Here is a 121,867-nt window from a genome sequence, read left to right on the forward strand (position 1 = left end):
TGATAATGTACGTGTTTACTTTCCAAGTCAATAAAGTATACTTAATTGAATTGAGAGAGAAAAAGACAGAGAGACTGGTGAAACTGGATGTCAATGCATGGGTCATCGCTGATGAGATAAATCCATATGTAGAACACATATGTAGAAATGTTTTTGCCAAGTCTTTTTCCATGGTATACAGTGTGAGAATACTGCAGAGGCAGCAAAGACCATTTCCCAATATTACAAGCAAGGGTAGGCCTATTTAAGTACCACATTGCCACTTTTTCTATTTGCATATATTTATTTTGTAAAAATCCTGTCCATTACCGTTTTGTCATTGAATGACCTCAGGGAAAATCTCATCATCACATTAATTGAGTTGAATAATAGGGATTCTGTTCTTAGTCACTTCCTAAAAATTACTTTTGACACTCACTCATTGGAGAAATGTGAGTCAGGGAACCTTGTCTCACCTTCTTTATGCCTCCTGGTCTCCTGGGCAACACCGACTGAAACATTTCAGCTGACCCCACGCACGACCCCATCCCCGCCTTCAATCGGCGTGTCTAGTTGACGTCATTGTTATTGAGGCAGTGTAGCTCTGCCCATCGCGAGGACAACATTTTCCATCACAGATCTGATTCCTACTACAGAACCAGGACTGTTTAAGGACTGCTGTACCTGTGCGTCTATCAGCTCGCATGGTGCTGCGAGCAAATGCGCTTACGACGAAGTGACTGACTGCCTGCTTAAACCTGCTTCGAGGAAAGCCTGTGGATGGTCCTATCCACTGGGGTTCAACGCGCTAACATGTCAAGGTACCAGAGGACCCCCTTGAAAAACACTGACAATGTGGTCGAGGTCAAGAGCAAAGTAAGTGGCTGGTTTATTAATTTCACATTCATAATGCGGTTACCGTGGACCGCAGTTTATTTGCTGATAGGTTACCTTATCAGGCACGCGCATGGATAACACCTGCGGTGCTCAGGGCTAAACCAAATCAAGCCGTATAAATTGGATCTGTCGGTATTGCGCTATCCGCTCTTGAATTCCCCACGTAACTAATCATAATCAGAGCGGGAAACACTGATGTTGGTGCCTTTGTCGCCACGACGTTCTGAGACGGAGCAGCTTGGAACGTGTCTGCCTCTATTTCAATATGTAGTAGCCTAGGAGGCAATGACAGTTCGCATTGTCGCTCTCGGCTATGAAAGTGCACTATCCGTTGTTGTTGTAATTTCTTTGATGCATGTAGCGCGCTGTTATGCTGCAGAATAGAGCGTAGCTGTTCGCGGTTAATTATAACATTAGGCCTGGCTGATTAATTATGCATGAAACATGGTATTAGTAGCGATAAACCATATGGCTTAGTAAGCTCACTGTCAATGAATTCACCGAATCACCATAACTGAATAGACCACATAGGCCATATCCTACCTGTAAAAAAAACATCAGCCTACACGGGGTGATTATTCGTTTATTATTGTTATCATCATCATCAGTGTAGCACATTAAAATGAACTGTCTGTCAGTTATACTCTGTCAATGTGTTTTTTAAAGAAAAAATAATAGCGATGACAATACTTCGAACACACATTGTCTGTCATGGCAACACATGTTTTTCAGTAAAACCCATGTGTCTCTATGGACTTCTGTCACAAAGAGCAAACATTGTAACTGCGTGTATGGAAAGTGTTTAAATGGAGTTAATGACTCTGATTATTACTTTTTCAATGTTTTACTATTGTTGTTCGCTACAGGTCAGAATCTTTAACAATCTAGTATGCTCAGAATGCTCCATACTAGTGTGTATGTCAAATTCTGACACTATGCTACGGATTGTGGTGATAACTCTAAGTTGGAGATATCTATACATGCATTCTCTGTGCAGTGCAACTGCCTCACTGTCTGTCTCTCCTCAACAGTGATTTTTAACAACTCGTTGACAGTGGATTCTATTCTAATCATGTTTGTATCTCAAGTATGTGCCTCAGCTGCAGCACAGCGTCTTAAAATGTATCAAAGGCAATGTCTCGAAGGCAAACAGGTTCTCTCTTTATTGTCAGTCTCTTCTTATTCTCTCTAATAGCTATGTGTTTGGTGGGAGAGAATATATGAATTAATAATGAAAAGAAAACACTTCAGCCTGTCACATGGTTCTACAGGAGGCTTGCTTCTCCAAACAAGTACAGACACTCATGACTCAGCAAAGTTGTTCTGCCTATTGGAGCCCTGGGATGGTGGGGGATATAGTAGGATCCGCTACAAATAATAATCAAAATTATTTTCCAATAATTTCGTTCTGAACAGAACCATACTTTTTTTTTTGTTCTGTTCCGACCAGCAAAATAAAGTTCTCAACTGGTTAGAACAAAAAAAAGGTAACAGTTTATATCGTTCCTTTGTTCCTTTTAAAACTTGATTTATATTACATTTTTACATTTAGCTCGATATTAAATTACTTCACCAATCAGTGCGGATAGAGCAGCTTGCTATGGAGTGGCTAAGCGATAATTGTTTACACATACATTGGACAGATGTCAGACAAGTGTAGGGTGCGAAATCCGACTGAAATTTTGCATGTGTGAAGAGAGAGGGTGGAGGACGAGACTCAGCTTGAAGTGCTGGGCATCTTGTTATGACATGCATTATCTGAATTAGGCCCACAGAATTATACCTACGGAGGAGCAGCTTCAACGGAGGAACTTTTAATGTCTTTGACCTTCAGAGAGTTGGCTTAACGTTGGACCAAGATAGCTAACAAGCTTGTGTGTGCAGAGTGGCACCAGAATTAAAATAAAACACTTCTTACCTTTTTGTAGTTAATAAATCCAATGTTAAACGTGATACCTATAGTATCCTTAAACTTTTCACAAGTACCAACAAACGGGTGTGATAATTCTACAGTGGTCCCTGTTGCGTATGATCAAACCGGTGTGATAATTCTACAGTGGTCCCTGTTGCGTATAATCAAACCGGTGTGATAATTCTACAGTGGTCCCTGTTGCGTAAGATCAAACGGGTGTGATAATTCTACAGTGGTCCCTGTTGCGTATGATCAAACCGGTGTGATTAGAAGGCTTGATTAGAACGCTTATTTAGAACATCCATTTGTTTAGAACATCCATCCACAACAATCATCATTTGAGCTGGTCATACTTTTTTTTTCACAGAAACATTTTGCACAAACACAGTCCTTACAAAGTTATGTCCAGAATGTGACCAGTTTATTATAGGATGGAATAATCAGACATTCACAGAAGTAGCTACACCATAACACAATCATCCAATTGAAAAAATGTAGGCTACATTTGTTCTAGTGCTAACTGAGGAAAGATTGAGGTAACACAAGCAGTCATATATATCGAAAGTAAACAGACATGGGAAGATGGGTAGCCGCCATGCTTGTTTTTGTCTCATCAACCAAAGATCTCTGTCATTGCCAACAAAGGGTATATAACAAAATTGAGATAAACTTTTTTTTATTGACCAAATACTTATTTTCCACCATAATTTGCAAATAAATTCATTAAAAATCCTACAATGTGATTTTCTCCATTTTTTTTCTTCTCATTTTGTCTGTCATAGTTGAAGTGTACCTATGATGCAAATTACAGGCCTCTCTCATCTTTTTAAGTGGGAGAACTTGCACAATTGGTGGCTGACTAAATACTTTTTTGCCCCACTGTAGCTGGCAAATAGCTTAGCTCATTATAATCAGTACAACCTTCAAAAAATTATTTTACACACATCATAGGTGTCCATTACAATATATGCAATAATCAGAATGCATTATTTGTCACTAGTAATTGAACACGTGAATAAAACTGTAAATACATTATGCTCCATACATACATACATACTGTATGTGCCTACAGTAGAAATGACAATGATATACAGAAAATAAGGAGCTTACTTTGATAGGAACGCACACATGTCCAAAGTTGTTATTTGTAAGGAAAACAACAAGGAAGGCAAAGCGAGCGCCAGCAACAAAATGTTCCAATTCTTGCAAGACTGCGCAAATATATGCATACTTGATCTGCACAAACATGAGTGAAGTGCGGTGGGCTCTCCTGGAAGAGAGAAGTTTATTCGGCTCAGTAAAGCCTCAAACATAAAATGTCCACAACGCTGAAATGGGCTACTTCTATGTGAATTAATGAGGAGGCGGAACACACCTCAATTCAAACTGTTGTTAGAAAATACAACTTGTTAGAAAATAATTAGAAATTGACAAGATGAAACAGCTTATAGATAATTAGCAGGCAGCGCGTGTTAACTGTCCTGTTGCGTAAAAATCTCATTTTGGAACATTAAGTGGATTCTGACATCACGTGCATAAAACAACTCATGCTGGCCCGACCGTTAGAGATACTTAAACTTCTAATACAATTATTTTTTTCTTAATTTCTGAATCGCAGTTGTAACGTCAGTAGGCTATGGTAGCCTATGGGAGGGGCAGGTAACCTGGCCACACACACACACGCACACACACTGGCAAAGATTTTCTGAGTGACAGAGTGAGGGCTTTGCATAGGCGCTTTGTGTGTGTTTGGGGGGACTGGGAAAAATGACTGGAACGTAAAATAATATTATTAACGGTTCCCATGCTTTTAAAAATAAGGGTGCTGTTCTGTAATAGTATGGATCACTTTTGTTCCTGGTTCTGATTCTGTTCCCCAAAAAATGTAGCTCTGAATTATATATTTTTTAAAATAGTTGTATCTTTTTATAGAATATTTAAAGCATACAATATACTTTATTTTTTATTGAACCTTTATTTAACTAGGCAAGTCAGTTACGAACAAATTCTTATTTACAATGACAGCCTACCCCGGCCAAACCCTAACCCGGACGACGCTGGGCCAATTGTGTGCCACCCTATGGGACTACCAATCACTGCTGGAATCGAACCAGGATCTGTAGTGACGCCTGTAGTGACACTGAGATGCGGTGCCTTAGACTACTGCGCCACTCGGGAGCCCATACATGCAGTGAAGCAGCTCAACAACTACATCATATTAGTCATCTAACAGCAAAGACATCAAGGACAACAAAAATCATAACAGCAAGGACAACTGAATATGTTTGAGTGCATGTATGGCACTATTTACATGTCTGTGTATGTGCACATGTGTATTTGAACGAGCGTGTGTGTATATTGCATGTGTACAAACACCTGCACAGCATCAGCCTCAGGCAAACCGGCATTAACTGTAACAACACTGCCACTCATTGTCATTCAAACTTACTTTTTGTTATGTTTTATTTAGATTATTATTTTTTTACTTTTATCTTTGAGAGTTTCAGAGTTCCTCTGTCCAGTGTCTGTGTTATTTTGTCCATCTTAATCTTTTCTTCTTATTGACTAGTCTGAGATATGGCTTTTTCTTAGCAGCTCTGCCTAGAAGGCCAGCATACCGGAGTCGCATGGAATTTCTCGCATGGAATAGCCTTAATTTCTCAGAACAAGAATAGTCTGACGAGTTTCAGAAGAAAGTTATTTCTTTCTGGACATTTTCAGCCTGTAATCAAACCCACAAATGCTTATTCTCCAGATACTCAACTAGTCTAAAAAGGCCAGTTTTATTGCTTCTTCAATCAGAACAACAGTTTTCAGCTGTGCTAACATAATTGCAGAACGGTTATCTAATGATCAATTAGCCTTTTAAAATTATAAACTTGGATGAGCTAACACAACGTTCCTTTGGAACACAGGAGTGATGGTTGCTGATAATGGGCCTCTGTACGCCGATGTAGATATTCCATAAAAAATCTGCCGTTTCCAGCTACAATAGTCATTTACAACATTAACAATGTCTACACTATATTTCTGATCAATTTGATGTCATTTAAATGGACAAAAATGTGATTTTCTTTCAAAAACAAGGAAATGTCTAAGTGACCCCAAACCTTTAAACGGTAGTGTATATCAACTCATACACCCTGTACTATGGAATCGGTACATCAAAAATCTCTTCCCAACTATTTTGCAATCTGTATGGCACAGCTGTCAACATCCTGGTCCTCAAATAAAACTGGTATACTTTCCTATTTATGCCATTTTTATTCCTCTGCCAGTTTGATCCTTTATATTGGGAAGACAGACCAGTTCCCGACCTCCTCCCGCTGCCACCTGCCTCCTCCATTTCTTGGTGTAATGCTGTAATCAATTGGTTGTAATCTTGGATTGAGCAGACCTTCTGATACAATTCTGATAACTCCATGAGATACATAACTCTACCATTCCAATTTACAATATCATTTAAAAAATAAAATACCCTATTCAAACATCTTTCCCATAAATGCAGGTATTTTATCAACCAGCACATTTGAGTTCTGCCATAATATTTGCTCTATCTTTTCAGGGAGATGAAATTGAAATTGTAGCCAGCTCTGCAATACTTGTTTGAAAAAGAAAGACACTTTAAAAAAAAAGTATAATTTACAATTAATCAAAAATGAGACATAGCGATCATCAGGAGTAGGCAGCACCATAAGTAAGTGAGTAAACTGAGATATGACTAAGGAGTTCATCAGGGAAATGTTTCCATAAATAGACAGGTATTTACAGTTGAAGTCGGAAGTTTACATACACTGCCAAATCCATCGTCAGTCTGTACACTACACTCACACAAACTCACACCTTGCTGTAGCTAATAGCTATGAGAGGAAGTTTACATACACTTAAAACTAGTTTTTCAACCACTCCACAAATTTCTTGTTAAACAAACTATAGTTTTGGCAAGTCAGTTAGGACATCTACTTTGTGCATGACACAAGGAATTTTTCCAACAATTGTTTACAGACAGATTATGTCACTAATAATTCGCTGTATCACAATTCCAGTGAGTCAGAAGTTTACATACACTAAGTTGACTCTGCCTTTAAACAGCTTGGAAAATTCCAGGTAAATTATGTCATGGCTTTAGAAGCTTCTGATAGGCTAATTGGCATAATTTGAGTCAATTTGCGGTGTACCTGTGGATGTATTTCAAGGCCTACCTTCAAACTCTGTGCCTCTTTACTTGACATCATGGGAAAATCAAAATAAATCAGTCAGGACCTCAGAAAAAAATTGAAGACCTCCACAAGTCTGCTTCATCCTTGGGAGCAATTTCCAAATGCCTGAAGGTACCACTTTCATCTGTAGAAACAATAGGTTGCAAGTATAAACACCATGGGACCACGCAGCCGTCATACCGCTCAGGAAGTAGACGTGTTCTGTCTCCTAGAGATGAACGTACTTTGGTGCGAAAACTGAAAATCAATCCAAGAACAGCAGCAAGGGACCTTGTGAAGATGCTGGAGGAAACAGGTACAAAAGTATCTATATCCACAGTAAAACAAGTCCTATATCGACATAACCTGAAAAGCCGCTGCTCCAAAACCTCCATTAAAAAAAGCCAGACTACGGTTTGCAACTGCACATGGGGACAAAAATTTTACTTTTTGGAGACATGACCTCTGGTCTGATGAAACAAAAATAGAACTGTTTGGCCATAATGACCATCGTTATGTTTGGAGGAAAAAGTGGGAGGCTTGCAAGCCGAAAAACACCATCTCAACCGTGAAGCACTGAGTTGGCAGCATCATGTTGTGGGGGTGCTTTTCTGCAGGAGGGACTGGTGCACTTCACAAAATAGATGGCATCATGAGGGAGGAAAACTATGTGCATATATTGAAGCAACATCTCAAGACATCAGTCAGGAAGTTAAAGCTTGGTCGCAAATGGGTCTTCCAAATGGACAATGACCCCAAGCATACTTCCAAAGTTGTGGCAAAATGGCTTGAGGACAACAAAGTCAAGGTATTGGAGTGACCATCACAAAGAACTGACCTCAATCCTATGGACATTTGTGGGCAGAGCTGAAAAAGCATGTGCAAGCAAGGGAAGCTTGTGGAAGGCACCTGAAACGTTTCACCCAAGTTAGACTCAGTTACAGAAGCTCTGTCAGGAGGAATGGGACAACATTTATTGTGGGAAGCTTGTGGAACGCTATCTGAAACGTTTGACCCAAGTTAAACTCTTTAAAAGCAATGCTACCGAATACTAATTGAGTGTTTGTTAACTTCTGACCAACTGTGAATGTGATGAAATAAATAAAAGCTGAAATAAATCATTCTCTCTACTATTATTCTGACATTTCTCATTCTGAAAATAAAGTGGTGATCCTAACTGACCTAAGACAGGGATGTATTTGGTTAAGGTGTACGTAAACCTCCAACTTCAACTGTACCTCTCCATAGTTGCAGGATCTTGTCTATTTTTACAAGTTTTCTATTTTAATTTATTGTGGAGATCTCATATCTTTTGTGATATGAATACCAAGTATGTGTACTCCAAGTATGTCTACTCCAATGTCCTTGTTCTGATATCTTCCCCTTGCTTCCTCTCTTTTCTGTTTTTGGGTGGAAATGGCATAATCAGTCACCCCTCATGCTCAGTAAAGCATGCCATGTATTCTTCTTCAATGGAGAGGAAAAGAAGCGCAGAGTAGACCCACTCATTTTCTGTGAGAGTCCACAATCACTGAGTGCATATCCCATTATTTGTTTCAGAATGTAAATATGGTTGGACACACAAACCAGCCAATCATGTTATCATAAAAACAGCCAATGGATTTTAAGCGTGTGGTGCTCCATGCAGTACTCTACTCTATACTGTCTAGCACTGTTTGCTCATCCTGCCTATTTTTCCTTTACTCTGTAATCTGTCTCCTTCGCCTGCCATATATCTGTCATATATTTGTCTCCCTGTCTTTGTGATTGGGGAAGTAAGTGGCACCAAACATTGATGGGATTGCACATCGTGTTAGAGGAGTGACAACCTGCTGTGTGTGTTTCTATGTGATACGCACCCCAGAGAGAAATTCACTGGCTGTGCAGGGCAGCATCTCCACACAGACAAGCACAGCTCACATCTTGTGTTGTCCCCCACAGCGCTCTTTATGTATTTGTGCTACACGGCTACCTCACAATGATCAACAATCCACTGTGTTATCATTGGGCTGTGCCCTGGTCCCTGCTGCATCTAATAGGAAGTCTCAGAACATGACTCCAGTTGTTACATACTGGACAATGTCTACATGTCAAGCTCTGTGATGTAAAAGTAATACCTAGGTTATGTTTTGAAGAATGCAGAATGCATGCAAGACAATGAAAAGCGATGGTGGAATATAGGTGAATTGTGAATGGTTGGGTTAGCAGTGAATGGCAATGTCATGGCCGAGGCTTATGTTGGAGTCTGTTGTTTGTTGATATCATGATGCACCATTCTTCATGAGTTTGCTTTCATGACACAATATTCCCTGACCTTTTGTTTTCCAGTTTGAGGCGGAGTACAGACGTTTCGCTTTGAAGATGAGCGGCACCTGTGGCTTTCAGGAGTTTTACCGGCTGCTGCAGACCGTTCACCACATCCCCGGTGTGGAGGTGCTGCTGGGATATGCTGACATCCAGGGTGACCTGCTGCCAATCAACAATGATGACAACTTCTACAAAGCCCTCTCCTCAGCCAACCCACTGCTCAGGATCATCATCCAGAAGAGAGGTGAGGCTGCATCATGGAGAGAGGGATGGGATGGGAGGGGGCTAAGAGTATATATATTTATAAGAGAAGCCTCATTGGTAACTTACATTGTTGGTTAAAGCTCTCTGCTATTGATGTTGACCTTATTGCAGTTGGAGTCCCTGTATTCTTGCTCCAAAGCCTGTTGGCTGTTGTGTTGAAGTGGGCTTGTCACTCTTGATGCTTGTTCGTTATCGGCACTGTCCTTGGTGTGTTTTTTAAGTTTCAGTTGTAGATCATGAAAAGGAACTTTGAGTTGAGCTAGCAGAAAATTATAGTGTGTTTATGACTAAATGTTATGTATTTTGTTATTGTGCAGTCATTAGCGATAGTGGCTCTATTGTAATGTTGTTGAAAGCTGTGTTTCTTACTGTGACTGATAGTGGAGGTATGAGAGTCAGTCAGTGTGGCAATGGTGATGACGTTGCTTGTATTGTGAGGGGATGAGTGTCTGGGGCTGTGCTCATTGTTGCCATTCTGGCCTGCCTCAGTGGGTAGGACTGTCTGGCGCTGGGCCAGCCCTCAGGAATGCGAAGGCACAGCGCTGAGAAGGGATGGAGCTGGGGTTGGCGCTAAGGCTAAGGGACTGGAGCTGGGGATAGGGGCTGGAACTGGGGGTCGGGGCTGGCTCCTCTCCCTGATCTCACCCCTAGCCTCACACACACACACACACACACACACACACAAACCTCAGATGCTCCCTTCTCTTCCCCACCACATGCTCTCTGTCCCTCTTAATCATCTCTCTCCCCTCTCTCCGTCTGTCTGTCTCTCTCTCTCTATCTCTTTAGCTCGCTCTCAATTCCTCCATCCCTAATGCCCCATCACGGTCAGTGAGTTTGATCAAAACCAATTCTGCAGGGCAGCATTCCGGAAATGTGCCACTAATACTCTTAAAAGTTGCTCCCCCATTATTTATAGTCAAGTCTTTCTATGTTCTGTTGTTTTATTGTTTTGTTTGTTTGCTTAATTCAGTTGGAAATGCTAATCTGGAAAGAGGACAATGGCTGCTATTGTTCCCAGTTTTAGAATGCCATCCTGTTTGTAACAAAAAAAATAGCTTACATGAAATTCCCATTATTATGCTTCTTTATTAGCCATGTTGAGCTGCTTTGTGATTGCTACAGGAAGGTATCGATGACTCAATTAGCACTTTACATAATTATCCGTCAGGCTCACAATGTTATCCAGGTCAGTGGAGATAGATGGGTAGTGTAGTTATCCATCTCTAGTTTGTGACTAAACTTAACAAACATAAGAAGAAATGATATTACCAAACCAAGATAAATTACAAAATACAATGGAAGATAGCTTTTGAGTACCTTAAATTATATCTTGGCCAGAAACCCCAATTCATCAAGATCGTTCATTGAAGTTAATGGTCATTTCTAAAAAAAAAATGTTGATGTTGCCAGTAATTTCAATGACTACTTCACTAGTAAAGTGGAAAAACTCAAAAGTGAAATGACAACATTGAACAGTGAACCACTGTATTTTTGTATAAAAGATCTAATAATGAAAGAGAAGAATTGCTGTTTTGAATTTCTTGACGTTATTGTGGGAGAGGTGGAAAAACTATTGTTATCCATCAATAATGATAAGTCACCAGGTATAGACAACCTTAATGGGAAACTATTGAGAATGGTAGCAGACTGTATTGCCACCTCTATTTGCTAAATCTTTAACCAAAGCCTAAAGGAGTGTGTCCACAGGCGTGGAAGGAATCACCCTTTGTTGCCTCTAACAGCCGCCCAATCAGTTTGCTGCCTGTTCTTAGTAAACTGATGGAGAGAATTGAGTTTGACCAAATACAATGCTATTTTTCAGAGAACAAGTTAATTAGTGACTTTCAGCATATATATTGAAAAGGACACTCAACTTGTACTGCACTGACTCAGATGACTAATGATTGGTTAAAGAAATGGATAATAAGATGATAGTTGGAGGTGTGTTGTTAGATTTCAGGGTAGGCCGTCATTGTAAATAAGAATTTGTTCTTAACTGACTTGCCTAGTTAAATGAAAAATACATAAATTAAATAAAGATTTCAGTGCAGCCTTTGATATTATTGATCATAAATTGTTATTGAAGAAACTTGCTTGCTTTGACTTAACATCACGTGCCATCACATGGTTGGAGAGTTGTATTTATCCAATAGAACCCAGAGAGTGTTCTTCAATGGAAGCTTCGCTAACGTCTGATATGTACAGTGCGGTGTCTCTCAGGGCAGTTTTCTTGGGCCGTTACTCTTCTCTATTTTTACAAATTATTTGCCACTGATCTTACACGAAGCTAGAATGACTATGCATGCAGATAATTGTACACTCTACATGTCAGCACCCAAAGCCAGTGTTCTCACTGAAATTCTAAATAAGGAGTTAGTCAGTATCAGAATGGGTGATTAATAATAAACTGATCTTTAAATATGTTTTTGACACAAAAATGGCATATAGTAGTTGTTCAGGCTCTGGCATTGTCCGATCTTGATTATTGTCCAGTAATATGGTCAAAGGACTCCCGGGTGGCGCTGTGGTTAAGGGCGCTGTACTGCAGCGCCAGCTGTGCCATCAGAGTCCCTGGGTTCGCGCCCAGGCTCTGTCGTAACCGGCCGCGACCGGGAGGTCCGTGGGGCGACGCACAATTGGCCTAGCGTCGTCCGGGTTAGGGAGGGCTTGGTCGGTAGGGATGTCCTTGTCTCATCGCGCACCAGCGACTCCTACGGCGGGCCGGGCGCAGTGCGCGCTAACCAAGGTTGCCGGGTGCACGGTGTAGCCTCCGACACATTGGTGCGGCTGGCTTCCGGGTTGGATGCGCGCTGTGTTAAGAAGCAGTGCGGCTGGTTGGGTTGTGTATCGGAGGACGCATGACATTCAACCTTCGTCTCTCCCGAGCCCGTACGGGAGTTGTAGCGATGAGACAAGATAGTAGCTACTACAACAATTGGATACCACGAAAATTGGGGAGAAAAAGGGGTAAAAATTCAAAAAAAGGTCAAATGCAGCAAAGAAAGACCTAGCAAAGCTGCAACTGACTCAAAACAAGAGCAGGATGCCTTGCACATACATAACTAAGATCAACAACATGCATGCCAGTCTTTGCTGGTTGATGAAAGATTAACTGCTTCTCATCTAGCTTTTATGATAAATATTACTGTGATGAAAATTCAAGATTGTTTGCATAATCAAATAACATTCAGCTCAGACACCCATACATACCCCATAAGGCATGCCAGGTCTTTTCACAGTCCCCAAGTCCCCAAGTCCAAAAGAAATTCACAGCAACGCATGATTGATTGCTTGGAACTCCCTTCCAATTACTCAAGCAAACAGCAAAATTACCTTTAAAATTGAACAACATCTCATGGAACTTGCAGCGCATCAAGCATCACAAATAGAAGCAAGTTCTATTTTAGCGCCTGGCTACTCACACACGCGCGAACAGTTTGGATGAAATGATTGAATAACACGTATGTGTACATATATTTTGCTACGCTCGCGCACGTAACGCGAGCAGTGTGGTCAGCATGTTACATACACATTATTTTTGTGTTGTATTGTTTGTATATTGTTGGATTTTAAATTTGTGTGACTGTTCTTGTGTATCAGTGTTTTGTTACTGGTCATTGTGTTTTTTTGTGGACACCAGGAAGAATAGCTGCTGCTTCTGCAAAAGTTAATGGGGATCCAAATAAACAAATATGTGCTCAGCTGTGTATAGAGAGGAGAGAGGAGATGTGCCCTGTAGTTCAACCCCCCTCTGTGTGGTCGCTGAAGCTCTAACGGTTTAGTGTGCTATGTGTCAGTCAGAATAGAGATAGACAGTGCAGCTTAATGCTTCTCTATCCATGGCTCTCTGTGGGAGTGACTCCTGCTGCATCAGCACCAGGCACTGCTCTGCCTGTCATGGCTGGGGAGCACAGTGCCTTGCTGGGGCCTGAGATGAAGTCAACACAGGTGGCGATGGAACTGGGCGCAATAACACTGGATGGAGAGAGACTAGGGTGGATGTATAGAGTGACAGAGGCTGCAATAGTAGATTTAAGGGAAGAGCAATAGTAATGCCATTTGTGAGGTACAGTGAGTGAGTGAAGCTCAGAGGGTGCCTTCCATTCAGCACAGACCAGGAGAGCAATGAATGCAGCTAATGAGATCTAGTCTCGCCAGTGGTCCTAGAAGAAGGCTTCAAGAGAGAAACTCAGATGTGAAGAGATGGAAAGTGAGAAATTGAAATAGAAAGCGAAGGAGAGAAAGAGACTGCTATAGGAAGTTCATAGTAATGTGTCTTTTTCCATTTCCTCTTCCTGTTTTCTCCCTGTGCTCATCTACTCCATATGCAGTATATGTTTGGAAGAAAGGCCTATTTGACTAACAAAGCCGTAGCTTGCACAGTGAATGTCTTTCTGTATACAGTGCTGTGAAAAAGAATATGCCTCCTTTCTAATTTTCTCTACTTTTGTATATTTCTGATACTGTATGTTATCAGATCGTCAAACAAAACCTAATATTAGATAAAGGGAACCTGAGTGAACAAATAACACAACATTTACATATTTAATTTATTTCAGAAAAAATGCAACACCCAATGCCCATGTGTGAAAAAGTAATTGCCCCCTTACACTCATTAACTGGTTGTGCCACCTTTTAGGTGCAATGACTCCAAACGCTTCCTGTAGTTGTTGATCAGTCTCTCACGTCGCTGTGGAGGAATTTTGGCCCACTCTTCCATGCATAACTGCTTTAACTCAGCGACGTTTGTGGGGTTTCAAGAATGAACTGCTAGTTTCAAGTCCTGCCACATCATCTCAATTGGGATAATGTCTGAACTTTGACTAGGCCGTTCCAAAACTTTAAATGTGTTGCTTTTTAGCGATTTTCATGTAACTTGATTGTGTGTTTTGGATCATTGTCTTGCTGCATGACCTAGTTGCGCTTCAGTTCACATACGGATGGCCTGACGTTCTCCAGTAGAATTATGATACAGACCAGAATTCATGGTTTCTTCTATTAAGGCAAGTTGTCCAGGTCCTGAGGGAGAAAAACATCCCCAAACCATCACACTACCACCACCATGCTTGTCTGTTGGTATGAGGTTCTTACTGTGGAACAGAGTGTTTGGTTTTCGCCAGGCATAATGGGACCCATGTCGTCCAAAAAGTTATACTTTTGACTCCTCTGTCCATAGAACATTCTTCCAGGAGTCTTGAGGATCATCCAGGTGCCTTTTGACAAATATGAGTCAACTTTTTGGATGAGATGTGTCCCATTTATGTCTGTCGAAAACCAACTACAGGAAGCATTTGGTTGGAGTCATTGCAGCTAAAGGTGGAGCAACCAGTTATTGAGGGTAAGGGAGCGAATACCTTTTCACACAGGGGAATTGGGTGTTGCATAATTTCATAAAATAAACTTAAGTATAAATGTAATTACATTTTTATTCAGTTTCCCTTAATCTAATATTAGGTTTTAGTTGAAGATCTAATAACATTCAGTATGAAATATCTGCAAAAATAGAGAAAATCAGAAAGGGGAAAATACTTTTTCACGGCACTGTATAAAGAGGAAGCCAGCATCCGTGTATGCTCCAGGAGATCCAGCACACATGCTAATTACTCATTAGCTGAAAAAGCCTCCTCACTTTACAGACAAAGCTCTGATCAATAATTTTAATGGCTCTGGAGGCAACCGCAATCAGATTTTTTTTGCTCTATTTGTTCACCCAGTGGGATTTGTTTTGTTTTGCTGCAACCGACTGACAACAGAGCTACTTCACCTGTTTTCATGGGGATGCTCTTCAGAGCCCTGGACAGCTGAACACCTATCAGGCTTTAAACGGGCTATGTACAGTATGTGGCTATAGATCAAATTACATTCTATTTGTCACAATCATGTGTTTCGCAGATGTTATTGTGGGTGTAGTGAAATGCTTGTGTTTCTAGCTCAAACAGTGCAGTAATATCTAACAAGTAATATCTAAAAATACACACAATCTAAAGTAAAGGAATTGAATTAGGAATATATAAATATTAGGACGAGCAATGTCAGAGTGGCATAGACTAAGATACACTGTATCTGTAAAAGTTTGTGAGGGTTTTAGGTGCCAAGACAAATTTCTTTAGCCTCCAGTCAGGAAGTCCAGGACCCAGTTGCACATGGCGGGGTTCAGAGCCAGGGCCTCAAGCTTAATGATGAGCTTGGAGGGTACTATGATATTGAATGCTGAGCTACAGTCAATGACCAGCATTTTTACATAGGTATTCCTTTTGTCCAGATGGGATTGTGCAGTGTGATGGTGATGGCATTGTCTGTGGATCTATTGGGGCGGTAAGCAAATTGAAGTGGGTCTAGGGTGACAGGTAGGGGGTGGAGGTGATATGGTCCTTGACTAGTCTTTCTAAGCACTTCATGATGATAGAAGTGTGCTACGGAGCAATAGTCATTTAGTTCAGTTACCTTTGCTTTCTTGGGTACAGAAACAATGGTGGACATCTTGAAGCATGTGGGGACAACAGACTGGGATAGGGAGAGATTGAATATGTCCGTGAACACACCAGCCAGCTGGTCTGCACATGCTCCGAGGACGCGGCTAGGGATACCGTCTGGGTCAGCAGCCTTGCGAGGGTTAATATGTTTAAAGGTTTTACTCACGTCAGCCAGTCCTTGTTAGCAGGCCGCGACGGTGGCACTGTATTATCCTCAAAGCGGGCAAAGAAGGTGTTTAGCTTGTCTGGAAGAGTGACATCGGTGTCCGTGACGTGGCTGGATTTCTTTTTGTAATACGTGATTTCCTGTAGACCCTGCCACATACGTCTTGTGTCTGAGTCGTTGAATTGCAACTCCACCTTGTCCCTGTACTGGCACTTCCCTTGTTTGATTGCCTTACGGAGGGAATAGTTACACGGTTTATATTCAGACATATTCCCAGACCTCTTTCCATGGTTAAATGCGGTGGATCACGCTTTTCATCCATCCACAGTTTCTGGTTAGGGTAGGTTTAATAGTCACAGTGGGTACCACATCTCCAATGCACGTCTTTATAAATGCACTCACCGAGTCAGCAAACTACCTGCCCTCCAGGACACCAACAGCACCCGATGTCAAAGGAAGGCCAAAAGGATCATCAAGGACATCAACCACCCGAGCCACTGCCTGTTCACACCGCTACCACCCAGAAGGCGAGGTCAGTACAGGTGCATCAAAGCTGGGACCGAGAGACTGAAAAACAGCTTCTATCTCAAGGCCATCAGACTGCTAAACACTAACTTAGAGAGGCTGCTGCCTACATTGAGACGCAATCACTGGCCACTTTAATAAATGGATCACTAGTCACTTTATACAATGCACTCTAAATAATGCCACTTTAATAATGTTTACATATCTTACATTACTCATATCACGTATATACTGTATTTTATACCATCTATTGCACCTTGCCTATGCCGCTCAGCCATCGCTCATCCATATACTTACATGTACATATTCTCATTCACCTCTTTAGATTTGTGTGTATTAGGTAGTTGTTGGGGAATTGTTAGATTACTTGTTATCCACCAGATCAGAGGCAGTAGGAATGACCAGGGATGTTCTCTTAATAAGTGTGTGAATTAGACCATTTTCCTGTCCTGCTAAAGCATTCAAAATGTATCAGGTACTTTTGGGTGTCAGGGAAAATGTATGGAGTAAAAAGTACAGAATTTTCTTTAGGAATGTAGTGAAGTAAAAGTACAGATACTCCTACTTAAGTGGTACTTTAATTTATTTTTACTTAAGTACTTTGCACCACTGCCTGGAAGTATTTTCATTTTCTATTTAAAGGAGAATTAGAAAGCAGCTCTCTCTCTCACTCCCTTCACTCTTTCTCTGTCGCTCTCTCTCTTTCTTTCCCTGCTCTCTCTAGCATTGGCCAATATCTGTTAGCTTTGGCTTTCTCAGAGGATATATTTAATAAAACCATGAGGGGAACAGAAATGCAAATTTCCAGAGAGGGCTTATCACTGTCAGTGACAGACGTACCCGTTCAGGGCCTGGCGCTACGAGATTACAGCTTCATCTTCTCCATGGAAGGAATGTTATTTTTCCACAGTGATGCCTTTTCATATTTCTCATTTGTTTTCAAGTGAGAGCAAATCAGTAGAGCAGTGCTCTTCATTCATTTTAACTGGTCTTGACTTCCAGTCAACCACATTTCTCTCAACTCTTACTTTCATCTCTAGAGACCATCTATTTAAGGAGACTATTGATCCTTGCCATACTGTACAGTACACATGGCATATTTTCGTTATAACCTCAGAGGACTATGGACAATCAAACCAGATGGTGATCAACACGGGGGTGAAGTTTCTGTCAGTGCTATCTTAATGTAAAGGTTGTAGTGATGCTAACAGACTGTAAGTAGTGGTGATGCTAGTCTAAGACCACGCCTAAGAAACTGGTCAATTGCTCTGACTAGCACAACTGGCCAGTCTGGCTATTGAAGGCCCAATAAGCTGCTTTCCAGAGATTGACTCTCATCTAACCTCCCCCCAGAGGTGCCCCATGATGGACACATTGTGCTGGTGGAGCCATTTAAAGCCTCTGACCAGATCCTCCCTCCACCACTCTCCCTCTGTGGGACATTAATATCACAGAGTGCTGTTCCACTGAAACACTGATGAGATTGATGGGGCTTTTAGCATGAGCTCATCTCACAGAGTGGCCATTGAGAGGCTGGCTAATGTGATTCTATAGCAGATGAGATTCAGCGCTCGCGTCCATCCTCACCCAGAATCCCAGCACAAAACACCTATGGTGTCTCTCAGCCCAGTGAGTCCACTAGCCCATCGCCATTCTCAACTAGCTAGCTACCATGTCTGTCCTCAATCTCCTGGTACAGTCATAAGAAGCCAGTAGCAAAGGTCTATGGAATTAGCTGGGCAATAGCTGGCAGTCTGAGAAGCATGGATTAGTGAAAATAATATATATTTTGTGGTTGCTAAATCTACTTCCTTGAAGATTTATTTCAGCAGACTGCTTTAAAAGCTGGGGTTTAATCGGCTAATTCACATTGACTGAGAGGAAGCAGGAAAAGGGGGGATAGAGATATAAAGAGGGAAGAAAGCGTTTCAATGTTAGCTAGAGGAGATCTTCCTGGATGTGTCTTCAGGGCCCTCTCTGGAGATAGTGAGCAGGGAGAAGAGAACCCTTTCTTCCCTCATTTCCCCTCTCCCTGCTCACTCTCTCATGAGAGGGCCCTGAAGACACATCCAGGAAGATCTCCTCTAGCTAACATTGAAAGTCAACCTCCCGTCTCCCTTACCTGAACAAACATAACCACACACTACAACTAAGTTCAAAACAATTTGCACATTCAAACCGTGCTCCAATGTAGTCATGCAGGAGTGCTTTAGGTAGTGTATCAGAGGTGTTACTGTGGGCCGGCATGCTGGTGCAAAGCCCATTGGCTGTGCTGCTGTTTTTTAGCAGAGTAGGAGAGATTCCCTTATGTTCATCCAGCACACGCACAACTGAGGCTGCATCAGCTGCTCAGTACCCCGAGGTGTGTGTGCGTGTGCGTGTGCGTGTGTGTGTGTGTGTGCCTGAGAATGCATTTGAGTTATGTATAGGACTGGGAGGAAGACAGAGAGCGAATGTATTTATGATGTGGTTGTAGAAGACATTCCCCCAATCCTGCTGTGTCTTTGCACACTTAATTGCATGATAGCATCTCCACTGTCGTTACAGACGGAGTGAAATCAAATATTCCTAGGTTTGGAGATCGAAAGATAGGTTGTATCAGGAAAGCAGAGCAGAGGAGCGAGAGAGAAGGGAATGAGGAAAGTAGGCAGAGTGTGAGTACTGCTAGGAACATCTGCTGTGCAGGTGTATGTACCTGGGCAGGGTTCTATGTAATGTACCTGGGCGGGGTTCTCTGTAATGTGCCTGGGCGGGGTTCTCTGTAATGTGCCTGGGCAGGGTTCTCTGTAATGTGCCTGGGCAGGGTTCTCTGTAATGTGCCTGGGCAGGGTTGTCTGTAATGTGCCTGGGCAGGGTTCTCTGTAATGTGCCTGGGCAGGGTTCTCTGTAATGTGCCTGGGCGGGGTTCTCTGTAATGTGCCTGGGCGGGGTTCTCTGTAATGTGCCTGGGCGGGGTTCTCTGTAATGTGCCTGGGCAGGGTTCTCTGTAATGTGCCTGGGCAGGGTTCTCTGTAATGTGCCTGGGCAGGGTTGTCTGTAATGTGCCTGGGCAGGGTTCTCTGTAATGTGCCTGGGCAGGGTTCTCTGTAATGTGCCTGGGCGGGGTTCTCTGTAATGTGCCTGGGCGGGGTTCTCTGTAATGTGCCTGGGCGGGGTTCTCTGTAATGTGCCTGGGCAGGGTTCTCTGTAATGTGCCTGGGCAGGGTTCTCTGTAATGTGCCTGGGCAGGGTTGTCTGTAATGTGCCTGGGCAGGGTTGTCTGTAATGTGTCTGGGCAGGGTTCTCTGTAATGTGCCTGGGCGGGGTTGGGCAGGGTTCTCTAATGTGCCTGGGCAGGGTTCTCTGTAATGTGCCTGGGCGGGGTTCTCTGTAATGTGCCTGGGCGGGGTTCTCTGTAATGTGCCTGGGCGGGGTTCTCTGTAATGTGCCTGGGCGGGGTTCTCTGTAATGTGCCTGGGCGGGGTTCTCTGTAATGTGCCTGGGCGGGGTTCTCTGTAATGTGCCTGGGCGGGGTTCTCTGTAATGTGCCTGGGCGGGGTTCTCTGTAATGTGCCTGGGCGGGGTTCTCTGTAATGTGCCTGGGCGGGGTTCTCTGTAATGTGCCTGGGCGGGGTTCTCTGTAATGTGCCTGGGCGGGGTTCTCTGTAATGTGCCTGGGCAGGGTTCTCTGTAATGTGCCTGGGCACGGTTCTCTGTAATGTGCCTGGGCAGGTTCTATGTTATGTACCTGGGCAGGGTTTTGCATGCCATATCCGATCAGAAGATAAAACACCTGCATATATCACCCATTGTTACTTAGGGCAGCCTCTGAATGTCTTCTCTAGCCAAGTCATTCTCCATGTCTTTCAGCCTCTGAGATTCCTGAGAGCTGCTGTGATTTCTTGTTTCTGTGAAACAGCCAGCCTGGTGCGTTGCTTGTTTGTTGCATTCTTGTGTCTTTAGAGGCTGGGGAAGGAGTGGAGGCACTGGCAGGAATGTACTGGCATGCAGCGGGTACACTGGAGGCTTGAAAACAGGATGTTACCAACCACAGGTTGGCGTGGTAGGTGGGTAGATGCCCAATGCCACTGAGGATCAATAGGTTGTCAGCAGTGTGAATACAGGGCAGTATAACCCAGGGCTGTTGACCGGTTTCCTGGCCAATATTGACTAGTTGATATAGAGGTGCAGTTACCAAGTTGATTGTAACATTAACAATGGAGCGACTGTAAACCACTTTGTAGTGTAACAGAGTAATGTAGAGTTTTCAATTTCCAGTTTCCCACTCAGATTTACAAGATGAAATTCCTTCCACATACTGCATGACTGTTTTTGGTCTTATTTCAGTGGTTTGTGATCCGGTCTTCAATCTAAGCGCCAGTGGTTTATTGAGCATCACATATATAGCAGGACAGTCCTTTTCAGATGTGTTTCTTTCCAGAGACTAGCAGTATGGATGTGTAAAAACAGAGCACCCACAAATAGAAACAGAGGCTAGAGGAGGAGAGGGCCTTTGAAGGGACAGTTGTGAGTCTGAGTGTGCTGCCTGCTGAGGTCAGAGAGAAGGTGTGGGCATTGTTTGAGGGTTTTAAGAATGCTTGCTGGTTTTGGCAGCTGTCTACAGTCCATTTTTGGATTCTGAATGGAATGTGTACGTATGTACACTACAGTACGCCTACCACGAGGATGACTCAGCTCATATTGATGGTGACATCATACTGTCTCATGATCCAGCTCAGTGTTTACACTGTCACATATACATGAAATAGCATACTGTAAGGGAATAGGCAGCAGCAGGTGGTACAGAAGACAAGAATAGAATGCTGCCAAAATGACAAAGGAACATGGAACTAATGAGACGTTTCAACAGTAAACACACAGGGGGGAGGATCGTCTATATTAATGATGCTGTGTTTGAGACTGTATTGTGAAAGCTATAGTTCTCCATCGTCCAGTTTCCAGAGGTTTATAGTGTGATCAGGGTTAGTCCCGTGGGGGTGGGGAGGATATAGACCAGGTCCCAGTGTTTGTGGTGTCTGGAGTGGGGCCCCCTTGTGTCTGTGCCTCAGTAATAATCCTGGGATGGGATAAGAGCTGCCCTCAATTTTAAAGGGTAATCCAAGACAAGCCCCATTAGTTACGTCCCACTGATCAAGACACACTTACATACACACACAGGTACGTGGCCTACTGCTGATCCGGCCTCCCGTGCAGCACGTGATTGCTGATCTGATCTGCTGCTCCACTAACAAACTATGTTGTCTTTCAATCAGAATAGAAGTGTGTTTGTGTGTTGATACTGTGTTGCCTGTATTCGTTTAGTTGGGCTATGCTGAGGCTCCTTTCTAGATGGCAGTGGGAAGACCCATTGTTGCTGTTTATATGCGATGGAAACAGTGGGGCGTTGTCATGGTGACCATATGCCCCCCCCCCCCCCCCCGCAGTGGACTCTATATCCACCAACCTGGCTGGGGAGGTCAGTCAGACTATATGTGTAGGGAAAGTTTTTCTTTACCTTGTGACCAGGGCTGTATCCACGTAGCATCACAGAGTAGAAAAATGGTTGTAAGTGCTGAGAATGGAGCCATATTACTCCTACTTCTCTATGAGTCTAAATAAAAGCTATGCATGAAGCCTCATTAGTCATGAGCGGAAACCTCATTAGGAAACCTCATGCGCTTAACCAGTTAAGAGTTACCAGCAGGTGTCTTGCAAAAGGCAGCAAGACAGTGGTTTCTGCGCTATAGACAGGCAATGTTTTAATATTTCTATATGATCGACCCATAAATAATCTACATCTACATGCAACAATATCTCTTTAGCTTTTGACAACGATTTAACGAGGCCTAATTCACATGATAGCTACTTATAACCACTAGGTTAATAAATTATCACTTTTTATTATTTTGATTATTTAATGAACCTACATCCTGTTATTTCAAGTTGTCCATTTGGAGCGCAATATCCCATTATTTAAAAAAGGTGCCTAAATTGGGTAATTGAACACATTTTAGGCCAATGTTAACTTTGATTGTGTTTGGTAAAAATGATAGACCTTTCAAATGTTTTATACAATATTATCAGCAAGTGACTTAATGCCTAGCCCACTGTGCCAAAGCAATTTAGAGTTGTTAAATGGGAGTGACAAGTGTGATATTATCAGAATTCCTCTTAACAACCAATATAATATATGATTCATATGCCTATCACATTATTCAAAATATCAGAATTGGTCCAGAAATATATATATATTAGACACGCCAACAAATTAGACAAGAATTAAGAGTAGTCAAAGTGATTGTGTCAGTCAGAAATTATATCAAATGTTTTATCATTGCAACATTTGATGTACAGTCACATTCACCATGGTTTGTCGAAGTGTGCTATACATTTCACATTTCATTAAAACAATGTCAATGAGCGTCATCACTATCTTTCCTTTGTAGTACCTCAAACTGTCGTGATTACCAGCTGAGATGAAACTTTTCTGAGTTGATTTTACTCCTGGCTCAGAGTTTGTCTGAGCAGGATCTTAAGATCATCCTAGAACCTACTCTGAGCTGGGAGGTTTCTTTTGTCTTGAAGGGGCAATCTGGCGTTGCTACATCCATTTTTAGAATGTACCCATTAATGCTTGAGAAACACAACTTATAAATATCTCGTGAATTACAATATAGCCTCAAAACATGGTTGGAACTATAATGTTGATATCATGGATGGTCAGTCCTTGCATCCATAGCTCTGCCTATGAATTTGAGTGGTTGTGCATCTCCAGCCCCATCCCTCAGCTTTTTACCGAAACTTGGGCAGGGATGACACTATCATTTTTTTCAACTTCTGATTGCCATTTTAAAATAGGTTTGAACAGGATTCCTAGGAACTTTTCTGAGATGCTTTGTGGATACAGGCCCTGACCAGGAAAACACTTTTTCCTAGTTAGATCACAGGATTAATATAACTCCTGGATCATATATGATCTTTATTTGGAGAACATTTTTAAAGATGTTCCTATCTGAACATTGATGAACAACAGAGCTCAGCTGTTGGAATGTTGCGACAGGCATAGTTTATTCTTGGAGCAGCGCTGCAATGCGGCCAGTGGCCAGACATTGTAAGGGGATCCAGGAGATGTGGTGCCAAAGAGATGCCTCCACAGTACTCTGATCTGCTTCCTGCTGGCAGCATCAGGTGTCCATCACTCAAACCCCCAACCCTGGAGGATGGGGGCTCGCTGGTGCTGGTTCTGCCAGGCCATGCTTTCCATTCCACTGCCTGGCCTGCTCACAGCATGACAGCCAGGGTAGGACAATGAGCTCAGAGTGGGACCCGTGTTCATGGTGATGATCGTTTTCATAATCTAGAATGAAGGAGACAAGAACAATGAGGGTGAGGAAGAAACAACCTACCAGCATGGCTGGTATCAGGGCAAGAGGGAGTAGTGGTGCCTGTTTGCCCCGAAGGCAGGACTCTCCCAGTCAGATTTATGTGATGTGACGGAGCAGTTACTAAGTCATTGGACCATTGCTGTCTGTCTGATTAGAGCGTGAAATCAGCTAGCTGTTTCCTCAAAGGAATCGAGACAGCTAAATAGTGCTAAACTCAGCACTACTTATCCCAGCTGTGGTGGGTTCTCACTCAATACAGAGTAGTGCCAACTGGTCCTAAACAATAGAAAAAAGGCTAACGGTGCTGCAGAAAAATGCATGACATTTTTAGTATTTGTATATATGGTCAGAAATAAGCGACTAGATTTCAGCAGCCTTACAACACCTGCAGACAGCCAGTCAGTCAGTGAGATCTGTTATTCTGTAATAACCTGCCATTGTGATGTATAGCTAGTCAATAAGCTGTTACACTCTGCAATAACACAGCATTATGAAGTGCAAACTCACAACCAATAAGCTGTTACACTGCAATAACACAGTACGGAGGTGTAACTCCACTGTCAATAAGCTGTTACACTGCAATAACACAGTATGGAGGTGTAACTCCACTGTCAATAAGCTATCATATTCTGCAATAGCATGTCTGTCTGAACTATAGACAAGAAGGCATTGTATCAAAATGGAGGCAAACTAAACCAGTTCAAATGCCCTTTTCACCCTATTTTATTTGAAAGAGGCAGCATAATCTGCTTATGGCTGAGCAGAGAGACAGATGTTGACTCCATACCCATAGATACTTAATACACACCTCTCTGTGTAGCTTTCCTTGGGAGACCAACCCCCTCCCCCAGGTCCTGAGGACAGGGACACAGTGAATTCTCTGGGGACATCCTCCCAGGTTAGCATGGATGGCAGCACAGAGGGATCTGTCACTATAGGCTAGACAAGGGCAGGAGGCAAATTGATGGGTCTCTCTGTGTCTCTGTCTCTTTCTCTCTCACACTCTCATACTCCCACTCTCTCAACCCCTCTGCTCCTTGTCCTCTGTGTGTGAGAGTCAGAGAGGCTCTTGGGGAAGTGGGGTAAAGCAGCATTTCTATAGGATCCAGTGGGAGAGGGTTGAGATGTCTGAGAGGATCAGCAGTGTCTATGCCTGAAGGCTGCAGACGTCTAGCTGTATTATAGTTATTTCCAATTCTGGTAGAGTCATGAATACTATAAGCCCATCTCTCCACTGCTGGATTCACTTCAATGTCCTCCCCTAAGGCCCAGCGCTACTGAACTCACCCACCTCAGCCCTTCTCAGTGTTTCAATCTAGTGTCTGCCTTGTTGTCTTGACATGCAGCAATCTCACCTTTATAATACCAGCTTTGTTGCAAATAATGATTGTATTAAACTCAACATGCTCAAGGATATGTAAGATGTCAGCAGTTATTCAGAAGTGAATTGACCTCCTGACGCTGGTTATTAACAGGTATTTACTCTCTCCTGTGCTGCAGTAACGTAATGCAGTGTATAACATGAGTCAGGTGATTCATGATGTAGCCTACAGAGATCACATGATCTAGCGAGGTGGGTAGTTGATTCATTTGATATAGTGAGGGAAGCACAGGGGGAATACGTTGCTAGGAGATCAGAGCAGTTTGTTCTGGAATGTGTTGGAGCCTCCCACAACCCCTCACCGCAGGGCAAAGATTTTCCAAGTTGTCTGTGTATATTACAGGCATACAGGTATACCTAGAAATGTGTACATTTTTTTGTGTGTGTTTGTTCTTTCCTTTGTAAGATAAGTGGGAGTATAGATGGTACAGGACCTGGTGAAGGGATGGTTTCAATGGTTCCTCCTTACATCGGCACTAATGCAGGCACACACACACTTAGACATTTACACTAGGGGGACAGTATCCCTGTAGCTAGCCACTCTGCACATTAGCCTCTGATCTCACTCACCATTAAACCACATTATAGCCCAGTTGGTCAATAATACAGCTCAGCCCAGTAAAGAACTCATAGACCACACAGACCCCTGGGCTAGCAATGCTTACACTGTGTACCGATACAACCACACAGACACCAGGGCGAGAAGGAGAGGGCGGGAAAGAGAAGTAGATACTGAAATGTAGAAAAAGGGGAAATAGAGACATTTTACTCCAGATGGGTTATTTCTAGTAGCAGGCATTTCCCCCGTTCGTCTATAGACAGTAGCTGTGGTCTTGCCCTCAATCTCTGTTAACCTGCATGTCTGTGTGAGTTAGCTGTTATGTCAAGACTCATTTACAGACCATTGTAATGAACTCTGGCATTCTCTCTGTGGGGATATTGTGCACAGTGCAGAGGAAGCATCATTCAGAAGGTATTGCAGTGCTCCCTGTACTGCAGGCTCTTTAAAAAATGTTTTATTGACACCTACTATAGATCATTGAGCAGAACCAACCCTCCTGGTCTGTAACCCTGGGCCCCATCCCTCCCTTCCTCCTGACCCAGCCCTGCACGTGCTCTCCGGTTGGGCTCACCCTCCAGCCCGGCTCCTCCAGCCTATGAGTGGGTTTAATAACAGAGGCTGCTCTGCTCTCTGTGGGGGTCCAGACAATACAACTAATGAAGGGGGACAGGGCTGACTACAGCTCTGTGAGGACTGTGGAACACTCACAAACAGAACTACACAAACAGACCTACACAAACAAACACTTGAGTTAAACCCACCCAGGCACACAAACATGTACAGTTGAAGTCGGAAGTTTACATACACTTAGGTTGGAGTCATTAAAACTTGTTTTTCAACCACTCCACAAATGTATTGTTAACAAACTATAGTTTTGGCAAGTCGGTTAGGACATCTACTTTGTGCATGACACAAGTAATTTTTTCCAACAATTGTTTACAGACAGATTATTTCACTTATAAAATTCACTGTATCACAATTCCAGTGGGTCAGAAGTTTACATACACTAAGTTGACTGTGACTTTAAACAGCTTGGAAAATGATGTCATGGCTTTAGAAGCTTCTGATAGGCTAATTGACATAATTTGAATCAATTGGAGGTGTACCTGTGGATGTATTTCAAGGCCTACCTTCAAAATTAGTGCCTCTTTGCTTGACATCATGGGAAAATCCAAAAAAAATCAGTCAGGACCTCAGATAAAAATTGTGGACCTCTACAAGCCTGGTTCATCCTTGGGAGCAATTTCCAAACACCTGAAGGTACCACGTTCATCTGTACAAACAATAGTATGCACGTATAAACACCATGGGACCACGCAGCCATCATACCGCTCAGAAAGGAGACACGTTCTGTCTCCTAGAGATGAACGTTCTTTGGTGCGAAAAGTGCAAATCAATCCCAGAACAACAGCAAAGGACTGTGTGAAGATACTGGAGCAAACAGGTACAAAAATATCTATATCCACAGTAAAACTTGTTCTATATCGACATAATCTGAAAGACCACCCAGCAAGGAAGAAGCCACTGCTCCCAAACCGCCATAAAAAATCCAGACTATGGTTTGCAACTGCACATGGGGACAAAGATTGTACTTTTTGGAGAAATGTCCTCTGGTCTGATGAAAAAAAAATAGAACTGTTTGGCCATAATGACCATCGTTATGTTTAGAGGAAAAAGGGGTAGGCTTGCAAGCCGAAGAACACCATCCCAACCGTGAAGCACAGGGGTGGCAGCATCATGTTGTGGGGGTGATTGCTGCAGGAGGGACTGGTGCACTTCACAAAATAGATGGCATCATGAGGGTGGAAAATTATGTGGATATATTGAAGCAACATCTCAAGACATCAGTCAGGAAGTTAAAGCTTGGTCGCAAATGAGTCTTCCAAATGCACAATGACCCCAAGCATACTTCCAAAGTTGTGGCAAAATGGCTTGACGACAACAAAGTCAAGGTATTGGAGTGGCCATCACAAAGCCCTGACCTCAATCCTATAGAAAATGTGTGGGCAGAACTGAAAAAGCGTGTGCGAGCAAGAAGGCCTACAAACCTGACTCAGTTACAGCAGCTCTGTCAGGACGACTGGGCCAAAATTCCCCCAACGTATTGTGGGAAGCTTGTGGAAGGCTACCTGAAACGTTTGACCCAAGTTAAACAATTGAAAGTCAATGCTACCAAATACTAATTGAGTGTATGTAAACTTCTGACCCACTGGAAATGTGGTGAAATAAATAAAAGCTGAAATAAATCATTCTCTACTATTATTCTGACATTTCACATTCTTAAAATAAAGTGGTGATCCTAACTGACCTAAGACAGGGAATTTTTACTAGGATTAAATGTCAGGAATTGTGAAAAACTGAGTTTAATTGTTAAGGTTAAGGCTAAGGTGTATGTAAACCTCCGACTTAAACTGTATGTTATTAACACAAACATACAGATAAATGTAAACTGTACCACACACACTTTCCATAACTGGCAAATGTTTATAGTATTGGCATATATACAGTGAATATACTGGGTTTTCTGTGTATTCTCCATGTTGGAAGAGCTTTTCTGTTGTGACCAGAAGATTGTTTTCACTTCATAGTGTTGAGGTCAGGGTTCACAGCTAGTCTGGCCAGACTGTCACCCACTTGTTATGTCTCATGCCCTCTAGTTGAGCCTGGATATACATCAAATCTCAATTTTATCTATCCCTTCATACAACAGCCTGTGGCTTTGGTCAAATCTGTTTGTTGTCATCCATAAAACCTATTGGCAATTACTAGCCACTAGCTAAGTGTGCTTTTACCAGTGTTGAATGATAGGATCATATCCACTGCATCCTCCATGATACACATTAGTCATACAGTGATCTCCCAAAGCTCTAACCAAACAGGGAAAAGCTCTCTTTCTTTTGCCATGGCCTCTCTAAGGTGTTGATGACTTCCCATGTTTCACCCTCTCAGCAGGCAGTGCTCCACATAACCACATCCAGACCTCTCCTCTGTGTCTTTCTGAGAAACAGGATCACACAGCACATCCTTCTCTGCAGTTTAAAAATAACTTAAAATATTCTCTCCTCCCCAGCAAGTGTCACTTCACATTTAGAACAGAGCCCTGAGTGGTTCCTCTCTGTGCTGCTACCTGCCAGCTAGCACAAAAAACAACACATTTTGTTTATTTCTGTCACACCAGAGAATGTGTCAGGTGGGTGTGATGATAGAGCTAGGCTGTCTTGACTGTTTAATGTAAACAGTGGGGACTGAAGCTGTGATTCATCTGACTGGTATGCAATCTGATTCCGTTTCACAACCTCTGACCCCTCAGTAGTGGTTGAGAGTTATGGAAATCCTCACTGTGTCCTTACACATACCCCACTACCCCTGCTCCATCTCTGACTGACTGTCTGTCTCTGGGGCAGGTTCTGAAGTACTGTTCTCCTGTTCCCAGCAATCTCTGCTCTCAATCAGCACAAGGTTGCTCTGTTGTCCGGACCTCTTGCAGTCTCTATGGGGGTGCCACAGGGTTCAATTCTCGGGCCGACTCTCTTCTCTGTATACATCAATGATGTCGCTCTTGCTGCTGGTGATTCTTTGATCCACCTATACGCAGACGACACCATTCTGTATACCTCTGGCCCTTCTTTTGACACGGTGTTAACTAACCTCCAGATGAGCTTCAATGCCATACAACTCTCCTTCCGTGGCCTCCAACTGTAAAATTAAGTGCATGCTCTTCAACCGATCGCTGCCTGCACCTGCCCGCCCGTCCAGCATCACTACTCTGAACGGTTTTGACTTAGAATATGTGGACAACTACAAATACCTACAGTCATGGCCAAAAGTTTTAAGAATGACACAAATATACATTTTCACAAAGTCTGCTGCCTCAGTTTGTATGATGGCAATTTGCATATACTCCAGGATGTTATGAAGAGTGATCAGATGAATTGCAATTAATTGCAAATTCCCTCTTTGCCATGCAAATGAAGTGAATCCCCCCCCAAAAAATTCCACTGCATTTCAGCCCTGCCACAAAAGGACCAGCTGACATGTCAGTGATTCTCTCATTAACACAGGTGTGAGTGTTGATGAGGACAAGGCTGGAGATCACTCTGTCATGCTGATTGAGTTTGAATAACAGACTGGAAGCTTCAAAAGGAGGGTGGTGCTTGGAATCATTGTTCTTCCTCTGTCAATCATGATTACCTGCAAGGAAACATGTGCTGTCATCATTGCTTCGCGCAAAAAGGGCTTCACAGGCAAGGATATTGCTGCCAGTAAGATTGCACCTAAATCAACCATTTATCGGAGCATCAAGAACTTCAAAGAAAACGGTTCAATTGTTGTGAAGAATGCTTCAGGGCGCCCAAGAAAGTCCAGCAAGTGCCAGGACCGTCTCCTAAAGTTGATTCAGCTGCGGGATCGGGGCACCACCAGTACAGAGCTTGCTCAGGAATGGCAGCAGGCAGGTGTGAGTGCATCTGCGTGCACAGTGAGGCGAAGACATTTGGAGGATGGCCTGGTGTCAAGAAGGGCAGCAAATAAGCCACTTCTCTCCAGGAAAAACATCAGGGACAGACTGATATTCTGCAAAAGGTACAGGGATTGGACTGCTGAGGACTGGGGTAAAGTCATTTTCTCTGAATCCCCTTTCCGATTGTTTGGGGCATATGGAAAAAAGCTTGTCCGGAGAAGACAAGGTGAGCGCTACCATCAGTCCTACGTCATGCAGTAAAGCATGCTGAGACCATTCATGTGTGGGGTTGCTTCTCATCCAAGGGAGTGGGCTCACTCACAATTTTGCCTAAGAACACAGCCATGAATAAAAAATGGTACCAACACATCCTCCGAGAGCAACTTCTCCCAACCATCCAGGAACAGTTTGGTGACGAACAAGGCCTTTTCCAGCATGATGGAGTACCTTGCCATAAGGCAAAAGTGATAACTAAGTGGCTCGGGAAACAAAACATCAATATTTTGGGTCCATGGCCAGGAAACTCCCCAGACCTTAATCCCATTGAGAACTTGTGATCAATCTTTAAGAGGCATACAAACAAAACCCCACAAATTCTGACAAAATCCAAGCATTGATTATGCAAGAATGGGCTGCCATCAGTCAGGATGTGGCCCAGAAGTTAATGACAGCATGCCAGGGCAGATTGCAGAGGTCTTGAAAAAAAAGGGTCAACACTGCAAATATTGACTCTTTGCATCAACTTCATGTAATTGTCAATAAAAGCCTTTGACACTTATGAAATGCTTGTAATTATACTTCAGTATTCCATAGTAACATCTGACAAAAAATATCTAAAGACACTGAAGCAGCAAACTTTGGAAATTAATATTTGTGTCATTCTCAAAACTTTTGACCATGACTGTAGGTGTCTGGTTAGACTGTAAACTCTCCTTCCAGACTCAAATTAAACATTTCCAATCTAGAATTGGCTTCTTATTTCACAACATAGCATCCTTCACTCATGCTGCCAAACATGCCCTCGTAAAACTGACCATCCTACCGATCAAAATAACCTCCAACACTCTACTCAACAACTTGGATGCAATCTATCACAGTGCCATCCGTTTTGTCACCAAAGCGCCATATACTACCCGCCACTGTGACCTGTACGCTCTCGTTGGCTGGCCCTCGCTTCATACTCGTTGCCAAACCCACTGGCTCCAGGTGATCTTCAAGTCTCTGCTAGGTAAAGCCCCGCATTATTTCAGCTCACTGGTCACCATAGCAGCACCCACTCCTAGCACACACTCCAGCAGGTAAATCTCACTGGTCACCCCCAAAGCCAATTCTTCCTTTGGCCTCCTATCCTTCCAGTTCTCTGCTGCCAATGACTGGAACAAACTGCAAAAATCACTGAAGCTGGAGACTAATATCTCCTTCACTGGCTTTAAGCACCAGTTGTCAGAGCAGCTCACAGATCACTGCACCTGTACATAGCCCGTCTGTAAATAACCCATCCAACTACCTCATCCCCATACTGTATTTATTTATCTTGCTCCTTTGCACCCCAGTATCTCTACTTGCACATTCATCTTCTGCACATTCTACCATTACAGTGTTTAATTGGTATATTGTAATTACTTCGCCACCATGGCCTATTTATTGCCTTACCTCCCTTAACCCACCTCATTTGCACATGCTGTATATATACTTTTTCTACTGTATTATTGATTGTATGTTTGTTTATTCCAAGTGTAACTCTGTGTTGTTGTATGTGTCGAACTGCTTTGCTTTATCTTGGCCAGGTCGCAGTTTCAAATGAGAACTTGTTCTCAACTAGTCTACCTGGTTAAATAAAGGTGGAGAAAAAAAGAAAATAAAGTGTGTGTGAGGGACAGACAGACCGAGAGGAGAAATGGGTTAAGAGCTATTGGGAGTGGTAACTATGAAAACAGTGGAATAGAGACTCACTGTTTTTGAAAATCTCAGGTCAGATTGTTGACATCATAGAAATGAGTATATAACTTCCCAGGGCCTCTATGGTTGACATAATATTTGATCTTAACGAATCCCCAGAGAAAAGCCAAAAGAAACATACAGCAGGATAAAGTGAGACCACTGCATTCTATATCAATAGGTGTATTTGTAAAGTAGGGAAATGAGACTTCCTTCTTGAGAGTTGAAAGGTGAACTTTCTCCACAGCTTAAAGTTAGGTTTTGACAGTTTACACATGGAAAGACAGACGGAGGCATTAGAAAAGATTAGAGGAGATTTAAAACCTGTGCTGTTTCCCTTCCTTTTACTCTCCAACTGACCAGATTTAACCCATGTCTTACCCCCAGGTTAGCTGTTGACATCTTGAACATAATGCCCTTACTGTCTCAGAGCATACTACCATTTATTTGATGGTCCATATTTGGAATGAACTGAGACTCTGGTGCTGCCTTGTCATTTTATGTCTTTGTCTGACATGGCTTTTGTCTGTGCCTCTCTCTGTCCTGTAGATGTGGATGAGCCTGTGGTCTTTGCCACCAACTCCTTGCAGAGGAGGAAAAAAGGCCTGGCAGGGTTGCGCCCGGCTCAGCAGAAGTCCAAACCAGGCCTGATGATTGGCCTTCCCCAGGATTTCCGCCAGATCTCCTCCATCATCGATGTCGACATCCTGCCCGAGACACACCGGCGTGTCCGCCTGCACAAGCACGGTACCCACAAGCCCCTGGGTTTCTATATTCGAGACGGCGTGAGCATGCGGGTCACGCCTCAGGGCGTGGAGAAGGTGCCTGGTGTCTTCATCTCGCGGCTGGTGCGTGGAGGCCTGGCTGAGAGCACAGGCCTGCTGGGGGTCAACGATGAGATCCTGGAGGTCAACGGCATTGATGTGGCCGGCAAGTCTTTGGACCAGGTGACAGACATGATGGTGGCCAACAGCCACAACCTGATCGTGACGGTGAAGCCGGCCAACCAGCGCAACAACGTGTTGCCCCGGGCAAGCAGGGTCTCGGCAGGGGGGAACAGCTCCTCTGGATCCGTAGGCTCCGCATTCTCCCATGACTCAGCCCCCAGCACTGCCTCTCAGAGTGTCAGTCACCATAGCAACAGTAACAGCGTGGCGGAGGGCGACAGCGACGAGGACGGAGACGGAGACCTTATCATTGAGACTGACAGCCTGCCACCTTACCTGCCCCATCGCTGTGTGTCCAATGGTAACGGCAGCCACAGAGAGTCTCCATTGTCCTCGTCACTGGGGCAACGGCCGCTCCCTCAGAGCATGTCCCTGCCCAGCAGCGGCTCTCTGTCAGACAGCAAGGCCTCCCTGAGCTCCATGACCACCCCTACACACAACTGCAGCCCCACCAAGACCAGCAGCAGCCAGGAGAGCATGAGAGAGGATGGGAACATCATCACACTGTAAAACCCAGACATTAATAACAGAAGACAAAACATCACAATTGGAGAAAATCAACACGTGAACGTTATCTGAACATAAAACAACAATTTTAATTGTTACCTCATAACAGAAAACAACTCATAACAATGATAAAGGCAATGATGATGGCTTTAACTTAAAAGTATCTGATGTGTATTCCATGCAACTAAACACTGTGGAACCAGCAGTCGTCATGTAATGAACTCAGTGGTCAGTGTGGTGTGAATCCTGATGCCTACTTACTACAAAACACATGATGATCGCTGTCACCACCACCATAATGGAAGTGCCTTACGGCTTTCCGCACAACTCGCCTTATTTTTATCACTTATATTTTACTTTCAAACAAGACCACCTCTCACTTCGATTCTAAACAGTGCCGTTGGGTGTCAGTGCAAAGGTAAAGATTGGCAGAAGGAGAAGCAGACAGAATGTGAAATGTTATGTCTGTCTGTCTGTGTGGAACATAGCCCTTTTCTCTTGCTCATCCTGCATTCTGCAATACTTCCTCAGCATGTCCAAACAGTGTGTTCTCTTCCGTGTCTGTGACAATCATTGCTGATTGTGCTGCTGGTTGTTCGGCTGCTTAGCTGACAATAGCTTTTATCAGAGAGGAATAGGCGACGCGAGGTTTTACAAAATCTGTCCACGAAAATAAGCCCACAAAGTGAGGAATTTTTGTATGAAGGTGCATGAGAGTGTTGAATTTGGTCATCAAAAAATGCAATTGCTAATTTGCTAGGTGAGGCTTATTTTCTCAAATAGAAATTTCGTAATGGTTAGGTTGTTACGAATGCACTGATATGAGTGGACGCACGTAGCGTTTCGGCAACTTACCCAAAAACAACTTTATATCAGAGAAGTGCCTGTTGTCATAGAGATAGAGGACTCATCATGGATATAACCCGTTTTACCATGGACATTACCATTTACCATTCCACCATTTTAAAGTAGTCAATTGGGTTGGAGGCAATAAGCCAATGACGAAAACTGACTACTTTAAATAGCCTATGGTGGCACAAATACAAATAAGTGTCCTCTATCTATCTCTATGGTCTGTTGTTCACACGCGTCTGCCCGCTTATTGGCTAGAATGGTCCCACCTGATCTTGCCTCCCATCTTTGAGGACATGTATTTCCATTTTTAGTGCTCACTCTTATATCTTGTCAATATAATAGACAGTCTTAGCTTTTATTCCTCTGATTAGAAGTCATTGTGAATTGGATTCACATACAGCACATCTCGAAACATACCGGTCTTCCTCTGCTCATCCCCAGGAGGAATGTCATGGTATTACTGTACACACAACACAACAAAGTCAAGTGAGGCTTTTACAATGTGTGCTTTGATCCCTGAGTCCCTTCTGAACATCCCTACTTCAATTCAATACACAAAGTTATGGCATATCATACTCTTTTCAAGGACAATATGTAATGGGGCTGTTAATCACCACGGTGTTAGTATAGGAAAGAGGAGGGAACTATGGTCCCCTGTGTCCCGATGTAGAGGTAAAATCATATTTATTTCACTTTCAGATAGTGACAAAGTGTACACACTGACATGGGGTTGCATTATAGCAGTATATCCAACCAATTGAATCTGACTCAGAACCATCTTCAAGAGAATACCACTGTCTTTTATTTACTTTACAGCCACCAAACACTTGCCTAATCTAAAACATAGTCAGGTGATCTGGCTTTGTATTCCTCTCTCATAGTATCTGCTTCAGTGAAGTCAGGGGTTGCTTGGAGTTATAGAGGTCCCAGGATGAAACATTAGATCCTGGAGAATTTCCCTGGCAGACTTGCTATCTTGCTTTTAGAGAAACCAATTCCATTTTCCTTCAGGACAAGGTTTCTCTCCCCTGAAAATTTGACAGAGGGGGAACACAACAGAAATAACATGGAGTGCTGTTGCTCCAGAAGGTCACGGCCTCTTATAGACCCAGCTGTCTACAGGCCCACTTGTGACTGCCGTGTTTTTGTGTAAAATAAGGAAATTCCTTTCATGTTTGAAAAGCCTAGAGCTCTGCACATTGGGACCTTGTTCATACAATGAACTTCCTTCTTGATATCTAAACCAGAGGAGCATGGGGAGGGAAGGAGGAGAGAGTTCCTCTTACTTTTGAGGCTTTGGGGATCATCTTGCAGGAAGAGCTGTGAGGCAGACGGTCTAAAATCTACAAGCTTGGCCTCCCGAGTGGTGCAGCAGTCTAAGGCACTGCTTTGCAGTGCTTGAGGCATCACTACAGACCTGGGTTTGATCCCAGTCTGTGTCACAATCTGCCATGACCGGGAGTCCCATAGGGCGGTGCACAATTGGCCCAGCGTCGCCCGGGTTAGGGGAGGCTTTGGCTGGGGGGGCTGTACTTGGTTCACCGCGCTTTAGCGACTCCTTGTGGCAGGCCGACTTCGATCGTCAGTTGAACGGTGTTTCCTGCAGCTGGCTTCCGGGTGTTAAGGAGGTCATGTTTCAGAGGACGCATGACTCGACTTTCGCCTCTCCCGAGTGAGTTCAGCGATGAGTTCAGCGATGAGACAAGATCGGAATTGAAATTGGGAGAAAAGGGCGGTTTAAAAAAAAAACTCCAAGCTTATAGTTGTTGGTTCTGACCCTCACTACTCCTGAACACAAGGGCCCCCTGACCCTCTGTTAGTACTGGAGTGAAGGAAAACTTTGACTGCCCTCACAGCTAGCAATGCCCACGACCTCCAGGCTAGTTGATGGGCTGTGTCTGTTTCTGGCTGTGTCTTAATGTTTGGAGTGAATCACAGAGACAGCAGGAGCATCAGATGACCTACCACACCAGAAGGACAATATTGTGTTTTACATGGACATGATGTAGCTGTAGGTCAGCACTCAATCTGGAACCAACTGGAATAACACAAGTTCATTAACTCCCCATCTTAATGTTGACTTAGATTATTGAATTGACCAATAAGACACAACAAAACCAGCAGAGCATGAAGACCTCCTATGGCCTGGTCGTTATTGTTTTTGCCAGGTAGCATGGTACATTAATTAACCTGAGAATGAAGATGTTCACTTTGATAAGAGGGGAGGGGCAATTATCTATTGAAAGAGGCCATCATAAGATGCATTTTTAAAACTTGTTCTCTTTATAATCCAAGAAACACAAGTACATAGTCCTTGGACATCCTTGTAGAAAATACAAGAAAATCACCTTCACAGATACAGTATGGTCTTTTAATCTACTTACAGAAATCTGCATTTATCTATAACAGAAAAGCTACCACGTACTGTACTGAATAATATTTTCATGTATGTAATTGTATATGTATAGATACAAATGAAAAATTATATAAACAAGGGATTTTTTTTGATTCACTGGGAGATTTTGTTGGAAAAGAACATTTTATAAATGTGTAAAATATGGAGAGTATTTTTCTTATTCTTGTACTTTTATTTGTATATGAGAATCCTGGAGAGGACATTTCTATTTCTTTGAGTACCGGGAACCAAACAGAGGAACAAAGTGTTTATATGAATCTGATGGGTCAGGGTGTACAATACTGTGAATGTCATATAGAGAGAGATATGCTGTTTGTGAAATTACATATTATAATAAAATATTATTTTTAAAAAAATACAATATTCTGATGTTTTTTTGTGGTCGCATAGGCCCCACCTCTCTCTCTCACTAACTCCTATCTCAATATGCTTTAAAGGCCCAGTGCAGTCAAAAATGTGATTTTCCTGTGTTTTATATACACTTTCCATGACATGCACTGACCTGGTGAAAGCTATGATCCCTTATTGATGTCACCTGTTAAATACACTTCAATCAGTAGATGAAGGAGAGGAGACAGGTTAAAGAAGGATTTTTAAGCCTTTATACAATTGACATGGATTGTATATTAGTGCCATTCAGAGGGTGAATGGGCAAGACAAAAGATGCCAGTGCCTTTGAACAGGATATGGTAATAGGTGCCAGGTGCACCGGTTTGAGTGTGTCAAGAACTGCATTGCTGCTGGGGTTTTCACACTCAAAAGTTTCCCATGTGTATCAAGAATGGTCCACCACCCAAAGGACATCCAGCCAACTTGACACATCTGTATTTGTATTTTGTATTAATATTTATTATGGATCTCCATTAGCTGCCAAGGCAGCAGCTACTCTTTCTGGGGTCCAGAAAAATTAAGAGAATTATACAACACATTAACGGCCCATGTACACTAGCACAAGATGGCATGTGGTGAAACATCGCTTCCCATTCATTTCAATGGAAGGAAAGCGGAGAGGGCTGGGGACCTTTGGGCGGCGCGAAGGTGGCGTGGGAGGTGGTGAAAAACTTTTCCCAACTTTATGCAAATCACCAGCGGCGACCGCTGGGCGATGACCAATCATATCGAGTGGTTCCCATGAAGAATTTGATGCTATGCGACCTAAGGCTGGAGACTTTCTTCAGCAAACATGGCTGACAAAAATACTAGGATGGAAGCAAATGTAAGTGATTATAACGTCATAACGAATCTTTGTAACGGTCTTTGCTTCCATCCTAGTATTTTTGTCAGCCTTTCGGAAAAGCCTTTTGCAAAAGCTGACCACGACCACGTTGCTCCCTGCCTATAGACGGAGACTAAAACAGGAAACTCCTGCGCTCAGATCTGTTCAACGCTGGTCCGACCAATCTGATTCCACACTTCAAGATTGCTTCGATCACGTGGATTGGGATATGTTCCGCATTGCGTCAAACAACAACATTGATGAATACGCTGATTCGGTGAGCGAGTTTATTAGCAAGTGCATTGGCAAAGTCGTACCCACAGCAACTATTAAAACATTCCCAAACCAGAAACCGTGGATTGATGGCAGCATTTGCGCGAAACTGAAAGCGTGAACCACTGCTTTTAACCAGGGCAAGGTGACCGGAAACATAACCGAATACAAACAGGTTAGCTATTCCCTCCGCAAGGCAATCAAACAAGCTAAGAGTCAATATAGAGACAAAGTAGAGTTGCAATTCAACGGCTCATACACAAGAGGTATGTGGCAGGGTTTACAGTCAATCACGGACTACAAAAAGAAAATCAGCCCCATCGCGGACCAGGATGTCTTGCTCCCAGATAGACTAAACAACTTCTTTGTTCGCTTTGAGGATAATACAGTGCCACTGACACGGCCCGCTACCAAAACCTGCGGACTCTCCTTCACTGCAGCCGATGTGAGTAAAACATTTAAACGTGTTAACCCTCGCAAGGCTGCAGGCCCAGACGGCATCCCCAGCAGCGTCCTCAGAGCATGCGCAGACCAGCTGGCTGGTGTGTTCACGGACATATTCAATCAATCCTTATCCCAGTCTGCTGTTCCCACATGCTTCAAGAGGGCCACCATTGTTCCTGTTCCCAAGAAAGCTAAGGTAACTGAGCTAAACGACTACCGCCCTGCAGCACTCACTTCCGTCATCATGAAGTGCTTTGAGAGACTAGTCAAGGACCATATCACCTCCACCCTACCTAACACAGACGCAATCGCAGCCACACTGCACACTGCCCTAACCCATCTGGACAAGAGGAATACCTATGTGAGAATGCTGTTCATCGACTACAGCTCAGCATTTAACACCATATTACCCTCCAAACTTGACGCATGTATATACTCTCTCGATACCATCTACTGCATCTTGCCTATGCCGTTCTGCACCATCAGTCATTCATATATCTTTATGTACATATTCTTCATCCCTTTACACTTGTGTGTATAAGGTAGTTATTGTGAAATTGTTAGGTTAGATTACTCGTTGGTTATTACTGCATTGTTGGAATTAGAAGCACAAGCATTTTGCTACACTCGCATTAACCTCTGCTAACCATGTGTATGTGACAAATAAAATTTGATTTGAATCATGAAAAAAATTAGCAGTTGACAGGAATATGTTAATGTCGAGACAAACGATTATACATATTTTTATCATAAAGTTAAGTTACGAAAATCGCGATTTAGCAAGCTAGTTGACGAGCTAACATTAGCCAACTAGCTCGCTATCTTTATGGGTGTTGTGACATGAGTATGAAATTGTAATTCTGGTTGTTTAATGTTTTAGGGACTCCTGAAACAACCAGCAAACCAGGCAGTCGTCTTGTGCAACAGTGGATGTAAAGAATCTAGCTAGCTAAAGCATTTACTGCAAATTGAATGTACAATTTTGTAAGCTTGCCTTGCTGATATTTCCCATGCAATACCGATAGATGAAATAACGTAGCAAACTAACTATTGTTTATTGTGCAGTGGAGAATAAAAATACCTGTATGCCAATGGATGTGTAGTTAGCTATGTAGCCGATCTGTGTATGGACCCTAAAACGTTTGTTATGCATATTAGTTCAGAACTTAGCTAAGAACCTCGGCTATCATAGCCAGTTGTATCAACTTCAAAACAGTCTGAATGACAATGAAGCTTATTGGTTGAGTAGATAATAATATAACTTTGTGCCAAGGATGCAAGTTGTATATACATGTAGTTATTACCATGCATGTGATTGTAGCCTGTACATTTATATTCACTGATCATGTACTCTACCTTGGCAAATAAAGGTGCAGTTCAGGTATGAATGTCTTTGAGAAAAATTTTCAGTCATATCCATACCAGGAGTATCAAATTTCAGTCTTTGAATGATGCTATGTATGTATTACAATTATACACTTCAACAGTGTTTACCAATCTTGGTCCTGGGACATCAATGGTTACACATTGTAACTATGCAATAGACTAGAAACATGACTTAACTAGTGAAAGGCTGATTTGTAATTCATATATTTTTTTTTTTATTTATTTTTTTATTTTACCTTTATTTAACCAGGCAAGTCAGTTAAGAACAAATTCTTATTTTCAATGACGGCCTGGGAACAGTGGGTTAACTGCCTGTTCAGGGGCAGAACGACAGATTTGTACCTTGTCAGCTCGGGGGTTTGAACTCGCAACCTTCCGGTTACTAGTCCAACGCTCTAACCACTAGGCTACCCTGCCGCCCCAGAAATATAATTAAAAAACAGTACACTACACATCCTATGCATCATGTAAATACTCTTAAACCAGTTCATTTCGATATCTAATTTCCTTAATCTGCATTGATCTGATAAACACAGGATAGGTGTAGTATTTCATCAAATGAGAGACTTAATTTCAACCAGTAGAGAATGTGAAATGCTTTATTGGAAGTTCATTATCCAAGTGTTATAAATTCATACTTTACTTCAATGCACATCTGTTGTGCATTATAAAAACAGAGGAAGAAAGAGGTGGCGAGAGAGGTGTAAAAAAAGGGAAAGAGGTATGAACATAGGAGCAGAAAAGGCAGCATATGATTAATCACAGCGCTACCCTAATATTCTCTCAGTTCATCACAATTACATAATAGTGTCTCTAGTGGTGTCTCCTAACCAGCCTTGGGCTCCCAGTCGGCCCGAAGGTTATCTTAAGAGCGGGTGAGGTGGCGATGATGGGACTGGGGGTTGGCGTCCTCTCTCACATCAAAACATACCAACAGACGAGAGACCGATGGAGAGAGAGAGAAATATAATTTTTTAAGCACGAGGCTTAAACATGCTGACACTGTCAGTCATCATAATTATCAGGAGGTGAAATGCAAAACTGACCTTGGATCATTAACTCTGGGACTACTGCTTCTCTCTCTGCATTTCAATGTAAAGCATCTCTTTAATAATACTTCCTGTTGACCTGGTCAAGTGAGCTCTCACCTATGGTCATGCTGTGCCCTCTTGTAGCCAGTTCAGATGTGGGAGGTGTTCACCGACACAGCTGATATAACCGAAATGATTTAGGGAGAAGGGGAGAGAGGGATGAAGTGAAGGAGAGAGACTGTTATTGAGAAAATAGGGTAGTTAAAGAGAGTGTTCAACATTAATCTGTGTGTGTGGCCTCATCTGGTCTCTACAGAGTACTTTATGCCGAAAAACATGAATGGACACACGAGGACAAACAATATAGCATCACAAATGAATACATAAATACCACTTGAAGCTTGATGATGAGTTGACCATTTGAATTAGCTATGCAGTGCTAAGGCAAAAACAAAAATGTGCACCTCTTTGAGTCCCCAGGACCAGGACTGCGAACCACTGCTCTTCATTGAGACCTCTTCATCTGTAGACAGGCTTTCATAGCCTTCTTTATCCGAGGACAGAAAACCTCACAAGAAACAGACTTCATTATACTCAAATTACACTGCACTGAATATTATGTTACTATTATCTATGTTACTAGTTATTATTATTATTATGTTACTAGTACCTACCCTATCCAGAATAGCCTTCTCTCTCACATTGAAAGTTGGGACTACTAATGTTAATGTTATCCTTACACCCTTCTCCATGGCTGTTAGCTAGCTACCTACAAATGCATTTGGAGTTTGTTTTTTACATCAAGATAGCTAGCTAATATTTAGTTAGGTAGCTGGTGATATTTCATTAACTTAGCTATCTATCTATACAGTATGTCAAGTTGGTTAGATAGCTAGATAGTCAACTAGCTAAGTTAGCTCATTTAGCAGCTCATTTGAGTTAGCCTGTACTGTAACGTTAGCTAATTAAACAGTTTTTTTTACATTTTCAAAATGTATTGACTTACTTGAATAGGTTCACCCAGCCTTGTGGACAATTGGAAACAGGGCAGCAAAGTGTGTTTGTGACCAGAGCGTTTTAGAGCACATTACCATTGAACTATTTACCCATTTAATAACCAGACCTTCATACAAACTTGCTCTGCTGAATTATTGACGCACAATTGAACGTGCTACTAAACTCAGCAAAAAAGAAATGTCCTCTCACTGTCAACTGCATTTATTTTCAGCAAAATTAACATTTGAAAATATTTGTATGAACACAACTGAGACATAAACTGAACAGGTTCCACAGACGTGACTAACAAATGGAATAATGTGTCCCTGAATAAAGGGGGGGGGGGGGGGGTAAAAAATCAAAAGTAACAGTCGGTATCTCTTAATGCAGCTGGTCACCAGCTGCATTAAGTACTGCAGTGCATCTCCTCCTCATGGATTGTACCAGATTTGCCAGTTCTTGCTGTGAGATGTTACCCCACTCTTCCACCAAGGCACCTGCAAGTTCCTGGACATTTCTGGGGGGAATGGACCTAGCCCTCACCCTCCGATCCAACAGGTCCCAGACGTGCTCAATGGGATTGAGATCCGGGCTCGTCGCTGGCCATGTGCAGAACACTGACATTCTTGTCTTGCAGGAAATCACACACAGAACGAGCAGTATGTCTGGTGGCATTGTCATGCTGGAGTGTCATGTCAGGATGAGCCTGCAGGAAGGGTACCACATGAGGGAGGAGGATGTCTTCCCTGTAACGCACAGCGTTGAGATTGCCTGCAATGACAACAAACTCAGTCCGATGATGCTGTGACACACCGCCCCAGACCATGACGGACCCTTCACCTCCAAATCGATCTCGCTCCAGAGTACAGACCTCGGTGTAACGCTCATTCCTTCGACAATAAACATGAATCCGACCATTACCCCGGTGAGACAAAACCGCGATTCGTCAGTGAAGAGCACTTCTTGCCAGTCCTGTCTGGTCCAGCGACGATGGGTTTGTGCCCACAGGCGACGTTGCCGGTGATGTCTGGTGAGGACCTGCCTTACAACAGGCCTACAAGCCCTCAGTCCAGCCTCTCTCAGCCTATTGCGGACAGTCTGAGCACTGTTTGTGTGCGTTCCTGGTGTAACTCAGGCAGTTGTTGTTGCCATCCTGTACCTGTCCCGCAGGTGTGATGTTCGGATGTACCGATCCGGTGCAGGTGTTGTTACACGTGGTCTGCTACTGCGAGGATCAGCTGTCCGTCCTGTCTCCCTGTAGGGCTGTCTTAGGCATCTCACAGTACAGACATTGCAATTTATTGCCCTGGCCACATCTGCAGCCCTCATGCCTCCTTGCAGCATGCCTAAGGCACGTTCACACAGATGAACAGGGACCCTGTGCCTCATTCTTTTGGTGTTTTTCAGAGTTTATATATCTCTATATGCACCTTGGCATAGATTGGCATGTCTCCGGAACTCTATTGGAGGGAACCGCCACCATTCTTCCACAAGAAATTTCATAATTTGGTGTTTTGTTGATGTTCGTGGAAAACAGGCGGCACTCCAGAATCTCCCATAAGTGTTCAATTGGGATGAGATCTGGTAAAACACACACACACACACACACACATGTAGAAGCACCTGATTTCAATATACTTTCTTTCCCTAATTTACTCAAGTGTTTCCATTATTTTGTCAGTTACCTGTATGTGCTTATATAACAAATAAAACAAACAAATATCCAATACAGAATGTAATAACGTCCAGAACCTAATTCAACAAATACAAATTGAAAAGGACTGACTGACTTATTCTCTCTCTCTGTTTGATTGTGTCTCATAACATTCCAAAAGCTGCTTCCCACATCGAGCAAATGGGAGTCACACGACCCACACCAATAGCAAAGGCACTAACTACCAATCCAAACCCTCAGCGACCCCTGTGGGTCATTAACTCTAATTGTGGAGGATATAACAGTGTCCCTCCCATAGACGTTTTTAATATCCTGTGACATTATTTAATTCATTTAGGATGATTATTTACTGCTGGTATAGCAGTTAATGCTCACAAGGGCAAGAAGTGATTGCAAAACCAGATACTGTCAATGTCCTTCTTGCCCATCACTCTGGATGTTTATATTAAATCTCAGACACTAAAAATGTCCCAGACTGAACAATGAATGTTTGTATCTTTGTGTTAAAGAGTGTATTCAAGAAATGAGAGTAGGCTACCTGTCTTTTTCTTTAAGTACTCCCCTACAGCTATTCACTTTTAGGCTACTTGAGTCATTTTCTATTCAGTTATCTTTACTTTTACTCAGGTTTGAGAATTGGGTACTTTTCCTACCGGTGGCACAGTATACACTTTATAGGCTACATTGTATAAACCACGACATGATTGGATTTCTTCATGGTTATAATCTCATTCCAACTGTTCAGCAACATTTACCGCACACGCTTCAACATTCTCGCCTTATCTGCCTTTATGATTATGTGGTTACTTTTGTCACTCACTGGCTGCAGTGAAAATCTCTCTCAAAACCAAGTAAATATGGCACCAAGAGAACATTGCAAATATCTCTAGGAACTGAGGATTTTCTAACATATTTCCATGTTTCAAATCACAGTATATCAACAAAATAACCTATTATCTGATTACATTATCACTCCACTGCAGTGGATTAAAGGCTGTGATGATCAACTGCAAGTTATGAAGATTAATTAAAAGAGCATGCAGATCTTTCCATTTTATGGAACTGGGGAATATTTTTGCTCTTTGTGGGTTCCTCTGCACCCATGGCTTTCAGAAGGTAGCCAGCAAGGTTTCGGCCTACAATGGCGTTCATCAGAATAATCACACAAAGTGAATGGCCCTCCATTTCAAAGGGAGGACACTCGCTTTGTGAGTTATCTTGGAATTGAAAAAGTTAGCAAACACAAAAGCATTAGCAATGTTGCCAAACACCAAAGATCGAGAGAGACGTTCTGGATCCATTCCTCAGACCCTTCAGTCCCCAGAAGGACTATAGTGTTAGCCCATTGACAACCCCCCCTCCTCCTTTGTGCTGTTGTGTTAGTCCATTTTGCCTATGCTTTTGATGTTGTTTGGTTATCCCTAGTTTTGCTTAGCCCGGTTGTTCATTTCCTAACATATTCAACATACAGTAATGGTTTTACATCAATTATATCTACTGCAGTTGAAATATGCATGCTCTGTTTTACTGGTTCCATTTCTGCCCTTACGAACAAAAACTTGCAGTCAGAGTGCAGTATAGCTGCAGTATGCTGCATATAAAATAAGTTTGATTTACTGCAGTACATTTTCAGTGTAACTGCAGTTATTCTGCAATTACTGCGTCCAAAATACCACAGTCGACAGCAGTTACTGCACTAGACTGCAGTTTCAAAACCCCAAATCTTTTTGGTGAGTATTATACCACTAGGTGGAGACAGACCACAGTAGCCCTCACCTTGAGGCTCAACCTGTATATTCTACCACACCCTCTCTCATTAGCACCACCAGCTGAAAAGTTTGCATGGGGAAGACATATTTTGTAGACAAGTCTTCATCAATTAATAATTTCTCCACTTGCTCTTTAGTTTTGGGCTCCTGAATGGTGCAGCGGTCTAAGACACTGCATCTCAGTGCAAGAGGCGGCACTGCAGTACCTGTTTCGAATCCAAGCTGCATCACATCCAGCTGTGATTGGGAGTCCCATAGGGCAGCACACAATTGGCCCAGTGTTATCTGGGTTTGGCCGTGGTAGGCCATCATTGTAAGTAATAATTTGTTCTTAACTGACTTGCCAAATTGAATACTGATTTACATAGCTTTAATAGTGCTGGTGTCCAGTAGGGGGCTCTAGTGAGCCATTTACCACACCTGCATATTCTGTTCCTCAACCATACAGGTGCAAGCCCCTTCCAATCACAGTTTGAACCAAAGTTCTCATATATACAGTACCAGTCAAAAGTTGACACACCTACTCATTCAAGGGTTTTTATTTATTTATTTTTTCTACATTATAGAATAATAGTGAAGACATCAAAACTATGAAATAACACATTTGGGATCATGTATAAGTGCTGCATCAGATGACCTGGCCTCCACAATCACCCGACCTCAACCCAATTAAGATGACTTGGGATGAGTCGGACCGCAGAGTGAAGAAAATCAGCCAACAAGTGCTCAGCATATATGGAACCTCCTTTAAGACGGCTAGAAAAGCATTCCAGGTAAAGCTGGTTGAGAGAATGCCAGAAGTGTGCAAAGCTGTCAAGGCAAAGGGTGGCTACTTGAGGAATCAAAAATATATGTTGATTTGTTTAACACTTTAGTTACATGATTCCATGTGTGTTATTTCAGTTATTTCAATGTAGAAAATAGTACACTTTTGACTGGTACTGTAGATAGACATATTTTAACTTTTCAGCCAACCTCAAGTCACCATCATTCAAAAGCAGTACATCCACAAAATAATGACAAGAGACCAAAACTACGCTTATGGATGTGTATTTTAATAAAAATAATTCTGTCAAAATTAAACAGAATACAATATTTCTTTATCATGTTTCTAGTACATTGGTATGTTTTTTAAATTGTTTATTATCATTATAATCTCTCTTTTTTTATATATATTGTTTTAAAGGTTCTAAAAGTGTCATGCCAAGTAGAGGGTAACTCACCTCACAATTGCTAAACTCAAAACTCAATATGAAATTAAAATAATAATAGAAAATAATAGTAAATTGTGCACAGCTTGTTGTTTTTAATTCCTAATTCCATTCCCTTCGCCTCTCCATTTGAAGCATGGATAGCTCCATTTGAAAAACATAACACATAAAAGGAGAACAGGGAGATTGTTTGCTACAGTAGGTGTAGGTGTGTCTATAAAAGTCCCAGGAGAAGCTCGACAGATTACGATCTTTCTACACACACACACACCTAAACATTAGTCATTCTATTTCATAATGAATGATCTTAAAATGGAAATATACATTTTGGGTGGCTATAGGAGTTTAAAAGCCATTTTCAGTTTTTGAAAGCCTTCAAGAGATGCAGGCTTTGCTATAATGTCATAAGATATAATCAAAATCTATCTGCTGGCTGCTTCCAATATTGAAAGTCTATCACTGAAGGTATTGTTCAGAATTACTGGTAAACTCTATAGTGAAAACTCATGCGAATGGATAGCGCCACCTAAAGATTTAACTAATTAAGCAACATGAATTAAAACAACTAAAACCTCATCCAACATGGGTTACAGTGTGTATAGGTGTGCTTGAAAGATGATGTGCCCAACCCAGTATGTCAGTCTTTAACAGGTTCGGGATAAAGGGCTCCCGAGTGGTGCAGCGGTCGATTCCAGGCTGTATCACAACCGGCCGTGATTAGGACTCTCATAGGGCAGCGCACAATTGTCCCAGCGTCGTCCCGGTTAGGGTTTGGCCAGGGTAGGCCGTCATTGTAAATAAGAATTTGTTCTTAACCGACTTGCCTAGTTAAATAAAGATAAAATAAATAAAGTATTTTACTTCCTACTGCAATACAATATTTATTTTTAACCTTTATTTAACTAGGCAAGTCAGTTAAGAACAAATTCTTATTTACAATGACGGCCTACCGGGGAACAGTGGGTTAACTGCCTTGTTCAAGGGCAGAACGACAGATTTTTACCTTGGCAGCTCGGGGATTCAATCCAGCAACCTGGCCCAACGTTCTAACCACTAGGCTACCTGCCGCCCCGGCCGTGATTGGGACTCCTGTAGGGCGGTGCACAATTGGTCCAGCGTCGTCTGGGTTAGGGTTTGGCCAGGGTAGACATTAAGTTAAGGTATTTGTTCTTGTTTTTGTATATATTTTAGCAGGTATAAGCCCATGATGCCGATAGACATTGTCCAAATGTAAAGATTGGGTAAAAAAAATAAATCTAAATGGCCTTTGTGAACATATTAAAGTCTACCAAACACTAACAACACAGAAGCTGATGTTTTCTACTCCCACCACCCCTTTGCTTCACAAACATGCTTTGCAGGATTGTCAAAAGAGTTAATGAAACACATTGCAATATGTCTTACAGGTACAGGGGATGTCAATATCAATCTCATGGTGGCCAGCAGCAAATCTGAAGCACAAACATAATATAATCTGCTAAACTACATTCAACACACAGTGGAGCGCCTCCTGCTGGCTGGGTGAAATACTGCGTTAATACATCAATGATCGACAACTGTCCCATGTGCCAAGAGAATATCTGTTAAAAATAGGAGAATACATACTGTAATGAAAGAAAGAGAGAAAAAAAATAACATTCAACTGACTATAATAAACAAACAAAAACAAAGGAACAAAGTTAAGGTCACATGTTTGTAAAAAGTGACCGAGTCTATGTTGAGTTTATGTATTAACGCGACAGCTTCACATTAGTTGTGAGAAAAATAGAACCGCAAGAAAGCGGAAAAATAAGCATGTTCGCAATGATAAGATAATGGCTGGCTGTCAAAGCACTGGTATGAAAAGATTTAATGACTGACTGTATGAATTAAGTGTGGCCAATGGCAAGTACCATTGGTTATTAGAAAAGGGGAGGTCAAATTAAAAGCCTTGTATTTGGCAATCAGTTTAACTTTTTTATTGAATATATCATTAAATTGTGTGTGTATATATATATATTCAACGTCAGACTTCATATCTTCAATATAATTAGCAAGTCAAAAACCAGAGAGTGATTTCCAAATTCCCCACAGTACTGTATGTCTGTGTATTTTTACTGTAGGTTACAAATCAAACTAGTGCAGACACTTGATTGGAAATATACTACACTTATATTAAAACTCACAAATGAATCAGTGTCATCATTGTTTGATCTGAGGTGAATGCTGCTGTATGGGGCTCTGAGGTGACCAGCAGGTTAGTTAGTGGCTTATAGCCATGTGTACTTTCAGAAGCCAATTCAGACCTTTAACTTTAAATTAAATTAGCTTCTGGAGTTAAGTCATACTAAGTAGTAAGAATTTGAACCCAAAAAAATGCAGGTCCTAAATTGGAGCCACTGAACAGCTGGGTAAACCTACCTCTGTATACAATATCCCAAACTGAGATGACAAATGTGCTGTGAATACCTGAGTTCTGAATGAAAGAAACCAGAGTATCTTGCTTGGTAACGACAAAGCATGCCAACATGAATTTCTTTGATATGATGAACATCTTTAAAATACTGTGTAGGGAAATGAAATCCACTCAAAAACAAAATTAGATTTTTTTCCTTCCAAGATGAGCACAACAAACTGACTAAATAAAACCTAGAACATGACTAGATAAACAGAATAATAATGAATTCTTTAAATAGAGTCACACATTTTGTATTTGATAATACTAAATTAAAAATAAACTTTACTGTCATGTTCTACTCATTCCCCTGTCCATCTGCTTCTGCCAAATGGCAAGCGACACACAAATTCAAACACATGCTTTCCTCAGTCATCTGGCAACCCATTGGAAAGACCTCTTCTTAGTCCTGAACATTGCCTTAGGAATGAAATAAACATTTTTGGAACTGCTGTATTGTAATCTATACAACACTATTACTGTACTCCAAACAGTAACCCTACAATCCAACTTGACGCTAACAGCATGGGCCATGTGTAGTCAAAAACATTCCTAAAAAGTTCCTTATAGGTAAAACAGTGCGTTGATGTGGTGCTATAAGGGGAGGGAAGTAAGTATGTGTGTGTCTGTCCAGACTCACCTGGACTGGGGCTAGTGCAAAAAGTTGTCTACTCTGGCGAAGGAACAGGACCCTGAGCGGACCCTGGCCATGAGCTGGACACACTCTGTGGCCTGACCCAGAGCAAGCATCAGAGGGGGCTGCTTAGGCAAGTTCTGAGACTCTGAGGGGCAAAAGACAACATTGGGGTGTGTACATTAGCTAATAAAGCATGTGTGAGTCAAACATGTACATGGAAAAATGTGCAGTGTGTATTCATTAGAAGAGAGTTAACACACACACTACCAAGCTTATTACTTTTGTGGTGCTGGGAGTTACTGCCCCCCCCAAAATATTGTAGAAAAAGAAAAATAGCTTGTGTGAGTGAAAGTTATTTTTATCGGACTACTCATGACATTATGTACTGTGTGTGAAACTTAGCCTTACCCAAGATGGCGCTGTTAAGAGCAGAGCAGATATTCTCTCTCTGCATTGGGTCTAGCTGTTGCCCCACTGGGCAGTTCCAGGGATCCGAATATGCTAATAAACTGAAGGCATCCTGCGATAAAAGAGAGAGAGAAAGGGATAGGGAGATAGAAAACAGCAGGACCAGTAAAAGCCCATTAAGGACTATGATTTGGAAGCAGTATAATGGTCTGTCTTATACAGGAGGGAACATCAGACACTTTCAGTGGCTCTACCTTAATTGTTAGAGAACAATACTAGGGACAGACTTTCCAATGGTCATATACAAGTAGTAGTGTGTAAACTGCAGTATAACCATAAACCAAACCTTCCCCATTCGGTGGTTGACAATTATACAATTCGTAAGTCACAGGCTGTGTTTACACAGGCAGTCCAATTCTGATATTTTTTTCACTTCATCAGATCAGCTCTGGAAAATATCTGATGTGATTGGTCAAAAGACCAATTAGTGGAAAATAAATACTAGAATTGGACTGCCTGTGTGAACGCAGCCAGTGTCAAACAGTGTGCCAGTCTTCTACTGTGTGAATCCCCCCCCCCCCCCACCGGTACCTGCAGCATCTTCTTGTGTGTGACGTTCTTGCCGTATTCACGGCACAGCTGCTCGTTGAGGCCCTGCAGTTCACGGCCAAACTGGATCATCCTCTCTGTGGCTGCTTGGTTCCCTCCACACAGCTGTCTGGAGGCACAGCTATCCTCTACCAGGACACACACAGCCACAAGAGTCAAAGCGCAGCCACGGACAGAGTGCATTTGACACTTCACATAATAACACACTCACTGTGGTCACTAAAGATCCCATGGCAATTATCGTAAGAGTAGGGGTGTTAACCCCAGTGTCCTGGCTAAATTCCCAATCTGGCCCTCATACCATCACAGCCACCTAATCATCCCCAGTTTACAATTGTCTCATTCATCTGCCCTCCTCTCCCCTGTAACTATTCCCCAGGTCGTTGTTCTAAATGAAAGTGTTCTCAGTCAACTTTCATTTAGCAACCTTGACGACACAAACATCTGCCTGACTGGATTATGTTTGAGCTCAATTTAGAAACACACATCCCCAGATATCCAGCCAGCCAGAAAGGAAAAACTGAGAAAAGCAGACACACAGTGACAGCCAGAGAGAGGGAGAGAAAGAATGACAGAGAGATAGACAAAAGTGACCAAGAAAACATTGTGTTCGTGACATTGACACCTGGGACAAGGTGTGTGCGCCTGACAATCAAAACAGTAAGCGCATGTGTGTGCGCACGTGTCAAGTGTCTGTACCTGCCACTCCGTTACCCAGGCTGATGTCCTGAGCCTGCAGGATTTCCTGGTGCTTGTAGGTGCCATTCATGATCCGAGCAGAGGGGTTCTCTGCCACCCCGTTAGTGTAGTGCTCAGCCTCGATCTCCATCTCACTGTCACTGCAGAGGAGACAAACACAGGGACAGGTTCAGTCATCTGTCATAATATCGCAGATGGTCTGCTTTTCTCCCACACCAGTTAAAAACACAACAACGCTAAAAAACAATAAACACATAGACCCTTGCCTTGCCACACACCTGGTCTCCTCCTGGTTGCTGGTGCCACTGTGAGGCTGGGACTTGGTGGAGTCAGTGGAGTTGGACTCAGAGTAATTGACAGAGGAAGGGGAGGAAGAAGAGGAGGAGGAGGCAGAGCTGACGCCTGGATACTTGTTGTGGCTCTTGTTCTTGTTGGGAGGGGTGACCCCGTTACTGCATGTGGGGCTGTCTGCTCCTGGAGATGACAGAGAGCCAGGGTGAAACAGACACATACAATAGATAGACAATACTCTCGCTTATCTCCTTTGTGTTTTTAACACACTGGGCAGATGGATAGGCAAGTGTGAAGGTGTGTTTCCCTTACCTGCACTGTGCAGATTGGGGTTAGTGGTTCCATGTCGGGGGCTCAGGCTGGGGGAGCCAGGGTAGCTGTCCTGGGACTTGGGGGAGCGGACACTAAAGCATCGTACCTCACTGTCTGTACCGTTCACCATCTCCACAAACTGCCGACACCTGGGCGATACGGGCAACCATGAATCTGTCTGACATCTAGTCTACAATCTGCTACAATGTCTGACATGCTTTGTCCTGGAATACATTGTACCATCTGATATTAAACCTTTCATTCTGCTTAACTGTCAAATATCACTTGCTTGAACAAAAACAGTCTGAATGAAAACTGTCAACTATAATTACTGCAAAACTTCAGTTGCTTTCAGAAGTCGGCAAAGGTGGGGCTGTATAAGATCATGTCTTTGTGCCCAGAAATGTGTAAATGTAACAGGAACAAGTCAGACTGGTTACAGAGTATGAGTATCTGGCTTTATGGATACATGCCACTATGACCGGATGAATGTCAAACAGATCAGCCAGCGCCTGTTCTGTTCTGCTCACTCGTCTTCCATGACAAAATGGAGCAACAGGCATGACCAATCAAATCAGGAGTTCCCTCGGCGGCAACAACTGTGACCTTGTGCTTACCCTGCCCCCTCCCCTCCTCCCTCTCTGTGTAACTGCTACAACAAGCCCCTCTCTTCCTCTATAAGAGAGCCATAAAAAATGGCCACCTAGCAGTGGGTCTGCATCTCCAAATGTCTCTTAGCAGACCACAGTATTTATTAATGTAATCTAATGTCTTTGTGCCATAAACACACAGCTGGGCAGCAGGCCAGAGCTTTACTGACAAAATAAATGCTCCTGTGGTTGTGTTGTATGTGCCTGACTGAGCCTGCAAAGACACTACAAGACTAGCAGCTTATTTAAGCCTTACAATTCCAATACTTCTTAAATGTAACCTTTAGATTAACACTCCCATAAGAGTCCCATAGTTGGTTCAAGGCTGCTCACTTCAACATGAAGAGTAGATTGGGGTTGTGTTCTAGAAGTCCAGGGTACAGCTGCTGTGTGGCTTCGATGGCCTCTCCAACACGCCCTGCCAATACCAGCTTCTGTATTCCTGTGAGTAGAAAGAAGAATATTATCATTCAAAACTGATTGAATGTATGACTGTGAGTAAATGTATGACTCTGATTGGTCCTCAGTGTTTCTGTGGTAATGTGAGTGTGGAGCCTGTGTGTGGTTCTCACTCTGCCGGTTCTTTATGGAGGTCTGGTCCTCCTGGATCAAGGTCTCTGTAGCCCTGGCGAAGGCTGTGGCCGTAGCACAGTACCCATGATGCACCAGGTAGGTGGATACCATACTGGAAGAATCAAAGACATGGTTTAGCCTTACAGTAGTAGAGAAAGACACAGTAGTCTGTTAGGGTGAAAAGTGTCATGTCGATAAGGATCCCTTACTTCTGCAGCACTGCCTGCCACTCCCCCAGTCTCTCGCCGATAGGGAAGCGGGCGATCATGCCATGGATCTTAGCCCTCCATTCACTCATATAGTCCTCAATGTCAAACACAAAGGGCTGCTGGCCAAAGTTAGCATCCACAATCTCTCCAGGAGTCTGCAGGCCCACTGTGGGGTACAGGTTTGGCTGTGGGTAGAGGGTAAGGTGTGAACACAGGTATATACAATGTTAGCTTTGCACACCTTGGCAAGCGCACAATTCCCAATCTGGCCATAATAGGAAGAACTTGCCTTTAATTTTGATAATTTGATCAAATCAAACTATTTGTCACATGCGCCAAATAAAACTGGTGTAGACCTTATTGTGAAATGCTTACTTACAAGCCCTTAACCAACAATGTAGTTCATGAAAAAGTTAAGTATTTACCAAATAAACAGAAGTAAAAAATAAAAAGTAACACAATAAAATAACAATAACAATAACGAGGCACTATACGGGGTACCGAGTCAATGTGCAGGGGTACAGGTTAGTCGAGGTCATTGTACATGTCGGTAGGTGGGGCGGACGGGCTGGGGGGGGGGGGTCAATGTAAATAGTCCGGGTGGCCATTTGATTAATTGCTCTGCAGTCTTATGGCTTTGGGGTAGAAGCTGTTAAGGAACCTTTTGGTCCTAGACTTAGCGCACCAGTACCTCTTGCTGTGCGGTTGCAGAGACAACAGTATATGATTTGGGTGACTGGAGTCTGACATTTTTTTTGGCTTTCCTCAGACACCGCTTAGAATATAGGTCCTGGATGGCAGGAAGCTTAGCCCCAGTGATGTACTGGGCCGTACACACTACACTTTGTAGCGCCTTACGGTCAGATGCCGAGCAGTTGCCACACCAGGCGGTGATGCAACCGGTCAGGATGCTCTCGATGGTGCAGTTGTACAATTTTTGGGAGTATCTGGGGACCCATGCCAAAACTTTTCAGTCTCCTGAGGGGGAAAAGATGTTGTCGTGCAAGCGTTACAACTCTTGGTATGTTTGGACCATGATAGTTCGTTGGTGATGTGGACACCAAGGAACTTATAACTCTTGACCCGCTCCACTAGAGCCCCGTTGATGTTAATGGGGACTTGTAGGGCCCGCCTTTTCCTGTTGTCCACGATTAGCTCTTTGGTCTTGCTCACATTGAGGGAGAGGTTGTTGTCCTGGCACTGTGACCTCCTCCCTATAGGCTGTCTCAATGTTGTCGGTAATCACACTGTTGTGTCGTCAGCAAACTTAATGATAGTGTTGGAGTCGTGTTTGGCCACGCAGTCGTGGGTGAAAAGGGAGTACATGAGGGGACTGAGCATGCACCCCTGCGGGGCCCCAATGTTGAGAATCAGCGTGGCAGACGTGTTGTTGCCTACTCTTACCACCTGGGGGCATCCCGTCAGGAAGTCCAGAATCCAGTTGCAGAGGGAGGTGTTTAGTCCCAGGGTCCTTAGCTTAGTGATGAGCTTTGTGGGCACTATGGTGTTGAATGCTGAGCTGTAGTCAATGAACAGCATTCTCACATAGGTGTTCATTTTGTCCAGGTGAGAAAGGACAGTGTGGAGTGCGATTGAGATTGCGTCATCTGTGGATCTGTTGGGGCTGGAGGTTTACTCACTCGCCTACGAATTCTCAGAAGGCAGCCCGACCTCCACTCCCTTTATCTCCGTCTTTTCTTCACGCAAATGACAGGGATTTGGGCCCGCTCCCTAGAAAGCAGTATATCCTTCGCGTCGGACTCGTTAAAGAAAAAATCCTCATCTAGTTTGAGGTGAGTAATCGCTGTTCTGATGCCCAGAAGTTATTGTCAGTCATAAGAGACGGTAACAGCAACATTATGTACAAAATAAGTACAAAAATAATTTAAACAATGTGAAAAAACGAACAAAATAGCACAGTTGGTTCGGAGCCAGTAAAACAGCAGCCACCCCCTCCGGTGACATTGGCATGGCAACCCTGAATAATATAGGACATTCATATCATCATCATCATCATTAATGGAAGGAGCAAAACTACCGCTACTGAATTACCCTAATTTAAAGATAACAGTCATGCTATTCAAAATAATATTCAAGGCTACTACACATACTATTAAAATGGCACGAGTAAAGAATGTCAGATGAGGAAGTCAAAGAAACAGTATAGAGTACTATACATGGGTTTTCAACTGGGGGTCCCTGCAGGGGTTCCGCAACATTATAAAAATATGTTTTTATGAATATCGCTAGCAACAATCAAATCAAATGTATTTATAAAGCCCTCATTACATCAGCTGATATCTTAAAGTGCTATACAGAAACCCAGCCTACTAAAACCCTAAAAAGCAAGCAATGCAGGTGTAGAAGCACAACAATAGAATAAACATGTTTTGAATTACATATCTACAGTAGAAAATAGGAGAATATCTTATTTCTAATTATATGAACTTTGTTTCTCAATTCCTAATATTGAGCAAATTCCACTCATTTGGAGCTAATTACACTCACTGGAGTATCTGACATAGGCATTGAGAAAGCACCAGTAAACAGACTACCAGTGCAGCAAGTGTTGCTGGCAAGCTTTCTTGACTTGGACATTCAACACATTACTAACCTTTGTTTAACCAGTTAAACAGCTGCTCATAGCAAAAATAAGTTTGGAGTTACCTTTCTAGCTAACAGGCTGAGTTTACACCTCTTACAATTATAATTGGACGTAAAATAAATAGTTTGCTAACGTATGATGGGGTCCCTGGGTTGCCGGTTTGACTGGGAGGGGGTCCCTGGGCAAAATTGGATTAAGACCCCTGCTATACAATATACCACACATGTAAAACAACAGAAGTCCTTGACATTGAATAAAATATGTCCACATTTCAGTATAATACTCACAGGGAGGTCTGTAAATGCTACACCTGAAGAACAAACAGAGAGAAACAAATGTTAATGGAGTGGAAGATATTAAAAATGTTAGAATTTACAATCAAGTAAAGAGAATGGTATATATCGCCTGGGAACATATCAAAATGTGTGAAGGATAGTGCATTTTCATATAACAGTTAACTTGGATGTTTATTTCCCTGCACTGTTGTTGTGCAGTTCTCACCTAGACTGATGCCATTCTTGGTGTAGAAACAGGTGTTGTTAATTAGGTTCACACAGCAACCAATCACATCGCCAGTGGTGAAGGTTGGGCCATATGGTTGGCCAGTCCCTGAAGAGCAGAAGGAGTGTCCATCGTCACCGTGGTAACCATACGAGTGCTTGTCCCAACCTGGGATAGGAGACAAAGGCAGAAGTGATGAAAGGAAATCTAGACCTATGGTACATGAATATTACACATTAACAACATGGTGGAAACAAATCGGGAAACTCAACACTTCCATAAGCTTACAATTACAGGTAACCATTCTCATCTGACATCTAGCTAGATGAATATGCATCAGTTAATGGTTAGGGCAGTGCCACTCATACAGAGAGGAGAAGGAGTGAGATGGGTGAGCCAGCGGTGTGATGGAGCAATAATATCCCCATAAAAGACAGTGACACGGGAGGAGCTGAGCCTGACAAATGGTCTCTTTCATTTGGATATCCCCACTTGTGTCCTGTGTAGCATGTGCAATACTCTGGGTGGCCAGCGAGAGGCATCAGTCTCTGAATAGGAGCACTGACCGATGAGTCATACTCAAAACAGAGCCTTACGTGTGTGCATGGTATCAATAGGGACAGGGAAGGAGAGTAGACTGCATGGGCAGAGGGAGCTCTGTATGGAGAGATCTTCAGTGCATGTGTTTGTGTGGGGGGGTGTACTGTGTCGGCTCGTGTGTGTCTGCAGAATGTATATTGTCGGCTCAATCAGGGTCTGTCACCAACCAAAAAGAGAAAGTGGCGCAGAGAAAGTAGGTTGTGTGTGAACTGTGAGGTATTAGATTAATCTGCGGAGCAGCGCCGACAGGGATATTACTCCTAAAGCTGGGCTCAGTGTTCCCTACATGCTAATGAAATGGGCAGGGCTCCACTATGGGATCAGACACACAGAGGTCAACAAGGAATTTACAACTATTACAGCCAGGACCTGAACAACCACCTACACAAATGTACAAAAGTCTGTTGGCATATATTGTACTAGAAACCCAGTAACAAAATAAATATTCATAAACAATGTTCATACAACTAAACTCTCCAACACAACAGCGCACCCCATTTCCACCATATTCCAACCATTGTGTAACACAGATACATTTGAAGCAATCAGGGCAGGGTGTGAATGAATAGCAGTTGAAATCAGCAAGAGCATGTAGAATTGGCTGGATGAGTCCAAAGCATTCCAAAGGCCTCAGGTGCCATGGAGAACCCAATAGGCAGGTGACACAGGAAGGGGTCATACAATTGGTCAGCGCAGCTTGGAGGAATGATCTAATTGGCAGGGAATCGCATCAGTGGACAAGAGGAAACATAGCTCCCATGGGCCTAGGTCAGAAATATACCCACCCTCCTGTGTCACAGCAGCCACTAACAGTCAGTGATCTCTTCTTGTGTGAGAGATAGTATGTGTGCCTGCATAGGTGTGGGGGGGAAAGGGCGAGAGAGTACATGATGGAGTAAAGCAAGAATGTATTCTCTACATGCACTTTATGCTCATCCCCCATTGCCTGTTCTTAAGTTTCACCTTTGCATCTTTTATTTTCAGTTTTGTACACCTGCTTCAAAACAGCAGAAAATACTATATTTTTAGTTATGGAAAATATATTTCAGCGGTTTAGACGGTACAATGATTCTCAACACCAGTGGTCCCGTACCACTTCAAACATTCAACCTCCAGCTGAGTACCACCTCTAGCACCAGGGTCACCTGACTCAAATTGTGTTTTTTGCCATAATTTTAAGCCTGCCACACACGCACTATATGACACATTTATTAAACATAAGAATGAGTGTGAGTTGTCGTCACAACCCAGCTATTGGGAAATGACAAAGAGCTCTTATAGGACCAATAATAATCAATAATTTTGCCATCTTACAAAAATGTTTGATTTGTTAATCATAAATTGTGAATAATTTACCACAGATTAATTAGAAGGGTGTGCATGAAATGATGCACATAACTCTGCAATGTTGGGTTGTATTGGAGAGACTCAGTCTTAAAATCATTTATCACACACAGTCTGTGCCTGTATTTAGTTTTCATGCTAGTGAGGCCCGAGAATCCACTCTCACATAGGTACATGGTTGCAAAGGGCATCAGTGTCTTAACAGCACGACTTGCCAAGGGAGGATACTCTGAGCGCAGCTCAATCCAGAAATCTAGCAGTGGATTCTGATTAAAGTCCATTTTCACAGAACTGCTTGTTGCAATTTCAATGTTCAGATATCGGTAAGTGGACTGGAGGCAGGGTATGAGAGGGATAACGAATCCAGTTATTTGTGTCGTCCATTTCGGAAAGTACTTCGCTATATCACATGACATTGTCCGTAAGCTTGCGTTCAATTGCACACAAAAAAATCATACAATGATGGAAAGTCCTGTGTGTTGTCCAACTTCTTAATCATAGCCTGAATTTTGTTCCGCACATTGAAAATAGTTGTGGAGAGTCCCTGTAATCCTAGATTCAGATCATGCAGGCGAGAAAAAACATCACCCAGACGGGACAGTCGTGTGAGAAACTCGTCATCATGCAAGCGGTCAGACAAGTGAAAATGATGGTCAGTAAAGAAAACTTTAAGCTCGTCTCTCAATTAAAAAAAACATGTCAATACTTAGCCCCTTGATAACCAGCCCACTTCTGTATGTTGTAAAAGCGTCACATGGTTGCTGCCCATATCATTGCATAATGCAGAACATACACGAGAGTTCAGGGGCCTTGCTTTAACAAAGTTAATCATTTTCACTGTAGTGTCCAAAACGTCTTTCAAGGTGTCAGGCATTCCCTTGGCAGCAAGAGCCTCTCAGTGGATACTGCAGTGTTCCCAAGTGACATCGGGAGAAAGTGTTTGAAAGCGTGTTAACAATCCACTATGTTTCCCTGTCATGGCTTTTGAGCCATGAGTACAGATTCACATCCTGACCACCAAAGGTCATTTGATGTCACAAAGCTGTCCAGTACTTTAACAATATCCTATCCTATCCAATGTCCTGGTTACCAGAAGAGGATGCATTCCATAAATGAACCCCCCCTCCCGTAAACGTAACAGACATATACCAGGAGCTGAGCCAGGCCCGCCACGTCTGTTGACTCAACCAGCTGTATGTATAATTCACTGGCTTGTATGCGAAACATCTCCTGCCATGTCACTGATACGTTGTGAAACAGTGTTGTTTGATGAAGGCATTGTCTGTATAGTTTTTTGGGCCTTTTCTCCCAGCATTGTTCCAGCCATATCCGAAGCAGCAAGAAGAATTAAGTGCAAATAGTCTGGGTTGCCAATTGATTAAATGTTCAGGAGTCTTATGGTTTGGAGGCAGAAGCTGTTTAGAAGCCTCTTGGACATAGACGAGGTGCGCCGGTACTGCTTGCCGTGCGGAAGCAGAGAGAACAGTCTATGATGGCTGGGGTCTTTGATAATTTTAGGGCCTTCCTCTGACACTGCCTGGTATAGAGGTCCTGGATGGCAGGAAGCTTGGCCCCGGGGATGTACTGGACCGTATGCACTACCCTCTGTTGTGCTTTGCGGTCAGAGGCCGAGCAGTTGCCATGCCATGCAGTGATGCAACCAATGCTCTCGATAGTGCACCTGTATAACCTTTTTGAGGATCTGAGGACCCATGCCAAATCTTTTCAGTCACCTGAGGGGGAATAGGTTTTGTCATGCCCTCTTCACGACTGTCTTGGTGTTCTTGGATCATGTTAGTTTGTTGGTGATGTGGACGCCAAGGAACTTTAAGCTCTCAACCTGCTCTACAACAGCCCCGTAGATGAGAATGGGAGCGTGCTCGGTCCTCCTTTTCCTGTAGTCCACAATCTCCTTTGTCTTGATCACATTGAGGGAGAGATTGTTGTCCTGGCACCACATGGTCAGGTCTCTGACCTCCTTCCTATAGGCTGTCTCATCGTTGTCGGTGATCAGGCCTACCACTGTTGTGTCATCAGCAAACTTAATGATGGTATTGGAGTCGTGCTTGGCCATGCAGTCATGAGTGAACAGGGAGTACAGGAGGGGACTGAGCAAGCACCCGAGGGACCCCCATGTTGAGGATCAGCGTGGCAGATGTGTTGTTACTTACCACCTGGGGGCGGTCTGTCAGGAAGTCCAGGATCCAGTTGCAGAGGGAGGTGTTAAGTCCCAAGGTCTTTAGCTTAGTGATGAGCTTTGAGGGCACTATGGTGTTGAACGCTGAGCTGTAGTCAATGAATAGCATTCTCACATAGGTGTTCCTTTTGTCCAGGTGGGAAAGGGCAGTGTGGAGTGCAATAGAGACGACATCATCTGTGGATCTGTTGGTGCGGTATGCAATTTGGAGTGGGTCTACGGTTTCTGGGGCAATGGTGTTGATGTGAGCCATGACAAGCCTTTCAAAGCATTTCAAGGCTACAGACGTGAGTGCTACGGGTCAGTAGCCATTTAGGCAGGTTACCTTAGTGTTCTTGGGCACAGGGACAATGGTGGTCTGCTTAAAAGATGTTGGTATTACAGACTCGGACAGGGAGAGGTTGAAAATGTCAGTGAAGACACCTGCCAGTTGGTCAGCGCATGCTCAGAGTACACATCCTGGTAATCCGTCTGGCCCTGCGGCCTTGTGATTGTTGACTTGTTTGAAGGTCTTATTCCCATCGGCTGCAGAGAGCGTGATTACACAGTCGTCCGGAACAGCTGATGCTCTCATGAATGTTTCCAGTGTTACTTGCCTCGAAGTGGGCATAGAAGTTATTTAGCTCGTCTTGGTAGGCTTGTATCACTGGGCAGCTCTCGGTTGTGCTTCCCTTTGTAGTCTGTAATAGTTTGCAAAAGCTCTGCCACATCCGACGAGCGTCGGAGCCAGTATAGTACAATTCGTATTGACGCTTTGCCTGCTTGATGGTTCGTCAGAGTACATAGCAGGATTTCTTATAAGATTTCGGGTTAGAGTCCTGCTCCTTGAAAGCGGCAGCTCTTCCCTTCAGCTCAGAGCGAATGTTGCCAGGCTTCTGGTTGGGGTATATACGTACGGTCACTGTGGGGATGACGTACTCGATGCACTTATTGATAAAGCCAGAGATTGATGTGGTGTACTACTCAATGCCATTAGGAAGAATCCCGGAACATATTACAGTCTATGCTAGCAAAACAATAGTTTAGCATTTGCTTAATCTGACCACTAAAATATATATATATATATATATATATATATATATATATATATATATATATATATTTTACCCCCTTTTCTCCCAAGTTCGTGGTTTTGTTAGTAGTAATTGTTAGTAGTTACTATCTTGTCTCATCGCTACAACTCCCGTACGGGCTCGGGAGAGACAAAGGTCGAAAGCCATGCGTCCTCCGAAGCACAACCCAACCAAGCCGCACTACTTCTTAACACAGTGCGCATCCAACCTGGAAGCCAGCCGCACCAATGTGTCAGAGGAAACACCGTGCACCTGGCGATCTGGTTAGCGTGCACTGCGCCCGGCCCGCCACAGGAGTCGCTAGTGCACGATGAGACAAAGATATCCCTACCGGCCAAACCCACCCTAACCCGGACGACGCTATGCCAATTGTGTGTCGCCCCACGGACCTCCCGGTCACGGCTGGCTGTGACAGAGCCTGTGCACGAACCCAGAGTCTCTGGTGGCACAGCTAGCACTGCGATGCAGTGCCCTAGACCACTGCGCCACCCGGGAGGCCTCTGACCACTTTTTTTATAGACCAAGTCACGGTTAATGTGATTGGATGTTTAATTTTATCTTTGGCAGTGAAACGAGACTACTCAGGCAAGAAAGAAAAAAAAAAAACTCACCCAAATGTATCGCCCCGTTGGAAAACGTGAATCACATTTCTATTTGGACTAACCCTGGGGGTACGCGCACCCCAGTTTGGGAATAGCCGCTCTACACTATACTTGCTTGCTTGTTTTATCAAACTGAAATTAGACAAACTATTATAATTTTAGCAACCAGGAAATGAGGGAGCGATTTCTGCATAGTGCACCTTTAACTGTTGATGAAATGAAAAGTGTTTGATTAACTATTTACTGCTGAGCAGTGGGCCAAGCCAGGGTGCAGATGGCCCTGTATTCATACACTGATAATGCTCTGTACTCTCCGTGTTTGGTGGCAAACACTCATCTACTAGCCTGTTTGGTTACATCCAATCTCATCAGGCCCTGGCATGAGAGTGTCTCTGCTTGGATGGCTTCATTCACTGAACCAGAAGTGCTGCAGACTAAACAATTTGATCTATATTCGAATTATTCTACAATTGGCTAAACATAACTGTATTGTGGAATATATGATTGAGGAAAATACTGCATTGAGAATGAAATGGCCTTGAGAGGATTACTAAATGAACAACCATTACAACTGTATTTCTCCCTTCCTCTTCAATGAATGTGAGCCGTCCTGTCTGTGGCAGCTCCACTTTCACCTGACCTTCATACAGGTCAGACAAAGGTATTGGGTGGTATTTTGCATGTTAAATGTCATCTCTCATTACTAAAGTCTCTGCGCAAACAAGTCCAGGCATGTTCTGTAACAGTGACATTAAATCTCGATCCATCCATTCCAGGTACTCCAGAATTTAATTCATAAATAAAAAATAAAAAAATCACGGCCGGTTGTGATACAGCCTGAATTCGAACCAGGGTGTTTGTAGTGACGCCTCAAGCACTGAGATGCAGTGCCTAAGACCGTTGCACCACTAGGGAGCACTGACAATACATCTGGAAACAAATCTGGATATAGATTTTGTAGATGAACAATGTCTGAGTTGTGATAATAAAAACACAGGTTTAGTTGTCCACAATCTATTACAGCCGAACAAGCAAACCTTACACACACTGACTACTACTCCTTGTCCTTCAATACTTAACCAATCAAGCAAAGATTATGGGCAGGGTTCTAGCTGTGAACCCAATGACCTCCAAAACCCACACTCATCCTACAATCTAAAAATTCCAGTCTGCCACCGCCTTCCCTCGTACTCACCAGGCAGTCTGTTCATGTTGACTCCCTGGGCAGACAGACCAATCCCCATGTACCTGGAGACAACAGGAGATCAAAGGTCAGCGACAACATCATCAGTTTAGACAACATGAGTCAGTCTGATGAGTCAATAGCTGCTGATAAATCCTTTCAGTCCCCAAATTGCCTTCAGTTATTTACTGCTCTCTTTAGTTTCTTTACACGCCATTTTCAATAGCTAACATTGGTAAACAAACCACAAGGTTAAAATAAAAAAGGTGGGAGGTCAGAACAGTCAGTGGGGTTACCAAGTATCAGCAAACCCTTACCCATCCCTGCCCTTGCTGACAATCTTCACTTCAAAGTAGTAGATCCCACAGGCGGCTGGTATGGGATGAGTGGCACGCACAGACGCGGCATCCTTGTGATTCTTCCCATGACCTACAAAAGGAGCAAAACTTTGTGTTACAGTCAGTATAGTACACCACACAAACAACCCACTGCTCTGTCAACCTGGAAAGGTCAATGTCAAGAGTGCATTAATCACTGTTCACCCACGACTGCGTGGCCACGCACGCCTCCAACTCAATCATCAAGTTTGCGGACGACACAACAGTGGTAGGCTTGATTACCAACAACGACGAGACGGCCTACAGGGAGGAGGTGAGGGCCCTCGGAGTGTGGTGTCAGGAAAATAACCTCACACTCAACATCAACAAAACTAAGGAGATGATTGTGGACTTCAGGAAACAGCAGAGGGAACACCCCCCTATCCACATCGATGGAACAGTAGTGGAGAGGGTAGCAAGTTTTAAGTTCCTCGGCATACACATCACAGACAAACTGAATTGGTCCACTCACACAGACAGCATCGTGAAGAAGGCGCAGCAGCGCCTCTTCAACCTCAGGAGGCTGACACAAACTTCTACAGATGCACAATCGAGAGCATCCTGGCGGGCTGTATCACCGCCTGGTATGGCAACTGCACCGCCCTCAACCGTAAGGCTCTCCAGAGGGTAGTGAGATCTGCACAACGCATCACCGGGGGCAAACTACCTGCCCTCCAGGACACCTACACCACCCGATGTCACAGGAAGGCCATAAAGATCATCAAGGACATCAACCACCCGAGCCACTGCCTGTTCACCCCGCTATCATCCAGAAGGCGAGGTCAGTACAGGTGCATCAAAGCTGGGACCGAGAGACTGAAAAACAGCTTCTATCTCAAGGCCATCAGACTGTTAAACAGCCACCACTAACACTGAGTGGCTGCTGCCAACACACTGACACTGACTCAACTCCAGCCACTTTAATAATGGGAATTGATGGGAAATGATGTAAATATATCACTAGCCACTTTAAACAATGCTACCTTATATAATGTTACTTACCCTACATTATTCATCTCATATGCATACGTATATACTGTACTCTATATCATCGACTGTTTCCTTATGTAATACATGTATCACTAGCCACTTTAAACTATGCCACTTTGTTTACATACTCATCTCATTTGTACATACTGTACTCGATACCATCTACTGTATCTTGCCTATGCTGCTCTGTACCATCACTCATTCATATATCCTTATGTACATATTCTTTATCCCCTTACACTGTGTACAAGACAGTAGTTTTGGAATTGTTAGTTAGATTACTTGTTATTACTGCATTGTCGGAACTAGAAGCACAAGCATTTCGCTACACTCGCATTAACATCTGCTAACCATGTGTATGTGACAAATAAAATTTGATTTGATTTTAATCTAACCAGAAAAAAAATAGCTTTAAATGGCTTCTCTCTCCAAGGACCCTGAAAACCCTCATACTGTACGTATTACTAAAACCTTTCAAAACTCAACCATATCCCTGTCAATCCTACCTCAATTTACAATCATATGTCATGCAAATTCATTCTCAAATTCTATGACAAGAAATCTGATAGCTCTTCAAAAGTTCCTTTCATAGGAGTATACATGCATGCTTAAAGAGTTGCAATTTGCAGAAATCACTGCCATTTCCTGGTTGCTAAAATAATAGTTAGTCTAATTTCAGTTTGTGACAAAACAAGCAATGAACAGTGTAGAGTCACTGTGTCATCTAAACCGCTGTGAAATATATTTTCAATAACCAAAAATAATGTATTTTTCAGCTGTTTGAAGCTGGTGTACGAACCCGAAAGTAAAAGAGCAAAAATGAAATGGTAGGCATAGAAACAGCACACATAGAACAGATCCACCGCTTTTAAGACCTGCTTTCAAAGCGATTAACATATCTATAACTCAGATTTCTAAGTGAATTTGGTCAGGTTGCCACAAAGTTAGATTGCAGCTGCAAGGTCATTTCCATGAGCACCAACATGTGAAGTTCATAGGAGCATGTCAAATGAAAGCTAATAGTATATGTACACATACATACATACATACATACATACATACATACATACATACATACCAATTTTTTAAATTAAGGCATATACTGTGGGGCAAAAAAGTCTTTAGTCAGCCACCAATTGTGCAAGTTCTCCCACTTAAAAAGATGAGAGAGGCTTGTAATTTTCATCATAGGTACACTTCAACTATGACAGACAAAATGAGAAAAAAAATCCAGAAGATCACATTGTAGGATTTTTAATGAATTTATTTGCAAATTATGGTGGAAAATAAGTATTTGGTCAATAACAAAAGTTTTTCAATACTTTGTTATATACCCTTTTTTGGCAATGACAGAGGTCAAATGTTTTCTGTAAGTCTTCACAAGGTTTTCACACACTGTTGCTGGTATTTTGGCCCATTCCTCCATGCAGATCTCCTCTAGACAGTGATGTTTTGGGGCTGTTGCTGGGCAACACGGACTTTCAACTCCCTCCAAAGATTTTCTATGGGGTTGAGATCTGGAGACTGGCTAGGTCACTCCAGGACCTTGAAATGCTTCTTACGAAGCCACTCCTTCGTTGCCCGGGCGGTGTGTTTGGGATCATTGTCATGCTGAAAGATCCAGCCACGTTTCATCTTCAATGCCCTTGCTGATGGAATGACGTTTTCACTCAAAATCTCACGATACTTGGCCCCATTCATTCTTTCCTTTACACGGATCAGTCGTCCTGGTCCCTTTGCAGAAAAACAGCCCCAAAGCATGATATTTCCACCCCATGCTTCACAGTAGGTATGGTGTTCTTTGGATGCAACTCAGCATTCTTTGTCCTCCAAACTCGACGAGTTGAGTTTTTACCAAAAAGTTATATTTTGGTTTCATCTGACCATATGACATTCTCCCAATCTTCTTCTGGATCATCCAAATGCTATCTAGCAAACTTCAGACAGGCCTGGACATGTACTGGCTTAAGCAGGGGGACACGTCTGGCACTGCAGGATTTGAGTCCCTGGTGGCGTAGTGTGTTACTGATGGTAGGCTTTGTTACTTTGGTCCCAGCTCTCTGCAGGTCATTCACTAGGTCCCCCCGTGTGGTTCTGGGATTTTTGCTCACCGTTCTTGTGATCATTTTGGCCCTACGGGGTGAGATCTTGCGTGGAGCCCCAGATTGAGGGAGATTATCAGTGATCTTGTATGTCTTCCATATCATAATAATTGCTCCCACAGTTGATTTCTTCAAACCAAGCTGCTTACCTATTGCAGATTCAGTCTTCCCAGCCTGGTGCAGGTCTACAATTTAGTTTCTGGTGTCCTTTGACAGCTCTTTGGTCTTGCCCATAGTGGAGTTTGGAGTGTGACTGTTTGAGGTTGTGGACAGGTGTCTTTTATACTGATAACAAGTTCAAACAGGTGCCATTAATACAGGTAACGAGTGGAGGACAGAGGAGCCTCTTAAAGAAGAAGTTACAGGTCTGTGAGAGCCAGAAATCTTGCTTGTTTGTAGGTGACCAAATACTTATTTTCCACCATAATTTGCAAATAAATTCATAAAAAAATCCTACAATGTGTTTTCTGGATTTTTTTTCTAATTTTGTCTGTCATAGTTGAAGTGTACCTATGATGAAAATTACAGGCCTCTCATCTTTTTAAGTGGGAGAACTTGCACAATTGGTGGCTGACTAAATACTTTTTTGCCCCACTGTACATTTTCTACCCTAAATGTATGTGTGTGTTGGAGTGTCAGTGTAGTATGTGTGAGGGTGTGCATAGAGCCAGTGCAATGGAATCAGTGCAAAACAATTAAGAAAATTCAATAATAAAAAGGAGGTCAATGTAAATTGTCCGGGTAGACATTTGATTAACTGTTCAGCACTCTTATGGCTTGGGGGTAGAAGCTGTTCAGGTGCCTATTGGTCAGACTTGGCTCTCCAGTAGCACTTGGGTGGCTGGAGTCTGACAATTTTTAGGGCCTTCCTCTGACACTGCCTGGTATTGAGGTCCTGTATGGCAGGGAGTTCAGCCCCAGTGATGTACTGGGCCGTATGCACTACCCTATGTAGCGCCTTGCGGTCGGGTGCCGTGTGTTACATACTAATATAACCCTCCCTGCTGGTCGATGTAGGGCTGGGCGGTATTCCGTATTTTACGATATAATGGTATGGATGCCTGCAACGGTTTGGTATTTGGTTTGTTAAATGTGATACGTGGTGTGTAACAGGGGACCCTGTAAACTTTGGCTACATTTAATGATTTATTTTAGCTACTTCATGTAGCTAACATTATTCATGCTTCGCCTATTCCTCTTTGATTTAGAAGATACTGTTGCACAAACAACATGTTGATTTAGGTATACACAATCACTGGAATTATCAGGCTGTATAGCTAAATAAATTCTCTGACTCAGTACATTAGTTACCTAGCTAGCGATTAGCATCAGCGGCTAACAATATTTAGGCCAACTTGCTAAAGACAAACCAGCTGTTTGCAGATGTAAGAAACACAACCTAATAGTGTAATTCTAGAACACTAGTGGATTTATATTAAGTAGGAAAGTGAAAACAGCATTGTTGTCATCAACATTGTTGCATGTGCTGCATTGTGTTTCATCTGCATTGTCAATGCAGCACATGCAACAAGTGTCTTTTGGTCAAGCAACAACAAATGCGCTCCTTGAATGACAGAGTCATCTCCCTCTCCATGCTGCTTTCCACACAGACCTCACCCCACCTCCTGTCAGTCAAGGAGCGCATTTGTTGTTGCTTGACCACAAGACACTTGTTGCACTTTGCCAGATGATTACATGACCCATCACATTAACCAAGTGTGTCTGATGGGGATTACGGCTATCTATTGTATAATAATGCTAAAATATTTGTATCTGGAATTTGTCTTTCAGCATCAGTAGAACACACCGAACTCTCCTCCACCAGTCATACAAGGAGAATTGTCAAATGTCTCCCATCAAAAATAGAGTTGGCCCAAGCAAGCACTTGTTCAGAGTGAGCGGTCGGTCCACCAGAGGATGGTTGCTGACTGCAAGACCACCTGTCAAGAACCTGCAGTTGTCTCTGGGGACCACTACTGAACCAGAAAGCAAAGACATCAGGATGCATTACAGCTTTGATTTTGCTCAACAGGTAAGCAATATGTCCTCCTTTATACTGATTAAGGACATAGATGGATAGATACACACATGAAGCAGGCAAATGCCTATGACTGAGCTGTGTAAAGACAGACTGACAGGGGTGAGACAATTCATTGTAATTTATATGAATGTTATTTTGTTGTTTGCAGGTGCACTATCCTTCCGACCCTATGCAGCCAGGTCCCATCTACTTTTAAACTCCTCGCAAGTGTGGCTTGTTTGGTGTCTGCTATGAAGGAACACAAGTCAACTACTTGATTGATGAAGGCATGTCATCCAGCAAAGACAGCAGCAGTCATTGGGGAAAGTTGAGGAAACACGTGTGGACCTGAATTGTGATAACTGCAGTGGCCAAAACAAGAACAATTTAGTGCGCTGGTATTGTGCCTGGCGGACCAGGCACAAGCTCCGCCACAGTCTGGACCTTCACTTCCTGATCACAGGCCACACCATGTTAACCTCCAACTGGTGCTTCGGCCTCATCAAGCAGTGCTTCAGAAAGACCAGAGTGAACACTGCTGGTGTTGGGAAGGACAGCACTGTGACGGGGTTAACATCTAACAGCTGGTTGGACTGTGTATGGTATGGTACGGTGCTGGTGGAAAGCTATGGCTGGTAACAACACCTGTACTTCAAGGCCACAGTCACATATCAAGCAGTACCAGCACTTCATGTGAATATCAGTTTCATTGCATGGTATGAGGTTATTCTTCTTATCTAAAATAGGGAGGAGAATTGATGTTATGCAAGGTTGTAGTGTCAATATTTTTAGTTATTTCCTGTTTTACAGATTTGATGCTCTGTAGCCTGGTGTTGTTGTCGCCAAGGAGCGTACGGACTAAGTCGGGACCACGTTTCAGCTGCTGCGCAACGCTGACATCCTTCCTCCCATAGATGGTCTGCCTGAACAAGCACCACCTGGACTGGACACAGCTAGACAAACTATCTTTTTGACAAGATCAGGGAATTTTGCAAGGAAGAGGCTATAGACATCAAATGCCCTACAACAAAGTCAAGGGCAGGACAGAAACAGGCTCTCCGAATAAATATTCCCATGCGTGGTTCGGACGGACCAGTCATCAGCACTATCTGCAGTGCCTCTATTCACATGCCTCTCTCTTAACACAACAAACATTGCTTCTACTATTTATTTATTTATTTATCCCGCTGCTCAGCAACTTTACCACTGATTGTATGCATATACAGTTGACGTTGGAAGTTAAAAATACACTTAGGTTGGGGTCATTAAAAACTCATTTTTCAACCACTTTAAGATAAGTAATTTTTCCAACAATTGTTCACAGACAGATTATTTCACTGTATCACAATTCCAGATGGTCAGAAGTTTACATACACTAAGTTGACTGTGCCTTTAAACAGCTTGGAAAATTCCAGAAAATTACGTCATGGCTTTAGAAGCTTCTGATTGACTCAAATGACATGATTTGAGTCAATTGGAGGTGTACCTGTGGATGTATTTCAAGGCCTGCCTTCAAACTCAGTGCCTCTTTGCTTGACATCATGGGAAAATCAAAATAAATCAGCCAGAACCTCAGAAAACAATTGTAGACCTCCACAAGTCTGGTTCATCCTTGGGAACAACTTCCAAATGCCTGAAGGTACCAAGTTATCTGTACAAACAATAGTACGCAAGTTTCAGCACCATGGGACAACGCAGCCGTCATATCGCTCAGGAAGGAGACGCAATCGGTCTCCTAGAGATGAACGTACTGTGGTGCGAAAAGTGAAAATCAATCCGAGAACAGCAGCAAAGGACCTTGTGAAGATGCTGGAGGAATCAGGTACAAAAGTATCTGTATCCACAGTAAAACAAGTCCTATATCGACATAACCTGAAAGGCCGCTCAGCAAGGAGGAAGCCACTGCTCCAAAACCGCCATAAAAAAGCCAGACTATGGTTTGCAACTACGGGGGACAAATACATGGGGACAAATATCGTACTTTTTGGAAAATGTCCTCTGGTCTGATGAAAATGTCCTCTGGTCTGATGAAACAAAAATAGAACTGTTTGGCCATAATGACCATCGTTATGTTTGGAGGAAAAAGCTGGAGGCTTGCAAGCCGAAGAACACCATCCCAACCATGAAGCACGGTGGTGGCAGCATCATGTTCTGGGGGTACTTTGCTGCAGGAGGGACTGGTGCACTTCACAAAATAGATGGCACCATGAGGAAAGAAAATTATGTGGATATATTGAAGCAACATCTCAAGACATTAGTCAGGAAGTTAAAGCTTGGTAGCAAATGGGTCTTCCAAATGGACAATGACTCCAAGCATACTTCCGAAGTTGTGGCAAAATCTCTGAAGGACAACAAAGTCAAGGTATTGGAGTGGCCATCACAAAGCCCTGACCTCAATCCTATAGAAAATTTGTGGACAGAACTGAAAAAGTGTGTGCGAGCAAGGAGGCCTACAAACCTGACTCAGTTACACCAGCTCTGTCAGGAGGAATGGGCCAAAATTCACCCAACTTATTGTGGGAAGCTTGTGGAAGGGTACCCAAAACGTTTGACCCAAGTTAAACAATTTTAAAGGCAATGCTACCAAATACACTCAATTAGTATGTACATTTCTGACCCACTGGGAATGTGGTGAAAGAAATAAAAGCTGAAATCAATCACTCTCTATTATTCTGACATTTCACATTCTTACAATAAAGTGGTGATCCTAAATTACCTAAGACAGGGAATTTTTACTCTGATTAAATGTCAGGAATTGTGAAAAACTGAGTTCAAATGTATATGGCTAAGGTGTATGAAAACTTCCGACTTCAACTGTAACTACCTCATCTATCACTGGTATCATTGATATTGTTTTTGTACATACTGTATATTATTTGGTTCTTTCGCTACTGGCATTGACACCTATTTTTTTCCCCATTATATTGATACCATCTATTTTTGATATTTCTACTATGCCCGTAACCATTTTGCAGTACCAAATTAGACAAGAGTGTCATCAAATATTTTTATCTGGACACTTTGTTTACCTGGAATGTTTCCTTCTTGTAGGCTTCTACTTTTACCAATTAGTCTTAATCTTTACTACACCACTCCCTGTTTAACACATGACTTCATGTGTGAATTCTTAAAGAGATAGGTGGGGCTGGCGTAAGAGGGTGTGAACAACGCTGAATGGGTGTAGACAAATTAGAGCTCTCCAGTAGGTGTACCAAAACATTTGGGGGCTATTTTCTCAAAAGTGGGGATATAAGTTTATCAACTTTCAAAGCAGAATTACTTTCCCATTGTTCCTCACATGCAGTGTATGACATACCATTTTGTAGCTCTGCGTCTCTGCTTTCATCCAATGTAAAAAACACAATTTCAAATGTTGCTACATAAGACTGAATCAAGGCGGTCAGTCACAGTTGATACGTTTCCTGTTTGTTATAGACAGGCCATGTGTAGCCAATGTGATTTATACGATACTTAATTTTATCCGGATATTTTCTTTGCAGGCTGCAAAGTTTTTATTTGTTGGCTTTATGTAACCTATTTTTTTTACATAGTTGGCAATGGCAAAAAGTTACTTTAGGATTGTATCATTTTAATTTAGATATAATTTTGATTACCCACATGACAATGATTGAGATATGAAGACGTTATTTTAAATTAAATGAAACTGTTTCACGGAAATGTGAAAATATGAAAACCACAACTGGCACGAAGATTGGTAGAAATGGTAAGATAGACCGCTGCGCCAATTGGGAGGCCCTAAAGCACATAATTCGAGTGATAGAGGCGTCGCTACAGATCCAGGTTCGATTACGGGCTGTGTCGCGTGGAGACAGCGCACAATTGGCCCAGCGTTGTCTGGGTCAGGCGAGGGTTTGGCCGACTGGAATGTCCTTGTCTCATCATGCTCTAGTGACTCCTTGTGGCGCCGGGCGTATGCACGCTGACTTCGGTCGCCAGCTGTACAGTGTTTCCTCCAACACATTGGTGCGGCTGGCTTCCGGGTTAAGCGAGCAATGTGTCAAGAAGCAGTGCAGCTTGGCGGGGGTGTGTTTCGGGGGACGCATGGCTCTCAACCGTCGCCTCTCCTGAGTCTGTACGGGAGTTGCAGCGATGGGACAAGACCACCTACCACTTGGATATCACAAAATTGGGGAGAAAAAGGGGTAAAGAATACCCCACAAATATAGCAAATAAATGGTAAGATAAATATGCATTCCACATGAGAAATGTTGCAGACTCCTCGTGTAGCCTATTACTGCAACTTCATGAGAGTAATGGCAGAATCTGCGAAAGCCAGCAGGAGCAGGAAAAGGGTTGGCCCAGGTTTGTGTTTTTTCTTATGGTTATCTAGATCTCAGGTGCCCTCGAGGCATTTGTCTTATTTCATGAAACCATAAGCATCAAGCATCAGACATTCTCAACGAGAAACATTGAAGATCCCGAAGAACACAGTGGCCATCATTTTTAAATGGAAGAAGATTGGAACCACCAAGAGTCTTGCTAAAGCTGGCCGCCCGGCCAAACTGAGCAATCGGGGGAGAAGAGCCTTGGTCAGGGAGGTGACCCAAGAACCCAATGGTCACCCTGACAGAGCTCCAGAGTTCCTCTGTGGAAATGGGAAAACCTTCCAGAAGGACAACCATCTCTGTAGCACTCCACCAATCAGGCTTTTATGGTAGAGTGGCCAGACAGAAACCATTCCTCAGTAAAAAGCATATGACAGCCCGCTTGGAGTTTGCCAAAAGGCACCTGAAGACTCTTAGACCATAAGAAACAAGATTCTATGGTCTGATGAAACCAAGATTGAACTCTTTGGCCAGCATTCCAAGCATCACGTCTGGATCAAACCTGGCACCATCCCTATGGTGAAGCATGGTGGAGGCAGCATCATGCTGTGGGGATATTTTTCAGCGGCAGGGACAGTCAGGATCGAGGGAAAGATGAACAGAGAAAAGTATAGAGAGATCCTTGATGAAAACCTGCTCCAGAGCCCTCAAGACCTCAGACTGGGGTGAAGGTTTACCTTCCAACAGGAAAACGACCATAAGCACACAGCCAAGACAATGCAGGAGTGGCTTCGGGACAAGTCTCAATGTCATTGAATGGCCCAGCCAGAGCCCGGACATGAACCCGATCGAACATCTCTGGAGAGACTTGAAAATAGCTGTGCAGCGATGCTCCCGTTCCATCTTGACAGAGATTGAGAGGATGTGAGATATTCCCAAAATACAGGTGTGCCCAAGTAGACTCGAGGCTGTAATCACTGCGAATCACTGCTTCAACAAAGTACTGAGTAAACGGTCTGAATTACTTATGTAATAGCAATATTTTAGTTATTTTTTTGCAAACATTTCTATAAACATGTTTTTGCTTTGTCATTATGGGGTATTTTGTGTAGATTGATGAGTAAAAATTGATATTTAATACATTTTTGAATAAGGCTCTAACGTAACAAAATGTAGGAAAAGGGAACTTACACTGTATGTAAGTGGTACTGTACCTCTCCTCTGTACTGTGTCCCTGTCAGTAAAGCACAGCCATGTTCATGATCATATCGTACAAATCCACTAATCAACCAGTCATGCTTTGCCACAGTCATTATGACTAATAGAGAAGCAGTGTACTTATGATCACCTTTGATTTCATCAGCAACATTAATCACTTCTATTTTCAGCCCTCTCCTTTCTGTAACCAAAGCCCAGCAGGCCCCTCTATGACCGTACAAACAGCCATAATAAATACAACACATGAACACACTTGTGCCTATAAATACCTCCAGCTAACACCACCACCTCAACATACAGCACTCAGAGCCACATAGTCCTGGGAGTGAGACTCTCTCGCTGTCTCCGTCAATCACACACACACAATTATTTAGAGGCCAAATGTTGTTTAACATCCACATAAGCCTAAGTAGTTGGTTAACAATGTGTTATTAGAGCATAATGTAGGCATACTCAAATTTTTCTATTAACGTGCACCATTTTATGCTGTGTAAACAACATGTCTGGTTATAGAGCAAATTGTTGACCATATTGTGGGGCGTTCTTACTCCACCGTGTTTTTACTAGTTAGATTTTTTTTTTAGAAACTGCTCATGGATTCTCTCTTTCTAAGTCCCCAGTCCAGAGTCAAAGGATCTCCCTCATGGTCAAGTCAGTGGTCAAAACAAGAATGTAGCGCAGTACTACCCACGACAGAAGACAATAAATAGACAAGAAGGAAACAGAAAAAAACGAAAGAAAATGAGAGGAAAAGCATGAGGGAGAAACATTAGCAAACGCTGCATCACAGCTTCACACAGAGACTGGGGGAAACCAACACACAATCTGGTGATGTCACCTCTGACTGAACATGCATGATTGGTTCTTCAGACGACAGAAAACCCTCTCTATGGGCAAACATTACAAATCAGCTTAAAGGAATCGCAGGGCATGCTTAAAGTCAGCCATGTGTCCTACAGGCTATATAATTACACAATAACACTATACAACCTTTAGGCATAAAATAGAAAACTTGCAGAAATCTATACAGGCTAAATCACACAAAAAAAGCAAGTACAAAGAACAATAATTTACAATGGGTGACTATGGTACACAAATCCAAATCCTATACCACCACTTCATAAAACACACTGATGAATCAGACAATACTGTAGCTTAGGCTATGTTCAACAGGTAAGCTGATGCCCTTTTCAAAAAAAAAAAACTAAAAACAATGATGAGTAAGATCATCATCAATAGAAATTAGGAAACAACGTTGTAGTTAAAGATGGCCCTCCTTTCATTAACAATTAAGGTCAGGGATAGAGGGCCTACACAACTAAAATGTCAAGAGAGGAACAAGGCCTTAAAAATACATGCCGGTTTGAAAAACAATAATTTTAAATGTCAATAGTCTAGGCTGAAGATAGATGTTATTATTACTCAGGCCTAATCATAGGGCCTTATGGGCCAGATGGCAAATGTTTGCATTTAGCCAGGCAGCCCAATTCGGATAATTTTTCCGCTAATTTGTCTTTTGACAAATCAGATCAGCTCTGAAAAAGCTCTGACGTGAAAAGATCTGATGTGATTGGTCAAAATACCAATTAGTGGAACAAAGATCAGAATTGGGCTGCCTGTCTAAACGTAGCCTAACAGGAATATACAAGACTTAACAGTCTCCACAGCATTGTCTTATGTCAAATTCTGCCTGTACTGAGGTTGATGGACAAGGGTCACGTAGGAGCGACACCACCTGACATAAGACAAGGTCTCCTCAGTATAGCTCAGGGCCTTACATGAATCAGTGGAACTTATACTGTGCAGGCCTTGCAGACATGCAACTCTTTAATATCTCTAGGCTTGAGATATAGGCAATCCTGAGATATCTCACACCTCCAGCTCCACCATGTATAATCAACAGTACCAAGGCCAAAAGGGAAACTGGCACACTGGTCAAAATAGCATAAAAAAGTAACAGGAACTGACAACACAGTGGCTTCTGTGATTTTAGAGGGAGTAACAAGCCTTTAACTTTAAATGACAGACTAGACCTAATGCTGTATTCATGCTTGCTGACAATTATGATTACTAAATGTAAAAAATATGATCACAAAAAAAGACATCCTCAAAATGTCCCCCATCCGACTGCACTGTAAGTCCCTCAATCCCGCTACACGACCAACCATGTAACACAGCCTAAATAACAAACACACAGCTTTTGAGCCACCATCAACTAATGGGATTATGCAATTATCAGTCACAAATTATCATGAAATCCTTGTCAACCTTCAACTCCAGACAACAATTGACCAAAGCAGTGTACTTAGGCCTGAATCCAGCACTACCACCGCAGCCACCTAATGTTAAGATAATTGTATAGCTAGCCTATTATTTCTGTAGATTCAAGTGTATGTTAATACCAGGACCTTACACTGACCAGGGCCTTGGTCTGTCTATTAATGAGGTGTGATTTTTGTTTTCCTGATCTTGTGTTAAGCACAGACTATGGTCCTATAATGACTCAATCATAGCACTGTTGTGCGATTAGACTTGACAGTTGACTAAACATGTAGCATGTTACTCTTTCTATGATTACACAACACACATTATAGCATGATGATTTCTAGATGGATAGCTGTCAAGTCCTACTTTTGATTTTCTGCAGAACACTTAAATAACTATCTGAACCAATTGTATTTATACACCCGGGCTACTGTCTGCACACCAACAAGTTGTTTGTGGTAATAAAAAAATATATATCGCTAAACTACCTGCATAAATCTCTGTGCAGGTCTTTATACACAACAAATGCGATGAGGCCTCCTCCCTTGTCACAACTGGAAGTGTAGCTGCTGGCTGGGTTGAAATGGTAGAGGATTTTGTTATTTTCAGTACATGAAGATCTCTATGGAATCCTTAGCTGTGCTCAGAGTTGGATCCAGAATGTATAATGATTTAGAATAATAGTCCAGCCACAGAACGACTTCATGAACTGGCAAGCCAACAGAGCACAATGTTTCCCTGTTCTAAATAGGTGCTTATTTTATCACAAAATACAAACACATTCTAACGTCTAGTCATATCAACTGTATGAAGACTTGCTTTTAGCCAGCTAGAACCAGAGGAAGAGGCGATAGCAGCTACATAGCTAAGTAAGCTAACGTCAGAGTTCAGTTTTGGCTAGCTAACATTAACGTTAGTAGCTACATTTTATGTTGTTAGTTACTCATATATATAAATAAAACAATGGTGCATTTCGATAGTACTAGTTAGCTAATGTTTGCGTGCTATTATTTAGCTAGTTACTGCATTGGCTAACAGCGATGGCGTGCAATTAGCATTGGCTTGGATAACGTTGCTAGCGAACTAGCTGTGCGTCGTTTGTTATTGCTAGGTACCTAGCTATAAATTGTGGCATAGTAGTTAGCTGTCACAATTTATAGTTAGGTTAATATTTCGATTATGATCAAATGTAAGCGGTAGCTAGCCAACTTGTAAAGACAAAATGAACTGTAAACAAAGAGACCGTTTGAGTTGAACGTTAGTCAAAGAAACGGATATGCTTGTCATGGTTAGTGAGTTCACTGTCAACCATTTGGGCAATGGGCATTCCGCTCTGCTATTGTGAAACAAAGCAAAGAGGGACCGAGAGGCAGCTCAAACTAGATCAGGGAGATTGTATACACATAATAGCATAGAGACACGACGCTGAACCTCCGAAGAGTCTACCGTAGATAACATATTCGAGACATCTAGGTACTAAATGTTATACCAGTTGTCACTTCTGTATAACTTTACCTTTGTAATGCACCCGCAGATTGTTCTGTGAGAGCCCGATGTAGCTGTATTTATCCTTGGGGCTCCATGATCGGGGTAAGGGGGTCTCATCCTCATTTACGGCCGGGTAGAGCCGCTTCAATCGTTCATTTAGCTCGGCTTCTTGGTAATTAAAAGCAGGATCCCCCAACAGCAGGCTCCCCGCTCCAAGCTCTGCCATCTTCGGCTTGAAATGTTTTATTTTTTATTGTCTTCTACTAGCTATGTCAATGCGTTGATACAGGGGGAGAGTGAGATAGACAGTGGTGTGATTTCCCTGACTAACCAACGCTCTCGAGTAGGACTGACAGTGGCGTGTGGGTACTGTAGTTGAATACAGGGCTATTCGCTCGAAAGATTTTCAGAATCGACTACAGAAGACCCGCTCCGAACCCCTCTTTGGTAATTTTTTCAGTTTGAGTCCGTGAAAAGGAAGCTAGGAAATGTAGTTTTCGAGTGGTTGTATGCGGTCGTATTTTGTTGACGGTCAGGACCAGGGGTGTATTTATTACGCCGATTATGTTGCAAAGCGTTTCTTAAACGGAAGCAAAGGGAACGGGGAGGGACCTACCTGAATGTGTCCAATAGGAACCCTGTTGCAATTGTTTGGACTAATGATAACACCCCAGGACATATTGAACTCGCAAGTCTTATTTTAGCAGATATTTGTTAAATGCAATTCCTCATATTATTTACATTCTGGCATGCATTCATTAAGATTTTGTGTCTCAAATGTTTCTCAAACTAATCCAGATTTTTTAAATGCAATGTTAGTGAATTATGTGTGCCAGTCACAGCCAGTTTGTCTAACGACTCAAACTGAATTATTCCGCTGCTCTGTCGTTTGAATAAGAAACTAACGGACCACTACAACTAGTATTCCAATTCCTAATTGAGCCAGACAAACTGCCAGCTGCATCCATTTCAACTCGAGAGCATTGCCTTTCCCTAGGCTGATTCTGAAATTGGTATGCTTGATATATGTATTTGAGCAAGATTAGTGTTTGCAAAACTCATCAAGGGAGCAGAAAAAAACAAACATTTTCAAACCTGTTCCCGTTCAAGACATTGACGATTCACTACATTACTAAATCCTGAGCCAAATATTGTTTTACACATTCTCTTTGGCAAGGTTCTCCTGGGATACAAAAGTATCTGGAGCGGGATGGGCTACTATTTGGGGTCCTTCCTGGGTCCTTAATTTCCATGGTAACATTGTTGTTAAAGTAACAATGCATCCGGGTCCCTGAAGCTAATAGCTAGCCGAATGGAAGAGGGACGATGTGTTATTACAGTAATGTATTCGCTAACTAGCGCCCCTATTTGCTTCATTTGTCGTCGTTTGAACGGAAAGTGGCCTCTAATTTAGCTTGCTAGCTCACTCAGATAGTTTAGCGATTTATCTAGCTATGATGCTAGCTAATCATAATAATAAATGTTTCCAGCTAACTATCTAATTGTAGTAGTTTCCATATCACTTCTCAGACTATCAACAACATGACGCCGAAAAAAGAAATGAGCGGCAAGTGGCAATTGGAGGTCCTGGCTCATCAGTAGAGTCTAGCATCAAACAGAGTAAGATAGATAATGTTAACAGTTAGCTAACGTGATTTTAATATTTTGGATATAGCGATATGGACACATACTAAACTATTCTTTCCCCTCGCTTGCTAATTGTTTTGTAAGGTTGGCTCAACCTGGCCTGTCCATGTCTCCACTCAAGTTGTTCAGCAGGGGAGGAGACAGTACTTCAGGTGGAGAGATCAGGAACCATGGGTATTTTACAAATTATATGCACTGTATCATATGAAAGAGTTAAAGTTGTGGAAGAATTTACTGATACCAATCATGTGCTACAGATGTGGGGAAGCGACGATTCTGGAGCAGCTTGAAAGCTACCTGTAGAGGGAGCTGCAGGCTCTTGACCCACTTCTGACAAAAGTCAAACTTCACGTCCCATCCATCTGCCTTTTAATTTATACATGTTATCCATACATTTTCATGGGTTTGGTACATGGTATTTACATGGTATTTACCTAACTAAAAATAGGAGTACAGCCTATAACTTGGTTGTCAAGTCACAAAATCTGCCCTCTGTGACCAAATCACATTTTATTGGTTGCGTACACATTTTTTTGGGTGTAGCAAAATGCTTATGTTCTTAGCTCCAACAGTGCAGTAATACCTAACAATGCAAAACAATACACACAAATCCCAAAAATAAAAAGGGACAAATTTAAATATTACAACGAGCAATGTCCGAGTCCGGAATATAACTATATATGTATATATGATGGTGTGTATAGACATTATGGACAGTATATGAATAGAAAAGGTGTGTACAGCAGTAGTTATATAGGATGAGCTTTGAATAGAACACAGTATATGGAGTGCATTTGGAAAGTATTCAAACCCCCTCAATTTTCCCACATTTTGTTATGTTACAGCCTTATTCTAAAATTGATTAAATACATTTGTTTCCTCATCAATCTACACACAATACCCCATAATGACAAAGCAAAAACAGATTTTTTGATAAAATAAAAAACAGAACAACCTTATTTACATAAGTATTCAGACCCTTTGCTATGAGACTCGAAATTGAGCTCAGGTGCATCCTGTTTCCATTGATTATCCTTGAGATGTTTCTACAATTTGATTAGAGTCCACTTTTGGTAAATTCAATTGATTCAACATGATATGGAAAGGCACACACCTATCTATATAAGGGTTCCTCAGTTGACAGTGCATGTCAGAGCTAAAACCAAGCCATTAGGTCGAAGGAATTGTCAGTAGACCTCCGAGAGAGGATTGTGTCGGGGCACAAATCAAGGGAAGGGTACCAAAGATGTCAGCAGCATTGAAGGTTCCCAAGAACACAGTGGCCCCCATCATTCTTGAATGGAAGAAGTTTGGAACCACCAAGACTTCCTAGAGCTGGCGGCCCGGCCAAACGGAGCAATCGGGGGAGAAGGGCCTTGGTCAGGGAGCGTGACCAAGAACCCGATGGTCACCCTGACAGAGCTCCAGAGTTCCTCTGTGGAGATGGGAAAACCTTCCAGAAGGACAACCATCTCTGAAGCATTCCACCAATCAGGCCTTTATGGTAGAGTGGCCAGACAGAAGCCACTCCTCAGTAAAAGGCATATGGCACCTAAAGGACTCTCAGACCATGAGAACAAGATTCTCTGGTCTGATGAAACCAAGATTGAATTATTTGGCCTGAATGCCAAGCGTTACATCTGGAGGAAACCTGGCACCATCCCTACGGTGAAGCATGGGGGTGGCATCATCATGCTGAGGGGATGTTTTTCCGCGGCAGGAACTTGGAGACTAGTTGGGGTCGATGGGAAGATGTACAGAGAAGCCCTTGATGAAAACCTGCTCCAGACCGCTCAGAACCTAAGACTGGGGTGAATGTTCACCTTCCAACAGGACAACGACCTGAAGCACACAGCCAAGACAATGCAGGAGTGGCTTTGGGACAAGTCTCTGAATGTCCTTGAGTGGCCCAGAAAGAGCCCGGACTTGAACCCGATCGAACATCCATTTGCAAACATTTCTAAAAATCTGTTTTTGCTTTGTCATTATGGGGTATTGTGTGTAGATTGATGAAGGGGAAAAAACAATTTAATCAATTCAAGAATAAGGCTGTAACGTAACACAATGTAGAAAAAGTCAAGGAGTCTGAATACTTAACTGAATGCATTATATATACAAAAGTATGTGGACAATTAGTGCATTTGGCTATTTCAGTCACAAATGTTGCTGACAGGTGTATAAAATCAAGCATCCAGCCATGCAATCATTGGGAGTAGAATGGCCTTACTGAAGAGCTCACTGACTTTCAACGTGGTAGCGTCATAGGATGCCACTTTTCCAACAAGTTGTTTTGTCAAATGTCTGCCCTGCTAGAGCTGCCCCGGTCAACTGTAAAAGCTTTTATTATGAAGTGGAACATTCTAGGAGCAACAACGGCTCAGCCGGGAAGTGGTAGGCCACACAGGCTCACAGAACGGGACCGCTGAGTGCTGAAGCGCGTAAAAATCATCTGTCCTTGGTTGCAACACTCACTACCGAGTTCCAAACTGGCCCTGGAATCAACGTCAGCACAATAACTGTTTGTCTGGAGCTTCATGAAATGGGTTTCCATGGCTGAGCAGCCGCACAGAAACCTAAGATCATCATGTATAATGTCAAGCGTTGGCTGGAGTGGTGTAAAGCTCACCGTCATTGGAGTCTGGAGCAGTGGAAACACGTTCTCTGGAGTGATTAAGAGTGATCACGCTTCACCATCGCAGTCTGATGGACGAATCTGGGTTTGGCGGATGCCAGGAGAATGCTCCCTGCCCCAATGCATAGTGACAACTGTAAAGTCTGGTGGAGGAGGAATAATGGTCTGGGGCTGTTCATGGTTCAGGCTAGGCCCCTTAGTTCCAGTGAAGGAAAATATTAACGCTACATCATACAACGACACTAGACGATTCTGTGCTTCCAACTTTGTGGCAACAGTTTGGGGAAAGACCTTTCCTGTCTCAGTATGACAATGCCCCTGTGCACAAGCGAGATCCATACATAAATTGTTTGTTGAGATCGTGTGGAAGAACTTGACTGGCCTGCACAAAGCCCTGACCTTAACCCCATTTAACACTTTTGGAATGAATTGGTACGAGACTGCGAGCCAGGCCTAATCGCCCAACATCAGTGCCCGATCTCACTAATGCTCTTGTCGCTGAATGGAAGAAAGTCCCCGCAGCAATATTCCAACATCTAGTGGGAAGCCTTCCCAGAAGAGTGGAGACTGTTATAGCAGCAAAGGGGGGACCAACTCCATATTAATGCCCATGATTTTGGAATGAGATGTTCGACGAGCAGGCGTCCACTTACTTTTGATCATGTTGTGTATGAAGTGGGTAAAACAGTATGTAAACATTATTAAAGTGACCAGTGTTTAATGACTATGTGCATAGGGCAGCAGTCTCTAGGGTTGAGTATCGGGTGGTAGCCGGCTAGTAACATTGACTAAAGTTCAGGAGAGGGTACTGGGCAGAGGCCGGCTGGTGGCGACTAACAGTCTGATGGCCTGAGTTTCTCTCTTGCACCTGTACTGTGTCTGTCTGCCTTCTAGATGGTAGCAGGGTTATCAGGCCGTGGCTCGAGTGGCTGAGGTCCTTGATGATTTTCTTGGCCTTCTTGATCTTGGATCCTGGGCCTGCGAGAGGAGGAGAGGGCAGAGATCCGAGTGGTATACTACGAAGCACGCTAGATCTACTCAGGCTTTTACAAATCTAGCCAGCTTCAGTTGGCTTCACATTCCAGATCAGGCTTCATCCGTACTACGATGGTGGATATTGCTCATCTGCCTGCTGCCTTTATGTTGAAACATCAGTCCATGGGCGAGTCAGTGCCACATTTTCATTTGTGCCGAAATCAAAATGAAAGAAAAGTTATCTTGCAAATTCAGCAGGCTATGGTGTGAAATAGGCATTTAGAAGTGCTGTCTTTATTTTATTAGGCTAGTTCTCATTAATGGGAAAGGGTGGATATTAGTACAACTTAGTCAGTTGTACAACTGAATGCATTCATCTGAAATGTGTCTTCCGCATTTAATCCAACCCCTCTGATTCAGAGAGGTACGGGGGGCTGCCATAATCAACATCCAGGTCTTCGGGCGCCTGGGTAATAGTGTGTTAACTGCCTTGCTCAGGGGCAGAATGACAGATTTGTACCTTGTCAGCTCGGGGATTAGATCCAGCATCCTTTTGGTTACCGGCTCAACACTCTAACCACTAGGCTACCTGCCATCCAACAGCTAATGCCGTCTTTGGTGTGCTTATCAATGCACAAGCACCTTTTTCCGCACTCCTATTGCTCCTTCTGAACAGCTTGTTGGGTTGTGGCCAAAGACATATCATCCATAGAATGGGGTTGGAACATCTAACCCTATCAATTTGACTGTTAAACTCATGAGTACACTAGCAATGGATGCCAGTCTTGACTTGAATGGGAACTGCCATATATGGTTTATATGTCTATGGTTGGTTGTGACTGTTTAACTTTCGCAAATTTTAAAATTTGCGAAAGTTAAACTGACAGTTGCAAAAAACGTACAGTTTGGAAAGCAAATACTGTTTTAACTAAATGTGTAATGTGATAGGTATTTTAACATTATTTTTCTACACACAAAAGAAAACTATTTAATCAGTTTCTCAAATGAAGGGGATGATGACACAATCTTTACGAGAGGGAGGGTATCTGATTTAATTGGTCCTCAACTCGTGTCTCAGGCACTTCATTAAGGATAAATAGAGCAGCCTGGATCAAGTTAGTTCTGAAAGATTTGTTTGCCATAGAAATATACCTGGGTAAAAGGTGGGCCACTGTCGTGGTACCGGTGATCCCAAATTGAAATCGGAGTTGACCAAAGTTACCTTGCTAAGTCCTCAAACCTGATTTCGTAGTATATGGCTCTGGGGCCTGAAGCAAGAGATCCAACAGCTTCAAACGTTTATTAAAAACATGAGGGAGAAACAAAGTTCCCTGTAGAACCAGGTACAGTGTTTACCAACTAGGGTCAGTCTCAATCACACCATTGCTGCTCTGAAAATACCTCCGAGCAGCACTGTTTCATGTCATCCACGCATGGGCTGAACCCTCCTTCATCGCTCTTTGTCTTGTTCTTCCCAGGTGTGTTGTCTGCAGGAAGACCTCGCCGCTCAGTATCTAATGTACAGAGAGGAATGTGATGCTCGCACGCTGCTCATCACCAACATCAGCAGCATGAGCTATGGACCAGATGAGGAACCAGAGGAAGAGCTGGAAGGTGGTGAAAAAATAATGATTAATCAACTGTCTTGATGGAAGAGAGGTTTGCAGGGTTATGTCAACTCTTAACACCCGTTCCTTTCCATCAGAAGTGGAAATATAGGACCCATTTAAAGAGAAATTAGCTCTGAAGGTGTGTCGAGAGGACCTGACTAAAGCCGAGGTGAAGCTAAATCGATCGCATGCTGAGTATGGAGATGTAATGCCCCGCCGTGACTGGGAGACGCTGGACCATACCCACAAAGAGAACTTGCTTAAGGTACAGTACATTACAGTAAAATATTTTATTCAACCACAGCAGATTCACTTCAATTCGTTTGGAATCTCTATTTGCACCTTTCCCATATGGAGATCCTGCAGAAAAACTGAATATGACACACTGCTTGAGGCGCACAAGCAGGTCACAGCCTCCGGGGAGAACTGGATGGCTTCAGAGAGGCCTGAATAGGAGCAGGTATCACATAGGAAAAACTGCTTTAGGTTTTCAGTATTTTTCCCCTTCCCATTTGTACTATGGTATTGTTGGTAGTAATGCCGAAAGCATTTACAGTGCCTTGAAAAAATTCATCCCCCTTGGCGTTTTTCCTATTTTGGTGATTTACAACCTGTAATATACATTTATTTTTCTTTGGATTTCATGTAATGGACATACACAAAATAGTCCAAATTGGTTTAGTGAAATGAAAAAAATAACTTGTTTAAAACTTCTTAAGGCTAGGGGGCACTGTTTTTACGTCCGGATGAAAAGTGTGCCCAAAGTAAACTGCCTGCTACTCAGGCCCAGAAGCTAGGATATGCATATAATTAGATTTGGATAGAAAACACTCTGACGTTTCTAAAACTGTTTGAATGATGTCTGTGAGTATAACAGAACTTATTTGGCAGGCGAAAGCCCAAGGACAAACCTTTTTTTTGAGGTCACTCTCTTTTCAATGGTGTTTCAATGGAAATCTAGAATTCTAAGGCATTTGCTTGCAGTTCCTATCGCTTCCACTAGATGTCAACAGTCTTTAGAAATTTGTTGGTGTTTTTCCTTTGAGAAATGAAGAAGTAGGGCTGTCCAGAATGAGGGTCGAGTGAAGTGTACTGTTGTGGTTGAGGCGCCCGACCTGAAAGCACGCTCCACTTGGTTTTCCTCCGGTATTGAACACAGTTTATTCCGTCTTAAATTTGATTGATTATTTATGTTTAAAAATACCTAAAGTTGGATTAGGAAAGTTGTTTGAAATGTTTGGATCAAGTTTACAGGTAACTAATTAGATAATGTGTAGTCATGCTGCGGGAGTTGGAACCGATGTATTTTCTGAATCATACGCGCCAAATAAATTGACATTTTGGATATATAACGACAGAATTTATCGAACAAAAGGACCATTTGTGATGTTTAATGGACATATTGGAGTGCCAACAGAAGAAGATCTTCAAAGGTAAGGCATGCATTATATGTTATTTCTGACTTTTGTGTTGTGCCTGGCGGGCTGAATTATGATTTTCATGTGTATGTTTGATGGGGTGCCATCCTCAGATAATAACATGGTTTGCTTTCAACGTAAAGCCTTTTTGAAATCTGACACTGTGGCTGGATTAACAAGAAGTTCATCTTTAAACCCATGTATAACACTTGTACGAGTTATGAATTATTATTATGAGTATTTCTGTTTTTGAATTTGCTGCGCTGCTATTTCACTGGGTGTTGTCAAACGGGATTGGCGCGGGAAGGGATCACTAAGAAATGTTTACAAATTCTAAAAAATAAAAAACAGAAAAGTGGTGTGTACATATGTATTCACCACCTTTGCTATGAAGCCCCTAAATAAGAGCTGGTGCAACCAATTACCTTCAGAAGTCACATAATTATTTAAACACATAATTATTTAAAGTGCACCTGTGTGCATCTAAGTGTCACATGATCTCAGTATATATAGACCTGTTCTGAAAGGCCCCAGAGTCTGCAACACCACTAAGCAAGGGGCACCACCAAGCAAGCGGTAGCATGAAGACCAAGGAGTTCTCCAAACAGGTCAGGGACAAAGTTGTGGAGAAGTACAGGTCAAGGTTGGGTTATAAAAAAAAAACTAAAATTTTGAACATCCCACAGAGCACCATTAAATCCATTATTAAGAAATTGAAAGAATATGGCACCACAACAAACCTGCCAAGAGAAGGCCGCCCATCAAAACTCACGGACCAGGCAAGAAGAGCATTAACCAGAGAGGCAACAAAGAGACCAAAGATAACCCTGAAGGAGCTGCAAAGCAAAGGCTTTATGGAAGAGTGGCCAGAAAAAAGCCATTGCTTAAAGAAAAAATAAGCAAACACGTTTAGTGTTTGCCAAAAAGCATGTGGGAGACTCCCAAAACATATGGAATAGGTATTCTGGTCAGATGAGACTAAAATTGAGCATTTTGGCCATCAAGGAAAACGCTATGTCTGGCACAAACCCAACTCCTCTCATCACCCTGAGAACACCATCGCAGTATCATGCTGTGGGGATGTTTTTCATCAGCAGGGACTGGTACACTGGTCAGAATTGAAGGATATTCTTGAGGAAAACCTGCTTCAGTCTTCCAGAGATTTGAGACTGGGACAGGTTCACCTTCCAGCAGGACAATGACCCTAAGCATACTGCTAAAGCAACACTCGAGTGAATTCCTGAGGAATCATTTAAATGTCTTGGAATGGCCTAATCAAAGCCCAAACCTCAATCCAATTGAGATTCTGTGGTATGGCTTAAAGATTGCTGTACACCAGCAGAACCCATCCAACTTGAAGGAGCTGGAGCTCCCCCAAAAATCTATTTTAATTCCAGGTTGTAAGGCAACAAAATAAGAAAAATGCCAAGCGGGGTGAATACTTTAGCAAGCCACTGTAGAGTTTTGCTTTGTGACAGAATCACTATCAACAGTTTTAGATCAGAACATTTACACAACTGTGTGATTACAGATGTGCTGGGAGGTAGTGAGTGTTGGTCAGAGCTCTCTAAGGACCAATCCAGCAAGCGGCGTCTGGATATAATGCTAGTAGAATATCTCAGTCTTTACACTGGACTGGTAAACCTCCCTCCCTGCTGAACTTTCTAACTACCTGAACATCAACAACACATTTCCGAAAAGAATGGCATGGTCAAAATGTCTTCAGCCTGTGTCCACTTAGGGTACTTCTGATGATGTGCCCATGTACCTGTGCTATGAGGGACAGTTGAGGAACCATAGGCTAAAGAAGGCTGATATGAGATACATCTATGAGGTTTGGAAGGAGAAGGTCATTGAGGATAGGAAGGTAAACTGTTACCTTTTTGCTTTCAAAATAATCAGTTAATATTTCACGCACTCTTTGACTCTGTAATATTTATTCTAAATGTATTTATCTTCAGAGAGATGAGAGCAGCCATCTTCCAGAATTTCTACACCAGCATGTGGAGAGCCAAGATGGGGAAAAGCCTGGGGAGTGGGTTTATAGATTATTAGAGGGCATTCGTCAACACCAAAATGATACTATACATTTAAAAAAGATATATATTTTATTTAACTAGGCAAGTCAGTTAAGAACAAATTATTATTTCCAATGACAGCCTACCGGGGAACAGTGTGTTAACTGCCTTGTTCAGGGGCAGAACGACAGATTTTTACCTCATCAGCTCGGGATTCAATCCAGCAACCTTTGGGTTACTGGACCAACGCTCTAACCACTAGGCTACCTGCCGCCCCACAAGACGTACAGAGGTAATAACCAATAGTTTTTGGTTCTCAGTCCCTAGTTTCACACCTCAGTCCACATAATTCCGCGCTCTCCCTTTTTGATAGAAGTATGTGTACAATAGCACCAATCCATGCTATTATTGCAATACAGTCACATACTGTACTACCACACAAACACAACCTTTACAAGAAACAGACTTAGACTGCCATTACTGACTGTTACCTGTGGCAAAGACGTGTTATACCCCTTGTTCACAGACATTTGCATTAGTAATGATTCGTTTTGAAAGGATCATCAGGGGCATTGTGTTTGTGATTCACAGAGGTGACTGTGGCTGCCTTCAAGAACATTGACCCCTCTCTGGACTCTACCACACTGGACTGGAACCTAACTATGGCATTTCTAGATACCCCAGGAGGAGCAAGAGCAGCAGACAACAAAAAATGGACACAGGGCTGGCCCTGCAGAACCTCCTGGTAGCGGATGTAACCAGGGCTGGGCCTGCACCACAACAGGACTCATGCACTTTTAGAAAGTGTCAGCTGTCAGGCATCTTACTGTATTTATTTTTCTTTGCTCTCGTTGCAAAGTAATTGTTTCTACTGAAATTATCTGTAAATAAAATATTTCCCACAATCAGTGTCAATAGTGTAGAGTTTATGTAACCACATCAGCATTCCAAAGTTAAGCTATCACATACGTCTCAGGTGATGTTCGCCAGTCTATTAAATTGATCACTGGTGCAGGATACCATTATAGAACTGTGCTATCTTGTGGATGTCCCCATGTAAAAACCCTGTGTAATGTTGATCCATGCCCTTTCTACCCAGTCATGTAATTTACACAGCAAATGTAATTCACCTTCATCAAAATGGGCTGAATAAGAGGTACCATATTTTTGTCTGAAGAGGAAAATGTGTGTGTTTGTGGAAAATCTAAAACCTACCATCTGTATAGATTGAAGAACTCCATTTCCCTTTCCCCCAAAGCATTAGGACAGATTATTGTCCTGAGCATGCGCCATAAACTGGTGGAATCGCCATAACTGGGAGCCGGGGCACGGGTTTTGGGTCCGCGGTAAGTTGTTTGTTTGTATAAAGCATTCCATGATATATTGAATGAAAAAAATGTGTATTCTGGCAACAACAGTATCGTATTATGTTTTAGACTGAATTAGTTGATATACCTTTTTTTACAGGCGCTGGCTCGCCAAAAGTGCTAACTAAGACACGCCTATGTTCTGTCTGGGCCCGGTCCAAAAAAAGGCTTCAAAATGTATTTTTAGCAGCCGAAACCACGTGCCATTCAATTTGTAAATCAAGCTTCACTGTGTTTTTACTTTTTAGAGCCGTGATTATATTTTATTAGATAAGCAATACAGGACTGCTAGCTAGCCAGACAACCAACGTTTGATCTTTGCTATTAGCCTTGCCTATGCTAGCTATCTATGAACCTAGCCTATTAAACTCGCCGCTCAACTCAATCGTTGACCAGTGTGGGCGAACTCGCGTTCCAATGTCACACACAGTGAAGTTTAAATCAAAACGACCCATTTCAGCGGCCGAAGAATACCCCGCAACTACACACCACTGTTCCGTGTAACTGCGGGCTGTTTGGGTGCTACCCCGCAACTACACACCACTGTTCCGTGTAACTGCGGGCTGTTTGGGTGCTACCCCGCAATACACTCCACTGTTCCGTGTAACTGCGGCTGTTTGGGTGCTGGAATGGGTCGTGTTGTGACGTCGGAGCGCCAGTCTGCCCGTAGTCGTCGCTGCTCAACTCTATCGTAAATCGTTGCGTTTAGCAGAGGAGCTATAAACCGTGAGTTAGCCAGTTTGGTTGGCGAGTTCAGCCAAAAGATCCCGACAAAATTGTTCATGATGACATTCTAACTTAATTAACGTATTGAGCTGACTGTGTGAAGTAGTTTGCTGTCCATTTAGAAGTCAACTTACGATCACAGGGAAAGTTAGTTACTAGTAACGTTAGCTAGCTGGTATAACTTGGTAGCTAACTAAAATAAAAAAACTTTGTAGCTAATGTCAAACGATGGATATAACATTTTTGTAATTATAGTCCGAGAAGTATGACTATAATGGAGGACTATTTACTAGGTTCATGTGAATAACTTTGGTATAAGCCTCGTATAAAGTTATCGTGCGTGGGGGAGACGCATGACGCGCTGTGTTATTGATGTCGCACTTATCAAAACAAGACCAACTAATGGTCAGGATAGGTATGAACACTGGAAAAAATACTCAAAGAATAATACACTATCTACAGTGCTATTTTTTTTAGTAGCGCATGTACAGTTTTTTTTGTGCTGTGAATGTATTGTTGAAGCACTGAATAGCACTGAATTCCAAAATATATTTCCTACATACTCTTTGCCTAACCTGCATATGTCTGTAGGGTAGGGCAGATCATGGATAATTGGACGTGCACTCTTAATAATATGTATACTGCAATTTGACTACAACTAAGCCTAAAAATAGATTGTATTTGAAAATAACAATAATTTCATACCTGGGGGGGATACTTGGGAATATACTTCCAAAATGAAACAAATGTTGTGCTGAATTCCTGGTGATTTTAGTCTCTTTATTTAAAAATGTTTTACCAAAAAATACAATAAATACCCCTAAAAATCACCTGTTGCCAACCCCTGCTCTACCTGGTCTTCTTGACCAGATTTATTGAGTTTGGTTTATTGAGTTTGGTTTATATCTTTGGATTGTCTATACTTATAAGATTGTCTCTTCCACTAGTGCTTGTTGCCAGGTGATTCAGAATGGGGGAAAAGCCAATTTGGGAACAGATAGGATCCAGCTTTGTGCAACATTACTACCAGCTCTTTGACACTGACAGGACCCAGCTTGGAGCAATATATGTGAGTCTCAGAATGTGAATCTGTACCAATGAATATTTATCATAGTTACTCTGTCCTGTTGTCAGCCCCTTGTATTTATGGACCGTTCACGTGCTGTTGGGAGTTATCGGAAGTTTGGAGTTAGGAATGGGAAGTTTCACTTGAATGACCCTCCCAAGTGGGCATTACAAATGGGAAACTGAGAAAATGTTGTTACCCAAAGATGCAACTTTTCACCAATAACTTTTCACCTTTCAACCAAAGGATGACAACATGTTTTTGACCGTTACAAAATTATCAATGTGGATAATGTTGCTAGTTTGACCATATTGTCAATGTTAACCAAGCTAGCTAACTATATTATTAGCAACATTAGCTATCTTGTCAAGCTAGCTAAAATATTGTTGGTTGAAGAATTGGTCCGAATTTAACAGTTCTAGAACACAATCATGTCGGACTTGCGACTTCCCAGTTCCTACGAGCACATGAATGCCCCATTATTCCACCTTCAACCATCTATCCACCTCCTCTGCATCTGTAATAACTAATTCAGTAATGAATTTCAACAATTAATTAAATATTTGTTAATGTAAGGTTGTTGTTATTCAAATAGAAAAGTAGTGTATCATATCGCCATTCCTGTGAGCAAATGCTCCCTGATAATTCTATCCAAAACGCTAACCAAAGTAAAGATTGTTCAATCAATACATGTACCGTAGTCTTTCCTTATTTCAATGTAACTGTTCAAACCTTTACTTGGTTTATGTCTTTCAGAGACTGATGCTAGATCAAACAAGTTTTGACAAGCATTCATCTGAGGAACTTTTTGGGCCAAAGAAACAGGGTCTGAAGCATCAAGTTAGACTGTGGAGGACATGCAAATATGCATACTACTTGGACACTTCCAAGCTAAAGCATAATATATTTCAATAAGATGTGTAATATACAGCATATAGTAACATATTTTAAGCTGCTCAAATAATTGTAATGTCCATTTATCACTTGTGAGAACAAGCAAGGTGTTGATTGTACCCTTTTCTTTACATTCTGCTGAGTGAGCGTTCTTGATTCAGTGTATTGTTTGTGTGCCCCCTATTGGTAGCAGGGTGATTCTCATGAAACTGGCACATAAACACATCTTTCTCTATTATTCTTCTTGGATCACTAAGAATCGGATCTATAGGTATCCATTTCATAATTATTGTTTTGTATTTGATCAGATATTATGCATTTTACCCAGGGGTGAAAGTATATTTTTATTTCTTCCCGGTATTTCTTCCCGGTATGGGACTTCAGTACCACAATTTTAACCAAGCTAGTTAACTTTAGCAACATACTACCGTTCAAAAGTTTGGGGTCACTTAGAAATGTCCTTGTTTTGAAAGAAAAGCACAAAAAAAATGCCCATTAAAACAACATCAAATTGATCAGAGATACAGCGTAGACTTAATGTTGTAAATTACTATTGTAGCTGGAAACGTCATATTTTTAATGGAATATCTACATATGCGTACAGAGGCCCATTGTCAGTAACCATCACTCCTGTGTTCCAATGGCACGTTGTGTTAGCTAATCCAAGTTTATCATTTTAAAAGGCTAATTGATAATTAGAAAACCCTTTTGCAATTATGTTAGCGCAGCTGAAAACTGTTCTGATTTAAAGAAGCAATAAAACTGGACTTCTTTAGACTAGTTGAGTATCTGGAGCATCAGCATTTGTGGGTTCGATTACAGGCTCAAAATGGCCAGAAACAAAGAACTTTCTTCTGAAACTTGTCAATCTATTCTTGTTCTGAGAAATTAAGGTTATTCCATGCGAGAAATTGCCAAGAAACTGAAGAGCTGTTTACAGCTACAATAGTCATTTACAACATTAGCAATGTCTACACTGTATTTCAGATCAATTTGATGTTATTTTAACTGACAAAAAATTTACTTTTCTTTCAAAACCAAGGACATTTCTAAGTGTCTCCAAACTTATGAACGGTAGTGTACATATAGAATTCCTATGAATTCAATAGGATCTCTGTTAACCTCGTCGTAAAGATTTGTCATTTAACTTTTAAAATGTATTACCATTTTATTGTGGCATAAACAACCAGTCATGATGTTTTCATCTGATTTGTCAAACAATCACTTCAAAGTGCTCCTTTACAAGGCTACCTGTGCACCTTCATCCACTCGTAAACATATTTCCAGCCTCCAAACAGTGGTGAATGGAAAGAGACCTCTGTTACACAAAACACCAAGAATTGTAATGACATTTGGCGATTGTCATTAGACTGCTGTCCGTGCTCGCCTCTTAGTCGGACACTCGTCTCTGCCTTGGCATAATTTCAGTGTTCTCGTCAAACCACATTGCATTTTGGAACGTAGGCTATACCACCTGTTTTCATTCACTAATTTTTCCTGCCTCTGACATGCGCTAATGATAAATAATGGTGTAATAGTCCCCCATAAAATTACTTTTTTTAAATGTTATTATTGTAATAGGCTTATGTTTTACTGGTACAGCATATGCCCAGTATTTATTTTGGACTGTACTGCTTTACTTTCACCTCTGATTTTACCACAAATTCCACAATTACAAATGCAAAATATAGGTTCCAAAGTTCCAAAAAGTCTTAAACAAATACATTTCTAATATTTTTTTTACATTGTTCTCCTAATGAAAAGGCCAGTGTTAAACTTGAAATATGTAATTATAAACAATTATTTTGTGATTTCTCGTTACCGCAACACAACCTTTTCTGAATATTGTTTTTTGTCATAATTGCTTGTGCATACATGTTATTTTTATGTACAGATATTTGAATAAAGAACAAAGGGCACACTATCAGATTAAGGCAAAATTACTGAAATGTTTTTAAAAAATATATATATTTCCTAAATATTGGTGCATAATACATTTTCAGAGATGAGAATGCATGTTTCGGTAATGAGTGTTACATAGTTTGCCATTGAAAAACTACTGAGCTCTTAGATATTCATTAACACAATACATCATCAAACGGTGTCATTTGTTAAGCCCAAATGACTTGCATAATACTAAAATCACTGATCTTAATGCAATTGACAAAAATAACCCTTTATTTTCTAAGATATTTAGAAAATTGGGGCGGCGGGTAGCCTAGTGGTTAGAGCGTTGGACAAATAACCAGAAGGTTGTAAGATCGAATCCCCGAGCTGACAAGGTAAAAATCTGTCCTTCTGCCCCTGAACAAGGCAGTTAACCTAGGCCATCATTGGAAATAATAACTGACTTGCCTAGTTAAGTAAAGGTAAAATAAAAATACAATTTCTAAATTGAATGTCATCCCATGGACAAATGGAATAACCTGATATGTCTGTAAAGCACGGCAAAATAAATAGTGCGGGTACGCCGTACTGGTAAAACATGAGCCTATTACAATATTTAAAACAAAATATCAAGAAAAATAGGCTGCATGTCATAGGCGTGAAAAGTTTGTGAAAGGATATAATGCCAAGGCAGAGATGAGTGGCCAACACAGGGACAAACATAGACAGCAGTTGACGCGTAAATTCTGGCCTAATGACAATCGCTAATGTCATGACACTTTTTGGTGTTTTGTGTATCCATTCGCCACTGTTTGGATGCTGGAAATATGTCAAATCTAAATCAAATGTTATTTGTCACATCAACATGGTTAGCAGATGTTAATGCAAGTGTAGCGAAATGCTTGTGCTTCTAGTTCCGATAGTGCAGTAATATCTAACAAGTAATCTAACAATTCCCCAACAACTACCTAATACACACAAATCTAAAGGGGTGAATGACAATATGTACATATAAGTATATGGATGAGCGATGGCCGAGAGGCATAGGCAAGGTGCAATAGATGGTATAAAATACAGTATATACATGTGATATGAGTAATGTAAGATATGTAAACATTATTGAAGTGGCATTGTTTAAAGTGACTAGTGATCCAGTTATTAAAGTGGCCAGTGATTGGGTCTCCAATGTAGGCAGCAGCCTCTCTGATTTAGTGATGATGTTTAGCAGTCTGATGGCCTTGAGATAGAATCTGGTTTTCAGTCTCTCGGTCCCAGCTTTGATGCACCTGTACTAGAGGTCGACCGATTAATCGGAATGGCCGATTAATTAGGGCCGAGTTCAAGTTTTCATAACAATCGGAAATCTGTATTTTTGGACACCGATTTGCTCCCTCTGCTGTTTCCTGAAGTCCACAATAATCTCCTTTGTTTTGTTGATGTTGAGTGTGAGGTTATTTTCCTGACACCACACTCCGAGTGCCCTCACCTCCTCCCTGTAGGCTGTTTCGTTGTTGTTGGTAATCATGCCCACTACTGTTGTGTCGTCTGCAAACTTGATGATTGAGTTGGAGGCGTGTGGCCACGCAGTCATGGTTGAACAGGAAGTACAGGAGGGGGAAGAGCACGCACCCTTGTGGGGCCCCAGTGTTGAGGGTCAGCGAAGTGGAGATGTTGCTTCCTACCCTCACCACCTGGGGGCGGCCCGTCAAAGTCCAGGACCCAATTGCACAGGACGGGATTGAGACCCAGGGCCTCCAGTTTAAGGATGAGCTTGGATGGTACTATGGTGTTGGATGCTGAGCTGTAGTCAATGAACAGCATTCTTACATAGGTATTCCTTTTGTCCAGGTGGGATAGGGCAGTGTGATGGCGATTGCGTCGTCTGTGGACCTGTTGGGGCGGTATGTTACCTGAAGTGGGTCTAGGGTGTCAGGTAAGCCTTGCAAGGGTTAACACGTTTAAATGTTTTACTCACCTCAGCCACGGAGAGGGGGTGCTCAGTCCTTGTTAGCGGGCCGCGACGGTGGCACTGTATTATCCTCAAAGCTGGCAAAGAAGGTGTTTAGTTTGTCTGGAAGCGTGACGTCAGTGTCCGTAACGTGGCTGGTTTTCTTTTTGTTGTCTGTAATTTCCTGTAGACCATGCCACATACGTCTCGTGTTTGAGCTGTTGAATTGCGACTCCACCTTATCCCTGTTCTGGCATTTTGCTTGTTTGATTGCCTTGCGAGGGAATAACTACACTGTTTATATTCAGTCATGTTCCCAGACTTCTTTCCATGGTTAAATGTGAGTGGGTGAATGTTCGCAGGTAGCCTAGTAAAGGAGCCCTTTGAAGTGATTGTATGGCAATCAGATGAAAACATCATGACTAGTTGTGTTTATGCCACAATAAAAGGTAATTCATTTAAAAAGTTAAATGACAAATCTTTACAACTAGGCCCACAGAGATCCTATTGAATTGATAGGGATTCCTATATTTAATTCTATGATTAAAAAAATATGCGTGCAAGCGTGTGCACATAAAGCAGGTCCATACCGGGAAGAAATTAATTTTACTTTAACCCCTGCTATAAAATATTGAAATATGTGGGATATGGAGCAAGTGCTAAAACATGTAGACATGGCAAAACCCAGGGATATCCTCCTTTAAGAAAGGGGTTGGTCTTCGCTGAAGCACAAACAGATTGTGGATTTAAGTAAATTAAATGCTTTTTATACACCCATATTTCTTGACAACCTTAGTCAAATAATAGATGTTTTACAAAAACATCTATACAATAGCTTTAAGCTGTGGTCCTAGTAAATAATAAAAGTTACCAGCACAGCGCACCCATACATTAGAAATAGCTTATTATCATTACCAAAATTAAGGTTCTCATTACCGAAAAGGACCTAAAAATGATATGGTAATGAGATGTGTTTGGTAATGAGAGGCCATTAGTTCAATTTGCAAGTAATAGGAGACCGCCGTTGTGAGTCCGCAAACAATATACCACATCTTCAAAGCCATTTCATGCCTCCATGTTGTTAAGGTAATGGTTCTTAAGTTTTTAAGTTTTTAGTCATTTTGGTAATGTGAAGGTCAAGTGTATTAAAGGGGGTGTTTGAGAATAAAATCCTCGTTCCCGCATATAAGTGAAGAAATTAAATGAACTTGTGCTCGTCTGACTACTCTAGATGATGCATCATGGGTGAATACAGCTTTATTCAATCAAATTTGAGTTTTTGTAAGAACTCTGTTACGGTAATGAGAAAGATGTCAACAGACTGTGTTTTTACAGAATGCATATAAAAGATTAATGTAAACTTCACATGGTATAACATTTTTATTATTTATGGACAAACTACAGCATAATGTTTTATTCAAATATGTTAAATTGTATAAAATGACCTGAGGATTTAATCCAGAAGCATTTCGGTAATGAGAATTTGGGGTGAAAATTAACTTAAGTCAGACAAATGTGATATGTATTTAAAATAATACACTCTGCCATTAACTAGGTATCTTAGTCTTCAGAATGGTAGTTGACTGTTGCAGATACATTATGGTGTTCGAAGTCAATTTATTGCTGCCATGGTTAACTGGTTTCATGAGAATCACCCACAATTTAAATTTTTAGATGGAAGGAGAACTGCACAAGCTGACTCATTTACATTCTAATGAAAATGTATTACTGGAAGGCTTTCTGGTTGCTATCTTATTTGGCCTCAAACAATTTGATTTTCATCAAAGAATAAGATAAGAGCAGCAGAGCCCGTTCTTCTATGCTTCCACATGGCACTTGCCTAAATTATTACATACTCCTTCACACCCTTGAGTATGCGTAGAAAAGTTAGTCATGCTTTTAAAATATTTGGCAGTCGGGACACTTCACATCCTTCCACCCTAAATATACCACCAATGTTCCTTATGCTTATGAATTCAATCCTCTGCTTTTCCTTTTAACAGATTGATGCATCATGCCTTACGTGGGAAGGACAGCAATTCCAGGGAAAGGCAGCAATTGTTGAGAAACTTTCTGTGAGTGACATTTTAACATATTTGTCCTGAGGATGACAGAATGGAATACGTCAGTAATATGTCAGGAGTATACTGATTGAACAGGATATCCAGTAGACATCCTGGTGGAATGTGCTTGTCTCTGATACATCTGTCATGTTTCTTATTTCTTTTTTTCAGACTCTCCCCTTCTTAAAAATTGCTCACAGTATAACAGCACAAGACCACCAGCCCACCCCTGACAGCTGCATAATGAGTATGGTAGTAGGACAACTAAAAGTAAGTATTTCTCATTATATCACTGTAAAAATCAATATTGCCAGTTTCTTAAACCAACAGCTGAGTAGTTTGCATGCTAGATATCCCCACCTGCTTTAAATGAAGAGTATCGGTTCTGTCTGTTTGATCAAACTTCATTGTTAAAAGCACAGCTAGGTACATCTGTTTTCAGCTTCACCACAGTTTCAAGCCATTTGTTCACCGAGTTAATAAATAGCTATGCTGTTATTTATCTGCCTAAGCAAATAGAAGAGGCCATGGACCAGGCATTCCTGTGTTACACACAAACATACCCTTATTTTTTACGAGGTTGATAAGTACTTTAAAAGTCAGGGTTATTGTATATTATTGAATGTGTCTGTCTCTCAGGCAAGATGATGACCAGGTCCTGGGCTTTTAGAACACCTTTTTTCTCAACAATTTCAGCAATGCCTGTGTTTGCACCAATGAGTTCTTCAGGCTTGCCCAGCACAACCCTTGATCTGTCTGTGGTCTAATGCCTCATCTCCCTACTTACTGTCAGTAAGGATCTGTGTTCTGACTGACCATGGTTCAGTTGGGCTTTTACTAATCTCATGCCATAGAGGGATTTATTCATACTGGAGTTTGATTACGAGAGACCACTGTGTGTTCAGGGAGTTAAAAAAATATATTTACTCACCAGATAATGTTTTTACACTCTGGTTAAAGTGAGGGGGAAATGACCAAAAACTGGGACAACCATGTGGTTTGTTTGTTGAATCTGAACCTAGATCATAGTGAAGGCTGGCTTGTTCGACTGGTATTTTATATATATTTTTTTCACCTTTATTTAACCAGGTAGGCTACTTGAGAACAAGTTCTTATTTGCAACTGTGACCTGGCCAAGATAAAGCAAAGCATTGTGACACAGATAACAACACAGAGTTACAATAAACAACATGGAGTAAACCATAAACAAGCCAATAACACAATAAATAAGTCAATGACACAATAGAAAGTCTATATACAGTGTGTGTGCAGAAGGCATGAGGAGGTAGGCAATAAATAGGCCATAGGAGCGAATAATTACAATTTAGCAGATTAACACTGGAGTGATAAATGAGCAGATGATGATGTGCATGTAGAGATACTGTGTGCAAAAGAGCAGAAAAGTAAATCAAATAAAAACAGTATGGGGATGAGGTAGGTAGATTGGGTGGGCTATTTACAGATGGACTATGTACAGCTGCAGCGATCGGTTAGCTGCTCCAGTTAGTTGATGTTTAAAGTTGGTGAGGGAAATTAAAGTCTCTATCTTCAGCGATTTTTGCAATTAGTTCCAGTCACTGGCAGCAGAGAACTGGAAGGAAAGGCGGCCAAATTAGGTGTTTGCTTTGGGGATGATCAGTGAGATATACCTGCTGGAACGTGTGCTACGGGTGGGTGTTGTTATCGTGAACTGAGATGGCATTGAAGCTCGTTTGGAGGTTAGTTAGCACAGTGTCCAAGGAAGGGCCGGAAGTATACAGAATGGTGTCATCTGCGGAGAGGTGGATCAGGGAATCGCCTGCAGCAAGAGCGACATCATTGGTATATACAGAGAAAAGAGTCGGCCTGAGAATTGAACCCTGTGGCACCCCCATAGAGACTGCCAGAGGTCCGGACAACATGCCCTCCGATTTGACACACCGAACTCTGTCTGCAAAGTAGTTGGTGAACCTGGCAAGGCAGTCATTAGAAAAATCGAGGCTACTGAGTCTGCCGATAAGAATATGGTGATTGACAGAGTCGAAAGCCTTGGCCAGGTCGATGAAGACGGCTGCACAGTACTGTCTTTTATCAATGGCGGTTATGATATCATTTAGTACCTTGAGCGTGGCTGATGTGCACCCGTGACTGGCTCGGAAACCAGATTGCACAGCGGAGAAGGTACGGTGGGATTCGAGATGGTCAGTGATCTGTTTGTTGACTTGGCTTTTGAAGACCTTAGATAGGCAGAGCAGGATGGATATAGGTCTGTAACAGTTTGGGTCCGGGGTGTCTCCCCCTTTGAAGAGTTGGATGACCGCGGCAGCTTTCCAATCCTTGGGGATCTCAGACAATATGAGAGGTTGAACAGGCTGGTAATAGGGGTTGCGACAATGGTGGCGGATAGTTTCAGAAATAGAGGATCCAGATTGTCAAGCCCAGCTGATTTGTTTGGGTCCAGGTTTTGCAGCTCTTTCAGAACATCTGCTATCTGGATATGGGTAAAGGAGAAGCTGTGGAGGCTTGGGCGAGTAGCTGCGGGGAGGGCGGAGCTGTTGGCCGAGGTTGGAGTAGCCAGGAGGAAGGCATGGCCAGCCGTTGAGAAATGCTTGTTGAAGTTTTCGATTATCATGGATTTATCGGTGGTGACCGTGTTACCTAGCCTCAGTGCAGTGGGCATCTGGGAGGAGGTGCTCTTGTTCTCCATGGACTTTAGTGTCCCAAAACTTTTTGGAGTTAGAGCTACAGCATGCAAATGTCTGCTTGAAAAAGCTGTGTGTATTGGTTCCTGACTTCCCTGAACAGTTGCATATCGTGGGGACTATTCGATGCTATTGCAGTCCGCCACAGGATGTTTTTGTGCTGGTCAAGGGCAGTCAGGTCTGGAGTGAACCAAGGGCTATATTTGTTCTTGGTTCTGCATTTTTTTATCGGGGCAACGTAGTCATTCTGTATTGACCAATTATCGCAACTAGTCTCAGCCGCAATAATGGCATTATATGCTAGCTCTGATCTTCACTGTGGACCTTCAACTTGCTAGCTGCTGATTGTTAGAAGCTTTTTAGAACACCAATATGTCATTTGAAGGAGCCAATGCCATCATGATCACTGAGCAGTAAACCTTACAGAGTTATGTATGCCTTGTCTCCACTGACACCTAAAGGGATTACTTGCTTTTTGTCTGCGGCTCTATCTCCATTAGTGCTTGTTCACACCTGCTTGTGCTCTGTTTGACTGGAATAGCCTGATCAGGAATTGGGGTTTGTCACAAGCAGTGTGATTGTATAAGTTAGGCTGAGGCTAACTGCAAGACTGACTGTAACCGCCCAGTTCCTCCCACATCCCTTCCCCCTGGAAGCCTCTTCCCCAGAGAAGAAATGTCTATCTCATTCTGCACATGTTTCTTTAGCTCTACTTTAAAAACACATTGTTGTGCTCACCCTCCCTTCACATTTCTCACTGTAAATTGTGAATGATAATTCTTCAAATTTTACTGGTGAAATGTCCATGCCAACCATTTTACCTCTAATTTCATGGTAATATGCATTTACTCTGAATAAATATATAAATGCAACAATTTCAACAATTTTACTGCGTTACCGTTCATATAAGGAAATCAGTCAATTGAAATAAATGCATTAGGCCCTAATCTATGGATGTCACATAACTGGGCATACAGATATGCATCTGTTGGTCACATATACCTTAAAAATAAAAAAAAGTAAGGTTGTGGATTAGAAAACCAGTCCATTTCTGGTGTGACTACTATTTGCCCCATGCTGCGTGACACATCTCCTATGCATAGAGTTGATCAGGCTGTTGATTGTGCCCTGTGGAATATTGTCCCACTCCTCTTCAATGGCTGTGTGAAGTTGCTGGATATTGGTGGGAACTGGAACATGCTGTCATACACGTCAATCCAGAGCATCCCAAACATGCTCAATGGGTGACATGTCTGGTGAGTATGCAGGCCATGGAAGAACTGGGACATTTTCAGCTTGCAGGAATTCTGTACAGATCCTTGTGACATGGGGGCGAGCATTATCATGCTGAAATATGAGGTGATGCGTGCAAGTGGCCATCGAAGGTGAGCAATTGCCCACTGAAGTCGGTTACGGCGCTGAACTGCAGTCAGCTCAAGACCCCGGTGAGGATGACGAGCATGCAGATAAGCTTCCCTGAGAGGGTTTCTGACAGTTTGTGCAAAAATTATTCGGTTTTGCAAACCCACAGTTTCATCAACTGTCCGGGTGGCTGGTCTCAGACGATCCCGTAGGGGAAGAAGCCAGATGTGGAGGTCCTGGTGCTGGCGTGGTTACACATGGTCTGTGGTTGTGAGGCCAGTTGGACTTAAACTGCGTTCTCTGGCAACATCTCTGGTGGACATTGCTGCATGTCAGCATGCCATTTGCACACTCCTTCAAAAGAAATGTGTGTACAAACTTTGAGCGAGAGAAGCTTTTTGTACATATGGAATATTTCTGGGATCTTTCTTTTAGCTCATGAAACATGGGACCAACAGTTTTTACATGTTGCGTTTCTATTTTTGTTCAGTATAGATCTTCTTTAATTATGTACAGTGTTTTAAATGATGTACAATGATCATTTTTTTGCAGATTGTGTTAACAAATCAAAGCACATATTTTGCCTATGCTGTTGTGTTTTTGCCGCATGAGAGAGAAATACAACCATTCGCACAATCATCCAGAAATCCATAACAAATTAGGTGGTGTTTTTTGTCTCACAGTAACGTTATACAATGCTATTCTGTTTTGTAGAATACTATCATTATGTGCTCTTGCTAACATTTATTCAGGTTTGATCTAACATGATTAAACAAGCACCATTCTCCATCATAACTGAAATTCGCCAGAGTATCCTGTTCTCCGGGCAGCCGAACGAGTACAGACTGTGCGTAAAGTAGAGAATCCCACACATGTGCAGAAGCTTCAGTTGTTTAGCTAATCGGGAAGAGGCATCCAGAGAATTTAGCAACGCGGCCACTCCGGATAAGTTAATTGATAGTAGAGTATCAGGAATGTGTTTGTTGTGTGCAAGCAGTTTGTGTTTCTTGGACCCAGCCAAAATCAACCCTTGTCAGAGATGCACCCAACTGTGGATTGGATACACAGCCATAGAACTGTGACTTGACTAAGCTCTGTCTTTGTGTTACAGGCCGATGAGGACCCCGTCATGGGATTTCATCAGAGTTTCATCCTGAAAAACATTAATGATGCTTGGGTATGCACCAATGACATGTTCCGGCTCGCGCTGCACAATTTCGGCTAAGGACACCAGAGGTGTGCAGGAAGGATATGAGGGAAGGCTGACGACACCTAAATGCCCAACCTTCCCTCTGTATCTTTCATACCTGTTAGAGAAATTACACCGGATTCCAGATGTCAATCACAGAGACCTACAGGCACATAGGCTACATGCCTCCAACTGAATTGAGATGTGTTCCTTTGCTGAGAGCTCGCAGAACCATCAGTCTCGTTCCCTACGCCAGTGTTTCCTAACCCCAGTACTTGAGTACCCCCAACATTACATATTTTTATTGTTGCCCCGGACAACCACACCTGATTCTACTTGTCAACTAATCATCATGCCCATGATATGTTTAATTAGTTTTTTTTCTTGGCCTACAACTAAAATGTGTGCTGTTGGGGGTATGTGAGGACCGGAGTTGGGAAACACTGCCCTACGCTGACCTGCATGATGCTGGGGAGCTTGAATATCTGAAGATGCCAGAAAAGGAAAAAAATACCAACCTACCTGCACCATTTTCTCTTCCATTTTAGTTTTATGTTTGGACTCAACATTTCTTAGATCCTGTTGTTTTCTCTTACTCCCCTTTGTGTTGTGGCTTGCCTTGGTGTATACAACTACATTTAGCTTATTTTGTTAAGTTTATATTAACATTCATTGTCATATCAGGTTGCTACAGCGATCCAAAGAATCATAGAAAATATGGTCAATAAGACACCCTCCCCTCAGACCAGCAAGTTTTCCATTTCCTGCTCACTGCTCTCTGTGACAATGAATACTAAAGCCACGATACACAATAAAAGTTGACTTTTTCTTAATGATTTCAGCTCATTGTTCCTCTGCCTTTCTCTCCTTACACCTACCTCCTCACTCTTATTTTAATTGTCTTGGCATTTTATGGACAACAATTTAGGTTCTAGTCAGTAGTTCTATAGCACAGTGTTTTATATGATCTGCTCTATCACTGATTTTCTCAAGCAAGATGCAGATAAAATGCAACAAAAAAATACATATTTAACCTGTCTCCAACCCTTCATCCACATGAATTTAACAAGTGAGAATTAAGAATTTAACAAGTGACATCAATAAGGAATCATGGCTTTTACCTGGTCAGTCTCATGGAAAGTGCAGGTGTTCCTAATGTTTTGTATCATCAGTGTATATGGACATAAGGTTCCCATTTATTTATTTTTTTCCTAAACTGTCTTTTTTTTTTATGGACAATACCGCATAAATAGCCAATAATGAATTGAAGGATGCTCTTGGCAATTGGGAGCACTTTGTGCCATCAGAGTACTTTTGGAGAAGTTTTGCAATAGGGAACAGGCATACATCAAATTATGCTTTTTATTTTGGTATTTTTTACAGCAATTATGGTTGTATACTCTGCCCTCCTTATGTATTTGGACAGTGAAGCCTATATATATCTATATATAGATTTGTCTTTATTTTTACTATTTTCTACATTGTAGAACTATGAAATAACATATGGAATCATGTAGTAATCAAAAAAGTGTTAAACAAATCCAATTGTTTATTTGAGATTCTTCAAAGTAGCCACCTTTTGCCTTGATGACAGCTTTGCACACTCTTGGTATTCTCTCAACCAGCTTCATGGGGAATGCTTTTCCAACAGTCTTGAAGGAGTTCCCACATGTGCTGAGCACTTGTTGGCTGCTTTTCCTTCACTCTGTTGTTCAACTCATCCCAAACCATCTAAATTGGGTTGAGGTCAGGTGGTTGTGGAGGCCAGGTCGTCTGATGCAGCACCATCACTCTCTTTCTTGGTCAAATAGCCCTTACACAGCCTGGAGGTGTGTTTTGGGTCATTGTCCTGTAGAAAAACAAATGATAGTCCCACTAAGCGCAAACCAGATGGGATGGTGTACCGCTGCAGAATTCTGTGGTAGCCATGCTAGTTAAGTGTGCCTTGAATTCTAAATAAATCACAGTGTCACCAGCAAAGCACCATCACACCACCACCTCCATGCTTCATGGTGGGAACCACACATGCGGATATCATCCGTTCACCTACTCTGCGTCTCACAAAGACATGGTGGTTGCAACCAAAAATCTCAAATTTGGACTCATCAGACCAAAGAACAGATTTCCACCGATCTAATGTCCATTGCTCGTGTTTGTTGGCCCAAGCAAGTCTCTTCATCTTATTGGTGTAGTGGTTTGTAGTTGTTTCTTTGCAGCAATTCAACCATAAAGGCCGGATTCACGCAGTCTCCTCTGAACAGTTGATGTTGAGATGTGTCTGGTACTTGAACTCTGTGAAGCATTTATTGGGCTGCAATCTGAGGTGCAGTTAACTCTAATGAGCTTATCCTCTGCAGCAGAGGTAACTCTGGGTCTTCTAGAGTTACGAATCAAAAGTTTGGACATCTACTCATTACAGGGTTTTTCTTTATTTGTACTATTTTCTGCATTATATAATAATAGTGAGGACATCAAAACTATGAAATATCACATATGGTATCATGTAGTAACCAAAAAAGTGTTAAACAAATATTCAAGTTAGCAAACCTTTGCCTTGATGACTTTGCACACACTTGGCATTCTCTCAACCAGATTCATGAGGTAGTCACCTGGAATGCAATTCAATTAACAGGTGTGCCTTGTTAATTTGTGTAATTTCTTTACTTCTTAATGAGTTTGAGCCAATCAATTGTGTTGTGATAAGTTAGGGGTGGTATACAGAAGACAGCCCTATTTGGTAAATATCCAAGTCCAATTTATGGGAAGAACAGCTCAAATAAGGAAAGATGACGTGGCCTCCCCAGTCACTCAACCTTAACCCAATTGAGACGGTTTGGGATGAGTTGGAAAAGTTAAGGAAAAACAGCCCCACACCATCACACGTCCTCCATGCTTCACGGTGGGAATCACACATGTGAAAATCATCCGTTCACCTACGTTGTGTCTCTCTGTATCTCAGAATATGTGGGAACGGGGCCTCCCGGGTGGCGCAGTGGTTAAGGGCGCTGTACTTTTCCAACTCATCCCAAACCGTCTCAATTACAGCGCTGTGCCATCAGAGTCCCTGGGTTCGCGCCCAGGCTCTGTTGTAAACGGCCGCGACCGGGAGGTCCGTGGGGCGACGCACAATTGGCCTAGCGTCGTCCGGGTTAGGGAGGGATTGGTCGGTAGGGATCTCCTTGTCTCATCGCGCACCAGCGACTCCTGTGGCGGGCCGGGCGCAGTGCGCGCTAGCCAAGGTTGCCAGGTGCACGGTGTAGCCTCCGACACATTGGTGCGGCTGGCTTCCGGGTTGGATGCGCGCTGTGTTAAGAAGCAGTACGGCTGGTTGGGTTGTGTATCGGAGGACGCATGACATTCAACCTTCGTCTCTCCCGAGCCCGTACGGGAGTTGTACCAATGAGACAAGATAGTAGCTACTACAACAATTGGATACCACGAAATTGGGGAGAAAAAGGGGTAAAAAAAAAAAAAAAAAAGAATATGTGGGAACACCTTCAAGACTGTTTAAAAAGCATTCCAGGTGAAGCTGGTTGAGAGAATGCAAAGATTGTGAAAAGTTGTCATCAATGCGAAGTGTGGCTACTTTGAAGAATCTCAAATGTAAAATATATTTATATTTGTTTACTACATGATTCCATGTGTTAGTTTGGACAGTTTTGACATCTTCACTATTATTCTACAATGTAGAAAATAGTAAAAATCCTTAAATGAGTTGGTGTGTCCAAATGTTTGACTGGTCCTGTTTGTGTATATATAAACTCAGCAAAAAAAGAAACATCCCTTTTTCAGGACCTGTCTTTCAAAGATAATTAATAAAAATCTTCATTGTAATGGGTTTAAACACTGTTTCCCATGCTTGTTCAATGAACCATAAACAATTAATGAACATGCACCCGTGGAACGGTCGTTAAGACACTAACACTTTACAGACGATAGGCAATTACAGTTATGAAAACTTAGGAAACTAAAGAGACCTGTCTACTGACTGAAAAACACCAAAAGAAAGATGCCCAGGGTCCCTGCTCATCTGCGTGAACGTGCCTAGGCATGCTGCAAGGAGGCATGAGGGCTGCAGATGCGGCCAGGGCAATAAATTGCAATGTCCGTACTGTGAGACGCCTAAGACTGCTACAGGGAGACAGGACGGACAGCTGACCGGTACATCTGAACATCACACCTGCGGGACAGGTACAGGATGGCAACAACAACTGCCAGAGTTACACCAGGAACACACAATCCCTCCATCAGTGCTCAGACTGTCCGTAATAGACAGAGAGGCTGGACTGAGGGCGTGTAGGCCTGTTGTAAGGCAGGTCCTCACCAGACATCACCGGCAACAACGTTGCCTGCCTATAGGCACAAACCCACGGTCGCAGACAGGATTGGCAAAATGTGCTCTTTACTGACGAGTTGTGGTTTTGTCTCACCAGGGGTGATGGTTCGATTTTGGAGGTGGAGATGGAGGTTCCGTCATAGTCTGGGGCGGTGTGTCACAGCATCATCAGACTGAGCTTGTTGTCATTGCAGGCAATCAACGCTGTGCGTTACAGGGAAGACATCCTCCTTCCTCATGTGGTACCCTTCCTGCAGGCTCATCCTGACATGACCCTACAGCATGACAATTCCACCAGCCATACTGCTCGTTCTGTGCGTGATTTCCTGCAAGACAGGAATATCAGTGTTCTGCCATGGCCAGCGAAGAGCACGGATCTCAATCCCATTGAGCACGTCTGGGACCTGTTGGATCAGAGGTTGAGGGCTAGGGCCATTCCCCCCAGAAATGTCCGGGAACTTGCAGGTGCCTTGGTGGAAGAGTGGGGTAACATCTCACAGCAAGAACTGGTGCAGTCCATGAGGAGGAGATGCACTGCAGTACTTAATGCAGCTAGTGGCCACACCAGATACCGACTTACTTTTGATTTTGACCCCCCCTTTTTCAGGGACACTTTATTCCATTTCTGTTAGTCACATGTCTGTGGAACATGTTCAGTTTGTCTCAGTTGTTGAATCTTGTTGTGGTCATACAAATACTTACAAATGTTAAGATTGCTGAAATTAAATGCAGTTGACAGTGAGAGGACATTTCTTTTTTTGCTGAGTTTATATATACACTGCTCAAAAAAATAAAGGGAACACTAAAATAACACATCCTAGATCTGAATGAATGAAATATTCTTATTAAATACTTTTTTCTTTACACAGTTGAATGTGCTGACAACAAAATCACACAAAAATTATCAATGGAAATCAAATGTGTCAACCCATGGAGGTCTGGATTTGGAGTCACACTCAAAATTAAAGTGGAAAACCACACTACAGGCTGATCCAACTTTGATGTAATGTGTCTTAAAACAAGTCAAAATGAGGCTCAGCAGTGTGTGTGGCCTCCACGTGCCTGTATGAACTCCCTACAACGCCTGGGCATGCTCCTGATGAGGTGGCGGATGGTCTCCTGAGGGATCTCCTCCCAGACCTGGACTAAAGCATCCACCAACTTCTGGACAGTCCGTGGTGCAAAGAGTGGATGGAGCGAGACATGATGTCCCAGATGTGCTCAATTGGATTCAAGTCTGGGGAACGGGCGGGCCAGTCCATAGCATCAATGCCTTCCTCTTGCAGGAACTGCTGACACACTCCAGCCACATGAGGTCTAGCATTGTCTTGCATTAGGAGGAACCCAGGGCCAACCGCACCAGCATATGGTCTCACAAGGGGTTGGAGGATCTCATCTCGGTACCTAATGGCAGTCAGGCTACCTCTGGCGAGCACATGGAGGGCTGTGCGGCCCCCCAAAGAAATGCCACCCCACACCATGACTGACCCACTGCCAAACCGGTCATGCTGGAGGATGTCGCAGGCAGCAGAACGTTCTCCACGGCGTCTCCAGACTGTCACGTCTGTCACGTGCTCAGTGTGAACCTGCTTTCATCTGTGAAGAGCACAGGGCGCCAGTGGCGAATTTGCCAATCTTGGTGTTCTCTGGCAAATGCCAAACGTCCTGCACGGTGTTGGGCTGTAAGCACAACCCCCACCTGTGGACGTCAGGCCCTCATACCACCCTCATGGAGTCTGTTTCTGACTGTTTGAGCAGACACATGCACATTTGTGGCCTGCTGGAGGTCATTTTGCACGGCTCTGGCAGTGCTTCTCCTTGCACAAAGGCGGAAGTAGCGGTCCTGCTGCTGGGTTGTTGCCCTCCTACGGCCTCCTCCACGTCTCCTGATGTACTGGCCTGTCTCCTGGTAGCGCCTCCATGCTCTGGACACTACGCTGACAGACACAGCAAACCTTCTTGCCACAGCTCGCATTGATGTGCCATCCTGGATGAGCTGCACTACCTGAGCCACTTGTGTGGGTTGTAGACTCTGTCTCATGCTACCACTAGAGTGAAAGCACCGCCAGCATTCAAAAGTGACCAAAACAACAGCCAGGAAGCATAGGAACTGAGAAGTGGTCTGTGGTCTCCACCTGCAGAACCACTCCTTTATTGGGGGTGTCTTGCTAATTGCCTATAATTTCCACCTGTTGTCTATTCCATTTGCACAACAGCATGTGAAATTTATTGTCAATCAGTGTTGCTTCCTAAGTGGACAATTTGATTTCACAGAAGTGTGATTGACTTGGAGTTACATTGTGTTGTTTAAATGTTCACTTTATTTTTTTGAGCAGTGTATATATATCTTTTGGCTCTATACTCCAGCACTTTAGATTTGAAATAGAATGTTTCATATTAGGCGACAGTGCAGAATGTCAGCTTTTATTTGAAGATATTTTCATACATGCTTTATCTGTTTTACCATTTACAAATGAAAACATTATGTGGAAACAGTCTCCACATTTGAAGAAGTCAAGTATTTGGACAAATTAACTTATATTAAAGTAGTCAAAAGATTAGTATTTTGTCCCATATTCCTTGCACACAATCACTAAATCAAGAGTGTGACTACAGACTTGTTGGATGCATTTTGAATGGTGAATAATGACTTGTTCCATTTTGGAGTCCTTTTTATAGTAAGTAAGAATGGAAGATGTTTCTGAACACTTCTACATTCATGTAGATGCTGCCATGATTATGGATAATCATGAATGAATCATGAATAATGATGAGTAATAAGGTTACAGAGGCACGAAAGTCATACCCCCCCAAAAAATGCTTAGCTCCCTTGTTATTGGTAATGGTGAGAGTTTAGCATGTTTTGATGTAGCCTCTGAATGGCATCTTGCTCATCATTGTTCCACGATTCATTCATGTTTTTTCTTAAACATGGTATTATCAGGATTAATTTAAAGTTTTCAGAAACATCTTATTTACCCACTTAGAAAGAAAATTACTCCAGTTATCATTCACCATTCTGTTGGGCAAACAACACAATGAAAACAAACTGCAAGTGCATCCAGAGAGTTCGTGGAGTCACAAGCTTGATGAGCTTCATTGAGTGCAAGAAATATGGGACAAAATACTAAACTTTTGACTACTTTAATAGTCTATAAGTGAATTTGTCAAAATACTTTACATGCGGGTGACTAGATACATAAAGTCCTTTAATTTAAAACGGTTAAACATATGGATGACAATGCCCTCTAATAAAAGGTGACATTCTGTACTGTCTCCTCATACGAAACATTTGATCTCGAATCCTAGCTGGAGTATAGAGACAAATTTAGTTATTTTAGCTTCACTGTCCAAATACATAGGGAGGGGAGTCTAAGCTTTACTGCAGTCTCGTTGCCAGAAGGGACAGTGTAAGTACTGCGCCTTTAATTACACACATTGTTTTGGAAAACAGAGAAACAGTTCTTGCTTGTTGTGTGACAAGGAAATCACCAAGAGTTCTCTCATGCTATAATATTTTAACAGTAAAGGCAGATTGGGAAGGGAGTGTGTTCTTATTTTCTATTTTTATTTGGTTGACAGTTTCTAATTTTCTATTGTTACTATTTTTTGCTGTCATTCAAGGACTTGCATAACTGCTGCTTTTCCTCTACCAGCCTGTCTGTTGGGGTTACTGGTTAAAACATTTTGCTGGTGTCACTGGTTCAATAAAGAAGATTAAAGGCATCTGTCTCTAAGTTCTGCTGTCATTCACAGACTTACAAGATATACAGTAGGGCAAAAAAGTATTTAGTCAGCCACCAATTGTGAAAGTTCTCCCACTTAAAAAGATAAGAGAGGCCTGTAATTTTCATCATAGGTACACTTCAACTATGACAGACAAAATTAGAAAAAAAATCCAGAAAATCACATGTAAGATTTTTTATGAATTTATTTGCAAATTATGGTGGAAAATAAGTATTTGGTCACCTACAAACAAGCAAGATTTCTGGCTCTCACAGACCTGTAACTTCTTCTTTAAGAGGCTCCTCTGTCCTCCACTCGTTACCTACTTTTTGTTAAAAACTCAACTCGTTGTGTTTGGAGGACAAAGAATGCTGAGTTGCATCCAAAGAACACCATACCTACTGTGAAGCATGGGTGTGGAAACATCATGCTTTGGGGCTGTTTTTCTGCAAAGGGACCAGGACGACTGATCCGTGTAAAGGAAAGAATGAATGGGGCCATGTATCGTGAGATTTTGAGTGAAAAGCTCCTTCCATCAGCAAGGGCATTGAAGATGAAACGTGGCTGGGTCTTTCAGCGTGACAATGATCCCAAACACACCGCCCGGGCAACGAAGGAGTGGCTTCGTAAGAAGCATTTCAAGGTCCTGGAGTAGCCTAGCCAGTCTCCAGACCTCAACCCCATAGAAAATCTTTGGAGGGAGTTGAAAATCCGTGTTGCCCCAGCAACAGCCCCAAAACATCACTGCTCTAGAGGAGATCTGCATGGAGGAATGGGCCAAAATACCAGCAACAGTGTGTGAAAACCTTGTAAAGACTTACAGAAAACGTTTGACCTCTGTCATTGCCAACAAAGGGTATATAACAAAGTATTGAGCTAAACTTTTGTTATTGACCAAATACTTATTTTCCACCATAATTTGCTAATAAATTCCAAAAAAATCCTACAATGTGATTTTCTGGATTTTTTTTCTCAATTTGTCTGTCATAGTTGAAGTGTATCTATGGTGAAAATTACAGGCCTCTCTCATCTTTTTAAGTGGGAGAACTTGCACAATTGGTGGCTGACTAAATACTTTTTTGCCCCACTGTACTATTCCGGTGGCAGACAGAAATAAAAGACGTATAAAAAGTATGACCTTGTGTTTATTGGCAACCTTTATTGGCCTTCAGCAAGGCTAAAGAAAGGGTGCAGAATATTTGAGATGGACACGTTATTTGTTTACTTAGTTGGTCTGACCAATTGGAATCTATGCTTCAAGATTGTTTTGATCACACGGTTTGGGATATGTTCTTGGCTGGCTCTGAGAATAACATTGGCGTATATACTGACTGTTACTGAGTTCATCAGGAAGGGCATAGAGGATGTTGTTCCCACTGCGACTGTTACGAATCCCTTTTGGCCCGACAGTCTAGGGGGGATGGTAGTGAGACCCGTAACATAACTCATGTAAATTATAATTGTGACAAAGTAAAAGTGTGAACGTAATAACCAGGACAACTGAAATTATACCGTCAAACTCAGGGTTTATTGTAAAACACACGGTAATGGGGAGGGGGAAGCAGGAAAAGGGGCTGAGCTGGACCCAAGGAAAGAAACAAATATGCAAAAACACCCCTAAGCTAGACTAGCCTATTTCAACAACAGCTAACTAACTAACCAAAAATACAGTGGGTGGTCCACCCAGTTCTAACTAGTGTTTTTAACAAAGTTTACCTACGGGTAGTGTATGCCCATGGGCGACTTGTCTTGGTTTCCCCTTTTCCCACCAGCAAACACCATAAGCAAAAACAATACTCACAGGAGATGACAAAGTGATATGGAGGTGCTCAAACAAAAGAGAGGTTAATACGCAAAGAGAGAGATCTACATACATGGCATTTACAAAGAGACTGAGCTACTGAAATCTATCAAGAGCAGAGATCTACCAACATGGCATTATAAAGAGATTGTGCTTGAAATCTATATAGAACAGAGATCTACCAACATGGCATTACAAAGATTGAGCTCTAGAGCAAACAAATGATGGGGTTTTTAAACCATGGGGAAGGAACTATGATAGGGTAGGAAACAGGAGGAGGTGTGTCTTCTGATTGATGGGTTGATTGTTGACTGATTGGGGAGTAATGATTTTCACCTGTGAGGGGAGAAGGAGAGAAAAGAAACACACACAGGATACACACAGACACAGGATACCTGTATCCGTAACACTCCCACCCTTAAAAGAGCAACCCTAGGGATTGCGACCACAGTATTTCAATGAATACTCACAACAAAGCAACAACCTTGCAAAACATACAGAAAACATTTTCACACACACACGAGACAAAAACTGGTTACCCAATTTTGTCTTCGGTAACGGTCCGACACAATCAACCACCACATGCTCGAATGGTTCACCTATGACAGGTATGGGACAAAGAGGAGCGGGAGGAATAACCTGATTTGGTTTTCCTGTTATCTGACATGTGTGGCATGTCCGACAGAACTGCGCCACATCTTGTTTTAAACACGGCCAAAAGAAATGTCGAAGGATCCGATCATAAGTCTTTGTAATTCCTAAATGACCAGACCACTGGTGATCATGAGCAAGGGATAACACATTTTGTCGAAAGGCTGTAGGAATCACTATTTGGTAAACAGCATTCCAATCTCCACCCGCGTCAACATGGGATTTCCATTTACGCATGAGGAGATTACCATCAATGAAGTAAGCCACATTCTTCTTCTTCACCTCTTCCAATGAGACAACACTAGAAAAACATTTAGTAAGCTTGTTGTCAACCTTTTGGTTAGCAATCAGCTGCTCACGAGTGACTGGTAACTGTATTGCATCAGCAATAAGTTCAACGTTCTTTGATTCCTTCCTGGGCTGTTTGTCAGAGGTGATCAGCTTCTCAGAGGTATCACACAATCCATCCTCTTGATCATCCTCTTTGAACAGAACAGTGTTCGACAAATCTATCAAGTCACCCTCTTGTAGTGCCTGAGCACGAGTGACAGCACAAGCGGGGAACACATGTGGATAACTCTGTGCCAGCTCATTCGAGAGAGAGTGGTCACTTTTATCCAATACGGGTACTACCTTTCCTCCGGCAATATCGTTACCCATTATAAAGGTCACACCTTTCACTGGCAACTTAGGACGTACCCCCACTCTGAATATTCCACTGATTAACTCAGAGTGTACTTTCACAAAGTGCAATGGCACTGGGACAAAACCCATTTCAATACCCTGCACTAACACACTGGAACCACAGTATGTATCGTCAGATAAGGGCAACACATCAGACAATATAAACGACTGCGCCGCACCAGTATCTCTAAGGATTTTAACCGGACGCTGAGACGCTTCGTCATTCTCTAGGGACACAAACCCCTCGGAAATGAATGGTTCATAACTGCGGTCGGGGACTGAGACTTTCAAACTACAGTTACCCTGAGGCAGCTGTTTTGTTGCAGACCTCACAACCGTACGAATTAGCCACCTGTTGGTGGCTTGGCACGAAGAGGCATCCCTCGTTTGCGTTTAAGCAGGAAGCAATCATTAATCATATGTCCCACTTTATGACAATAGAAACAGGAACGCTTATTCTTCTGCCGTGCTTGATATACTACTGCTGGTCGACTAGGGCTAAAGGTAGGAAACTCAGTGGTTCTACTCTCAGTTTGAGCCGAAAACACACTCTTGTGCGTCAACACAAACTCGTCTGCCAACACAGACGCTTCTGCCAGGGAGGATACTTTCTGTTCGTTTAGGTAAACTACAATGCGTTCGGGTAAGCAATTTTTAAACTCTTCCAACAAGATTAACTCCCGGAGAGAGTTGAAATCAGTTACCTTACTAGCAGCATGCCATTTATCAAACAGATTTCCCTTGTCTCTAGCAAATTCCACATAAGTCTTACTAGAAGACTTTCTATGAGACCTAAATCTCTGTCGGTATGCCTCAGGCACAAGCTCATAGGCACGAAGAACAGTAGCTTTGACCACTTCATAATTCAAACTGTCCTCCAGAGGTAGCGCTGACAAAACCTCTTGGGCTTTACCAGTTAATTTACACTGAAGTAATAGGCACCATACCTCTTCAGGCCACTTCAATGCTACGGCTATACGCTCAAATACACAAAAATAGGAGTCAACCTCCGACTCTCTGAATAAAAGGTACTAAGGCTATCTGCCTACTAATGTCAAACGTGTTTGAGGACACAGCAGGTGAGGACGGCTCACAAACAGGCACAGTAGGAACGAAGGCTAGCCTCGCTGTCTCTGCCTCCAGTTCCATCTGGCGCATTTTAAACGTCATCTGCCGCTGTTCTCTTTCTGCCTCAATTTTACACATCATCTGCCGTTGTTCTCTTTCTGCCTCAATTTTACACATCTCCAACTGGAGAGTCTCTCGCCTAATTTGGGCTCTCTCTTCCACCTCTAGTTGGAACTGTGCTAAACAGACATCCCTTCTGGCATCACCGTTTGACAGTGGGGAGAGTGGATCAAAATGGGACAATGTGGCTGGTGTTTTAGCCTCGCCCTCATTATCAGACACCAATGGGCTTACAGGAGCAGCAACATCCCCTACAGTGGTAGAATGCTCAGGCAGCGGTAACACAAGCACCTGCTCTTCCAACAATACATTTAACACTAGCTGTTTAACCTCCGCCTTAACTACACTCTGCGGAATCGATATTGAGTAATGGTCAGCCAAGGTCATTAAATCAACTCTACGACATTTATCAAAAACCTCCCACGAAGGATTATCCAAAAAGAACTTCAAATCAAAAGTAGCCATCTTACACTACTTCACAAGAGCCAACGAAAATAGCAAACACTAATGCTACTTCAGCTATGACGCTCAACACTGAACTATACCACTACAACAATCTACATGAGCGGCATGGGTGTCAGTAAAGACAAATCCCGGATGAGGCTCCACTTATGTTACGAATCCCTTTTGGCCCGACAGTCTAGGGGGGATGGTAGTGAGACCCGTAACATAACTCATGTAAATTATAATTGTGACAAAGTAAAAGTGTGAACGTAATAACCAGGACAACTGAAATTATACCGTCAAACTCAGGGTTTATTGTAAAACACACGGTAATGGGGGGGGGGGGGGGGGGGGGGGGGGGGGGGGGGAGCAGGAAAAGGGGCTGAGCTGGACCCAAGGAAAGAAACAAATATGCAAAAACACCCCTAAGCTAGACTAGCCTATTTCAACAACAGCTAACTAACTAACCAAAAATACAGTGGGTGGTCCACCCAGTTCTAACTAGTGTTTTTAACAAAGTTTACCTACGGGTAGTGTATGCCCATGGGCGACTTGTCTTGGTTTCCCCTTTTCCCACCAGCAAACACCATAAGCAAAAACAATACTCACAGGAGATGACAAAGTGATATGGAGGTGCTCAAACAAAAGAGAGGTTAATACGCAAAGAGAGAGATCTACATACATGGCATTTACAAAGAGACTGAGCTACTGAAATCTATCAAGAGCAGAGATCTACCAACATGGCATTATAAAGAGATTGTGCTTGAAATCTATCAAGAGCAGAGATCTACCAACATGGCATTACAAAGATTGAGCTACTGAAATCTATCAAGAGCAGAGATCTACCAACATGGCATTACAAAGATTGAGCTCTAGAGCAAACAAATGATGGGGTTTTTAAACCATGGGGAAGGAACTATGATAGGGTAGGAAACAGGAGGAGGTGTGTCTTCTGATTGATGGGTTGATTGTTGACTGATTGGGGAGTAATGATTTTCACCTGTGAGGGGAGAAGGAGAGAAAAGAAACACACACAGGATACACACAGACACAGGATACCTGTATCCGTAACAGCGACAATTAGAACTTATCTAAACCAAAAAACGTGGATAGTTGGCACCATTCGCGTAAAACTGAAAGCGAGAACCACTGCAATTCACTGCGGCAAGGTGAATGGGAACATGTACGAGTACAAACAATTCAACTATGCCCTCCGTAAGGCAATCAAACAGGCAAAACGTCAGTACAGAGACCAAGTGGACTCACAATTCAACGGCTCAGACATGAGTATGTAGCAGGGACATCAGACAATCACGGAATATAATGGGAAAACCAGCCATGTCACGGACACCGATGCCAGCTGGCTGGAGTGTTTACAAACATATTCAATCTCTCCCTATCCCAGTGTTGTCCCCACTTGCTTCGAGATGTCCACCATTGTTCCTGTATCCAAGAAAGTGAAGGTAGCTAAATGACTATCGCCTCCGTACAACTCACTTCTGTCATGAAGTGCTTTGAAAGGCTTGTAAAGGTTCATATCATTGTACCTTACCAACCTTCCCACGCATGTCTCCAACTCAATCATCAAGTTTGCAGACGACAACAGTGGTAGGCCTGATAACCAACAATAATGAGACGTGAGGTGAGGTGGTGGAGGTGAGGGCCCTGGTGGAGTGGTGCCAGGAAAATAACCTTAATTTCAACTAAACAAAGGATTGTGAACTTCAGGAGACAGCAGAGGGAGCACTCCCCCATCCACATCGACAGGGCCGCAGTGGAAAGGGTGAAAGTTCCTTGGCATGTACATCACTGAGAACCTGAAATGGCCCGTCTACACAAATTGTGTGGTGAAGAAGGCGCAACAGCGCCTCTTTAACCTCAGGAGGCTGAAGAAATGCAGCCTAGTCCCTCAGACCCTCACAAACTTCTACAGATTCACCATTGAGAGCATCCTGTCGGGCTGTATCATCACCTGGTATAGCAACTGCACCGTCCCGCAAACACAGGGCTCTCTTTTGCCACATTTCAGGTTTCAAACATAAAGATATAAAACTGTATTTTTTTGTGAAGAATCAACAGCAAGTGGGACACAATCATGAAGTGGAACGACATTTATTGGATATTTCAAACTTTTTTAACAAATCAAAAACTGAAAAAATTGGGCGTGCAAAATTATTCAGCCCCCTTAAGTTAATACTTTGTAGCGCCACCTTTTGCTGCGATTACAGCTGTAAGTCGCTTGGGGTATGTCTCTATCAGTTTTGCACATCGAGAGACTGAAATTTTTTCCCATTCCTCCTTGCAAAACAGCTCGAGCTCAGTGAGGTTGGATGGAGAGCATTTGTGAACAGCAGTTTTCAGTTCTTTCCACAGATTCTCGATTGGATTCAGGTCTGGACTTTGACTTGGCCATTCTAACACCTGGATATGTTTATTTTTGAACCATTCCATTGTAGATTTTTCTTTATGTTTTGGATCATTGTCTTGTTGGAAGAAAAATCTCCGTCCCAGTCTCAGGTCTTTTGCAGACTCCATCAGGTTTTCTTCCAGAATGGTCCTGTATTTGGCTCCATCCATCTTCCCATCAATTTTAACCATCTTCCCTGTCCCTGCTGAAGAAAAGCAGGCCAAAACCATGATGCTGCCACCACCATGTTTGACAGTGGGGATGGTGTGTTGCTTTTACGCCAAACATAACGTTTTGCATTGTTGCCAAAAAGTTCAATTTTGGTTTCATCTGACCAGAGCACCTTCTTCCACATGTTTGGTGTGTCTCCCAGGTGGCTTGTGGCAAACTTTAAACAACACTTTTTATGGATATCTTTAAGAAATGGCTTTCTTCTTGCCACTCTTCCATAAAGGCCAGATTTGTGCAATATACGACTGATTGTTGTCCTATGGACAGAGTCTCCCACCTCAGCTGTAGATCTCTGCAGTTCATCCAGAGTGATCATGGGCCTCTTGGCTGCATCTCTGATCAGTCTTCTCCTTGTATGAGCTGAAAGTTTAGAGGGACGGCCAGGTCTTGGTAGATTTGCAGTGGTCTGATACTCCTTCCATTTCAATATTATCGCTTGCACAGTGCTCCTTGGGATGTTTAAAGCTTGGGAAATCTTTTTGTATCCAAATCCGGCTTTAAACTTCTTCACAACAGTATCTCGGACCTGCCTGGTGTGTTCCTTGTTTTTCATGATGCTCTCTGCGCTTTTGACGGACCTCTGAGATTATCACAGTGCAGGTGCATTTATACGGAGACTTGATTACACACAGGTGGATTGTATTTATCATCATTAGTCATTTAGGTCAACATTGGATCATTCAGAGATCCTCACTGAACTTCTGGAGAGAGTTTGCTGCACTAAAAGTAAAGGGGCTGAATAATTTTGCACGCCCAATTTTTCAGTTTTTGATTTGTTAAAAAAGTTTGAAATATCCAATAAATGTCGTTCCACTTCATGATTGTGTCCCACTTGTTGTTGATTCTTCACAAAGAAATACAGTTTTATATATTTATGTTTGAAGCCTGAAATGTGGCAAAAGGTCGCAAAGTTCAAGGGGGCCGAATACTTTCGCAAGGCACTGTATATACTGTATTGAAATCAAGACTCATCCTATATAACTACTGCTGTACAAACATTTTCTATTCATATACTGTCCATAATGTCTATACACACCATCGTATACAGTGTGTGAGAAAAGTATTCTTACCCCTTGACTTTTTCAACATTTTGTTACATTACTGCCTTATTCTACAATTGATGAAATTGTTTTTTTCCCCTCATCAATCTACACACAATACCCAATAATGGCATAAACAGGTTTTGAGAATTTTTGGCAAAATTGTTACAAATAAAAAACGTAAGATTACACAAGTATTCAGACCCTTTACTCAGTACTTTTTCGAAGCACTTTGGCAGCGATTACAGCCTCAGGTCTTCTTGTGTATGACGCTACAAGCTTGGCACACCTTTATTTGGCGAGTTTCTCCCATTCTTCTCTGCAGATCATCACAAGCTCTGTCAGATTGGATGGGGAGCGTCGCTGCACAACTATTTTCAGGTCTCTCCGGAGATGTTTAATCAGGTTCAAGTCCGGACTCTGGCTGGGCCACTCAAGGACATTGAAACTTGTTCCGAAGCCACTCCTGCGTTGTCTTGGCTGTGTGCTTAGGGACATATCCTGTTGGAAGGTGAACCTTCACCCCAGTCTGAGGCCCTGAGCCCTCTGGAGCAGGTTTTCATCAAGGATCTCTTACTCCATTCATCTATCCCTCGATCCTGACTAGTCTCCCAGTCCCTGCCGCTGAAAAACATATCCACAGCATGATGCACCATGCTTCACCGTAGGGATAGTGCCAGGTTTCATTCAGAAGTGATGATTGGCATTCAGGCTAAAACGTTGCAGTGATGGGAGTTGCAATCCCAGTGATGGGATTGCAGTGATGGGACAAGACTAACTACCAATTGGATATCACAAAATTGGGGAGAAAAAGGCCACTGTGTTCTTGGGGACCTTCCCCAGATCTGTGCCTTGACACAATCCTGTCTCGGAGCTCTACGGACAATTCCTTTGACCTCATGGCTTGGTTTTTCCTGTGACATGCACTGTCAACTGTGGGACTGTATTTTGACAGATCTGTTCCTTTCCAAATCATGTCCAATCAATTGAATTTACCACAAGTGGACTCGAATCAAGTAGAAACATCTTAGGGATGATCAATGGAAAC

The 121,867-nt window shown here is 42.5% G+C and overlaps 3 protein-coding genes and 1 pseudogene across 7 annotated transcripts; 3 read left to right on the forward strand and 1 right to left on the reverse strand.

Annotated features, from left to right (window-relative positions):
- Positions 1 to 616: 616 nt before the first annotated feature.
- On the forward strand, positions 617 to 33,996 carry LOC139371395 (partitioning defective 6 homolog alpha-like). The gene is made up of 3 exons (XM_071111786.1): positions 617 to 855; positions 9,316 to 9,538; positions 32,979 to 33,996. The coding sequence occupies exons 1-3, from the start codon at positions 760 to 762 to the stop codon at positions 33,884 to 33,886; spliced, it is 1,227 nt and encodes a 408-aa protein (XP_070967887.1). The 5' UTR covers positions 617 to 759; the 3' UTR covers positions 33,887 to 33,996.
- A 12,982-nt stretch (positions 33,997 to 46,978) lies between these two features.
- On the reverse strand, positions 46,979 to 79,326 carry LOC139371403 (ran-binding protein 10-like). 3 transcript variants are annotated; one of them, XM_071111807.1, is made up of 15 exons: positions 78,856 to 79,326; positions 64,400 to 64,511; positions 64,095 to 64,147; positions 57,084 to 57,251; positions 56,870 to 56,892; positions 53,978 to 54,162; positions 53,768 to 53,880; positions 53,529 to 53,637; positions 52,546 to 52,694; positions 52,209 to 52,416; positions 51,943 to 52,082; positions 51,226 to 51,371; positions 50,635 to 50,746; positions 50,230 to 50,371; positions 46,979 to 48,735 (listed from the first exon to the last, which is right to left on the reverse strand). In XM_071111807.1, the coding sequence occupies exons 1-14, from the start codon at positions 79,052 to 79,054 to the stop codon at positions 50,241 to 50,243; spliced, it is 1,848 nt and encodes a 615-aa protein (XP_070967908.1). In that variant the 5' UTR covers positions 79,055 to 79,326; the 3' UTR covers positions 46,979 to 48,735; positions 50,230 to 50,240. The 3 variants fall into 3 exon arrangements, with proteins under 3 accessions (XP_070967908.1, XP_070967900.1, XP_070967916.1); XM_071111799.1 differs by having other exon boundaries at positions 46,979 to 50,009; positions 78,856 to 79,300; XM_071111815.1 differs by having other exon boundaries at positions 46,979 to 50,009; positions 52,221 to 52,416; positions 78,856 to 79,268.
- A 4,747-nt stretch (positions 79,327 to 84,073) lies between these two features.
- Positions 84,074 to 89,230, forward strand: LOC139377827 (translin-associated factor X-interacting protein 1-like; annotated as a pseudogene).
- A 1,163-nt stretch (positions 89,231 to 90,393) lies between these two features.
- LOC139371424 (nuclear transport factor 2-like) lies at positions 90,394 to 105,152 on the forward strand. Of its 3 annotated transcripts, none has more exons than XM_071111837.1 (5): positions 90,394 to 90,474; positions 92,169 to 92,290; positions 99,020 to 99,091; positions 99,251 to 99,349; positions 104,234 to 105,152. In XM_071111837.1, the coding sequence occupies exons 2-5, from the start codon at positions 92,192 to 92,194 to the stop codon at positions 104,345 to 104,347; spliced, it is 384 nt and encodes a 127-aa protein (XP_070967938.1). In that variant the 5' UTR covers positions 90,394 to 90,474; positions 92,169 to 92,191; the 3' UTR covers positions 104,348 to 105,152. The 3 variants fall into 3 exon arrangements, with proteins under 3 accessions (XP_070967938.1, XP_070967929.1, XP_070967947.1); XM_071111828.1 differs by lacking the exon at positions 90,394 to 90,474 and adding an exon at positions 90,778 to 91,221; XM_071111846.1 differs by lacking the exon at positions 90,394 to 90,474 and adding an exon at positions 93,044 to 97,001.
- The last annotated feature ends 16,715 nt before the right edge of the window (positions 105,153 to 121,867 follow it).

Source organism: Oncorhynchus clarkii, chromosome 2 (genome assembly GCF_045791955.1).
Source record: "Oncorhynchus clarkii lewisi isolate Uvic-CL-2024 chromosome 2, UVic_Ocla_1.0, whole genome shotgun sequence".
Taxonomy (NCBI): domain Eukaryota; kingdom Metazoa; phylum Chordata; class Actinopteri; order Salmoniformes; family Salmonidae; genus Oncorhynchus; species Oncorhynchus clarkii.

Excerpts from the sequence above, each read along its gene's own strand:
- LOC139371403 (XM_071111807.1), bottom strand. The coding sequence starts at position 79,054 with ATGGCAGAGCTTGGAGCGGGGAGCCTGCTGTTGGGGGATCCTGCTTTT. Across the intron at positions 53,638-53,767 it reads CTCCATAAAGAACCGGCAGA|GAATACAGAAGCTGGTATTG; the intron begins GTGAGAACCACA and ends TTCTACTCACAG. Across the intron at positions 52,695-53,528 it reads AATCTACTCTTCATGTTGAA|GTGTCGGCAGTTTGTGGAGA; the intron begins GTGAGCAGCCTT and ends CGTATCGCCCAG.
- LOC139371424 (XM_071111837.1), top strand. The coding sequence starts at position 92,192 with ATGGGGGAAAAGCCAATTTGGGAACAGATAGGATCCAGCTTTGTGCAA. Across the intron at positions 92,291-99,019 it reads CCCAGCTTGGAGCAATATAT|ATTGATGCATCATGCCTTAC; the intron begins GTGAGTCTCAGA and ends TCCTTTTAACAG. Across the intron at positions 99,092-99,250 it reads CAATTGTTGAGAAACTTTCT|ACTCTCCCCTTCTTAAAAAT; the intron begins GTGAGTGACATT and ends TCTTTTTTTCAG.
- LOC139371395 (XM_071111786.1), top strand. The coding sequence starts at position 760 with ATGGTCCTATCCACTGGGGTTCAACGCGCTAACATGTCAAGGTACCAG. Across the intron at positions 856-9,315 it reads TGGTCGAGGTCAAGAGCAAA|TTTGAGGCGGAGTACAGACG; the intron begins GTAAGTGGCTGG and ends TTTGTTTTCCAG. Across the intron at positions 9,539-32,978 it reads GATCATCATCCAGAAGAGAG|ATGTGGATGAGCCTGTGGTC; the intron begins GTGAGGCTGCAT and ends TCTGTCCTGTAG.